We start from the raw sequence: 144,179 nt of genomic DNA, 5'->3' as shown, positions 1-144,179 counted from the left end.
TAGTCAAATGGTAAGGCGACGGCTGGAGATAGGCTGGCAATCAAGGATTGAGCGTCGGTCCGGCACAAGTTTTCACTGTCGTCATTCCATTATACAGCTGATGATTGTCCATATTCACAACTGCGGATACATTTCGTATATTTCATAACGACTTAGTCGCTTCAGTGCATGTCCGAAGAAACACTGAATCTTAATTAGGAATAATACAGGCGTTGCCAATATCGCGTGAAGTACTATTCCATAACTGCTGAGTAATTGCTTATTGTCTGAAAAAGTAAGATGAGCACTGGTTTGGTATGGCTGAATGCAGCTGATCGTAGATATTCTCGTTGCATAATTTCCGTTTGCAGACAATTTCTCTAGGGTTCTCACAATGCCTGGGAAATGTTCAAAAATATAGTGTGACGATTTTATATTTTTTCACACTATCTCGTCTCTCACATTCGTGATAAATTGGAAACGTATTTCCAGTGTGTAGTGGATTCTCCAAAAAAAGTTTATAGCATCGTTTACAGTGACAACAGTAATCGTAATTTCTGGCACTGCGTTTACGTCGTTACCCACAAGGTTGAGTCTGCGGCTTGAGCAAAGAAATTCTGAGGATCGATAATATTTCTTTCTGGAAAATGGCCTGTACACTGCTCTCTCTGCCTGCCATTGTAGAACAACCATCGAAGAAAAATCCTACACAATTTCCTGCGAGGCGCAGGTACCCTTCCCCAGTGAAGTAGATTTGCCGTTCATTGAAATGAGTCCGGCCTCGCAGGTCGACAGGGATCGTGTGCCGAGTCGCGATCAGCACGGAAATTGTTGTGCCATTCCACAACGGTAGCTTTCTACGGACATGCTTCCCCATACACACTCTTCATACTCCGATGGATGTCTACCGCCGTTTGACCTTCGGCAGAAAAGAACAACAGCACGTTGTTCCTCTTTGGACGCATTTGGTGATAGCGTCGTCATAGTTCACGTTTCAGCATTTACTACATACACGTCGGGAAGACACGAATGCTACATCAGTCCCTCGCCTACATGTCGGTGCTTATATACTCGCATCGGTGTTGCGCTACATTGCATATACGCTGCAGTAACGCCTTCAGACGTAAACTTTTTGATCGGACCTTGTATAATAATAATATTCCGTAGAAGTGGGAAATATCTCGTTTTCTTGATGTTGGCTAGCACATAGTCTGAGCATTTTAGACAAGAAATCAATGTGAGGCCTTAGTAGGTCGTTCACTGCGTTATCATTTAAACTTATTGTGTTGCCACTGGGTAAACAAGTGTCAATTGTGAATGATGTGGACTGCTGAGTGTTCCCTTTAGTCTTTGACACATTTCCTTATTCCTGATACTACACCTTGTCATGAGACTACTTTTAAAACCCACATACCCAACAGGAATAAATCGTGAATGGTCCAGAACCAAACGAATCACGTGTAAATATTGATTTTTATGTGAATAAACAAGGGGTTTAGCAGAAGTTTATTTCTTTAATACGCAGATCTGTAAGAAAGAAAGAAAAAGTAATATTCACGGTTCTTTCGACAGCATGTTTAGCTATCGGTGTGACAAACTGTCGGCTAAAAAGTTCAGGCTGCAGCGCTGAGACACGCAAGTTCAATTGTCTAATCTGTGGTCTTTATAAATAGTGTCATATCAATTGATGAAAAAATTTGCGGGGATTATTTCTGTAAACATACAGGCTGACAGAGGGCTAGTGCAATCGACGTTGTTGTTTACAAAACAATACATTGCTTTAGTTAATATATTTGATTTTTAGTTCATGTCAAAATTCTGTACGACTGATGGGCAACTTTCAGTCACATTCACTACGAGATTGTTTTTCCCGCCACGTATTATTTACTCTTTGAGTGTTTTCCCGCGACGAACAATTGCTCTTTGAACGGCTTATGTATACGAGCTGCTGTGGCTTTGCGACACTTGTGTTGTTTGCTCTGTCTTCGACAGTCACTTAACGAGGCGAATTTGAAGCTTCCACTATTTTATAACAGAGTTCTACAACAGAAGTTCTTATTGTAGGTTTCCAGCGCCCGCCGGCCAGGGTGGCCGAGCGGTTCTATGCGCTACAGTCTGGAACCGCGCGACCGCTACGGTCACAGGTTCGAATCCTGCCTCGGGCATGGATGTGTATGCTGTCCTTAGGTTCGTTAGGTTTAAGTAGTTCTAAGTTCTAGGGGACTGATGACCTCAGAAGTTAAGTCCCATAGTGCTTAGAGCCATTTTTCCAGCGTCCAGCAGAAAGTTTTCTCGGCGTAGAGGTAAGAGATAATCAACTCTTGTAGCGCAAGAGGAGACTGACACGTGATCGATAGCGGTGGTGCTCATAAGTAGTTGCGAAAATGTGTGATTTTTATGTTCGTCGAGGATGTTAAGGCTGTTGTGTTTTTGTTAGACGTGTCAGTATATGTGAAAAACGTTAAGTGGTTGTACTACATGCAGTTTCTCGTATTCTGCAACCTCTGCGGCAGCCATTTCCTTCACGATCAATCATAGTCAAAACCCCTATTGTAACTGAAATTGTGCTTCTTTCGGTTGTCAGTGGCTTGGAATAGATAAGAAACTAGTTGAGTTTGTCTTTAATGTCGCTGACCCATATTAAGTTTCTGATCAGTTTTATGTTCATAATCTACTGTCTGGCAAGTTAATGCTCGCAGCCTGCAAACATTGTGTTCATGGCAGTGACTGCCTTGTACGTTTAGTACCACTCAGCTGGTGCAGTCATTCTCTGGAATGCGTTCAGTTAATCCTGGCGCTATGTGCAACAAATGTAAATTATTTGTAAGCAGGTTGCGTAAAAGTGTTTACCCTCTCTCTGTATGTCTGTGTGTGTTTCCCAGAATCGAAATAACTTAATTTTGAGCCCCCTCTTCCCCCCATAGCCCCTCCCCCTCTTCACAGTCTAAAATTAGCTTCGACTCCAACAGTACTTAAATAAAAAATTCGGATTCCTCTCTTACAAGTTTCAAGTCACAAATATAACGCAGGTTTCTACCAGTTCACCTACATCAACATCTACATCATACTCGGCACGGTGAGTGTCGTAGGGTACTTTAGGTACCACTATCTGATCCCTTCAACCCTGTTCCACTCGGGAGTAGTGCGTGGGAAGAATGATTGTCGGTAAGCCTCTGTATTGGCTCTAATTTCTCGAATTTTCTCCTCGTCGTCAATACGCGAGATGTTTGTGTGTGGAAGTAATATGTTGTCCGACCTCTCTTGAAAAGTGCTGTCCTGAAATTTCAGTGTAAATCTCTCCGTGATGCACAGCGCCTCTCTTGTAACGTCAGCCAGTAGCATCTCCGTAACGGTCTCTCGCCAGCTAAACGGTCCGGTAACGAAACGCGCCGCTCTTCGTTGGATCTCCTCTATCCCGTCTATCAGTCCTACCTGATAGAATCACAGATAAATTAAAGATACTCAAGAATCAGAGACAGCAAAGGACTTGGAAGAGCAGTTGAACGGAATGGACAGTGTCTTGAAAGCAGGATATAAGGTGAACATCAACAAAAGCAAAACGAGGATAATGGAATGTAGTCGAATTAAGTCGGGTGATGCTGAGGGAATTAGATTAGGAAATGAGACACTTAAAGCAGTCAAGGAGTTTTGCTATTTGGGGAGTAAAATTAACTGATGATGGTCGAAGTAGAGAGGATATAAAATGTAGACTGGCAATGGCAAGGAAAGCGTTTCTGAAGAAGAGAAATTTGTTAACATCGAGTAGATTTAAGTGTCAGGAAGTCGTTTCTGAAAGTATTTGTATGGAGTGTAGCCATGTATGGAAGTGAAACGTGGACGATAAATAGTTTGGACAAGAAGATAATAGAAGCTTTCGAAATGTGGTGCTACAGAAGGGTTTTGAAGATTAGATGGGTAGATCACATATCTAATGAGGATGTATTGAATATAACTGGAGAGAAGAGGAGCTTGTGGCATAACTTGACATGAAGAAGGGACCGGTTGGTAGGACATGTTCTGAGACGGTCACAACGCCCATATAGTACTAGGAACAGAAAGTTGGCTGAAACCAGACGTAAACAGTAATGAAATCCTGAACTCTGATTGGAATGTATACCGCAGAGATAGGCTGGACAGTGAAGGGGGAGGCGTGTTTATAGCGATAAGAAGTGCAATAGTATCGAAGGAAATTGACGGAGATTCGAATTGTGAAATGATTTGGGTGAAGGTCACGGTTAAAGCAGGCTCAGACATGGTAATTGGATGTCTCTATAGGCCCCCGGGCTCAGCAGCTGTTGTGGCTCAGCACCTGAAGAATAATTTGGAAAATATTTCGAGTAGATTTCCTCACCATGTTATAGTTCTGGGTGGAGATTTTAATTTGCCGGATATAGACTGGGAGACTCAAACGTTCATAACGGGTGGCAGGGACAAAGAATCCAGTGAAATATTTTTAAGTGCTTTATCTGAAAACTACCTTGAGCAGTTAAACAGAAAACCGACTCGTGGCGATAATATATTAGACCTTCTGGTGACAAACAGACCCGAACTATTTGAATCAGTTAATGCAGAACAGGGAATCAGCGATCATAAAGCGGTTACTGCGTCGATGATTTCAGCCGTAAATAGAAATATTAAAAAAGGTAGGAAGATTTTTCTGTTTAGCAAAAGTGACAAAAAGCAGATTACAGAGTACCTGACGGCTCAACACAAAAGTTTTGTCTCAAGTGCAGATAGTGTTGAGGATCAGTGGACAAAGTTCAAAACCATGGTACAATATGCGTTAGATGAGTATGTGCCAAGCAAGATCGTAAGAGATGGAAAAGAGCCACCGTGGTACAACAACCGAGTTAGAAAACTGCTGCGGAAGCAAAGGGAACTTCACAGCAAACATAAACATAGCCAAAGCCTTGCAGACAAACAAAAATTACGCGAAGCGAAATGTAGTGTGAGGAGGGCTATGCGAGAGGCTTTCAATGAATTCGAAAGTAACGTTCTATGTACTGACTTGGCAGAAAATCCTAAGAAATTTTGGTCCTATGTCAAAGCGGTAGGTGGATCAAAACAAAATGTCCAGACACTCTGTGACCAAAATGGTACTGAAACAGAGGATGACAGACTAAAGGCCGAATTACTAAATGTCTTCTTCCAAAGCTGTTTCACAGAGGAAGACTGCACTGTGCTTCCTTCTCTAGATTGTCGCACAGTTGACAAAATGGTAGATATCGAAGTAGACGACAGAGGGATAGAGAAACAATTAAAATCGCTCAAAAGAGGAAAGGCCGCTGGTCCTGATGGGATACCAGTTCGATTTTACACAGAGTACGCGAAGGAACTTGCCCCCCTTCTTGCAGCGGTGTACCGTAGGTCTCTAGAAGAGCGAAGCGTTCCAAAGGATTGGAAAAGGGCACAGGTCATCCCCGTTCTCAAGAAGGGACGTCGAACAGATGTGCAGAACTATAGACCTATATCTCTAACGTCGATCAGTTGTAGAATTTTGGAACACGTATTATGTTCGAGTATAATGTCTTTTCTGGAGACTAGAAATCTACTCTGTAGGAATCAGCATGGGTTTCGAAAAAGACGATCGTGTGAAACCCAGCTCGCGCTATTCGTCCACGAGACTCAGAGGGCCTTAGACACGGGTTCACAGGTAGATGCCGTGTTTCTTGACTTCCGCAAGGCGTTTGACACAGTTCCCCATAGTCGTTTAATGAACAAAGTAAGAGCATACGGACTATCAGATCAATTGTGTGATTGGATTGAGGAGTTCCTAGATAACAGAACGCAGCACGTCATTCTCAATGGAGAGAAGTCTTCCGAAGTAAGAGTGATTTCAGGTGTGCCGCAGGGGAGTGTCATAGGACCGTTGCTATTCACAATATACATAAATGACCTGGTGGATGACATCGGAAGTTCACTGAGGCTTTTTGCAGATGATGCTGTGGTGTATCGAGAGGTGGCAACAATGGAAAATTGTACTGAAATGCAGGAGGATCTGCAGCGAATTGACGCATGGTGCACGGAATGGCAATTGAATCTCAATGTAGCGAAGTGTAATGTGATGCGAATACATAGAAAGATAGGTCCCTTATCATTTAGCTACAAAATAGCAGGTCAGCAACTGGAAGCAGTTAATTCCATAAATTATCTGGGAGTACGCATTAGGAGTGATTTAAAATGGAATGATCATATAAAGTTGATCGTCGGTAAAGCAGATGCCAGACTGAGATTCATTGGAAGAATCCTAAGGAAATGCAATCCGACAACAAAGGAAGTAGGTTACAGTACGCTTGTTCGCCCAATGCTTGAATACTGCTCAGCAGTGTGGGATCCGCACCAGGTAGGGTTGATAGAAGAGATAGAGAAGATCCAACGGAGAGCAGCGCGCTTCGTTACAGGATCATTTAGTAATTGCGAAAGCGTTACGGAGATGATAGATAAACTCCAGTGGAAGACTCTGCAGGAGAGACGCTCAGTAGCTCGGTACGGGCTTTTGTTGAAGTTTCGAGAACATACCTTCACCGAAGAGTCAAGCAGTATATTGCTCCCTCCTATGTATATCTCGCGAAGAGACCATGAGGATAAAATCAGAGAGATTAGAGCCCACACAGAAGCATACCGACAGTCCTTCTTTCCACGTACAATACGAGACTGGAATAGAAGGGAGAACCGATAGAGGTACTCAGGGTACCCTCCGCCACACACCGTCAGGTGGCTTGCGGAGTACGGATGTAGATGTAGATGTAGATGTAGAGACATCAAGGGATCACAAATTTAGCATTGGAGGACAGCGTGGAGGGTAAAAATCGTAGAGGGAGACCAAGAGATGAATACACTAAGCAGATTCAGAAGGATGTAGGTTGCAGTAGCTACTGGGAGACGAAGAGGCTTGCACAGGATAGAGTAGCATGGAGAGCTGCATCATACCAGTCTCAGGACTGAAGACCACATCAACAACAACATCCTTCCTCCATACTATTATTTTTAAAAGTACATCCTCAGGGTTCAACTAAGAATGATCTTTCATTTACGAAATGTAGTAAATAATTTGTCCTCTACACCAGGGTGATCAGGTTAAAGGACTGCAATGTTTATTCTCCAATCGACTGGATTTTTGGTGGAACAGAGACACTTCATCCACCATACTGACTATGGGAGATCTTTGATAAATGTTCTTTCTTTCGGTATGCCCTTCTTTTGCTTTATATTCTTAACAGTCATATCCGTAAGTTCACTAAGAACAATCTTCTTTTTTTATTCCTTGTAGACTTTTATGGTCCTGAAACAAGGAAACGATGGCCTTTGTAATCTGTTTCCTTCAACCCCTCACAGACCAACCATCCATCAACGGGGTTTTAGGTGGAAGGGAACCACCACCTCCCTCATACCGACTACCAGCCTATCTTCTATATTTTATTATGTATGTATTTTGCTTTACATTCTTATCAATTATATGTATCAAGTTAGCAGTGAAGTAATTGACTTGATTTGCGAAATGTTGTAAAGTTTTTGCCCTTTACAAAAAAATGGCTCTGAGCACTATGGGACTCAACTACTGTGGTCATTAGTCTCCTAGAACTTAGAACTACTTAAACCTAACTAACCTAAGGACATCACACACATCCATGCCCGAGGCAGGATTCGAACCTGCGACTGTAGCAGTCGCACGGTTCCGGACTGAGCGCCTAGAACCGCGAGACCACCGCGGCCGGCTTGCCCTTTACAACGGGGTGTTCTGATGGTGTGCTACAATGTTTATTCTCCCTTCAGTGGGATTTTGGTGGACAAGAGACGCCATATGCACCATACTAACCAACAGATTTTTGGAACTTGATAAATCTGCTTTGTTTAGTTATGTCCTTCCTTTGTCTTTTATTTTTGATTGTCAGATCCGTATGTTTACTAAGAACAATTAATTTGTTTAGGTGTTTCCTTCGTTTGCATTAAAGTTTTAGAAGTCATATTCCTATGGTCACTAAGAATGATCTATTTGATTTATAAAATGTAATGACTCTTTTCTTCCTCACAGCAGCGAGACTCCACTGTATGTGTGCAATGTTTATTTTTCCATCGACTGGGTTTTTGGTGGAAGGCAACCACCACATCCAACATACTGACTACAGGAGTTGCTGGGAAAATCTTCTTTCTTTTGGTATATCCTTCTTTTGCCTTACATTCTTACCAGTTATATTCATCAAGTTCACAGTGGAATAATTTATTTGACTTGCGAAATGTACTAAATTTCTTGTCCTTTACAGCATGGTGACCTGGGTGTTGGGGCTGCAATGTTTATTCTGATTTTGACTGCTTTTTGGTGGAATTGATGATGATGGTGGTTTATGGTAGAGGGTGATAAACTGCTAGGTCATCATTGCCTTTTAATGTTTTACTGGAGAAGATTTTCACAGTCAGTGGAAGGAGATCAATAAACTGGAATACTACGTTTGATCCCACCACAGGAAAAATAAAGCAACCCCAAATAGATGAGGTCCAGGAAAGCCCATAATAAAACCCCAGTGAGACACAGCGGGATAACTAAATAAAATCATGTAGAAAATTCCTGTAAAGATGATGTTAAAAAGGGACAAATAACCATGGCTGGATGAAAACTTATAAATAATTCATGACCCAGCCACTCTGTGACACATTAAGATCTTACAGCAAGTTTTTTGGGAAGAACTCCAGACATCACACAAAATTTTAAGACATGAATAACATTCGCCTCGTTATTAGTTAAAATAGAGGGAAGATCCTGTGGGACGTCCAGTTCAACTCTCATGTCGTCATATAAAACACGATCATTTAAAAGATGTTACACTGACAGCTATATCCTGCATCTTTGACATACTGGGGGCTCCTCGCGACATGAAAGGAAGCCATGCCTCAATGGACAATGTCCCACTCTAAGCCTAGTAAGGGCTACTTCTTCACGCCATTGCGAGTCGAAGGAGGTGATCCATGGTCGCACTTAAGTCTTGGTGGAACGTAGTTTATTGTTCCTCAGCTCCAGCCACTGGGACTCCCGTCAACATATGGGTCCTGCTAGTCACAAATGAAGTGACAGCCCGTAGAGGGACTGAGCAGTGGGCAGGAGGAGGAAGGGAGCAAGCTTCCTTAGCAGCAGAGAGTTTGTTTCCCTGGGTGTCTTGTGTGTACTGGAACCCAGCCAAAAATGACTTCGTTGTTTTGCCTTCGCAAGAGTAGGAGAGCATCCTGCACTTGTTGCACCATCATACATCTGTCCAACAGAGAGAAGGCCACTTTGAGAGTCGGAGCAGACGATAATTTTTTTGTCACAACACCATGTCACCTGCTCCATTGCCCTCAGGATAGCAGACAGTTCAATGAAATAAACTGAAAACAGCATTTTGAGGACAATGTCGGGGAACACGACGGAACAACCGAAAACATATCCCTGCTTAGATTCATCCGTGTAGACGGAAATAAAATCTGGGTGGCTACGTAAAATTTCATTAAATTTAATATTAAAAACTGAGTCTGGGGCACAATGCTTCTTGTGAGCAGTCAGTTCTGAAAGCGATCTGGGCCTTGGTGGTAGCCAGGGTGTACCCTACTCCACTCCTGGCTCTCTTTTGCACGGATCCCAAATGGCCATGTTGCTTGTGGTCGATGATCGAACAGCCATTACAGTGGTGGCTGAATAATGTAGCTGGATGCTAGTGATATAGGAATGGAGAATGCTCTATATGCTTGGCGTACCACGAGAAGAAGACGTCGAATAGACAGTGGAGTCTCACCAGCCTGCGCACACAAACTAGCAACAGGGTTCGTGCGATAGGCCACTGTTGACACCCAAATACGCTTGAGGTGAACTGCATCCAGCATTTTAAGGTATTAAGGCCTTGCTGACCCATAAATCTGGCATCCATATTCAAGCCGGTGTCACACAAAGGGCTTATAAAGTTGGAGCAGACGTACTCTGTCAGCTCCCCGAGACCTTCAACTGACACATTTAAGGGTGTTTAAGACCTCGAGACATCTCTGTTTCACTTCTTTAATGTGTGACAACCATGGTAACGTCTCATCAAATATAAGACCCAGATACTTCACCATTTCCTTAAAAGTGAGAACAGTGTCCCCTAGTTTTAAAATGGGGAAATTAAACAGACAGCGGGAATGATTAAAATCGACACAAACTGTTTTCTCTGATGAGAATTTAAAACCTGTGGTACAAGATCAATTCTCCAACCACCTGATCGTCAACTGCAGTTGCCGAGTAGCTGTGGTGAAGCTGGAGGATGAACGGAAGGTGGAGAAATCATCCACAGACAAGGAACATAGTACTGGGCATCGTGGTTGCAACACTACTGCTTGCAGTGGTGGCACTTAAAACACTCCATTCAGGGACACCATTCTCCTGCTTAAAATGGTGAGACAGGACATTCCCAACCCTTTGTCTAAAATATATGTCCGAGAGAAAGGACTGTATGATGGTCAGTAGACGTCCACGGAATCCCCACTGATGGAGCTGCAACAAAATATTATGCCCCCAGGTAGTGTCATAGGCCTTTTCCAAATCGGAGAAAACACCGATAAGGTGTTGCTTACGAAGGAAAGGTTGTTGAACTGCAGCCTCGAGCAGGGTCAAGTTATCGGGAGTGGAGTGGTACCTCCTGAACTCACAGTGGTAGCGACTGAGTAGGGACCTGGTTTCCAGTACCCATACTAGGCGCCAATTGACCATACGTCTACGTAGCTTGTCAGGCTAATACTATGATAACTACCAGGGTCCTGATTTTAAAATTGGGATTAAAATAGAATACTTCCACGACTTGGGAAAGCTGGCAGTTATCCAAATTTTGTTGAAGAGCTGAATGAGGACCTCCTTTGGCTGTCAGTCCAACTGTTGCAGCATGATGTAGGTTGTAAGGTCATTTCCAGGGGACGTATCACAAGCAAATGGCAATGCAGAATCCAGATCCCACAGAGAGAAAGGCTGTTTGTATTCATCGATGTTGGTGGAACAGAAACCAAGATGAGCATTCTCCTGTTCCTCCCAATATTGACAGAAGCTGGTATTCTGGCTGGAATCGGCCGTAATGGATTTATATGATTCAGCCATTTCTGAGCTATATCCCTCGTCGATGTTACAAGAGACCCCTGTATTCGTACTTCTGCTATTGGTGGTCGAGAGTTGTGCCTTGAGAGCCTTCTAAAGGCTTCCCATACTTTACGTGTGGGTGTCAATTTATTCATGGATTTCAGGAACCCTTGCAAAGACCTCTGCATACTTTGCCAAATTATTCTCTTCACCTTTGCACATGCCATTCAAAAGTTTGCAAGATCCTCATCTGCATGGCATCGACTGAATCTGCGTATTGCTGCTATCCTGTTCCTGATTGCAAAACGACACTCATCGTTCCACCAAGGGACAGGTCGGTTCCTAGGCATTTCCACAGACTTTGGGATGGATGCATCAGTGGCATGGTGAATCACAGCTGTAATGTGATCCACCCAGTCCTGGATGGCATCACATTGCTAGAAAACAACTAACCGCCTGTAAAGTATCCAGTTAACCTTTTTGAACAACCATCTCGGTGCCTTTATTTCAGGATCTGTTCGATCAGGCACATGGATCCATATAGGAAAATGGTCACTACCATGAAGGTCATCGTCCACTAGCCACTGACCAGTGTCCCCAATAGTAGGCGAGCTGAAGGAGAGATCTATGGTGGTAGACGAACCTGACATTTTAGCAGCTTGACCCATGTTCAATAGTATGAGATCTGTTGTGTGCAGTAGATCCGCAAGCACCCGACACTTGGGGTGAGTGGTGTGAGAACACCATAGTGCACTGTGTGCATTGAAATCCACCAAAAGGAGGAAGGGACAGGGGAGTTCATCAAAAGGATGAGTGTGAACCGCACTTTTAAGAGACTCATGAAGTGGTAGGTACAAAGAGCACACTGTGAAGTCAACGTGGGCCACTATCTGAACAGCAACTGTTTGTAGTGTTGTTTTTAAGGAGTGAGGAGTGAAAAGTGTCCTTTACGAACACTGAAACCTCACCTTTTGCCCTATCACCAGTAAGATCATCTTTTCTGTAAAGGTGATAGCCTCCAAGTACACGTATGTCCCTTGTAGGCAAAGGCAAAACGGCAAAGGCAAAACGCTCTCTCCAGTACAAGGACTCTCAATTCCTCCAGATGAGTTCTGTATCCATTGATATTCCATTGGAGTATGGTAGCCATTTCATCAATGTGGTCTCGATTTAGCCCTGTCTTTGCACCAAAGTGGTGAGGCGCTTGTAGAGCAAAGGCATAGTGGTGGGGCTGACTGGGTCTGGTGACGAGGCATAAAAATCCAGGATGTCCTCATCATCAGTCAGACGTGCCAGAATGACGTCTTATGGTACCTGGGTCAGCTTTCAATACGAATGTTGAGTTTCTTTTCCTGCTCCCTTTCCCAGCAAGGATGAGGCAGAATGAGGGCAGTGAGAGCCACCTGTCTTTGAAGAAATTTGGTGTTGAGAGGCACTCTGCTTTTGGGTGCCTTTGGGCTGTATGCTGCAGAATCATTATTGGCGTCTTCCATCGAAGCTGGCTGGTGTGCTATGTCTTTCAATCGGCTTTGGCACATGCAGGTGCAAGTACAGGTGCTAGTAGTAAAGAATGGCTCACTGGACATCGTCTGACTCAAAGCGTAAATCTTAATGACAGGTTCCTGCACCAAGGAAGCATAAGAAGTGGCAAAGACGGCGCGTTTCATATCCTGATACTCCTTTTTGGCTTCTGCATAGGGGATCCGCTTGGTCACTTTGATTTCTTGAATTCTGCGATCCTCTGCAAAAACAGGGTAGGCTCAGCTCCAGATTGGATGGCTTCCAGAGCAGCTAATGCAGACTGCTGGAGACGGACAGTCAGTCTCAACTTCACTGGCTGCCTTTCCACACTTCCCATAATTCGCTTCACCTCCGCAATTTAGAGTCAAATGGCCAAAATGCTGGCATTTGAAGCATCAAATAGGGTTAGGTACATAGGGCAGAGCCCTAAGTCGGAGGAAACCTGCCATAATGTGTTCAGGTAGTGTTGGAGAATTGAAAGCCACAACAAAAGTGGCGTCCTTCTCAGTCTGTACATTGGTCTTGTGTGTCCTTTTTTTTCCACATCTATGATCCCCTGTGGGGTCCATTCTTGTCTCAGTTCAGCAATGTCAATGTCCATAATATAACGGCAGGTTTCCACACTTTTGCTGGAGTTCTGGGAGTTATGCAACTCAACAATAATGTTGTACTCACCCAATTTCTGTGACTTAATAAGAAGTTCCAGCTGCTTTGCACAGTTAGTCTCGACAAGCAAGGAGCCAATTTGCAACTGCTTAACAGACTTTAAGGTACCAGCCAGTCGTTCTAAGCCTTTATGTATATAGGAGGGAGACATTTTTTAAAACGTCCCCACCTTCCTCTTGATCACTACAAAGCCATTATAATTCATGACTCCTTGAGGCCCGTTACTGATAACAAGTTGATTATCACAATGACTAGCCTACTGCATTCTTTTTGATGAAGGAGCGTGAGAACTCCCAGGCAGTACACCCTTTCCAGTGAAGGGAAGAAGATTTTGAGGGTTCCATCTCGGTCCCACGAGTAGCTAGGGAAATAAGCGTCCTCTCAGACAGAGTCCCATGTGCCTGAGTAAGCCTTATACAACTGAGGTGCGGCAGATTCCTCAGAGTTTGCCTGCTAATGACTGTTCCATCTCAACACTCATGCATCTCCTTAGCATGCAGCACACCTTGAGATTGCTTTTTTTTTTTATATAGAGGTTTATTTCATCTTTGCGATGTGGGTTAGAATATGCCTGTGGTATTCCTGTCTGCCATAAGAGGTGACTAAAATGAGTCTCACACATTTCGACCTTTGTGTGATGGTCCCCCCTCGGGTTTTACCTCCATATTTCAAAATTTTTCAAAAGAGCGAGCCAATTACGGAAGGGCACCTTACATGGTGGATTGTGTCCCTCGTGCATTGAGAAATTTTGCCTGCTTACTCATCGTTGCATTGCAGTCCCACTCGTTCTCCATCTCTTGGGCGTGGATACATTCCTGGGTTTGGTTTCCGCCATGCACTGTGTAGTGTCACTTTGTGCGGATCTGACGATCATGGACTTCCTGGTACCTAATATCCAGCACAGTGGCCCTGCAACACAGTGATTGCTCTGCTGATGCCTGAGCCGTTAACTCCCCACATATGCCAAGTAGTAGATGCCTATCTCCCTGGGGCATCGGAACTCCCAGCAATGGCCATCCTGCCAGGTGGCCCTTACTGAGGCTGGGTGGCGCCCATGGGGAGGGCCCTTGGTTGGAGTGGGTTGCATCAGGGCGGAAGACATGCAATGAAGCGTGGTATATCATCTCTCAGTAGGGGGTCTCCAGCAGCAGTCTCTAAGCGATCTAGGTCAAACCTCAACCGAAGAAAATACGACCCAAGAGCGTTCCCTTCCCTGGGCACTCCATGAGAGGAACAAATGGCTAAAGATGGCAGCGAAGGTTATTCACCCCAGTACCTCACCTGTACATAAGTTGATGGGCAATCATTAATATCAACAAAGCCTCAGTTTTTTGTGGAGCATTTAGAGGACAAGTTTGGGGAGGTGAGGGCTTGTCGAAAATGTGCTCTGGGGCAGTTTTGAAAGAAACAGCATCCTTTGTCCAGTCATGACGGTTACTTGCTTGTGTAAAGTTGGGGGATGTTTCAGTTACCATAGCGCCCCATAAGAGTTTAAATATGGTCTGGGGCATTATATTCCACAAGGATCTTCTTTTGCAGTCTGACAATGAACTCCCACCAAGCTAGAACAATAAGGTGTTCACTTTCTCTGGCGCATCCATTGAGATCTGAGGGATAATCAGGAAGTCACCACTGTCTTCGTCTTGGCCTTCGAGGATGATGCATTACCCGAAAAGGTCAAGGTGATGGTTTACTGCTGTGTTGTGAAGCGTATATCTCTCCCCCGATGCGGTGTTTTAAATGCTGGAGGTTGTGGTTGGCAGGAGAGCCAACACCGTTACTACAGGAGGCCGAAATACACGTGTTTTAACTCACGCAGGCTGGTGTGAGGTCTGGAACATGACAAGGGAATTAGAATTGAGAAAAACGGACGTACCTGGTGGAATACTTAACTTTAATCCATTAATGACGAACGTCGCTCTTGACATTAGATGATTCACAGTATCAGTCGTAACTGATAATGGCGCCTTGCTAGGTCGTAGCAAATAACGTAGCTGAAGGCTATGCTAACTATCGTCTCGGCAAATGAGAGCGTATTTTGTCAGTGAACCATCGCTAGCAAAGTCGGCTGTACAACTGGGGCGAGTGCTAGGAAGTCTGTCTAGACCTGCCGAGTGGCGGCGCTCGGTCTGCAATCACTGATAGTGGCGACACGCGGTTCCGACGTATACTACCGGACCGCGGCCGATTTAAAGGCTACCACCTAGCAAGTGTGGTGTCTGGCGGTGACACCACATTCCTCCCCCGCAAATCGGCGTACGGTTGTGGCATAAGGCTTCCGCCCACCGTGGGGAGGATTCCATGTTGACGTATGCGACGAGGTGGGGATACAACAGGCGAGGCTGTGCCACCCGCATCCTGCCATTCGGAGCGCGGGGAGCTAGGAAACGCCTGAAAACCTGCTCCAGGGTGCACGCCAATATGCGGTGTATGCGCCCGTAGAGAGACAGGAGGGGCCGAAGGGTCGACCTCCATCGGGCCGGGGCACCCGACGGGCGAAGACGACATATGGTCCGGAGCGGGCAAGAGTTCCATGGCGGAGGACAACTGGTCACGGGAAGCGATCGGCGGCACGTGACTCAGGGAGGCGCCCGGCGGTTGCAGCGACGCGTCCACTGCGGGCGTCGCCGGCGGCAGAACAGGCGGCGGCGGCCGCGGTGGCGGCCGCGTCGGCGGCGCGTCGCCATGGGGCAAAATGGAAGGCAGCGTCGGTAACACCTGGGGCTGAGGCGAGCCAGTAGAGGGGTCCCCGGGGCGCCGACCGGGCGGCACCGTCGCTGAAAGCAGACGGCGAGCGACAGACCCCGTGCGACGACAGAGGCGCAGCTGATTGAGATGCCGACGCACCTCACCAGAGGCCCCCAAAACCAGATACGTAGCGCGTCCGTGGCAGCGAAGAATGCGCCCTTCGAGCCAACGCCGTGAACCTTGGTAGTGGCAATAGTAGACAACGTCGCCTGGAGCAAAAGCAGGTGTCTGCCGCTGCACAGGAACCTGATGCGGCGGATGTAGCAAAGACATCAAGGTTCGATGAGGGCGACCGTGAAGCAACTCAGCCGGCGAGCGACCATCTCGGGGCTGAGAGCGACACGAGGACAAAAAGAGCAATAACGCGTCCTCCCGAGAATGCGGCTCTCTCAACTTCAACATCTGTGACTTGAAAGTCCTGACCAATCGTTCAGCTGCACCGTTTGACTGTGGCGAAAACGGCGCGGACGTCAGATGTTGAATACCATTGGCCTTGCAGATTGACTGAAATTCCGCGGACATGAATTGCGGACATTTCAATGCAAAAGATAGCGGATAACACTTGGATGGTGGCAGATGACGTCGTCGAAGACATCCGGACAACAAAAGGAAGATTACTGAATAAATCTACCACAACCAACCATCGAGCGTTCCAGAATGGACCAGCAAAATCGATGTGTAAGCGTTGCCAAGGGGATGTGGCTTTTGGCCATGCAAAGAACTCCCGCGGTGGTGCTGATTGTTGTTTGGCACACACCCTGCAAGAAGAGCACATATTCGTAATCGCGGCATCGATTCCGAACCAAGTACAGCGCTGACGAGCAAGTTGTTTCGTTCTCACTATACCCCAATGTCCTTGGTGGAGAAGCTGTAAGACAGAGGACTGTAACGAACATGGTACCACGACCCTGGACTGATCATTATCAGAACGCAACAGCAAAACACCACGTCGTACAAAAAGTCTCTCCTTGTGAACAAAAAATCGGCGAACGAACGGGTCCCCGATCCGTGACTTTGACAAGGGCCATTGCGTAGCAACAAAACGCAGAACGGTAGCAAGGCCAGGGTCGGCAGCTGAGGCTGTAGCTACACGATGAAAATCAATCTGAAACGATTCGACCACGACATCGGTTTCCGCATCAATGAACATGCAAGCAAGTTCGGAGGAATCGAATGCCCTAACCTCAGCAACAGGCAAGCGGGACAACGCATCGGCGTTTCCGTGCTTAGCAGTGGACCGATGGAAGATATCGTAGCGGTACTGCGAGAGGAAAATAGACCAGCGACTGAATTTCTGCGCTGTACGTGGAGGTACAGGCTTGGTCGGATGAAAAAGCGATGTCAAAGGTTTATGGTCTGTGATTATGGTAAAGCGACGACCGTACAAGGAATCATGAAACTTTGTAACACCAAATACGATAGCCAATGCTTCATTCTCGATCTGTGAATAATTTCTTTGCGCAGACGAGAGCAATTTGGACGCAAAGGCAATAGGGCGATCGTGCGATCCATCTTTGTGCGCAAGTACAGCACCGATCCCGAAATCCGATGCATCCACCATCAACAAAATGGGCTGCCGGTTGTCGAATGGCCTAAGGCAAGTATTGGAAAGCAACGCCGATTTCAACTAGCGAAAGGCGCATTCGCATTCCGTCGTCCAGACGAACGGAACACCCTTACGGCGTAAGCGATGAAGCGGAGCTGAAATAGAAGAGGCATGCGGTATATAACGGTGATAATAATTAATTTTTCCCAGCACACTCTGTAGCTGCTTCAAATTCTGCGGCGATGGCAAGTCTTGTATGGCACGAAGGTGTGTGGAACAGGGATGTATGCCTTGGGCATTGAGTACATGTCCCAAGTATGGCAAGTCCCGAGTAAAAAATACACATTTGTCCTTCCGCAAGCGAAGACCATTTTGTCGCAAGACCTGAAATAATGTTCGGAGATTGGCCAAATGTTCTTCTTCCGTTTTTCCGGAGATCACAATATCGAAAAATGGCTCTGAGCACTATGGGACTTAACATCTGTGGTCATCAGTCCCCTAGAACAGAACTAATTAAACCTAACTAACCTAAGGACATCACACACATCCATGCCCGAGGCAGGATTCGAACCTGCGACCGTAGCAGTCGTGCGGTTCCGGACTGGGCGCCTGAACCGCTAGACCACCGCGGACGGCTCACAATATCGTCCAGATAATTTGCTGCAGTAGGGACCGACGAACAAACAGTTTGTAGATATTGCTGAAACAATGCAGGGGCGGATGCACACCCGAATGGCAGTCGTTTAAATCGATACAAACCAAGATGCGTGTTAACCACCAAAACGCGCTGGGATTCTTTGTCCACCGGTATTTGCAAGTACGCATCTGCGAGGTCCAACTTCGAAAAATATTTACCCAGGTAGAGTTTGTCAAAAAGATCTTCCGGGCGGGCTAAAGGAAAAGTTGCAATCACTAGTTGTGGATTCACCGTTGCCTTGAAGTCCACACAAAGTCTCAACTTTCTGGAAGGTTTTGGCAAAATTACTAAGGGTGATGCCCAGAGAGAAGCCTGCACACGTTCAATTACACCTGGCGATTCCAAATCGTGTAATGTTTTTTGCGACCTCATCACGCAATGCGTGGGGAACATTGCACGCTCTGAAAAATTTCGGCTTCGCGTTTACTTTCAGTTCCAAATGCGCTTTATAGTTCTTAGCGCCACCGAGGCCCGGTGCAAAAATATCTGCAAATTCTTCACATAGACGAGAAACACTGTCTGAAGGCACAGTCTGGTCACTGATAGGACCTGATTTACTATAGACAAGTAAAACAACTGAAATAAATCGAAACCAAACAAGTTCACTGCAGAAGAAGAACGAAGGACGTAAAATGACACAAGTTTTGTTTGTCCTTTGTATGTTGCAAGAAGGCTGCACTGTCCGAACACAGGGATACCTTGCCCTGAATAGCTAGTTAACTTAACATTTGCGGCACGCAACGGAGGTGTGCCCAGCAGTTTGTAAGTGTCTTGATTGACCAGTGAAACTGCAGCTCCGGTATTGAGCTGGAATGGTATCACTTTGCCGTTAATGTCCAAGTCTACAAAAAGTTTATTGTCCTGCTGACTACAAGAGTGACTGTCTCGTGCAACGTGAACTGACACTGGTACATAATCACTTGTGACTTGACGGGAATTCCGACGATGACGACGCACACTATTTTTGGGACGAACACAGTCACTGTTAGAGAGAGTGGCACTGGGCGGAGTGGAATGAACTACATGAATTTCCATGGGCGAAGTTTCGCGAGCCTGAGTATCCATGGTTCGATTCCGATTCCGGCGCGAAGTAAAGAGCCTGGAACGGTTTTGAGCTTCCGATCTGTGCTTTTTCTGGCAAACACTCTGAACATGTCCTTTTTTATTACAATAAAAGCAAATAGCTTGGCGTGACGGGCAATTCTCACGCGAATGTTTAGTAGCACACCGCGGGCATGATTTGATCACTGCCTGCGCGGCACATGTGGCTGAGACCCTGGCGGCAGCAGCGCGGCCGTGCGCGAGGGCTGTTTACTGCTCCGTGCAGCTCGCCCGGCGGGCCGGTTAACCTGACACACTGCTCGCGAAGCTTCAGATGATTCCTGAGCAAAGACAAGTGTGTCCTGCCGATCCAATATGACCACCACTTGTTGAAGGGAGGGATTTACTAGTTTCAAAATCTGTTTCCTTATACGAACATCAGAAACTTTCTGTGCAATTGCATCACGTACCATAGTATCTGAACAAGGGAGTCCACATTGACACTCAAAAGCACAATCCCTAGTAAGGCCTTGTGAGGTTGCAACCCACTCCCGATTAGTCTGACCTGCCGTGCGTTTTGTACGAAAGAAGGTATACCTTTTTGCAACTACATTGACTGATTCTTTGAAATATGCACCTAATGCAGACAAAATTTCTTCGTAGGACAGAGTTGCTACGTTGCGTCGGAGAAATAATTTGACTATCACACGGTACAGGGTCACCCCGACGGAAGATAACAAAAAAGGCTGCCGCTCGTTACCTTGAATTCTGTAGGCGGCGAGATGGAATCCAAATTGGCGTGACCACTCCGTCCAGCTTTCCAGTGCAGCATCACAAGCTCGAATAGTGGGTGCAACAGCATGTTGTGGCTGAGTTAGCGGTGAAGCGGCTGCTGCCGCATAGTTTTGCATCGCACGTTGACCCTGGACGAGCTGTCCAGAGGCATCCAGTAATGCCGGACCGCGGCCGATTTAAAGGCTACCATCTAGCAAGTGTGGTGTCTGGCGGTGACACCACACTGGAAGTTTGGGGATATGTCATCCTGGTGTACTTCCAGCGTCACGTGTTGATATTGTGGACGTCCTTTGCTTCCCAAAACCCCCTGTGTCCCGCCTCCCATCTGTATTAACAGCGGAGAACACCTTTCCCCTTGCTCTCTGGACTATCGGATTTTACAGAAAGAATGGAGGATTGTGGAATATAAGACTCTGGATCGCCTGAGCTACACTGATACACTGAGGCTGAACTGAAATACGAGAGACTCCATCCTGTGCATATGACATCAACCTACACTGCTGTTGCGACAGTGGTTCTACCATCTCCCATTTCATTGTGTACAGTTGGCTCTCAGAGCTGTCCGACTCCACTTGCCCCCTTGATGGTGGGGAACATTTCCCTCCCTGTTGCTCCTGCACCACGTACTTCAGGAGCAACGCCCCCTCCCCCAATCATCGGGGACACCAGTCCCCACTTCTCACTCAGAGAAGCGTGCGTCTTCTTTGGCTCCTCTCACCAGGAAGGGGTCCCTTGGGTCACTCCCTTCCTGAGTTCTGACCAGTGGAAAAGTGGATGCCCACCAGTGGCTGAAGCAACCACACACAGGTGGCTGGTCATAGAGTTTCACGGTCCTCCCCATTCCCTGAGACTGACCCAGTGAAGCCCTCCCAGCTGGATCCGTTGAAGGACCAGCAGGAGACAAGAAGAAGGCACACAGGAATCCTGACCTTGCGGTGGCACCCATTCCACTGCTCCCTACAAGCTCTGCATCTGAGGAAGAGGTGGAGATTCTGGCGTCTGCTGAGGACCTAGATCTCGCTGGACCCTCAGACACAATGGATGTCACTCTCACAGGTACTCAATCGATGGCAGCAAGTGACCCTGAGTAGTGACCTGCCTCCTTGAGCGCTTCCTGTCTTTCCAGCCTAATCATGGCGTCATCCTCCAGTGGAATTTCAGTGGTTTTTTTCAACCACTTGGTTGAACTAAGACAGATTTTGAGCTCAACGCCTGCTCTCTGTATTTCCCTCCAAGAAACCTGGTTCCCAGCAATGCAGACCCATGCCCTTTGAGGCTATCGGGGGTTTTATAAAAATCAGACTGACTGTAACAGGGCGTCAGGTGGCATATGTCTGTGTGTCCTTATCTCTGTTTACTCTGAATCAGTGCCTCTTCACACAGCTTTAGAGGCTGTTGCTGTGAGGATAAGGACAATCTTGGATATTACCGTCTTCAATGTCTACCTTCCTCCAGATGGTGAAGTACCTCTTAATGAATTGGCTCTTATGATTTCCCAACTCCCTCCACCATTCCTACTTTTGGAGGACTTCAATGCCTATAAACACTTGGAAGGTGGGGCCGTGATTACTGGCCAGGTTAGAGATGTTGAGAATCTTCTCTCTCAGCTCGACCTGTGCCTCTTAAATAATGGAGACCCCACACACTTCAGTGTGGTTCGTGGCACAAATACGACCATTGATCTCTCGCTTTGCAGCCTAGGATTTTCACCATCCATCCATTGGAGGGTTTACAGCAACCTGTGTGGTCGTGACCACTTTCCGATCTTCCTGTCACTACCCCAGCGTCACAGTTCTGAACGTCTTCTGCGATGGGCCCTTAATAGGGCCAATTGGCTGGCTTTCACATCTGCCGTCACTGTTGACACTCCCACTCGTGGCGCTATTAATGTGGTGGTCGAGCAGGTCACTGCGTAGATCGTATCAGCTGCAGAACGCACGGTTCCTCTTCCTTCTGGGTGCCCTCGGCGTAAAACTGTGCCTTGGTGGTCGCTGGAAATCGCTGAGGCCATCAAAGTGCGTAGGCGGGCCCTCCAACTACACAAGCGGCATCCATCATTGGAGACTCTCATTTTTTTTAAGCGGCTCTGTGCCCATGCCTGCCCCCTGATACAATGACGGAAGCAAGAGTGCTGGGAACGATATGTTTCCTCCATTGGTTCTCGTACCCCTGCCTCCCGGGTGTGGACTCAGATTCGCCACCTTTATGGTTACCTGACCCCGCTGGGGGTAAATGGGGTTTCAGTCAATGGGGCAGTGTGCACCGACACAGGTGAAATCGCCGAGCATTTTTCTGAGCATTTTGCTCCAAGTTGTGCACCTGCCAATTATCACCCAGCGTTTTGTTCCTTGAAAGAGATGGCAGAACGACAATATTTGTCTTTTACATCGCCCCGCCCTGAGCCATAATATGCTAATTTTACTGAGTGGGAATTCCTCAGTGCCCTTGCCCATTGTCCTGACACAGCTAACCGAATTCACTCCCAATTTCTCAAACATCTGTCTCTGGCCTCACTGTGTCAGATTATGTCTATCTTGAATTGCACCTGGGGTGAGGAAGTGTTCCCGTCCCAGTGAGAAAACAGCATCATCCTCCCAGTCTTGAAAACTGGGAAGAACCACGCAGCATTGGACAGCTACCATCTCATTAGCCTCATCAACGTTCTCTGCAAATTACTCAAATGAATGGTGAGCCGGAGGTTGTGTTGGCTCCTGGAGTCTCAGGGGCATCTGGCTCCATCCCAGGGTCGTTTCCGCCGAGGCCGCTCAACGACACATAATTTGGTGTGCCTTGAGTCTGCCATCCAAACATTTTTTTCCAGTTGTCAACATCTGGTAGTCGTCATTTTTGATTTGCGGAGGGCCTACGACACGACCTGGCGCCACCACATCCTTGCCACACTGCCGATTTTTATATGGAACTTTCTCTCCCTTTTTATCTTCCGTGTTCAAGTCGGAGGCTCCTTTAGCTCCTCCCATATCCAAGAGAAGGGGGTCCCACATGGCTATCTGTTGAGCGTTCCCCTGTTTTTAATCGCTATAAATGGCCTAGCAGCAGCTTTAGGGCCGTCAGTGTCGCCCTCCATATATGCTGACGATTTCTGCCTTTGCTTCAGTTTCTAAACCATCGGTGTTGCTGAAAGCCAACTACAGGGAGCCATACAGAATGAACAGACTTGGGCAGATCGCCCTACATTACTGCACCTCTACAAAGCCCTAGTTCAGTCACGACTTGACGATGGGAGTGAAGTGTATGGTTCGTCAGTGCCTTCAGCATTGAAGTTGTTTGATCCTGTGCACCACAGTAGGGTCCATCTGTGGATGGGCGCTTTTCGAACGAGTCCAGTGGCCAGTCTACTAGTGGAGGCTGGAGTCCCTCCATTGCACATCAGGCGCCGCCAACTGCTTGCCCAATATGCATCACATGTCCATAGCTCGCCTCGGCATCAGAATGACTGTCTTTTGTTCCTGAATGCAGTGATTCATCTCCCAGAATGGCGGCCTCAATCAGGGATAATGATCGCTGTATGTATCCATTTCCTATCTTTGAACTCGAGTCCTTTCCCTTACAGCGTCTTGTGTGGGTCCATCACATACACCTCCATGGTGTATGCTTCAGCCGAAACTATGGCTGGACCTATCGCATTTCTATAAGGACTCCAATCCTCCTGAGGCACTCCACAGTCAATTCTTATCGATCCTTGACGAATCCCACGATTCTCAAGTCATTTATCCCGACAGCTCGCTGGTTGATGGTCGCGTAGGCTTTGCCTATGCTCACTCAGGGCATATCGAACAGCACTCCATGCTGGATGGCTGCAGTGTCTTCACTGCCGAGCTGGTGGCCACCTCTCGCGCACTTGAGCATATTCGTTCTTGCCCATTGTGTCCTACCTGGTCCGCAGTGATTCTCTGAATGGTTTACAGGCCATTGATTAGTGCTACCCACGCCATCCTCTGGTAGCAAGTATCCAGGAGTCAGTTTAAGCCCTCAAATGATCTGGTCGTCCAGTGGTCATTCTATGGACCCCAGGGCACGTTCGAATCCGGGGAAATGAGCTCGTTGACAGGCTGGCCAAACAGGCCACTCGTAAACCACTTCTGGAGATTGGAGTACCCGAATCTGAACTCTGATCAGTGTTATGCCACAAAGTTCTCAAGATTCGGGTTGCTGAATGACACAGCTTAGTTACGCCCAATAAAATCCGCGCCATCAAGGAGAGATCAAATGAGTGGTCGTCTTCTCTGCGGGCTTCTCACAGGGTCTCTGTGGTCCTCTGGTGCCTTCGCATTGCCCACACTTGGCTGACACACAGATATTTATTGCGCCACGAGGACCCACCTCTCTGTCGATGTGGTCCACATACTGTTGGGCTGTCCGTTTTTAACTCCGCCCAGGCAGAGTTTTGCGCTGCCTGATATGCCGCCTACACTTTTATCAGACGACGCTGCAATGGCAGACTTAGTTTTGACTTTTTCCGTGCAGGGGGCTTTCATCGCTCGACCTAAGCGTTAGTGTCTTTGTTTGTGTTGAGTCTGGCCTTTGGTGTGCGGTTTTAGATTGGGGTTTTTAGTGTATTTCTTGGTGGTTGGCTTTTCCTTTTTTGTTTCCATGGTCTGCCAACCACTTTCACACGCTGTGTACTTTTAATTTCTTTTGTCTGGCCTTTGCCTGTGTCCTTCTTGTACTATGTCGTCCCTTGTCATCTCTGTTGCTTGTTTTTTTTTTTTTTTTATTCCTTGCATACTTTTATGGTCCTGAAACAAGGAAACGATGGCCTTTGTAATCTGTTTCCTTCAACCCCTCACAGACCAACCATCCATCAACTGGGTTTTAGGTGGAAGGGAACCACCACCTCCCTCATACTGACTAACAGCCTATCTTCTATATTTTATTATGTATGTATTTTGCTTTACATTCTTATCAGTTATATGTATCAAGTTAACAGTGAAGTAATTGACTTGATCTGTGAAATGTTGTAAAATTTTTGTCCTTTACAACGGGGTGTTCTGGTGGTGTGCTACAATGTTTATTCTTCCTTCAGCGGGATTTTGGTGGACAAGAGACTCCCCATGCACAATACTAACCAACAGATTTTCGGATCTTGATAAATCTGCTTTATTTAGCTATGTCCTTCCTTTGTATTTTATTTTTGACTGTCAGATCCCTATGTTTATTTAGAACACTCAATTTGGAGGTAGGTTACATTGTATGGGTGCAGTGTTTACTTACCCACTTACTCGGTGTTTCCGTGGGATATACGTGGAAATGCTCTCTTTTCTTGGTATGTACTTCTTTTGATTTAGATTCCTATTAGTTATACTGATCAAGTTAACAGTGGTATAATTTACTTGATTGGTGATACGTGGTAACGTTTTTGACCTTTAGAGCAGGGTGATCTGCTAGTGCGGCTACAATATTTATTCTCCTTTCAACAGGTTTTTGGTGTAAGTGAGACACCACTTGCACCATAGTTGCTAAGAGATTTTTGGATCTTGATTCTGGTACCGAGCGCCGCGTGTTTCGAATCCGCGCCAGATGCCATGGACCTCAATTACCACAAGAGGTCTCTCCAGCTGTCACGCCGTTAGCCGTGAGTGCGCTCGCACTCCTTGCCTTCGTACATGTGAGGGCGCCACGGTGGAGCGCTTGGTCCTAGCGGCCAATAGCAATATACTCTATCAGGTATTTAAGCGCCTGCCTCTCGCTCAGCAAGTAATCTGATATTCGCGTTAGTCTATCAACAACTCGTCCACAGACGGCGTGTTTACTTGCTTTCCATGTACAAGTAGATGTTATGGATTCGTGAGGGTTCACTTGTGACCCAGTTGCTATTTGTGTGTTGTTGTTCGTTAGGTCTTGTTCGTTCATTCGTCGTTATTCGTTTCCATCTTTCGCTGGTCATTTTGTTTGATCACAGGCCGCTCCCGTTTGGTCCCGCTACGCTTTCATAAAACATTGATAAATCTTCTTTGTTTAGATATGTCTTTCCTTTCATTTTTATTTTCATATCCCAATGTTCATTAAGCACAATCTATTTGGTTTACAAAATGTAGGAAGTCTTTGTTTCCACACAGCAGGGAGATCCCATTTTATTGGTGCAATGTTTATTGGTGCAATGTTTATTTTCTCATCGACTGGGTTTTTGGTGGAAGGGAACCACCACATCCAACGTACTGACTACAGGAGACATTGGGAAAATCTTCTTTCTTTTGGTATATCCTTCTTTTGCCTTACATTCTTATCAATTATATTAATCAAGTTCACTGTGGAATAATTTATTTGACTTGCGAAATGTACTAAATTTCTTGTCCTTTACAGTAGGGTCTCCCGGTTTTGTGGGTGTAATGTTTATTCTCCCTTCAACGGGTTTTTGGTGGAAATGAGACACCACATTTACCACACTAACTAACTGGTTTTTGGATCTTGATAAATCTGGTTAGTTTAGGTATGTCCTTCCTTTGCTTTATATTTTTAATAGCTATATCCCTATGTTCACTAAGAACTCGCTATTGGCATTGACAGTTTTTGGTGGAAGGGAACCACCACATCCAGCATACTGACTACAGGAGTGTATGGGCAAAGGGACTTTCTTTGGTACATCCATCTTTTGTTATATATTCTTATAGTTACATTCATCAAGTTAACAGTGGAATCATTTATTTAATATGTGAAATGTAAATGTTTTGTCCTTTACAGCAGGGTTATCTGGTTGTGTTGCTACCCTGCCGCCAATGGATAAGCAGAAGCCAGCAGCAAGTCATACTCTTAGCTCACTTATTTGTTTTATAGTTTAATTCTTAATTCCTTTGCGTGTTTTTGTGTGCTTGCATAGTTTAAGTCATAATTTTCGTGTGTATTATAGTACCTTAGAGTTGTAGCATCACATTTTAGTACCTGTGTAGTGTAAATTCGCGTAATCGCCAGTCATCTGTTTGTTTTAAACAGCTTGTGAGATAAAAGAGAGGAAAAAAGATGTTAATGATGGATAGGGACTGCGCCTGTTGTGTACGGATTCAGGGGTATTGTCCACCGTCTGTAAACAGCTGGAAGATGTGTTGGCCATGGTCGACAGGTTCCAGGCTGTTGCCTTGGGCCGTGGTGACATTAGGACAACCAAGGCGAGCGCTTTGGCGCTTGTGGAACCTGTAGCATTGCCTGGAATCTCTGGTGCCACTGCGCCCTGCAGGTCGACACTTGCCTGACGGTGATTGGCGAACCGTGGCGGGGTCACGGATACCTGGGCGGAAGGCGAAAGTTGGTGCTGGTCGCAAGGCTGTACGCTTATGCTTCCGTGACAGGTTTGAGGTTCTGCCCAGTGCTGAAAGTACTTCTTAGCCAGCAAGGGCGGCCACACCTGCTGAGTCAGTAGCCGGTCTTCCTGAGAGGTTCGGACAAGTGCAGAGGGTCGGATTGCTTGTCATGGGGAAGGGGCGAGTGATGGAGCCCCTCAGGGATATGGCAGCTAAGGACGGGAAGAGAGCCAATGTGCACTCTGTGTGCATACTGCGGGGAATCATCCAAGATGTGGAAAGGGTCCTTCCGGATGCCATGAAGGGTACAGGGCGCAGCCAACTGTGGATGGTGGCTCATGTCGGCATTAATGAAGTGTGTCGCTATGGATCGGAAGAGATTTTCTCTGGTTTCCGGCGGCTATCTGAGTTGGTAAAGACTGCCTGTCTTGATAGCGAGATGAAGGCAGAGCTCACCATCATCTGCAGCATCGTCGACAGGACCACTTGTGGATATTTAGTTAAGAGCCGAGTGGAGGGTCTGAATCAGAGGCTCAGACGGTTCTGCGACCATGTAGGCTGTAGATTCCTCGACTTGCGCCATAGGGTGGTGGGGTTTCGGGTTCCGCTAAGTAGGTCAGGTGGCCACTACACACAGGAGGCGGCTACATGTGTAGCACGGGCTGATTAGCAGGGACAGGGCGGTTTTTTTAAGTTAGACTGTCTCGGGAAAGATCAAAAAGGGCTCCAGTCTCAAAGGGTACAGGGCAAAGGAACGACAAGAATTGACCAAGCAACAGTCGGTATTGTAGCTGTAAATTGTCGTAACTGTGTAGGAAAAGTACCAGAGTTTCAAGTGCTGATAGAAAGCACTGAAGCTGAAATCGTTATAGGAACAGAAAGCTGGCTAAAGCCGGAGATAAATTCTGCCAAAATTTTTACAGAGGCGCAAAGTGTGCTCAGAAAGGATAGATTAAATAAAGTAGGTGGTGGTCTGTTAGTGCCTGTTTGTAGTAGTTTATCTTGCAGTGAAGCTGAAATAAATAGTTCCTGCAAATTACTATGGGTAGAGGCTATACTCAACAGCCATGCCAAAATAAATAATTGGCTCCTTCTAACGACGCCCCCGAGTCAAATGATATAATACCTGAATGGATCTAGGAAAACTTGAATCACATTACAAATAAGTACCCCACTCATACTTATAATTGGTGGAGACTTCAATGTACCCTCGATTTTTTGGCGAAAATACATGTTCAAAGCCAGTGGTAGACAGAAAACATCTTCCGAAATTGTACTAAATGCTTTCTCTGAGAATTACTTTGAACAATTAGTTCATGAGCCCACATGAGAGAGTCTCCATTCTTTCCAAGCTAATTATGTAGGTATAGACCAGATATGACCCAAATTCAAAGGTACAGTATCGACAGCAATAGATAGATTCATACCGCATAAGTTAAGAAGAGACGGGAGTGATCCACCATGGTACACAAAACGCGTCAGAACACTGTTGCAGAAGCAACCAAAGAAAGCATGCCAAATTCAGAAGCACGAAAAATCCTCATGACTGGCTAAATTTCACGGAACCTCAAAATTTAGTGTGGACGTCAATGCGAGATGCTTTTAATAGTTTCCACAATGAAACATTGTCTCAAAATATGGTAGAAAACCCGAAGAGATTCTGGATGTATATAAAGTACACCAGTCGCAAAGAAGGTGCTACTAAAGCGGAGTTACTAAACACAGTATTCCATAATCCCTTCACGTAAGAAGACGAAGTAAATATTCCACAATTCGGAACCAGAACAGCTGTTAGCATGAGTGACATAAAAGTAGATGTCTTAGGTGTTGCAAAAGAACTCAGATCGCTTAAGAAAGGCAAGTCTTCTTGGCCCAGATGGTAACCAATCAGGTTCCTTTCAGCGTATGCAGACACAAGAGCGCCTTTCCTAGCAATCCTATACAACTGCTCACTTGATGAAAGGTCTGTTCCTAAAGACTGGAAAGTAGCACAGAGCACAGCGATATTCAAGAAATGAAATAGGAGTAACCCATTGAATTACAGACCCATATCACTGACCTCAATTTGCAGTAGGATTTTGAAGCATATGCGGTACTCGAACATTATGAATCACCTTCGATAAAATGAATTATTGATACATAACCAACACGGATTCAGAAAATATCGTTCTTGTGCAACTGCATGAAGTAATGAGTGCTACCGACAAGGGATCTCAGATCGACTCCATATTCCTAGATTTCCAGAAGGCTTTTGATACCGCTCCTCACAAGCTATTATTAATCAAATTGCGTGCATATGGAGTATCGTCTCAGTTGTGTGACTGGATTCGTGATTTCCTCTCAGCGAGGTCACAGTTCATAGTGATAGACGGTAAATCATCGAACAGAACAGTAGTGATTTCTGGCGTTCAGCGAGGTAATGTCATAGGCCCTCTGCTGTTCCTCATTTACATAAATGACCTAGCTGATAATCTGAGCAGCCCCCTTAGATTGTTTGCAGATGATGCTGTAATTTACCATGTAGTAAAATCATCAGACGATCAATTCCAATTGCAAAATGAACTAGGGAGAATTTTTGAATGGTGCGAAAAGTGGCAATTGGCACTAAACAAAGAAAAGTGCAAGGTCATCCACATGGGTACTAAAAGAAATCCGATAAATTTCGGGTATACGATAAATCGCACAAATCTATGGACTGTCAATTTGACTAAACACCTAGGAATTACAATTACGAGCATCTTTAGTTGGAAATACCACATAGGTAATAGTGTAAAGAAGGCGAAACAAAGAGTGCACTTTGTTGGCAGAACACTTAGAAGATGCGACAAACCCACTAAAGAGACAGCCTACATTACACTTGTCCGTCCTCTGCTGGAATATTGCTGTGCGAAGTAGGATCCTTACCAGGTAGGATTGACGGAGGACATCGAAAAAATGCAAAGAAGGGCAGCTCGTTTCGTGTTACCGCGCAATAGGGGTGAGAGTGTCACTGATATGATTCGCGAGTTGGGGTGGCAGTCACTGAAACAAAGGCAGTTTTCATTGCGGCGAGATCTATTTACGAAATTTCAATCACCAACTTTCTCTTCCGAATGCGAAAATATTTTGTTGACACCCACTTGTGTAGAGAGAAATGATCATCATAATAAAATAAGAGAAATTAGCGCTCGAACGGAAAGATTTAGGTGTTCCTTTTTCCCATGCGCCATTCGAGAGTGGAATGGTAGGGAAGTAGTATGAAAATGGTTCGATGAGCCCTCTGTCAGGCACTTAAGTGTGAACTACAGAGTAACCATGTACACGTAGATGTAGAATGTTTATTCTCCCTTCAGTGTGTTTTTGCTGGAAATAAGACACCACACGCACCGTACTCAATAATAGATTTTCGGAACTTGATAAATCTGCTTTGGTTAGGTATCTCCTAAGTTTGCTTTATATTTTTAAAAGTCATATTCCTAAGGACACTAGGAACGATCTATTTGCTTTACAAAATGTAAATCTTACTTTCCTCATAGTAGAGAGATTCCATTGTATGGGTGTCTGGTACCGACTGCTGTGGGTTTCGAATCCGCATCAGACGGCATGGAACTCGATGACCACTAGAGGTCTCTGTAGCAGTCGCGCCATAAGCTGTGGCTGCGTGAGCTCCTGGCCTCGAGTCTAACGTGAGGACGCCACTGTGAAGCACGTGGTCCCAGCGGCCATTGGCGACATATGCTGTCGTCTATTTATGCACCTGCCTCTCACTCGGCTAGCTACGGATGCAGATCCTTTACAACTCCCGTAAACTTGATCCCCCTCACCCACTTGTCTCTCCCATCCTCTCCCACCCCCGTCTGCTGCCGTGCCTGTTTTCCCACCTTCCACCTGCTCTCCATCTCTCCATTCTCCATACCCTCACCCATAGTGGCTTCCACCAACTTCCCCTCCCTGATGATGTCCTTCTCCCCTCCATCTCCCCCTCCTACCAATTTTGATCCTCCCCTTCCACACCCTGTGTTTTTTTCCTTAGGGCACCCTCTCTGCCTTCTCTTCCTCCTCCCTTCCTTCCCCCCTCCTCCCCCTGGGCTTCCCCTACCGCCCCCCCCGTACCTTCTTTCCTCCACCTTCCATCTCCTCTGCCACTGGCATCTACACCCTCCCCTCCCCTTCCTCCCCCACCTTTTCCCCTTTTGGCAGGTCCCCGGACCCGTACACGTCAAGTGAACATTTGCGCACCAGAGATCATCACCTTCAGTTCTTTGTGTGTACCGTCGTGTTAGTGCCTCAGTGTTTTCACCGCCCATGCTCCATCGTTCACGTGTGTCATTTCAGTCATCATTGTTTGTGTACAAGTGCTGAACGTTTTTTTATTTTACTACACCTGTAAATGGCTCCATGTTTTTTACTCATGTGTCTACTGTTTTTTTGTCCACCATTATGGCCGGCCGCGGTGGTCTCGCGGTTCTAGGCGCGCAGTCCGGAACCGTGCGACTGCTACGGTCGCAGGTTCGAATCCTGCCTCGGGCATGGATGTGTGTGATGTCCTTAGGTTAGTTAGGTTTAAGTAGTTCTAAGTTCTAGGGGACTAATAACCACAGCAGTTGAGTCCCATAGTGCTCAGAGCCATTTTTTGAACCACCATTATGTTTTGTTTTTCTGTACCTTCCTTGTTTCTATTTGTGCTATCTGTGACCGAAGAGCGGCGTAATATTGCCGCTGCCAGCCCACCTTTTGTATGAAGTGTTAAAATAACAATAAAGAAAAAAAATTGGTGAGGCAGTCTGGTGTTCGCATTGAGTTGGTTGATATCTCGCTTACAGACATCGTGTTTACATTGCGTGTGCTTTCTTCCTGTTTATGAGGGGATCTTGTTTTAATTTCTTGAGGTTCTCTCTTGGGACCCCAATGTTTAATACTTTCTTGTTGATCTTGGTGTCTTCTTGGTTGTCTGTCATCGTGCTTGTCCTTCCATTCCCATTCGTCTGACTTGTTTGTTCGCCGGCCGCTACCATTCGATCCCGCCGCATTTTCGTTAGTGGCAATCCCCCGACCGTTCCTGCCGTCGTTACAACATTCTGGTGACAAGGTAAACCTTGATAGTTGTTCGCATCGAGGCTAAGTTGGTCTGTCTGTTGCAATAACAACAGCAGCAGCTCGTGCAGCAGCAGCAGCAGCCTCCAGTTAGACAAATTACAAAAGTCGATGTGGTTGCTAAAGGGTACAGTTGATGCCCGGTACGCATTACCACAACAGCTTCAAGTCCTCGGGTGTCCGATGCTTTCCCCACATCCGCTGTCATTCCCAACTTTTGATGACGCTAAAGATGACTGTAAAACATACTTACATAGGCTGAAACAACATTTCACGGCTTTTCAAATCACGGATGACCTACTGCAGTGGCCATTGTTTTTGTCTTGGGCCACCCCAGACACATTCTTTCTTCTCCGCAAGTTGGCACCCTTGTCTGATCCTGTAGCTCTCTCTTTCCAGGAGATATGCCTTTTGCTGTCAAACTATTATTCCTAGTGCTACTATGTGGTCGCCCCTCTGCAGGAGTTCCACCAGTGCCATAAACAGCCTGTACAATCATATCGTTCCTGGGTCATGGACTTGCAGGATCTCAGCCATCAATGTGATTTTAAATGCACCAATCAGCAATGTAAGGCTTCGTATGTGGGCTCCCTGGTCCAGAATGTGGTGGTTCAGCTGGCTCCCGATACTGAGGTCCACACTGAGGCATTGAAACTCAATAATCCCTCATTGGAAGAGATTCTCCGAATTGCCCACTCATCTGAAATTGCTGAGGTGGCTAATGAGTGTCTCAAGGCTCAGCTGCAAGTGGCTGCGATCGACGCATCTCTGTGGGTTCCACCCTTGCAATGTCGATGTGGCCCAGCCAACAGAGACCAGTGGCACTGGGACTCCTCTTTGTCTGATGTCTCTATGGTATCAGAGCTGGTCGTGTGGCCAGCTTCCATCTTGCCCACAGTGCTTTACCGCACATGCTCTAGCTGATTGCCCCCATTGCTGGAAAACGTGCATGCTGTGTAAGAAGGAGGGCCACATGTGATCTGTTTGTCATACTCGTTCGACTCACCTCTGTCCTTCACCTAATGGGCCTCAGGATACAGTAAATGCTCTGCAATCAGTCGTCCCACTGGGGGACCCATCAGTACGGAGGCTACTCCTCACGCTCCGCCTTTTTACCGAGGATGCCAGTTTTCAGGTTGGCACTGGGGCCACCATCTCCCGGATAAATATTGCATTGTATATTCGCTTGGCCTCTCCTGCATTGTTGCCGCCCTCTTGATGTTTGGTTGCCTGTGGCGACGGTTCCATTCCCCTTTGTAAACAGTCCACCTACGAACATGTTCCCTGGCTCTTTACCCTATTTGTCGTCGACCATCCCTCAGCTTCAAATATTTTTGGACTAGATGCATTTCAACTGTTTGGCTTTTCAATTTCCGAAGAAGTTATGGTCATTTCCCTGGCTGTTCCTTTTCAGAACCTGGACGATCTGTGCTCGCCTTTTGCATCATTGTTTGTGACATATCTCGGGTGTGCTTCACACTTTGAGGCACACATCACACTTCAGCCAGATGTGCAGCCTTGCTTTTTCCAGGCCAGACCCATTCTGGTGGCCTCACAACTAGCAGTCATGCAGGAACTTCATCGGCTCCAGGCTGCTGGCGTCCTCAAGTCTGTGACATACAGTGCTTGGGTGACACCATTGGTGGTTATATGGAAACCCAATGGGTCCCTTAAGCTGTTTTGGGACTTCAGTGCTACTGTCAATGCTCAGTCCTTAGTAGACACTTACCCCATTTCCCAACAGGAAGAACTTCCCGCCAAACTTGTGGGGACGAGTACTTTTCTAAGATCAACCTGGCTGAGGCATACCACCAGTTACCTTTGGATTCCAATTCCTTGAACATCTTGGTTATCAACACACCTTTTGGCTTATACAAGTACAAGCGCCTTCCATTTGGTGTCTCTTCAGTGCCAGCTAATTTGAAAATGGTTCCTGGAGCAGCTTATGCCACAGCCTATCCCAGCCTACGTTAATTATCTAGATGACATATCAGTCACCGGGCGTTCCTGCCAGGAACATTTGCACAACCTCAGCACCTTGTTTCACGCTCTGCAATTAGTGGGTATACGCTGCCACCTGGACGAGTGTTGTTTTTTTTTTCAACTAGAAAACTAGAAGTGGAATACTTAGGCCACTGGCTTAGCAAAGATGGCATTCACCCTTCAGATTGCAATGTCGTGGCCATTGAGGCCCTTCCTCATCTCAAGGACTTATCTGAACTCCAGGTGTTTTTGGGCAAGGTTACTTATTACTTAAAGTTCTTGCCCCAAGCTGCCTCTGTTGCTCAACCCTTCAATCACTTGCATCACAAAGGGGTACCTTTTGATAGGACTCCTGCCTGTGACCAGGCTTTTCTTCATTTAAAGGCGATGCTGAAGTGTGCCCCTTGAGTTACTCCCTCATCTCTAGATCGCACCTTGGTTGTGGTGGTGGATGCGTCGGCCTACGGCACTGGGGCAGCCCTCACACATCGGAATACCAATGGCTGAGAACAGCACATTTAAACAACAGTTGACAAAGGTAGTGGAAACATCTCTAACGACATCAGCCCTCACCCTGTTCTTGAGCACATATCCCAACACACCAACTGACGGACATAGTCTGACAGAGCTCCTCCTTGGGCGACAGTTGCAGACCCTGCTCCATTTGCTGAAGCTGTCAACTTCCCACCCCACTCTTAGCCATCTCAGCGTTACACCCCGAGCATGGCCTTGTGGGCCCGCATGTAAGGGAGCAAGGTGGGCTGTGCGTCTGCCATGGTCGTCATGGCCCATGGTCAGTGTGTGACGTCAGTGCAAGTGTCGAAAGGATTCTAGCCCCACCATCATAACCAGCTCCATCCATGTACCCCTGTCGGACTACCGCTGCCACCTCCTCCTACACTACCTCCTTCAGGTACAGACATGGTCATTGAGTCGTTGCCACTGCCCTCGGTTGCTACATCCCCGCAAGCCTACCGCCAACCATTCCCATCCTGAGCTGGATCGGAAGCTCCTTGCAACACCCTGGCCTCTGGCTTGGCTGACATGGACACCTCGGGTGTCCCTTCCTCCCCGACAATGGCAGTTGACAAGCCTGGGTCTTCTCCCATCTGCCGAACACCGCAGCACAGACAGGGGCATTTTCACCCCAATGCAGGGGGGGAGAAGGATCTGGTACCAAGCTCCATGAGTTTCAAATCCACAGGAGACCGCATGGAACTTGATGACCACTAGAGGTCTCTGGAGCAATCACCCCGAATGCTGTGGCTGCACGTGCTACTGACCCTGAGTCTAATGTGGGGGCGCCACTGTGGAGCATGTGGCCCAGTGGACAATAGCAAAATACCCTGCCTCTCACTCAGTGAGGCAGCCTGGTGCTTGCATTGAGTCAGTAGACATCTCGCTTACAGACATCGTGTTCACATTGTGTGTGCTTGCTTCCCGTTTACGAGGGGGCATAGTTTGATTTCGTGAGGTTATCTCTTATGACCCTGTTGCTTAATACTTTGTTGTTGATCTTGGTACCTTGCTTGGTTGTCTGTCATCTTGACTGTCCTTCCATTCCATTCTTGTTTGTTCACAGCTGCTCCAGTCGATACCACCACATTTTGGTTAGCGGTAATCCGTGGCATTCCTGTAGAGGTTACAACAGGTGGCAATGTTTATTTTCACATCCACTGGGTGTTTGGTGTAAGGGAACTATCACATCCAGCATACTGACTACTGGAGAGACTGGGAAATTCTTCTTTCTTCTTGTATGTTCTCATTTACCTACATTCTTATCAGTTATATTCATCAATTTCACAGTAGAATAATTTATTTGTTCTTTGAAATGTTGTAAATTTTTTATCCTTTACAGCTGGGTAATGTTGTTGTTTGGCTACAATGTTTATTCTCACTTCAACAGGTTTTCAGTGGAAATGAAACACCACATGTACCATACTAACAGATTTTTTAAAATTGATAAATCGGCTTTGTTTAGGTATGTCCTTACTTTGTATTGTATTTTTGATAGTCATATCCCTATGTTCACGAAGAACAATCTATTTGCAATACAAAACATAGTAAATGGTTCTTTCCTCACAGCAGGGAGATTTCATTGCATGGGTGCAATGTTTATTTTCTCATCGACTGTGTTTTGGTGAAGGGAACCACCACATCCACCATACTGACTACTGGAGATAATTGGAAAATCTTCTTTCTTCTGGTATGTTCTTCTTTTGCTTTGCATTCTTATCAGTTACATTCTTCCAGTCCACAGTGGAAAAATGTATTTGATTTGTGAAATGTTCAAATTTTTTTACTTTACAGCTGGGTGATGTGGTTGTGTGGCTAAGTTGATTATTATCCCTTGAATGGGTTTTGTGGTGGAAATGACATACCAGATTCACCTTACTAACTAACAGATTATCAGAGTTTGATAAACAAGCTCTGATGAATTATTCTCTGGTTATCAACTGAGTGGTGGTGTCATCTTGTCACAACGTTTCAGGGAGTACCGTGTGGGTATTAGTGGGGGCAGGGGCTGCGGCCCTGCCCAGTATCTAGACCAGGTGGCTATCCAATCTGTCTGCGGATGCCACTGCCTTCAGATCAGAGTGTTCCTGATGTATTATGTCAATTGTGGAATTCCAAGCTGCACTGAGCTGAAAACCGCTACTGCTGTTTACTAAATTGTTGTGCAGACATATCTCCACTGCCTCTTTGAAGATCGAGCCCCAGAAACTGTTGATGCTGCACAGCTTCTTCGAAGATGTGTCCCTTGATAATGCTATGTTTTGCTACCGCAGACTTGTTTGTCTGTCCTTGTCATACGTTTCTGATGTATCATTGTATCTACCTGATTGTCCCTTGATAATGCTATGTTTTGCTACCGCAGACTTGTTTGTCTGTCCTAGTCATACGTTTCTGATGTATCATTGTATCTACCTGATATATTCCATCCCACATTCGCACTCAATACTGTAAATGTGCAGTGTCTGCAACCCCAGCTGGTCTTTGGTTGAGCCAAGAATATCTTTGACTTTTTTGGTGCACAAAAGATGGTCGTTATTTTGTTTCTTTAATATTTTTATGATCTTGGCTGTTGGCAGTCCAGCACATGGCAGAAACGCCACACGTTTTGCTTATCTTCTTCTTGTTTCTCCTTGTCTGCATGCAAGGCGTATCTTATTTGTGTCACAGTGTAGCTCTTAAAGAAGGTTTCCCGCATATGTGCTAACTCACATGGCAAACTCTCGCTGTCACAGATTGACCAGGTTCTTTGTACTAAGGTGTTCATTACTGTGTTACATTTTGCTGGATGGTGGCAACTCCAAGCATTGAGATATAAGTCCGTGTGCATCATCTTGCTGTAGACCAAATGTCCCAATGTACTGTCTGGATTTTTCCTGGTCAAAATATCCAAGAAGGGAAGGCAGCCATTCTCTTCTACCTCCATGCTAAATTTGATGCTATCATGTACATCGTTGAGATGGTGTAGGAACTCCTATAGTTTTTTCATACCATGGGGCCACACTACAAAAGTGTCATCTATGTATCTGTAGAACACCTTTGGTTTATGGCAGATAGTGTTCAATGCCACATTTTCAAAGGGCTCCATGCACAAGTTGGCATACCTGGGGCCAGAGGGGAACCCATGGTAACACCATCTGTTTGTTGATTTCCCACCACATTTGAAGTACATTGTGGTTAACACAAGACAAAAGAGTCTGAGTGTGTCCTCATCGAAGTGATCTTCAAGCAGAGCCTCGGAATCATCCAGAGGCACACAGGTGAAAACAGAAGTGACATCAAAGCCAGCTATTAGATCCTTCTCGTCCAGATGTAACCCTTGGAGTACCTTAACAAATTTGGTCGAGTTCTTGACATGGGGAGGGCAATGACCCACGAGTGGTTTTAACAGGTGTGCTAGGTGCTTGGCTACACCATACATCAGAGAATTTATGGTGTTCAATATAGGATGTAGTGGGACATTCTCCTTAAGGTACTTTGGGAGCACATACTGTTTTGGTGGAACCGGTGCCCGAGGGTAAAGCTTCCTGATGGTGTTACTGTCAAGTCTTGAGCTATTGAGAAGATTGATGGTCTTGCCTGTAACAGAAGCAATTGTGTCTTTCCCCACTTCTTTGTATGCTGGACCTTTCACTAAGATGTAGATCTTCTACCAGTAATCTTCCGACTTCAGTAGGACTGTCGCATTGCTTTTGTCTGCTGCTAAGACCGCTAGACCCCTGTGATCGTGAAGGTTCATCAGTGCCTTGTGCTCTTCTGCTTAAATGTTGTTCGCAGGCATTCTTGCTTTCTTGAGTACCCTGCTGGTCTCCCTCCTCACTTCCTCGGATGATCTCAGCGGGAGTCCACGTGTGGCTTGCTCGACATATAGATATGCAGAACAAAGCATCCCAACACTTCACCAGAAAATGATGGGTATGAAACTCATTGAAACATTGCGACAAGACTACGCCACCACTCTGCTGATAACGCAAGAAGAATGCGTCAGTGGAATACGCCAAGAAAGACTGTGCTTTGTTTAAGAATGTCCTTCCTTTGCATTATATTTTACATATTCATATCCCAATATTCACTAAGAAGAAAATATTTCTCTCCTCTAAGCAGGGAAATTACATTGTATGTCTGCAATTTTTTTCCGTCAACTGTGTTTTTGGTGGAAGGGAACCACCAAATCCTATGGGAGTAACTAGGAAAATCTTCTTTCTTTTGGTATATCTTTATAATGAGACACCGCATGTACAATATTAACCAACAGATATTCCAAACTTCTAAATCTTATTAATTATGTATGTCCTTCTAGTGCTTTATATTGTTAGATGTTGTATCGGTATGTTTACAAAGAAAAATTTATTTGCTTGACATGATGGAGTAAATCTATCTCTCCTCACAGAAGCGAGATTACATTGCATGGTTGCAATGTTTATTATACCATAGAATGGGATTTTGGTGTAAGGGAACCACCACATCCAGCATACTGAACATGGGAGATACTGGGAAAGTCTTCTTTTTTGGTATGTCCTTCTTTTGAATTATAATCATATCAGTTATATTCATCAAGTTCACAGTGGAATAATTTATTTGAATTGTGAAATGTGGGAAGGTTTTGTTATTTACAGCAGAGTTATCATGTTGTGTGGCAAGAAAGTTTATTCTCCATTCAATGTGTTTTCGGTTCAAATAAGACATAATGTGCACCTTACCAACTAACAGATTCTCGGATCTTAATAAATACATTTTTAGGAATGTCCTTCATTTACTTTAAATATTTAAAAATCAAATCTCAGTGACCACTATGAACAATCAATGTACATTACAATATGTAGCAAATCTTTATTTCTCCCAGCATGGAGATTCCATTGTACGAGTCCAATGTTTATTTTCCCATTGACTGGATACCTTGTGGAATGGAACAGCCACATGCATCATACTGACTATGGGACAAACTAGAAATCCTTGTTTTGTTTAGTATGCCCTTCTTTTAAATTTTATTCTTATCAGATATATTTCTCATGTTCTCAGTTAAATAATTTATTCTAATTGCAAAATGTAGTAAAGATTTTGTTCTTTACAGCAGGGTGATGTGGTTGTGATGCTACAAAGATTATTCTCCATTCAATGTGTTTTTGGTGCAAATGATACAAAACCTGCATCTTACCAACTTACAGATCTTTGGATCTTAATAAATATATTTTTTTTAGATATGTCTTTCATTTACTTTATATATTTAAAAATCATGTCAGAATGGTCAATGTACATTACAAAATGTTGTATATCTAAAAAATGTTGTATGTCTAACTTTCCTCACAACAGGGAGACTCCACTGTACTGGTATGTTTATTTTCCCATCGTCTACAGTCTGGTGGAAGGGAACCAAAATATGCACCATACTGACTATGGGAGATACTAGAAAGCCTTCTTTCTTTTGGTATGCCCTTCTATTAAATTTTATTCTTGTGCTTGTTTTGCTACAAATATTGTTCTCCATTCAATAATGTTTTATGCAAGTGAGACATGGTGTGCACCTTACCATCTTACAGACCTCCGGATCTTAATAAATATACATGTTAGGTATGCCATTCATTTACTTTAAAAATAAAGATTCCAAGACTTACCAAGCGGGAAAGCGCCGGCAGACAGGCACATGAACATGGCACATGTTCATGTGCCTGTCTGCCGGCGCTTTCCCGCTTGGTAAGTCTTGGAATCTTTATTTTTAATATATTTTTCCCATGTGGAAGTTTCTTTCTGTTTTATTTACATTCATTTACTTTATATATTTATAAATTATATCACAAAGGTCATTAAGGACAATCAATGTATATTACAATATGTAGTAAATCCTTATTTCCTCACAGTAGGGACATTCCATTCTACGGGTGCAATGTTCATTTTCCCATCGACTTGCAACCTGGTGGAAGGGAAACACCACAACCAGCATAATGGGTGTGGGAGATACTAGCTACCCTTCATTCTTTTGGTATAGCCTTCTTTAAAATTTAATTCTTTTCTAATATATCTCTCAAATTCAGTTTACTAGTGTTTTTGAATTACCAATTGTAGTAAAGTTTTTTTTCTTTTCTTTACGGCAATGTGATGTGGTTGTGTTGCTACAAAGATTATTCTCCATTCAATATGCGTTTAGTACAATTGAGACATAACATGCTCCTTACAAAGTTACAGGTATTCTGATCTTAATAAATATGCTTTTTTAGATGTTCTTCATTTACTTTACATATTTGTTATGCATATAAAAGGATCACTAAAAAGGATTAATGTACACTACAATATAGTAAATAGTAAATCTTGATTTTGTCACAGCAGGGAGCTTCCATTGTACAGGTGCAATGTTTATTTTCTGCTCTGCTGTGAATCTGGTAGAAGGGAACCACCACAACCAGCATAATGAGTGTGGGAGACACTAGCTAGCCTTCTTTCTTTTGGTATGTCCTTTTTTTAAATTTTATTATTTTCAGATATATTTCTTAAGTTCACAGTTTACTAGTTTATTGTAATTGCAAAATGTAGTAAGTTTTGTTCTAAGCAGCAGGCTGATGTAGCTGTGCGGCTACAGAGATTACTCTCCATTCAATGTATTTTTGGTGAAAGTGAGACACTAGAATGCCTTCTTTCTTTTGGTATGGCATTCTTTTAAATTTTATTCTAATTGGATATATATACGTCTCAAGTTCACATTTGAATAATTTATTCATTACAGCGGAGTGATGTGGTTGTGTTGCTATGAAGACTATTTTCCATTCAATTTGTTTTTGGTGCAAATGAGTCACAATGTTCACCTTAGCAACTAACAGATTGTTTGATCTTAATAAATATACTTTTTTAAGTTGTTGTATTGTTGTTGTTTTTGTTGTGGTCTTCAGTCCTGAGACTGGTTTGATGCAGCTCTCCATGCTACAATATCCTGTGCAAGCTTCTTCACCTCCCAGTACCTACTGCAACCTACATCGTTCTGAATCTGCTTAGTGTATTCATCTCTTGGTCTCCCTCTACGATTTTTACCCTCCACGCTGCCCCCCAATACTAAATTTGTGATCCCTTGATGCCTCAGGACATGTCCTACCAACTGGTCCCTTCTTCTTGTCAAGTTGTGCCACAAACTCCTCTTCTCCCCAATTCTATTCAATACCTCCACATTAGTAATGTGATCTACCCATCTAATCTTCAGCATTCTTCTGTAGCACCACATTTTGAAAGCTTCTATTCTCTTCTTGTCCAAACTATTTATCGTCCATGTTTCACTTCCATACATGGCTACACTCCATACAAATGCTTTCAAGAACAACTTCCTGACACTAAAATCTATACTCGATATTAACAAATTTCTCTTCTTCAGAAGTGCTTTACTTGCCATTGCCAGTCTACACTTTATATCCTCTCTACTTCAACCATCATCAGTTATTTTGATCCCCAAATAGCAAAACTCCTTCACTACTTTAAGTGTCTCATTTCCTAATCTAATTCCCTCAGCATCACCTGACTTAATTCGACTACATTCCATTATCCTTGTTTTTCTTTTGTTGATGTTCATCTTATACCCTCCTTTCAAGACACTGTCCATTCTGTTCAACTCCTCTTCCAAATCCTTTGCTGTCTCTGACAGAATTACAATGTCATCAGCGAACCTCTATGTTTTTATTTCTTCTCCATGGATTTTAATGCCTACTCTGAACTTTTCTTTTGTTTCCTTTACTGCTTGCTCAAAATGCAGATTGAATAACGTCAGATAAAGGTTACCACCCTGCCTCACTCCCTTCTCAACCACTACTTCCCTTTCATGCCCCTCAACTGTTATAACTACCATATGCTTTCTGTACAAATTGTAAATAGCCTGTCACTCTCTTTTTTTTACCCTGCCACCTTTAAAATTTGAAAGAGAGTATGCCAGTCAACTTTGTTAAAAGCTTTCTCTATGTCCACACATGCTAGAAACATAGGTTAGCCTTTCCTTAATCTTTCTTCTAAGGTAAGTCGTAGGGTTAGTATTGCCTCACGTGTTCCAACATTTCTACGGAATCCAAACTGACCCCAAGGTCAGCTTCTACACATTTTTCCATTTGTCTGTAAAGAATTCGTGTTAGTAGTTTGAAGCTGTGACTTATTAAACTGATAGTTTAGTAATTTTCACATCTGTCAACATCTGCTTTCTTTGGGATTGGAACTATTATATTCTTCTTGAAGTCTGAGGGTATCTCACCTGTCTCATACTTCTTGCTCACCGGATGGTAGAGTTTTGACAGGACTGGCTCTCCTAAGGCTGTCAGTAGTTCCAATGGAATATTGTCTACTCTTGGGGCCTTGTTACGACTCAGGTCTTTCAGTGCTCTGTCAAACTCTTCACACAGTATCATATCTCCCATTTCATCTTCATCTTCATCCTCTTCCATTTCCATAATATTGTCCTCAAGTACATCGCCCTCTATATACTCCTTCCACCTTTCTGCTATCCCTTCTTTGCTTAAGACTGGGTTTCCATCTGAGCTCTTGATATTCATACAAGTGGCTCTCTTTTATCCAAAGGTGTCTTTAATTTTCCTGTAGGTAGTATCTATCTTACCCGTAGTGAGATAAGCCTCTACATCCTTACATTTTTCCTCTAGCCATACTTTTTAGCCATTTTGCACTTCCTGTCGATCTCATTTTTGAGACGTTTGTATTCCTTTTTGCCTGTTTCATTTACTGCGTTATTATATTTTCTACTTTCATCAATTAAATTCAATGTTTCTTCTGTTACCCAAGGATTTCTACTAGCCCTCATCTTTTTTCCTACTTGATCCTCTGCTGTCTTCACTACTTCATCCCTCAGAGCTACACATTCTTCATCTACTGTATTTTTCCCCCATTCCTGTCAATTGTTCCCTTATGCTCTCCCTGAAACTTAAAACCCTTGGTTTAGTCAGTTTATCCAGGTCCCATCTCCTTAAATTCTCACCTTTTTGCAGTTTCTTCAGTTTTAATCTACAGTTCATAACTAATAGATTGTGGTCAGTGTCCACATCTGCCTCTAGAAATGTCTTACAATTTAAAACCTGGTTCCTAAATCTCTGTCTTACCATAATATAAGCTATCTGAAACATTATAGTATCTCCAGGATTCTTCCATGTATACAACCTTCTTTAATGATTCTTGAACCAAGTGTTAGGTATGATTAAGTTATGATCTGAGCAAAATTCAACCAGACGGCTCCCTCTTTCACTTCTCACCCCCAATCCACATTCACCCACTATGTTTCCTTCTCTTCCTTTTCCTGCTGTCGAATTCCAGTCACCCATGACTATTAAATTTTCATCCCTTCATTACCTAAATAATATCTTTAATCTCATTATACATTTCATCAATTTCTTCATCATCTGCAGAGTAAGTTGGCATATAAATTTGTACTACTGTTGTAGGCATGGTCTTTCATGTCTATCTTGGCCACAATAATGCGTTTACTATGCTGTTTGTAGTAGCTTACCTGCACTCCTATTTTTTTATTTATTAGTAAACCTACTCCTGCATTACCACTATTTCACTTTTTATTTACAACCCCATATTCACCTGACCATAAGTGTTGTTCCTCCTGCCACCGAACTTCACTAATTCCCACTATATCTAACTTTAACCTAGCCATTTCCCTCTTTAAATTTTCTAACCTATCTGCCCGATTAAGGGATCTGACATTCCATGCTCCGATCAGTAGAATGCCAGTTTTATTTCTCCTGATAATGGCGTCCTCTTGAGTAGTCCCCATTTAGAGACCCAAATATGGGACTATTTTAGCTCTGGAATATTTTACCCAGCAGGATGCCATCGTCATTTAACCATACAGTACAGCTGCACGTCCGCAGGAAAAATTATTGCTGTAGTTTCCCCTTGCTTTCTGCCGTTTGCAGTAGCAGAACAGCAAGGCCGTTTTGGTTAGTGTTACAAGGCCATATCAGTCAATCATCAAGACTGTTGCCACTGCAACTACTGAAAAGTCTGCTGCCCCTCTTGAGGAACCACACGTATGTCTGGCCTCTCAACATATACCCTTCCATTGTGGTTGCACCTACGGTATGGCGATCTGCATCACTGAGGCATTGAGGCATGCAAGCCTCCCCACTAACGTCTAGGTCCATGGTTCATGGGAGGGGGGGGGGGGGGGTGACTAGTATGTCCTTCATTTACTCTATATATTTAAAAACCATATAAAAATGATTTACTAGGAACAATCAATGTACATTTCAATATGTAGTAAAGCTTTATTTCCTTACAGCAGGGAGATTCCATTGTACAGATGCAATGTTTATTTTCCCATCAACTGGAAATCTTAGATTAGATTAGTTTTTCAGTCTATAGATCCATGCTGAGGAGATCCTCATGGATGTGGAAAATGTCAATTATTTTTTTCATATTTTTATTTTATTTAAAGCTGTAATAACAATAATAATAGCATGAGTATATACAATACATCCTATTCTTAAGCTGATATAACAATGCTAATACATCTACATCTACATGACTACTCTGCAATTCACATTTAAGTGCTTGGCAGAGGGTTCATCGAACCACAATCATACTATCTCTCTACTATTCCACTCCCTAACAGCGAGGGGGAAAAACGAACACCTAAACCTTTCTGTTCGAGCTCTGATTTCTCTTATTTAATTCTGATGATTATTCCTACCTATGTACGTTGGGCTCAACAAAATATTTTCGCATTCGGAAGAGAAAGTTGGTGACTGAAATTTCGTAAAAAGGTCTCGCTGCGACGAAAAACGTCTATGCTGTAATGACTTCCATCCCAACTCGTGTATCATATCTGCCACACTCTCTCCCCTATAACGTGATAATACAAAACGAGCTGCCCTTTTTTGCACCCTTTCGATGTCCTCCGTGAATCCCACATGGTAAGAATCCCACACCGCGCAGCAATATTCTAACAGAGGACGAACGAGTGTAGTGTAAGCTGTCTCTTTAGTGGACTTGTTGCATCTTCTCAGTGTCCTGCCAATGAAACGCAACCTTTGGCTCGCCTTCCCGACAATATTATCTATGTGATTCTTCCAACTGAAGTTGTTCGTAATTTTAACACCCAGGTACTTAGTTGGATTGACAGCCTTGAGAATTGTACTATTTATCGAGTAATCGAATTCCAACGGATTTCTTTTGGAACTCATGTGCATCATCTCACACTTTTCCTTATTTAGCGTCAACTGCCACCTGACACACCATACAGCAATATTTTCTAAATCGCTTTGCAACTGATACTGGTATTCGGATGACCTTACTAGACGGTAAATTACAGCATCATTTGAAAACAATCTAAGAGAACTGCTCAGATTGTCACCCATGTCATTTATATAGATCAGGAACAGCAGAGGTCCCAGGACGCTTCCCTGGGGAACACCTGATATCACTTCAGTTTTACTCGATGATTTGCAGTCTATTATTACGAACTGCGACCTTCCTGACAGGAAATCACGAATCCAGTCGCACAACTGAGACGATACCCCATAGCTCCGCAGCTTGATTAGAAGTCGCTTCTGAGGAACAGTGTCAAAAGCTTTCCGGAAATCTAGAAATACGGAATCAGCTTGAGATCCCTTGTCGATAGCGGCCATTACTTCGTGCGAATAAAGAGCTAGCTGCGTTGCACAAGAGCGATCTTTTCTGAAGCCATGCTGATTACGTGTCAATAGATCGTTTCCTTTGAGGTGATTCATAATGTTTGAATACAGTATATGCTCCAAAACCCTACTGCAAACCGACGTCAATGATATAGGTCTGTAGTTAAATGGATTACTCCTACTACCCTTCTTGAACATTGGTGCGACCTGTGCAATTTTCCAATCTGTAGGTACAGATCTATCGGTGAGCGAGCGGTTGTATATGAGTGCTAAGTAGGGAGCTATAGTATCAGCGTAATCTGAAAGGAAACTAATTGGTATACAATCTGGACCTGAAGACTTGCCCGTTTCAAGCGATTTGAGTTGATTCGCAACCCCTAAGGTATCTACTTCTAAGAAACTCATGCTAGCAGATGTTCGTGTTTCAAATTCTGGAATGTTCCATTCATCTTCCCTGGTGAAGGAATTTCGGAAAACTGCGGTCAATAACTCCGCTTTAGCGGCACAGTCGTCGGTAACAGTACCATCGGCACTGCACAGCGAAGGTATTGACTGCGTCTTGCCGCTTGTGTACTTTACATACGACCAGAATTTCTTCGGTTTTTCTACCAAATTTCGAGACAATGTTTCGTTGTGGAACCTATTAAAGGCATCTGGCATCGAAGTACGTGCCAAATTTCGAGCGTCTGTAAATTTTAGCCCATGTTCGGGATTTCGCGTTCTTCTGAACTTCGCATGCTTTTTCCGTTGCCTCTGCAACAGCGTTCGGACCTTTTTTGTGTACCACAGGGGATCCGTTCCATCTCTTACCAATTTATGAGGTATGAATATCTCAATTGCTGTTGGTACTATATCTTTGAATTTGAGCCACATCTCGTCTACATTCGCATAGTCAGTTCGGAAGGAATGGAAATTGTCTTTTAGGAAGGCTTCTAGTGACACTTTATCCGCTTTTTTAAATAAAATTATTTTGCGTTCATTTCTGATGGATTTGGAAGAAACTGTATTGAACCTAGCTACAACTACCTTGTGATCACTAATCCCTGTGTCAGTCATGATGCTCTCTATCAGCTCTGGATTGTTTGTAGCTAAGAGGTCAAGTGTGTTTTCGCAACCATTTACAATTCGCGTGGGTTCGTGGACTAACTGCTCGAAATAATTTTCGGAGAAAGCATTTAGGACAATCTCGGAAGACGTTTTCTGCCTACCACCAGTTTTTAACAAGTATTTTTGCCAACATACCGAGGGTAGGTTGAAGTCCCCACCAACTATAACCGTATGAGTGGGGTATTTATTTGTTACGAGACTCAAACTTTCTCTGAACTGTTCCGCAAGGAGCCAATTATTAACTTAAGTCGGCTGTTAAGTATAACCTCCACCCATACCAATTCGCATGGAGTATCTACTTCGACTTCACTGCAAGATAAACCACTACTGACAGACACAAACACTCCACCACCAATTCTGCCTAATCTATCTTTCCTGAACACCGTCTGAGACTTCGTAAAAATTTCTGAAGTACTTATTTCAGGCTTTAGCCAGCTTTCTGTACCTATAACGATATCAGCTTCTGTGTTTTCTATTATCCCTTGAAGCTCAGGGACTTTCCAGCGCAACTACAACAATTTACAACTATAATTCCGACTGTTCCTTGATCCAAGCACGTGCTGTAATTGCCAAGCACCCTTTGACATTGCAGCCCACCCCGTACTTTCCCGAGGCCTTCTAAGCTAAAAAACCGCCCAGTCCACGCCACACAGCCTCCGCTACCCACGTAGCCGCCAGCTGAGTGTAGTGAACTCCTGACCTATTCAGCGGAACCCGAAACCCCACCACCCTATGGCGCAAGTCAAGGAATCTGCAGACAACACGGTCGCAAAACCGTCTGAGCCTCTGATTCAGACCCTCCACCCGGCTCTGCACCAAAGGTCCGCAGTCGGTTCTGTCAACGATGCTGCAGATGGTGAGCTCTGCCTTCATCTCGTAAGCAAGACCGGCAGCCTTCACCAAATCAGATAGCCGCTGGAATCCAGAGAGAATTTCCTCAGATCCAAAGCGACACACGTCATTAGTGCCGACATGTGCCATCACCTGCAGCTGGCTGCACCCTGTGCTCTTCATGGCATCCGGAAGGACCCTTTCCACATCAGAATGACTCCTCCCTGAATGCACACCGAGTGCACACTGGATTTCTTCCCCTCCTTAGCCGCCGTATCCCTAAGGGACCCCATTACGCGCCTAACATTGGAGCTCCCAACTACCAGTAAGCCCATCCTCTGCGATTGCTCGTACCTTGAAGGCTGAGAATGATCCTCTGAAACAGGGCAGGCAGCTGCATCTGACTCAGCCAGAGACAGTGCCTGAAACCGGTTTGTCAGACGCATCGGGGAGGCCTTCTGATCAGCCTCCGGGGACGTCTTTCGCTGCCTGCCACACCTTGGAACGACCTCCCAATCAACCACAACTAATAGTGTGAGTATATACGAAACATCATTTGTTTCTATTAAAAAATTTGTCAGTGGAATTGAAAGAGTAGGCCACTAGTAAGTCTTTCATGCTCGTTTAAAAACTGATTCTCATTTGTAACTAAATTTTTTATTTTTGCTGGCATATTATTGAAGATAAGTGTTTCTCAGTAGTTGACCCCCTTTTTGATCTAAAGTAATTGCTTTTAAGACTTTGTGCAGATCATTTTTGTTCTTGGTATTTTATGTATGAACTGAGCTGTTTGTTGGAAAAAGAGATATATTACTTAAGACAAATTTCATTAAGGAGTAAATAAACAGAGAGGCAGTAGTTAGTGTACCCAGTTCTCTGAAGAGGTATGTACAGGACGTCCATGAATTTACTCCACAAATAATACGTATTACATGCTTTTGTACTCTAAAAACTTTTGTTTGACTTGAAGCTCTTTCATTTTTATGTAACCTATGTCTGCTACCACTCGAATTACAACCACAGATTTATTGAGGTGTTACTGCAGTTCTGTGGTGTGCTTTTCGCAACTGAATTTATTATCAAGTTGTAATCTCAGGAATTTAAGACTGTCAACATCTTCTGTCTGCTCTTCTTCATACTTTATGCATTTACTGGGTGGAAACCTCTTACAGGTTCTGAATTGGATATAGTGAGTCTTTTCGAAGTTTAATGTTGGCTTTAAACCATTTATTATTATCCATGAAAATATCATTTACAGATCTTTCTAAAACTACACTCGACATACTATTTATTGCAGTACTTGTGTCATCTGGAAACAAAATGAACTCTGCTTCTGGCTGTGTAACTGATGAGAGATCATTAATGTGCACAGGAAAAAAGCAATGGCCCTAAGATGAATCCTTGTGGGATATCACATGTAATTTCTTCCCATTCTGATGACTGATGACTTAATTCACTAGTCCCTTGCACTGACACCCTTTGTTTCCTGTTACCAAGGTATGACTTGAACCATTTTGCAGCACTGCCGTGACACCATAGAATTCTAATTCATTTAAAAGGATGTTGTGGTTCACACAGTCAAATGCCTTTGACAAATCACAGAAAATACCTGCTGCTTATAATTTGTTATTTAATGAATTAAGTACATTTTCACTGTAGGTGTAAATAGCCATCTCGATATCAGAACCCTTCAGAAATCCAAAGTGTGTTCTTGCTTATATGTTATTTGTGGTCAGATGGTTGAGAAGCTGCCTATACATTACTTTTTCTAAAATTTTTGAGAATGCTGGCAAAAATGAAATCAGTCTGTAGTTTGATGTTATCTCTTTATCCCCACTTTTGAATAGAGGCTTAACATCTGCATATTTTAGCCAATCAGGAAATGTCCCAGTTATAATAGACTGGTTACACAAGTAACTTCGAATTGTACTAAGCTCACAAGACTTTGCCATAATTAACTTTGTTGATATGAATAGATTATAATTTCCTGCAGCTGCTTGGTAAATAGTCACTATTATATAGGATCTGTTATTGAACTCTACATCTGTTGCACATGCTTCTAGATGCTGCTCTAAACAGAATTTATTAATGTTAGTATTCTTGATTTTATGGTAGTTTTTAATGAATGTGGCAACTCCTCCTCCATTCATATCTACTCTGCAGATGTAGGAAGCTAGCATATATCCTGAAATCTGGTGGAAGGGAACCACCACTTGCAGCATACTGAATATGGGAGATACTAGAAAGCCTTCATCCTTTTCGTTTGCCCTTATTTTAAATTTTATTCTTATCAGATTATTGTTTCTCAAGTTCACAACTGAATAGTTTATTCGAATTGCGAAATGTAGGTAAAGTTTTTTTTTCTTTTTTTTTTCTTTTTTTTTTTTTTTAAAAAAAAAACGCAGGGTGATGTCGTTGTGTGGCTACAAAGGTTACTCTCTATTCAATGTGTTTTGGGTGCAAATGAGCCTCAACGTGCACCTACCAACTAACAGATCTTCAGATTGTAATAAATATACTTGTTTGAGTTACTACAAAAATTATTCTCCATTCAACGTGTTTTTGTGCAAATGTGCCACGAAGTTGTAATGTTCAAACAGGCAACAAAAGTATCGCCACTGCTAATGGCGAACTGCTGTTGCTTTGTAGTTGCATGTGTGAACTCTTAGTTTTCGGTGACGCCATTTAAGAAGCGCAACTTTTGTCACGCCACAAACAGTTGAACTTGGTTCTACTTTGTTGCACCATTTTGCCTTCTCCACAATCGAATAACGTCATTCCATTGCTACCTCGTGGCTGGATTCAAACCATTCTAGTGCGTATTCGTTCGTAGATAGTGCTTTTGTTTGGGAGTTTGCTATTAATATGCTGAAAAAGTGGTCAACAGCGACAATTATGAGATTCTTGGAAGTGTATCAAGAACGAGAATGCCTTTGGAACCACAAAAGCGAACCATACAAAGACAGAAATTTGAGAGATGCTGCTTTAATTGAAATAGTAAACAGTATGCGTTAATATGTACCTGGAATTGATGTAGCTACAACAAAATTAAAAATTCGAAATGCTTACATGAATGAACATAAAGAAGTACTGAAATCACTTAAGAGTGGTGCATCTACAGACGGTATTTATAAACCCAGCCTTGCTTGGTTTGAAGCTGCAGACCGGTTCTTATAACGTGTAGTCGAGACAAGAGAGATGAGAAACACTTTGGTAAGTAATATTTTATATTTATTATGTTTCCAAAACATCTTATTTAGTAATATGTACAGCCGTTTAATCAGCCGAGACAGGTGACGCCATTTTGTGAACTGCGCAATTACGAAGAATTTGTGGCGTCCTGTGTGAACGGTAGCTCAATGCGCCACTCCAGAATGACTTGACTTGTGGCGGTACTTTCGTTGCGTGTGTGAACCCGGCTTAATGAACGACTGAAACTATCGATACAATCCACAAGGTATATATGTGTTGCTGTGAATCGACATGAAAGAACAGTTATATATAAAATTACTGTGAACTTTAATTATGTCAACATAGACAGATATATTATCGCTCTATTATAAAAACTAATAATTTGCAGGACAATAATATTATGCATTGCTGCAGAACTATTTGAGAACTCTATTCAATTTTCACACTGTTTTCATAGATGTATACGTGCGATGTAAAAAATATGTATGTCAATTCATGTTGGTACACCTGCGTACTTTGTAAGGTCATGGATTGTTGAGGCAGAAACAGTTACGTTATACTAAGTCCAAGAGACAGTGTCATGAGAAGTCATGAGAAATGGAAAATTTTGAGAAAATTCGTGTTGATGAACATTTTGAGACAACGACTTATGCTGGGAAAGCTTATTTTGGTGAAGTACTGATTGTTATGAAGATGATATTACGAAAATATATAATATGGAAGCCATTAAACAGTATCAGTTACGTAGCATATTACAAACCCAAGGACCCATTGTAGTAACAATTACAGCAAATCCAGAAGTTACCCCTAGACAAAGAGTATTCATGGTGAGGTAATTAAATTATTTAATGTTCGTACTGTGAAGTTACCTTCTCTTTAAGTCTCTTATGCTCTGTTAATAGAGTGAACAGACTGACGGGGACTTGTGGTCCACTATTGAAACCAGGAAGACCTCACGGGTTTTTAAACACGTGTCATAATTTGATATAAAATAATTGATGATATTCAATATTTCTTCCCCGGACGAGAGAGGTACAATACATATGGGAACTTCCTGCCCGGGATTCAAATTGAATTGTTCGAACTGATACTTGTTCTATGTTCACAGATAACAATAGGTACAGTAACAGTAAATCAACCAATAAAGGGGAAGAGGAAAAGGAATCCAATGACGAAGGCAAATAACATATTTTAAAGTACGGAAGCAATTAAGAAACAACAAAATTAGGCCTACAGTTAACGGCAAGACCATGCGAAAAACAAGGTAAGTGCATATATTGATTTGTTCATGTTGTTGACTGTTTTTAGACGTATTTTGTGGGTTAATAAGTTTAAAAATTTCTTGCTTTAAAATGACGTTAATGGAGGATATGACATACAATCTTGTTGCTGGGGGGGGGGGGGGGGGAGGGGGGTTAGGCAAATTCGAATGCAAGTGGCGAGGTTTGTACCAGTACAGGAATGGAGTTATCAAAAAATGTCGTCGAAGAATTAGATACATCCACGATGTTGCGATTACTTTTAAAACAAAATTCTGAATTTAAGAACGTAATTGAAAATAAAAGTGTCTGGAATTGTTAGCAAATGCAAAACGTGTAGAAGTAAAACTTTCGAAAGAAAATAGCCAAGTGGCTGAGCAATTCGTTAAAGGAACTGAAAGTATCAGATCTGACATGGAATTAATGAAAATTAATTTAGAATAACGTGCAAATAAGATTGAGGATAGGGTGTCAACGTAGAAGTTACGCTCAATAAAGTCAAACTAACGATCAAACGGGAAGCGGAAGAAACCGCAAAAATTTTCGAAGTATTTGCAAATGAAAGGAAAATTAGATAGGGGGGTAATGATTACCGGAATTGAGTTGCATACGAAAAATTTCTAAACTTACAGAGGAGGAAATGGTTACCAGAATGGAGTTGCATACGAAAAATTTCTATGGCAAATTGTCAATACTTGAAAACAATGTTGTGGAAAAAGTAAAGACTGTCGGGAATCATGTAGAGTGTTGTAACGCCGTAATTAAAGACAATGAGAATGAGGTAGCATGATTACAGAAACAACTGAGATTTGGGATAATTTAGCCATGAAATCGGTGGCGACTCCTTTTAGCGGATTTTGGCCAGGTGTTGACGTGCGTAATTTTCCAGGGGTCGAAAAATTACACTCGGTTGACTTGATTATGAATTGTAGTGACAATTTTGGTATGAAATGAAAGAGTGGAAATTATCGAAGTAATTATAATGGGAACAATGAAAATTATCAGCAAAATCGACATTATAACTGCCAGGGAAATTCCAATACTGAAAGCAAGGGCAACTGGAGACGAAATGAGAACAGGGCAAGAAATAATTATGTGTGGAATGGGAATAGACAATGGGAAAATTCAGAGAGAAGACAAGATGGGATTGTGCAAGGGCTGTTAAACTACGAGCCATTCCGATGAGGGCCTGTCAGTTTGGGACGAACAGATAAAACTTCAGAAATGCGGCTATTAGAAACCAAAGTAGGCATATAATAATAATTATTATTTTATTGTTGTTCGGCTGATTACAGCAATAGCAAAGTCAAGAGCATATATTTCTATATAAACTACTATATTGATGTAAATTGGTTAACATAAAATAGGTACACGTTAGAATACAATATTTTCATCTTCAAAGAATTCACAAATGGTATAAAATGGATTGTTCACTAGTAGCTTGTATAATTTAGCTTTAAAGATATTTACAGGCAGTTCTTTAAAGTCAGCACTTAGTCTATTAAACATCCTTAGTCCAAGAACTAGGTAAGAGTTATGCGGTTTTGATAATCTATGATATGATACGTCTACAGATGTTCTGTTTCTAGTATTATGACTATGAATATCATTTCTCAACACAAAATTTCTTTTGCTAGTTTCTTCCTTTGATTAATACCTTTATCACTTATATTCATCAATTTCACAGTGGAGTAATTTATTTGAATCGTGAAATGTGGGTAAATGGTTGTTGTTTACAGCAGGGTCATCTGGTTGTATGGCCAGAAAGCAGATTGTCCATTCAATGGGTTTTTGGTGATATTTTACACCACATGCACCTTACTGAACACCGAATATTCGGAATTTGATAAATCTTCTTGTTTTGGTATCTCCTTCATTTGCTTTATATTTTTAAAAATCTTATTTCAATGGTCACTAAAAATAAACATTGCGCTGCACAAATTGTAGTACATGTTTCATACCTCTCATCAGGGATATTCCGTTTCATGACTGCTATGTTTGTTCAAACATCGAGTGTAATTTGGTTGGATGGGAATCACCACTCCAAGCGTTCTGATTATTGGAGTTATTAGAAAGACTTTTTTTCTTTTGCTAGGTGCTTCTTTTGATTGTTACCTTTATCACTTATATTCACCAATTCCACAATGGATTAATGTATTTGTATCGTGAAGTGTGTTTATGTGTTTGTTGTTTACAGCAGGGTCATCTGGTTTTATGGCTAGAAAGCAGATTCCCCATTCAATGGGTTTTTGGTGATATTTTACACCACATGAACCTTACTGAACACCGAATGTTCGGAATTTGATAAATTTTCTTGTTTTAGTATCTCCTTCATTTGCTTTATATTTTTAAAAATCTTATTGCGATGGTCACTAAAAGTAATCAATGTGCTGCACAAAATGTGGTATATGTTTCTTCCCCATCAATAGAGAGATTTCGTTTCATCACTACATGTGTTCTACCATCAAGTGTGATTTTGTTGGATGGGAACCACCACTCCGAGTATTTTGACCATCGAATTATTAGGAAAGACTTCATTGTTTTGCTAGGTGCTTCCTTTGATTGATACTTTTATCACCTATATTCATTGATTTCACAGTGGAGTAATTTATTTGAATCGTGAAATGTGGGTAAATGTTTGTTGTTTACAGCAGGGTCATCTGGTTGTAAGGCCAGAAAGCAGATTCTCCATTAAATGGGTTTTTGGTGCAGATTGGACACCACATGCACTTTACTCAATAACAGATGTTCGGAATTTGATATATCTTCGTTTATAGGTATCTCCTTAATTTGCTTTATATTTTCAAAAATCTTATTGCAGTGATCATTAAAAATAATCAATGTGCTGCACAAATTGTAGTACATGTTTCTTCCCTCTCAGCAGAGAGATTCTGTATCGTGACTGCTATGTTTGTTCAAACATCGAGTGTGATTTTGTTGGATGGGAACCACCAGTCCGAGCATCCTGAGTATCGGAGTTATTAGGAAAGTCCTGTTTCTTTTGCTAGGACCTTCATTGGATTGTTACCCTTATAACTTATATTCATGTATTTCGCAGTGGGGTAATGTATTTGAATCGTTAAATGTGTGTAAATGTTTGTTGTATAGAGCAGGGTCATCTGGTTGTATGGCCAGAAAACAGATTCTCCATTAATGGGTTTTTGGTGCAGATTGGACACCACATGCATTTTACTGATTAACGAATGTTCGGACTTTGATAAATGTTCTTGTTTAGCTAGCTCCTTCGTTTGCTTTATATTTTGAAATACCTTATTTCAATGGTGTTTAAAAATAATCAATGTGGTGCAGAAATTGTGGTACATGTTTCGTACCTCTCATCAGGGAGATTCTGTTTTAGTTAGTTATATTACTTGTTCCATGGGTCATGAACACGATTCTTTCGTAATGATGTGGAACGTGTCAAGGTACACAAGATTCATTTATCCCAAGTAATAATTGTTAGTCTTATGTACGGTACAATTGTTAAAGCTTACTGTATTTCTTTGGCCTATGTCAAAAAATTCATCTATGGAGGAGAAGGAGTTGTCATTCCGGAATTCTCTTAACTTACTTTTGAATGCCGATTGTTTGTCTGTCAGACTTTTGATATTGTTTAGCAATTGACCAAAAATCTTTGTGGCAGTAGAATTGACCCCCTTTTGTGCCAATGTCAAATTCAATGAACGGTAGTGAAGGTCACCCTGTCTCCTAGTATTGTAGCTGTGGAGTGTGCTATTAATTCTGAAGTGATCTGGGTTACTAACAACAAATTTCATTAGGCTGTATATATATATTGTGAAGCTACTGGCAATATCCCTAATTCTTTAAATAATTGTCTACAAGATGATCTTGGATGAGCCCCAGACATTATTCTGATAACACGTGTTTTTGTGCAATAAATACCTTCTTTCTTAGTGATGAATTGCCCCAAAAGATGATTCTGTAAGAAAGCAACGAATGAAAATATGCGTGGTAAGCTAACTTACTGATGTGCTTGTCTCCAAAATTTGCAATGACACTAATAGCATAGGTAGCTGAGCTCAATCGTTTCAGTAGATTGTCAATGTGTGTCTTCCACTTTAAATTCTGATCAATACAGACACCCAGAAATTTTGAACGATCTGCTTTAGCTAAAGATTTTCCCCCACACTCTATATTTATTTCCGGTGGTATGCCTTTCCCTGTACTGAACTGTATGTACAGTGTTTTTTCAAAGTTCAATGAAAGTCCATTTGCGGAAAACCACCTAATAACTCTTTGAAAAACATTATTTGCATTTTCCTCAGCTGATTCTTGCTTTTTAGGCTTGATTACAATACTTGTGTCATCTGCAAAGAGGACCAAGTTTGCATCTTCATGAATATAATTAGGCAAGTCATTAACATATATTAAAAACAATAAATTCCCCAAGACAGAACCCTGTGGTACCCCATTCTTGATACATCCCCAGTCTGAATAATCTGCTGCCCTTTGTGTACTATGTGGGTTTACTGTTTCAACCTTCTGCATTCTACCAGTTAAATATGAAGTGAACCGTCTGTGTACTGAACCATTCATTCCATAGTACTTCAGCTTATCTAAGAGGATTTCATGACCCACACAATCAAAAGCCTTAGAGAGATCACAGAAAATCCCAATTGGTGATGTTCTACTATCCAGAGCATTTAAAATTTGATCAGTGAAAGTGTGTATAGCACTATCTGTTGAAACACCTTTCTGAAAACCGAACTGACATTTTGTTGAAACGTTATTCCCACTAATGTGTAAAGTTACTCTTGAGTACATTACTTTTTCAAACACTTTTGAGAAGGATGTCACAAGCGAAATAGGACGATAATTGTTGATGTCTGTCTTGTCACCTATTTTATACAAGGGTTTAACTATGGCCTATTTCAATCTGTCAGGAAATATTCCCTGATTCAATGAGCTATTATATATGTGGCTAAGAACTCGACTTATCAGGTGTGGACAAGATTTTAGTATTCTATTGGAGATACCATCAGTTCTATGTGAGTTTTTATTCTTCAGTGAATTTATTTTTTTCTTAATTTCAGACGGTGAGGTGGGTAGGATTTCAATTTCATTTGTTTGCACCGGGAATGCCACTTTCATATGGAGTTCTGCCCTATCTGGTGAGCAGCTGGTGCCTATATTTTCCACTACATTTATAAAATGATTATTAAAAATATTTTCAACCAGTGATTTTTCATTTATAAGCTTTTCATTGTGCTTAACAGTAATACTGTTGTCCTGTGACCTTGGTTGCCCTGTTTCCCTTTTAACTATATTCCATATTGTTTTGTCATCAGAGGTGCTAATCTCAGACTTGATACACATACTTCTGGATTTTTTTATAACTTTCCTTAATATATTACAATATTTCTTATAATTGTTGAGCTTTTCTGCATCTCGACTTATTCTAGTGTCTTGGTATAGTTCCCATTTCCGGCTACAAGAAATTTTAATCCCTTTAGTCAGCCATGGTTTTTTATCAAGTTTATTTGAATTATGATTCACTAATTTCTTAGGAAAACTGTTTTCAAATATGCCCACAAGTTTATCATGGAATAAGTTAAATTTAACATTTGCATCAGGTTCCCGATAAACATCCTCCCAGTCTACCCTTTTCAAGCTTTCCTTAAATTGTTGAATTGTTATATGGTTAATTGGGCGTATTATTTTGTTTGGTTTTTTTCACATTACTGTATGGAGCAAAGTCATGAATTGAAAGTAGCTGTGCATCGTGATCAGAAAGCCCGTTCTTAATAGGATAGGTGCTTACTTCTTTTAATTTATCTTGGTCTATGAAAATGTTATCTATCAGGGTGCTACTGTCTTGTACAATATGAGTAGGAAGATCAATGACTGATGTCAGATTGTAAGAGCAAAGTAATAGTTCAAGGTCGTTCTTCTTGCTTGAGTGTTTAAGAAAATCTACGTTAAAATCTCCACAAATGATAATGTGTTTTCCCTTTTCTGACAGATAACACAGCAAGAGATCTAGGTTTTTAAGAAACATTTGAAAATTTCCAAGTGGGGACCTATACACAGTCACAATTATGAATTTACCACTGTCCAATTTAAGCTCACAAGCGCATACTTCAATGTGCTGTTCTACACAGAATTTTGCGGTTTCTCTGTTTTTAAAATTATGTTCCCCCTTAACATAAATGGCAGCTCCTCCTTTCTCCATATTGTCTCTACAAAAATAAGTTGCTAGTTTATACCCATTAATATTTCCATTTTCCATTTGTGTAGTTATATGATGTTCAGACAGGCACAGTACATCAACTTCTGTTGTATTTTTAATATTCTCAAAACAAATTATTAGTTCGTCTGTTTTGTTCCTTAATCCCCTGATATTTTGGTGAAATATATTAACATAACTGTTTCCTCTACCTTTATTCGAACCATTTATTTTTTTTACCTTTAAGAGCTGCCCGTCTGGACATTTTGTTCAACCTAAAAAAAGGTGCTCCTATGCCCTTTTGGGTCACAGGGGTTTTGCCTTGAGTGCTAGTGGCCCCCTTTAGACGACCTACAATTAAATCAGCTAATCTATCCTTCCCTAGACTATTTAGGTGCAGGCCATGTCGAGTGTATCCCCATCTCCCAATGCTACCAACAGGCACTGTATAAATGTGTGTTTTTGCACCGTCCAGCAGCTGCTCGCACAACTCTCTGTTAACTCGCCACACAGAAGGGTTAACCGAGTGCTGATCGTAACGCTGCAATACCTCAACAAAACCCACATTCACACATCCTGTTGCAGCACATATTTTATCCAGGTCACTCTTAATATCATAATTCCTATCCTTAGCCAGGCTGTTTCCTGCCCCACCTATTACTATCACCTCATCATTCTTGTCAAAGTCCCTACAGAGTGGTCCTATTTCTGCTATCACCTGGCTAAGCCTAGCACTTGGCTTAAACAAACTCGTGACCTGGTAATCTGCTCCTAATTTCTCCTGCACTAGTTGGCCTACACCCCTCCCATGACTGCTCCATGGCAGCAAGACTTTTCTTTTCCTATTACTAGATTTTCCCGACCTAATGCTGTTACCAATTTTAGTAGTCTGCTGCACCCTACTTTCAACTACTCCTGTTTTTGGCTCCTCCCTTCCTACTCCAGGTAACAAGGAGAATTTATTCATAACTGGAACTTCGACAACATCTACATGGCTGGTCCCTTTTTGCGATTTCCTTGTTACCAATTCCCATTTCCCGCAGGCTTTTTCCCCCTTGAACTTAGTTAATTCAGTTTTTACCAAATCTAGTTCAGCCTGAAGGGCACACATCTTTTCCTCCTGTTGTACGAATCTTTTTTCTATACTACAGAACCTACAGTTCCATGGAAGAGCCAAAAGCATAATCTCGTCAAATTTCCCGCTACATGAGCCCCAATGAAAAACACCCCCACATCCTCCACATACCACACCCGATTCTATCTCCTTACGGCAGCTTCCACACTTAGTACTCATGGCAATGTACAGTAATAAAATTTAAACAATGATCTCTTAATACAACAAACTATATTCTTAAATCAGTAAGATAATGAACCTACAATGGATGTAATCTAACGAGCTACGTGAATTTAAACAATCGTTACCTGAAAGTAAACAAATGCCAAATGGAAAGTCTATGAACAAAGAAGTTTGAATAATCTACAATCCGACGATATGCTAATTGCTTCTTTTGATTGTTACCCTTCTCACTTACATTCATCAATTTCACAGTGGAGTAATGTATTTGAATCGTGAAATGTGGTTAAGAGTTTGTTGTTTACAGCAGGGTCATCTGGTTGTATGGCCAGAATGCAGATTCTCCATTCAATGGGTTTTTGGTGCAAATTGGACACCACATGCTCTTTACTGAATAACTAATGTCTAGAATTTGATAAATCTTCTTGTTTAGGTATCTCCTTCATTTGCTTTATATTTTAAAAAATCTTATTCCAATGTTCACTAAAAATAATCAATGTGCTGCACAAATTGTGGTACATGTTTGTTCCCTCTCTACAGGGAGATTCCGTTTCATGACTGCTATGTTTGTTCAAACATCGAGTGTGATTTTGTTGAATGGGAACCTCCACTCCGAGCATCTTGAGTGTTGGAGTTATTACGAAAAACTTCATTGTTTTGCTAGGTGCTTCTTTTGATTGTTACCCTTATCACATTTATTCATCAATTTCACAGTGGGTTAATATACTTGAATCATTAAATGTGGTTATGTGTTTGTTGTTTACCGCACGGTCATCTGGTTGTATGGCCAGAAAGCAGATTCTACATTCAATGGATTTTTGGTGCAGATTGGACACCACATGCACCTTACTGAACACCGAATGTTCGGAATTTGATAAACGTTTTTGTTTAGCTAGCTCCTTCGTTTGCTTTATATTTTGAAATACCTTATTTCAATGGTGTTTAAAAATAATCAATGTGGTGCAGAAATTGTGGTACATGTTTCGTACCTCTCATCAGGGAGATTCTGTTTTAGTTAGTTATATTACTTGTTCCATGGGTCATGAACACGATTCTTTCGTAATGATGTGGAAAGTGTCAAGGTACACAAGATTCATTTATCCCAAGTAATCATTGTTAGTCTTATATACGGTACAATTGTTAAAGCTTACTGTATTTCTTTGGCCTATGTCAAAAAATTCATCTATGGAGGAGAAGGAGTTGTCATTCCGGAATTCTCTTAACTTACTTTTGAATGCCGATTGTTTGTCTGTCAGACTTTTGATATTGTTTAGCAATTGACCAAAAATCTTTGTGGCAGTAGAATTGACCCCCTTTTGTGCCAATGTCAAATACAATGAACGGTAGTGAAGGTCACCCTGTCTCCTAGTATTGTAGCTGTGGAGTATGCTATTAATTCTGAAGTGATCTGGGTTACTAACAACAAATTTCATTAGGCTGTATATATATTGTGAAGCTACTGGCAATATCCCTAATTCTTTAAATAATTGTCTACAAGATGATCTTGGATGAGCCCCAGACATTATTCTGATAACACGTGTTTTTGTGCAATAAATACCTTCTTTCTTAGTGATGAATTGCCCCAAAAGATGATTCTGTAAGAAAGCAACGAATGAAAATATGCGTGGTAAGCTAACTTACTGATGTGCTTGTCTCCAAAATTTGCAATGACACTAATAGCATAGGTAGCTGAGCTCAATCGTTTCAGTAGATTGTCAATGTGTGTCTTCCACTTTAAATTCTGATCAATACAGACACCCAGAAATTTTGAACGATCTGCTTTAGCTAAAGATTTTCCCCCACACTCTATATTTATTTCCGGTGGTATGCCTTTCCCTGTACTGAACTGTATGTACAGTGTTTTTTCAAAGTTCAATGAAAGTCCATTTGCGGAAAACCACCTAATAACTCTTTGAAAAACATTATTTGCATTTTCCTCAGCTGATTCTTGCTTTTTAGGCTTGATTACAATACTTGTGTCATCTGCAAAGAGGACCAAGTTTGCATCTTCATGAATATAATTAGGCAAGTCATTAACATATATTAAAAACAATAAATTCCCCAAGACAGAACCCTGTGGTACCCCATTCTTGATACATCCCCAGTCTGAATAATCTGCTGCCCTTTGTGTACTATGTGGGTTTACTGTTTCAACCTTCTGCATTCTACCAGTTAAATATGAAGTGAACCGTCTGTGTACTGAACCATTCATTCCATAGTACTTCAGCTTATCTAAGAGGATTTCATGACCCACACAATCAAAAGCCTTAGAGAGATCACAGAAAATCCCAATTGGTGATGTTCTACTATCCAGAGCATTTAAAATTTGATCAGTGAAAGCGTGTATAGCACTATCTGTTGAAACACCTTTCTGAAAACCGAACTGACATTTTGTTGAAACGTTATTCCCACTAATGTGTAAAGTTACTCTTGAGTACATTACTTTTTCAAACACTTTTGAGAAGGATGTCACAAGCGAAATAGGACGATAATTGTTGACGTCTGTCTTGTCACCTTTTTTATACAAGGGTTTAACTATGGCCTATTTCAATCTGTCAGGAAATATTCCCTGATTCAATGAGCTATTACATATGTGGCTAAGAACTCGACTTATCAGGTGTGGACAAGATTTTAGTATTCTATTGGAGATACCATCAGTTCTATGTGAGTTTTTATTCTTAAGTGAATTTATTTTTTTCTTAATTTCAGACGGTGAGGTGGGTAGGATTTCAATTTCATTTGTTTGCACCAGGAATGCCACTTTCATATGGAGTTCTGCCCTATCTGGTGAGCAGCTGGTGCCTATATTTTCCACTACATTTATAAAATGATTATTAAAAATATTTTCAACCAGTGATTTTTCATTTATAAGCTTTTCATTGTGCTTAACAGTAATACTGTTGTCCTGTGACCTTGGTTGCTCTGTTTCCCTTTTAACTATATTCCATATTGTTTTGTCATCAGAGGTGCTAATCTCAGACTTGATACACATACTTCTGGATTTTTTTATAACTTTCCTTAATATATTATTATTTCTTATAATTGTTGAGCTTTTCTTCATCTCGACTTATTCTAGTGTCTTGGTATAGTTCCCATTTCCGGCTACAAGAAATTTTAATCCCTTTAGTCAGCCATGGTTTTTTATCAAGTTTATTTGAATTATGATTCACTAATTTCTTAGGAAAACTGTTTTCAAATATGCCCACAAGTTTATCATGGAATAAGTTAAATTTAACATTTGCATCAGGTTCCCGATAAACATCCTCCCAGTCTATGCTTCTCAAGCTTTCCTTAAATTGTTGAATTGTTATATGGTTAATTGGGTGTATTATTTTGTTTTTTTTTTTTTTCACATTACTGTATGGAGCAAAGTCATGAATTGAAAGTAGCTGTGCATCGTGATCAGAAAGCCCGTTCTTAATAGGATAGGTGCTTACTTCTTTTAATTTATCTTGGTCTATGAAAATGTTATCTATCAGGGTGCTACTGTCTTGTACAATATGAGTAGGAAGATCAATGACTGATGTCAGATTGTAAGAGCAAAGTAATAGTTCAAGGTCGTTCTTCTTGCTTGAGTGTTTAAGAAAATCTACGTTAAAATCTCCACAAATGCAGGGTCATCTGGTTGTATGGCCAAAAAGCAGATTCTCTATTCAATGGTCTTTTGGTGCAGATTGGACACCACATGCACATTACTGAAAAACGAATGTTCGGAATTTGATAAATCTTCCTGTTTAAGTATCTCCTTCATTTGCTTTTTATTTTTAAATATCTTATTGCAATGGTCACGAAAAATAATAAATGTGCTGCACAAATTGTGTAACATGTTTCTGCCCTCTCAGTGGGGAGATACGTTTAATAACTGCTATGTTTGTTCTACTTTTGAGTATGATTTTGTTGGATGGGAAGCACTACTCCAAGCATCCTGAGTATTGGAGTTATTGGGAAAGACCTCTTTCTTTTCCTAGGTGCTTCTTTTGATTGTTACCCTTATAACTTATATCAATCTCTTTCGCAGTGGAGTAATGTATTTGAATCGTTAAATTTGTGTAAATGTTTTTTGTTTAGAGCAGGGTCATCTGGTTGTATGACCAGAAACAGATTCTTAATTCAAATTGTTTTTAGTGCATATTGGGCACCACTTGCATTTTACTGAATAACAAATGTTAGGAATTTGATAAATATTCTTGTTTCCGTATCTCCTTCAATTGCTTTAAATTTTTAAAAATCTTATTGCAATGGCCAGTAAAAATAATCAATGTGCTGCACAAATTGTGGTACATGTTTTCTTCTCTCTCTACAGGGAGATTCCGTTTCATGACTGCTATGTTTATCCAAACATCGAGTGTGATTATGTTGCATGGAAATCACCACTCCGAGCGTTCTGACGATTGGAGTTATTAGAAATACTGTTTTCTTTTGCTAGGTGTTTCCTTTGATTGAAACCTTTATCACTTATATTGGTCAATTTCACACTGGAGTAATGTATTTGATTCGTGAAATGTGGGTAAATGTTTGTTTATTACAGCAGGGTCATCTGGTTGTATGGCCAGAAAGCAGATTCCCCATTCAATCGTGTTTTGGTGCATATTTGACACCACATGCACAAATTGTGGTACATGTTTCTTGCCTCTCAACAGGGAGATTTTGTTTCATGACTGCTATGTTTGTTCAAACATGGAGTGTGATTTTGTTTGATGGCAACTACCACTCCAAGCATTCTGAGTATTGGAGTTATTAGGAAGGATCTGTTTCTTTTCCGAGGTTTTTCTTTTGAATGTTACCCTTATAACTTATATTCATCTGTTTCGCAGTGGAGTAATGTATTTGAACCGTTAAATGTGTGTAAATGTTTTTTGTTTATAGCAGGGTCATCTGGTTGTATGACCAGAAACAGATTCTCCATTCAAAGGGTTTTTAGTGCAGATTGGACACCACTTGAATTTTACTGAATAACAAATGTTAGGAATTTGATAAATATTCTTGATTTCGTATCTCCTTCAATTGCTTTAAATTTTTAAAAATCTTATTGCAATGGTCACTAAAAATAATCAATGTGCTGCACAAATTGTGGTACATGGATCTTCTCTCTCAACAGGGAGATTCCGTTTCATGACTCCTATGTTTATTCAAACATTGAGTGTGATTATGTTGGATGGAATTCACCACTCCGAGCGTTCTGACGATCGGAGTTATTAGAAATACTGCTTTCATTTGCTAGGTGTTTCCTTTGATTCGTACTTTTATCTTTTATATTCGTCAATTTCACAGTGGAGTAATGTATTTGATTCGTGAAATGTGGGTAAATGTTTGTTGTTTACAGGAGGGTCATCTGGTTGTATGGCCAAAAAGCAGATTCCCTATTCAATGGTCCTTTGGTGCAGATTGGACACCACATGCACTTTACTGAATAACGAATGTTCGGAATTTGATAAATCATCTTGTTTAGGTATATCCTTCATTTGCTTTTTATTTTTAAAAATCTTATTGCAATGGTCACTAAAAATAATCAATGTGCTACACAAATTGTGGTACATGTTTCTTCTCTCTCTACATGGAGATTCCGTTTCATGACTGCTATGTTTATCCAAACATCGAGTGTGATTATGTTGGATGGAAATCACCACTCCGAGCGTTCTGACGACTGCAGTTATTAGAAATACTGTTTTCTTTTGCTATGTGTTTCCTTTGATTGATACCTTCATCACTTATATTATTCAATTTCACAGTGGAGTACTGTATTTGATTCGTGAAATGTGGGTAAATGTTTGTTGTTTACAGCTAGGTCATCTGGTTGTATGGCCAGAAAGCAGATTCTCTATTCAATGGTCTTTTGGTGCAGATTGGACACCACATGCACTTTACTGAATAACGAATGTTCCGAATTTGATAAATCCTCTTGTTTAGGTATCTCCTTCATTTGCTTTATATTTTTAAAAATATTATTGCAATGGTCACTAAAAATGATAAATGTGCTGCACAAATAGTTGTACATGTTTCTTTCCTCTCAACAGGGAGATTCCGTTTAATGCCTGCTATGTTCTAATTTCGAGTGTGATTTTGGATGGGAAGCACTACTCCGAGCATTCTGACAATTGTAGTTATTAGGAAAGACATCTTTCTTTTGCTGAGTCCTTGTTTTGATTGTTACCCTCATCACATATATTCATCAATTTCATAGTGGAATAATATATTTGAATCGTGAAATGTTTGTAAATGTTTGTTAATTACAGCAGGGTCATCTGGTTGTATGGCCAGAAAGCAGATTCCCCATTCAATGGTTTTTTGGTGCATATTTGACACCACATGCACAGATTGTGGTACATGTTTCTTGCCTCTCAACAGGGAAATTCTGTTTCATGACACCTATGTTTTTTCAAACATGGAGTGTGATTTTGTTGGATGGGAACTACCACTCCAAGCATCCTGAGTATATGTGTTATTGGGAAAGACCTCCTTCTTCTCCTAGGTGCTCCTTTTGATTGTTACCCTTATAACTTATATTCATCTGTTTCGCAGTGGAGTAATGTATTTGAATCGTTAAATGTGTGTAAATGTTTTTTGTTTAGAGCAGGGTCACCTGGTTTTATGACCAGAAACCGATTCTTAATTCAAAGGGTTTGTTAGTGCATATTGGGCACCACTTGCATTTTACTGAATAACAAATGTTAGGAATTTGATAATTATTCTTGTTTTCATATCTCCTTCAATTGCTTTAAATTTTTAAAAATCTTATTGCAATGGTCACTAAAATTTATCAATGTGCTGCACAAATTGTGGTACACGTTTCTTCTCTCTCTACAGGGAGATTCCGTTTCATGACTGCTATGTTTATCCAAACATCGAGTGTGATTATGTTGGATGGAAATCACCACTCCGACTGTTCTGACGACTGGAGTTATTAGAAATACTGTTTTCTTTTGCTAGGTGTTTCCTTTGATTGATACCTTCATCACTTATATTATTCAATTTCACAGTGGAGTAATGTATTTGATTCGTGAAATGTGGGTAAATGTTTGTTGTTTACAGCAGGGTCATCTGGTTGTATGGACAGAAAGCAGATTCTCTATTCAATGGTCTTTTGGTGCAGATTGGACACCACACGCACTTTACTGAATAACGAATGTTTGGAATATGATAATTCTTCTTGTTGATGTATGTCCTTCATTTGCTTTATATTTTAAGAAATATTATTGCAATGGTTACTAAAAATAATAAATGTGCTGCACAAATTGTGTTACATGTTTCTTCCCTCTCAACAGGTAGATTCCGTTTCATTACTGCTATGTTTATTCAAACATCGAGTGTGATTATGTTGGATGGAAATCACCACTCCGAGCGTTCTGATGATTTCAGTTATTAGAAATGCTGCTTTCATTTGCTAGGTGCTTTCTTTGATTGATACCTTTATCTTTTATATTCGTGAATTTCACAGTGGAGTAATGTATTTGAATCGTTAAATGTGTGTAAATGTTTTTTGTTTACCGCAGGGCCATCTGGTTGTATGGCCAGATAGCAGATTCTCTATTCAATGGTCTTTTGGTGCAGATTGGACACCACATGCACTTTACTGAATAACGAATGTTCGGAATCTGATATGGTCTTGGCGTGTATCCGTGCGTCGCTGCGGTCCGGTCCCAGGTCGACGGGCACGTGCACCTTCCGCCGACCACTGACGACAACTACGATGTACTGTGGAGTTGTCATGCCCCACGTGTTGAGCAATTATTCGGTACGTCGACCCAGCCTCCCGCATGCCCACTATACGCCCTCGCTCAAAGTCCGTCAACTGCACATACGGTTCACGTCCACGCTGTCGCGGCATACTACCAGTGTTAAAGACTGCGATGGAGCTCCGTCTGCCACTGCAAACTGGCTGACACTGACGGCGGCGGTGCACAAATGCTGCGCAGCTAGCGCCATTCAACGGCCAACACAGCGGTTCCTGGTGTGTCCGGTGTGCCGTGCGTGTGATCATTGCTTGTACAGCCCTCTCGCAGTGTCCGGACCAAGTATGGTGGGTCTGACACACCGGTGTCAATGTGTTCTTTTTTCCATTTCCAGGAGTGTACTTTTGAGTGTGATTTTGTTGGATGGGAAGCACTACTCCGAGCATTTTAACAATTGGAGTTATTAGGAAATACTTCTTTCTTTTGATGAGTCCTTGTTTTGATTGTTACCCTCATCACATATATTCATCAATTTCACAGTGGAATAATATATTTGAATCCTAATGTGTGGGTAATTGTTTATTGATTACAGCATGGTCATCTGGTTGTATGGCCAGAAAGCAGATTCCCCATTCAATCGTCTATTGGTGCATATTTGACACAACATGCACAAATTGTGGTACATGTTTCTTGCCTCTCAACAGGGAGACTCTGTTTCATGACTGCTATGTTTGTTCAAACATGGAGTGTGATTTTGTTGGATGGGAACTACCACTCCAAGCATCCTGAGTATTGGAGTTATTAGGAAAGACCTCTTTCTTTTCCTAGGTGCTTCTTTTGATTGTTACCTTTATAACTTATATTCATCTGTTTCGCAGTGGAGTAATGTATTTGAACTGTTAAATGTGTGTAAATGTTTTTTGTTTAGAGTAGGGTCATCTGGTTGTATGGCCAGAAAGCAGATTCTCCACTCAATGGGTTTTTAGTGCAGATTGGACACTACTTGCAGTTTACTGAATAACAAATCTTAGGAATTTGATAATTGTACTTGTTTTCATATCTCCTTCAATTGCTTTAAATTTTTAAAAATCTTATTGCAATGGTCACTAAAAATAATCAATGTGCTGCACAAATTGTGGTACATGTTTCTTCTCTCAACAGGGAGATTCCGTTTCATTACTGCTATGTTTATTCAAACATCGAGTGTGATTATGTTGGATGGAAATCAACCACTCCGAGCGTTCTGACGATTGCAGTTATTAGAAATACTGTTTTCTTTTGCTATGTATTTCCTTTGATTGATACCTTCATCACTTATATTATTCAATTTCACAGTGGAGTAATGTATTTGATTCGTGAAATGTGGGTAAATGTTTGTTGTTTACAGCTAGGTCATCTGGTTGTATGGCCAGAAAGCAGATTCTCTATTCAATGGTCTTTTGGTGCAGATTGGACACCACATGCACTTTACTGAATAACGAATGTTCCGAATTTGATAAATCCTCTTGTTTAGGTATCTCCTTCATTTGCTTTATATTTTTAAAAATATTATTGCAATGGTCACTAAAAATGATAAATGTGCTGCACAAATAGTTGTACATGTTTCTTCCCTCTCAACAGGGAGATTCCGTTTAATGCCTGCTATGTTCTAATTTCGAGTGTGATTTTGGATGGGAAGCACTACTCCGAGCATTCTGGCAATTGTATTTATTAGGAAAGATATCTTTCTTTTGCTGAGTCCTTGTTTTGATTGTTACCCTCATCACATATATTCATCAATTTCATAGTGGAATAATATATTTGAATCGTGAAATGTTTGTAAATGTTTGTTAATTACAGCAGGGTCATCTGGTTGTATGGCCAGAAAGCAGATTCCCCATTCAATCGTTTTTTGGTGCATATTTGACACCACATGCACAGATTGTGGTACATGTTTCTTGCCTCTCAACAGGGAAATTCTGTTTCATGACACCTATGTTTGTTCAAACATGGAGTGTGATTTTGTTGGATGGGAACTACCACTCCAAGCATCCTGAGTATATGTGTTATTGGGAAAGACCTCCTTCTTCTCCTAGGTGCTTCTTTTGATTGTTACCCTTATAACTTATATTCATCTGTTTCGCAGTGGAGTAATGTATTTGAATCGTTAAATGTGTGTAAATGTTTTTTGTTTAGAGCAGGGTCATCTGGTTTTATGACCAGAAACCGATTCTTAATTCAAAGGGTTTGTTAGTGCATATTGGGCACCACTTGCATTTTACTGAATAACAAATGTTAGGAATTTGATAATTATTCTTGTTTTCATATCTCCTTCAATTGCTTTAAATTTTTAAAAATCTTATTGCAATGGTCACCAAAAATAATCAATGTGCTGCACAAAGTGTGGTCCATGTTTTTTCTCTCTCAACAGGGAGATTCCGTTTCATGACTGCTATGTTTATTAGAACATCGAGTGTGATTATGTTGGATAAAAATCACCACTCCGAGCGTTCTGACGATTGGAGTTATTAGAAATACTGCTTTCCTTTGCTAGGTGCTTCCTTTGATTGATACCTTTATCTTTTATATTCGTCAATTTCACAGTGGAGTAATGTATTTGGTACGTGAAATGTGGGTATATGTTTGTTGTTTACTGCAGGGTCATCTGGTTGTATGGCCAGAAAGCAGATTCTCTATTCAATGGTCTTTTCGTGCAGATTGGACACGACATGCACCTTACTGAATAACGAATGTTTGGAATTTGATAAATCTTCTTGTTGAGGTATCTCCTTCATTTGCTTTATATTTTTTAAAATATTATTGCAATGGTCACTAAAAATAATCAATGTGCTGCACAAATTGTGGTACATGTTTCTTCCCTCTCAACAGGGAGATTCCGTTTAATGCCTGCTATGTTCTACTTTCAAGTGTAATTTTGTTGGATGGAAGCACTACTCCGAGCATTCTGACAATTGGATCTATTAGGAAAGACATCTTTCTTATGCTGAGTCCATGTTTTGATTGTTACCCTCATCACATATATTTATCAATTTCTTCTCTCTCAACAAGGAGATTCCATTTCATGACTGCTATGTTTATTCAAACATCAAGTGTGATTATGTTGGATGGAAATCACCTCTCCGAGCGTTCTGACGATTGGAGTTATTAGAAATACTGTTTTCTTTTGCTAGGTGCTTCCTTTGATTGATACCTTTATCAGTTATATTCGTCAATTTCACAGTGGAGTAATGTATTTGATTCGTGAAATGTGGGAAAATGTTTGTTGTTTACAGCAGGGACATGTGGTTGTATGGCCAGAAGGCAGATTCTCTATTCAATGGTCTTTTGATGCAGATTGGACCCCACATGCACATTACTGAATAACGAATGTTCGGAATTTGATAAATCTTCTTGTTTAGGTATCTCTTTCATTTGCTTTTTATTTTTAAAAATTTTATTGCAGTGGTCACTAAAAAAAATCAATGTGCTGCACAAATTGTGGAACATGTTTCTTCCCTCTCAACAGGGAAATTCTGTTTAGTGCCTGTTATGTTTGTTCTACTTTTGAGTGTGATTTTGTTGGATGGGAAATACTACTTCGAAAATTCTGACAATTGGAGTTATTAGCAGTGACTTCTTTCTTTTGCTGAGTCCTTGTTTTGATTGTTACCCTCATCACATATATTCATCAATTTCACAGTGGAATAATATATTTGAATCGTGAAATGTGGGTAAATATTTGTTGATTACAGCAGGGTCATCTGGTTGTATGGCCAGAAAGCAGATTCCCCATTCAGTCGTCTTTTAGTGTATATTTGACACCACATGCACAAATTGTGGTACATGTTTCTTGCCTCTCAACAGGGAGATTCTCTTTCATGTTTGCTATGTTTGCTCAAACATGGAGTGTGATTTTGTTGGATGGGAACTACCACTCCAAGTATCCTGAGCATTGGAATTATTAGTAAAGACCTCTTTCTTTTCCTAGGTGCTTCTTTTGATTGTTACCCTTAGAACTTATATTCATCTGTTTTGCAGTGGAGTAATGTATTTCAATCGTTAAATGTGTGTAAATTTTTTTTTCTTTAGAGCAGGGTCATCTGGTTGTATGACGAGAAGGCAGATTCTCCATTGAATGGGTTTTTAGTGCAGATTGGACACCACTTGCATTTTACTGAATAACAAAAGTTAGGAATTTGATAATTATTCTTGTTTTCGTATCTCCTTCAATTGCTTTAAATTATTAAGAAAAATATTCCTATGGACACTAAAAATAATCAATGTGCTGCACAAATTGTGGTACATGTTTCTTCTCTCTCAACAGGGAGATTCAGTTTCATGACTGCTATGTTTATTCAAACATCAAGTGTGACTATGTTGGAAGGAAATCACCACTCCGAGCATTCTAACGATTGGAGTTATTAGAAGTACTGTTTTCTTTTGCTTGGTGCTTCCTTTGATTGATACCTTTATCACTTACATTCGTCAATTTCACAGTGGAGTAATGTATTTGTTTCGTGAAATGTGGGTAAATGTTTGTTGTTTAGAGCAGGGTCATCTGGTTGTATGGCCAGAAAGCAGATTCTCTATTCAATGGTCTTTTGATGCAGATTGGACCCCACATGCACCTTACTGAATAACGAACGTTCGGAATTTGATAAATCTTCTTGTTGAGGTATCTCCTTCAGTTGCTTTCTATTTTTTAAAATATTATTGCAATGGTCACTAAAAATAATAAATGTGCTGCACAAATTGTGGTACATGTTTCTTTCCTCTCAACAGGGAGATTCCGTTTAATGCCTGCTATGTTCTAATTTCGAGTGTAATTTTGTTGAATGGAAGCACTACTCCGAGCATTCTGACAATTGGAGTTATTAGGAAAGACTTCTTTCTTATGCTAAGTCCTAGTTCTGATTGTTACCCTCATTACATATATTCATCAATTTCACAGTGGAATAATATATTTGAATCGTGAAATGTGGGTAGATGATTGTTGATTACAGCAAGGTCATCTGGTTGTATGGCCAGAAAGCAGATTATCCATTCAATGGGTTTTTGGTGTAGTTTGGACACCACTTGCATTTTACTGAATAACAAATGTTAGGAATTTGATAATTATTCTTGTTTTTGTATCTCCTTCAACTGCTTTAAATTTTTAAAAATCTTATTGCAATGGTCACTAAAAATAATCAATGTGCTGCACAAATTGTGGTACATGTTTCTTCTCTCTCAATAGGGAGATTCCGTTTCATGACTGCTATGTTTATTCAAACATCGAGTGTGATTATGTTGGATGGAAATCACCACTCCGAGCATTCTGACAATTGGAGTTATTAGATATGCTGTTTTCTTTTGCTAGGTGCTTCCTTTGGTTGATACCTTTATCACTAATATTCGTCAATTTCACAGTGGAGTAATGTATTTGATTCGTGAAATGTGGGTAAATGTTTGTTGTTTACAGCAGGGTCATCTGGTTGTATGGCCAGAAAGCAGATTCACTATTCAATGGTCTTTTGGTGCAGATTGGACACCACATGCACTTTACTGAATAACGAATGTTCGGAATTTGATAAATGTTCTTGTTTAAGTATCTCCTTCATTTGCTTTGTATTTTTAAAAATATTATTGCAATGGTCACTAAAAATAATAAATGTGCTGCACAAATTGTGGTACATGTTTCTTGCCACTCAACAGGGAGATTCTGTTTCATGACTGCTATGTTTGTTCAAACATGGAGTGTGATTTTGTTGGATGGGAACTACCACTCCAAGCATCCTGAGTATTGGAGTTATTAGGAAAGACCTCTTTCTTTTCCTAGGTGGTTCTTTTGATTCTTACGCTTATAACTTATATTCATCTGTTTCGCAGTGGAGTAATGTATTTCAATCGTTAAATGTGTGTAAATGTTTTTTGTTTAGAGCAGGGTCATCTGGTTGAATGGCCAGAAAGCAGATTCTCTATTCAATGGTCTTTTTGTGCAGATTGGACACCACATGCACCTTACTGAATAACAAATGTTCGGAATTTGATAAATCTTATTGTTGAGGTATCTCCTTCATTTGCTTTATATTTTTAAAAATATTATTGCAATGCTCACTAAAAATAATAAATGTGCTGCACAAATTGTGGTACGTGTTTCTTCCCTCTCAACATGGAGATTCCGTTTAATGCCTGCTATGTTCTACTTTCGAGTGTAATTTTGTTGGATGGAAGCAGAGTCCTTGTTTTGATTGTTACCCTCATCACATATATTCATCACTTTCACAGTGGAATAATATAGTTGAATAATGAAATGTGTTTAAATATTTGTTGATTACAGCAGGGTCATCTGGTTGTATGGCCAGAAAGCAGATTCCCCATTCAATCGTCTTTTGGTGCATATTTGACACCACATTCACAAATTGTGGTACATATTTCTTGCCTCTCAACAGGGAGATTCTATTTCATGACTGCTATGTTTGTTCAAACATGGAGTGTGATTTTGTTGGATAGAAACTACCACTCCAAGCACCCTGAGTATTGGAGTTATTAGGAAAGACCTCTTTCTTTTCCTAGGTGCTTCTTTTGATTGTTACCCTTATAACTTATATTCATCTGTTTCGCAGTGGAGTAATGTATTTGAATCGTTAAATGTGTGTAAATGTTTTTTGTTTAGATCAGGGTCATCTGGTTGTATGACCAGAAAGCAGATTCTCCATTGAATGGGTTTTTAGTGCAGATTGGACACCACTTGCATTTACTGAATAACAAGTGTTAGGAATTGGATAATTATTCTTGTTTTCGTATCTCCTTCAATTGCTTTAAATTATTAAGAATAATATTTCAATGGACACTAAAAATAACCAATGTGCTGCACAAATTGTGGTACATGTTTCTTCTCTCTCAACAGGGAGATTCCGTTTCATGACTGCTATGTTTATTCAAACATCAAGTGTGATTATGTTGGATGGAAATCACCACTCCGAGCGTTCTGACGATTGGAGTTATTAGAAATACTGTTTTCTTTTGCTAGGTGCTTCCTTTGATTGATACCTTTATCAGTTATATTCGTCAATTTCACAGTGGAGTAATGTATTTGATTCGTGAAATGTGGGAATATGTTTGTTGTTTACAGCAGGGTCATGTGGTTGTATGGCCAGAAGGCAGATTCTCTATTCAATGGTCTTTTGATGCAGATTCGACCCCACATGCACATTACTGAATAACGAATGTTTGGAATTTGATAAATCTTCTTGTTTAGGTATCTCTTTCATTTGCTTTTTACTTTTAAAAATTTTTTTGCAATGGTCACTAAAAAAAATCAATGTGCTGCACAAATTGTGGAACATGTTTCTTCCCTCTCAACAGGGAAATTCTGTTTAGTGCCTGCTATGTTTGTTCTACTTTTGAGTGTGATTTTGTTGGATGGGAAGTACTACTTCGAGCATTCTGACAATTGGAGTTATTAGCAATGACTTCTTTCTTTTGCTGAGTCCTTGTTTTGATTGTTACCCTCATCACATATATTCATCAATTTCACAGTGGAATAATATATTTGAATCGTGAAATGTGGGTAAAGATTTGTTGATTACAGCAGGGTCATCTGGTTGTATGGCCAGAAAGCAGATTCCCCATTCAGTCGTCCTTTGGTGCATATTTGACACCACATGCACAAATTGTGCTGCATGTTTCTTGCCTCTCAACAGGGAGATTCTGTTTCATGACTGCTATGTTTGTTCAAACATGGAGTGTGATTTTGTTGGATGGGAACTACCATTCCAAGCATCCTGAGTATTGGAGTTATTAGGAAAGACCTATTTCTTTTCCTAGGTGGTTCTTTTGATTGTTACCCTTATAACTTATATTCATCTGTTCTGCAGTGGAATAATGTATTTGAATCGTTAAATGTGTGTAAATGTTATTTGTTTAGAGCAGGGTCATCTGGTTGTATGGCCAGAAAGAAGATTCTCTATTCAATGGTCTTTTGGTGCAGATTGGACACGACATGCACCATACTGAATAACGAATGTTCGGAATTTGATAAAGCTTCTTGTTTTGGTATCTCCTTCATTTGCTTTATATTTTTTAAAATATTATTGCAATGGTCACTAAAAATAATCAATGTGCTGCACAAATTGTGGTATATGTTTCTTCCCTCTCAACAGAGAGATTCCGTTTAATGGCTGCTATGTTCTACTTTCGAGTGTAATTTTGTTGGATGGAAGCACTACTCCGAGCATTCTGACAATTGCAGTTATTAGGAAAGACTTCTTTCTTTTGCTGAGTCCTTGTTTTGATTGTTACCCTCATCACATATATTCATCAATTTCACAGTGGAATAATATATTTGAATCGTGAAATGTGGGTAAATGATTGTTGATTACAGCAAGGTCATCTTGTTGTATGCCCAGAAAGCAGATTATCCATTCAATGGGTTTTTGGTGCAGTTTGGACACCACTTGCATTTTACAGAATAACAAATGTTAGGAATTTGATAATTATTCTTGTTTTCGTATCTCCTTCAATTGCTTTAAATTTTTAAAAATCTTATTGCAATGGTCACTAAAAATAATCAATGTGCTGCACAAATTGTGGTACATGTTTCTTCTCTCTCAACAGGGATATTCCATTTAATGACTGCTATGTTTATACAAACATCGAGTGTGATTATGTTGGATGGAAATCACCACTCCGAGCGTTCTGACGATTGGAGTTATTAGATATGCTGTTTTCTTTTGCTAGGTGCTTCCTTTGATTGATAACTTTATCACTTATATTCGTCAATTTCAAGTGGAGTAATGTATTTGATTCGTGAAATTTGGGTAAATGTTTGTTGTTTAGAGCAGGGTCATCTGGTTGTATGGCCAGAAAGCAGATTCTCTATTCAATGGTCTTTTGGTGCAGATTGGACACCACATGCACTTTACTGAATAACAAATGTTAGTAATTTGATAATTATTCTTGTCTTCATATCTCCTTCAATTGCTTTAAATTTTTAATAATCTTATTGCAATGGTCACTAAAACAATAAATGTGCTGCACAAATTGTGGTACATGTTTCTTCCCTCTCAACTGGGAGATTCCGTTTAATGCCTGCTATGTTCTACTTTCGAGTGTAATTTTGTTGGATGGAAGCACTACTCCGAGCATTCTGACAATTGCAGTTATTAGGAAAGACTTCTTTCTTTTGCTGAGTCCTTGTTTTGATTGTTACCCTCATCACATATATTCCACAATTTCACAGTGGAATAATATAGTTGAATAATGAAATGTGTTTAAATATTTGTTGATTACAGCAGGGTCATCTGGTTGTATGGCCAGAAAGCAGATTCCCCATTCAATCGTCTTTTGGTGCATATTTGACACCACATGCACAAATTGTGGTACATGTTTCTTGCCTCTCAACAGGGAGATTCTGTTTCATGACTGCTATGTTTGTTCAAACATGGAGTGTGATTTTGTTGGATGGGAACTACCACTCCAAGCATCCTGAGTATTGGAGTTATTAGGAAAGACCTCTTTCTTTTCCTAGGTGGTTCTTTTGATTGTTACCCTTATAACTTATATTCATCTGTTTCGCAGTGGAGTAATGTATTTGAATCGTTAAATGTGTGTAAATGTTTTTTGTTTAGAGCAGGGTCATCTGGTTGTATGACCAGAAAGCAGATTATCCATTCAATGGGTTTTTGGTGCAGTTTGGACACCACTTGCATTTTACTGAATAACAAATGTTAGGAATTTGATAATTATTCTTGTTTACGTATCTCCTTCAATTGCTTTAAATTTTTAAAAATCCTATTGCAATGGTCACTAAAAATAATCAATGTGCTGCACAGATTGTGGTCCATGTATCTTCTCTCTCAACCGGGAGAGTCCGTTTCATGACTGCTATGTTTATTCAAACATCGAGTGTGATTATGTTGGATGGAAATCACCTCTCCGAGCGTTCTGACGATTGGAGTTATTAGATATGCTGTTTTCTTTTGCTAGGTGCTTCCTTTGATTGTACCTTTATCACTTATATTCGTAAATTTCACAGTGGAGTAATGTATTTGATTCGTGAAATGTGGGTAAATGTTTGTTGATTACAGCAGAGTCATCTGGTTGTATGGCCAGAAATCAGATTCCCCAGTCAATCGTCTTATGGTGCATATTTGACACCACATGCACAAATTGTGGTACATGTTTCTTGCCTCTCAACAGGGAGATTCCGTTTCATGACTGCTATGTTTATTCAAACATCGAGTGTGATTATGTTTGATGGAAATCACCTCTCTGAGTGTTCTGACGATTGGAGTTATTAGATATGCTGTTTTCTTTTGCTAGGTGCTTACTTTGATTGATACCTTTATCACTTATATTCATCAATTTCACAGTGGAGTAATGTATTTGATTCGTGAAATGTGGGTAAATGTGTGTTGTTGACAGCAGCGGCATCTGGTTGTATGGCCAGAAAGCAGATTCTCTATTCAATGGTCTTTTGGTGCAGATTGGACACCACATGCACTTTACTGAATAACGTATGTTCGGAATTTGATAAATCTTCTTGTTTAGGTATCTCCTTCATATGTTTATTATTTTTAAAACTCTTATTGCAATGGTCACTAAAAATAATCAATGTGCTGCACAGATTGTGGTACATGTTTCTTCTCTCTCAACCAGAAGATTCCGTTTCATGACTGCTATGTTTATTCAAACATCGAGTGTGATTATGTTGGATGGAAATCACCTCTCCGAGCGTTCTGACGATTGGAGTTATTAGATATGCTGTTTTCTTTTGCTAGGTGCTTCCTTTGATTGATACCTTTATCACTTATATTCGTCAATTTCACAGTGGAGTAATTTATTTGATTCGTGAAATGTGGGTAAATGTTTGTTGTTTAGAGCAGGGTCATCTGGTTGGATGGCCAGAAAGCAGATTCTCTATTCAATGGTCTTTTGGTGCAGATTGGACACCACATGCACTTTACAGAATAACAAATGTTCGGAATTTGATAAATCTTCTTGTGGAGGTATCTCCTTCATTTGCTTTATATTTTTTAAAATATTATTGCAATGGTCACTAAAAATAATAAATGTGCTGCACAAATTGTGGTACATGTTTCTTCCCTCTCAACAGGGAGATTCCGTTTAATGCCTGCTATGTTCTACTTTCGAGTGTAATTTTGTTGGATGGAAGCACTACTCCGAGCATTCTGACAATTGGAGTTATTAGGAAAGACATCTTTCTTTTGCTAAGTCCTAGTTTTGATTGTTACCCTCATCACTATATTCATCAGTTTCACAGTGGAATAATATATTTGAATTGTGAAATGTGGGAAAAATGATTGTCGATTACAGCAAAGTCATCTGGTTGTATGGCCAGAAAGCAGATTCCCCATTCAATCGTCTTTTGATGCATATTTGTCAACACATGCACAAATTGTGGTACATGTTTCTTGCCTCTCAACAGGGAGATTCTGTTTCATGACTGCTATGTTTGTTCAAACATGGAGTGTGATTTTGTTGGATGGGAACTACCACTCCAAGCATCCTGAGTATTGGAGTTATTAGGAAAGACCTCTTTCTTTTCCTAGGTGGTTCTTTTGATTGTTACCCTTATAACTTATATTCATCTGTTTCGCAGTGGAGTAATGTATTTGAATAGTTAAATGTGTGTAAATGTTTTTTGTTTAGAGCAGGGTCATCTGGTTGTATGACCAGAAAGCAGATTATCCATTCAATGGGTTTTTGGTGCAGTTTGGACACCACTTGCATTTTACTGAATAACAAATGTTAGGAATTTGATAATTATTCTTGTTTACGTATCTCCTTCAATTGCTTTAAATTTTTAAAAATCCTATTGCAATGGTCACTAAAAATAATCAATGTGCTGCACAGATTGTAATACATGTTTCTTCTCTCTCAACCGGTAGATTCCGTTTCATGACTGCTATGTTTATTCAAACATTGAGTGTGATTGTGTTGGATGGAAATCACCTCTCCGAGCGTTCTGACGATTGGAGTTATTAGATATGCTGTTTTCTTTTGCTAGGTGCTTCCTTTGATTGATACCTTTATCACTTATATTCGTCAATTTCACAGTGGAGTAGTGTATTTGATTCGTGAAATCTGGGTAAATGTTTGTTATTTACAGCAGGGTCATCTGGTTGGATGGCCAGAAAGCAGATTCTCTATTCAATGGTCTTTTGGTGCAGATTGGACACCACATGCACTTAACTGAATAACGAATGTTCGGCATTTGATAAATCTTCTTGTTTAGGTGTCTCCTTCATTTTTTTTTTATTTTTAAAAACCTTATTGCAATGGTCACTAAAAATAATAAATGTGCTGCACAAATTGTGAAACATGTTTCTTCCCTCTCAACAGGGAGATTTTTTAGTGCAGATTGGACACCACTTGCATTTTACTGAATAACAAATGTTAGGAATTTGATAAATAGTCTTTTTTTCGTATCTACTTCAATTGCTCTAAGTTTTTAAAAATCTTATTGCAGTGGTCACTAAAAATAATAAATGTGCTGCACAAATTGTGGTACATGTTTCTTCCCTCTCAACAGGGAGATTCCGATTAATTGCCTGCTATGTTTGTTCTACTTTTGAGTGTGATTTTGTTTGATGGGAAGCACTACTCCGAGCATTCTGACAATTGGAGTTATTAGGAAAGACTTCTTTCTTTTGCTGAGTCCTTGTTTTGATTGTTACCCTCATCACATATATTCATCAATTTCACAGTGGAATAATACATTTAAATAATGAAATGTGTTTAAATGTTTGTTGATTACAGCAGGGTCATCTGGTTGTATGGCCAGAAAGCAGATTCCCTATTCAATCGTCTTTTGGTGCATATTTGACACCACATGCAGAAATAATGGTTCATGTTTCTTGCATCTCAACAGGGAGATTCTGTTTCATGACTGCTATGTTTGTTCAAACATGGAGTGTGATTTTGTTGGATGGGAACTACCACTCCAAGCACCCTGAGTATTGGAGTTATTAGGAAAGACCTCTTTCTTTTCCTAGGTGGTTCTTTTGATTGTTACACTTATAACTTATATTCATCTCTTTCGCAGTGGAGTAATGTATTTGAATCGTAAAATGTGTGTAAATGTTTTTTGTTTAGAGCAGGGTCATCTGGTTGTATGACCAGAAAGCTGATTCTCCATTGAATGGGTTTTTAGTGTAGATTGGACACCACTTGCATTTTACTGAATAACAAATGTTAGGAATTTGATAATTATTCTTGTTTTCGTATCTCCTTCAGTTGCTTAAAATTTTTAATAATCTTATTGCAATGGTCACTAAAAATAATCAATGTGCTGCCCAAATTGTGGTACATGTTTCTTCTCTCTCAACCGGGAGATTCCGTTTCATGACTGCTATGTTTATTCAAACATCGAGTGTGATTATGTTGGAATGAAATCACCACTACGAGCGTTCTGACTATTGGAGTTATTAGATATGCTGTTTTCTTTTGCCAGGTGCTTCCTTTGATTGATATCTTTATCACTTATATTCGTCAATTTCACAGAGGAGTAGTGTATTTGATTCGTGAAATGTGTTTAAATGTTTGTTGATTACAGCAGGGTCATCTGATTGTATGGCCAGAAAGCAGATTCCCTATTCAATCGTCTTTTGGTGCATATTTGACACCACATGCTGAAATTGTGGTACATGTTTCTTCTCTCTCAACAGGGAGATTCCGTTTCATGACTGCTATGTTTATTGAAACATCAAGTGTGACTATGTTGGATGGAAATCACCACTCCGAGGCTTCTGATGATTGGCGTTATTAGAAGTACTGTTTTCTTTTGCTAGGTGCTTCCTTTGATTGATACCTTTATCATTTATATTCGTCAATTTCACAGTGGAGTAATGTATTTGATTCGTGAAATGTGGGTAAATGTTTGTTGTTTACAGCAGGGTCATCTGGTTGTATGGCCAGAAAGCTGATTCTCTATTCAATGGTCTTTTGGTGCAGATTGGACACCACTTGCATTTTACTGAATAACAAATGTTAGGAATTTGATAAATAGTCTTTTTTTCGTATCTACTTCAATTGCTCTAAATTTTTAAAAATCTTATTGCAGTGGTCACTAAAAATAATAAATGTGCTGCACAAATTGTGGTACATGTTTCTTCCCTCTCAACAGGGAGATTCCGTTTAATTGCCTGCTATGTTTGTTCTACTTTTGAGTGTGATTTTGTTTGATGGGAAGCACTACTCCGAGCATTCTGACAATTGGAGTTATTAGGAAAGACTTCTTTCTTCTGCTGAGTCCTTGTTTTGATTGTTACCCTCATCACATATATTCATCAATTTCACAGTGGAATAATATATTTGAATTGTGAAATGTTGGTAAATATTTGTTTATTGCAGCAGGGTCATCTGGTTGTATGGCCAGAAAGCAGATTCCCCATTCAATCGTCTTTTGGTGCATATTTGACACCACATGCACAAGTTGTGGTACATGTTTTTTGCCTCTCAACAGGGAGATTCTGTTTCATGACTGCTATGTTTGTTCAAACATGGAGTGTGATTTTGTTGGATGGGAACTACCACTCCAAGCACCCTGAGTATTGGAGTTATTAGGAAAGACCTCTTTCTTTTCCTAGGTGGTTCTTTTGATTGTTACCCTTATAACTTATATTCATCTGTTTCGCAGTGGAGTAATGTATTTGAATCGTAAAATGTGTGTAAATGTTTTTTGTTTAGTGCACGGTCATTTGGTTGTATGACCAGAAAGCAGATTCTCCATTGAATGGGTTTTTAGTGCAGATTGGACACCATTTGCATTTTACTGACTAACAAGTGTTAGGAATTTGATAATTATTCTTGTTTTCGTATCTCTTTCAATTGCTTTAAATTTTTAAAAATCTTATTGCAATGGTCACTAAACATAATCAATGTGCTGCACAAATAGTGGTCCATGTTTCTTCTCTCTCAACAAGGAGATTCCGTTTCATGACTGCTATGTTTATTCAAACATCGAGTGCGATTATGTTGGATGGTAATCACCACTGCGAGTGTTCTGACGATTGGAGTTATTAGATATGCTGTTTTCTTTTTCTAGGTGCTTCCTTTGATTGATACCTTTATCACTTATATTCGTCAATTTCACAGTGGAGTAATGTATTTGATTCGTGAAATGTGGGTATACGTTTGTTGTTTAAAGTAGGGTCATCTGGTTGTATGGCCAGAAAGCAGATTCTCTATCAGTGGTCTTTTGGTGCGTATTGGACACCACATGCACTTTACTGAATAACGAATGTTCGGAATTTGATAAATCTACTTGTTGAGGTATCTCCTTCATTTGCTTTTTATTTTTTAAAATATTATTGCAATGGTCACTAAAATAATAAATGTGCTGCACAAATTGTGGTACATGTTTCTTCCCTCTCAACAGGGAAATTCCGTTTAAGGCCTGCTATATTCTAATTTCGAGTGTGATTTTGTTGGATGGGAAGCACTACTGCGAGCATTCTGACAATTGTAGTTATTAGGAAAGACATCTTTCTTTTGCTGAGTCCTTGTTTTGATTGTTACCCTCATCACATATATTTATCAATTTCACAGTGGAATAATATATTTGAATCGTGAAATGTGGGTAAATGTTTGTTGATTACAGCAGGGTCATCTGGTTGTATGGCCAGAAAGCAGATTCCCCATTCAATCGTCTTTTGGTGCATATTAGACACCACATTCACAAATTGTGGTACATATTTCTTGCCTCTCAACAGGGAGATTCTGTTTCATGACTGCTATGTTTGTTCAAACATGGAGTGTGATTTTGTTGGATGGGAACTACCACTCCAAGCATCCTGAGTATAGGAGTTATTGGTAAAGACCTGCTTCTTTTCCTAGGTGCTTCTTTTGATTTTTACCCTTATAACTTATACTCATCTGTTTCGCAGTGGAGTAATGTATTTGAATCGTTAAATGTGTGTAAATGTTTTTTGTTTAGAGGAGGGTCATCTGGTTGTATGACCAGAAAGCAGATTCTCCATTGAATGGGTTTTTAGTGCAGATTGGACACCACTTGCATTTTACTGAATAACAAATGTTAGGAATTTGATAATTATTCTTGTTTTCGTATCTCGTTCAATTGCTTTAAATTATTAAGAATAATATTCCAATGGACACTAAAAATAATCAATGTGCCGCACAAATTGTGGTACATGTTTCTTCTCTCTTAACAGGGAGATTCCGTTTCAAGACTGCTATGTTTATTCAAACATCAAGTGTGACTATGTTGGATGGAAATCACCACTCCGAGCGTTCTGATGATTGGAGTTATTAGAAATACTGTTTTCTTTTGCTAGGTGCTTCCTTTGATTGATACCTTTATCACTTATATTCGTCAATTTCACAGTGGAGTAATGTATTTGATTAGTGAAATGTGGGTAAATGTTTGTTGTTTACAGCAGGGTCATCTGGTTGTATGGCCAGAAAGCAGATTCTCTATTCAATGGTCTTTTGGTGCAGATTGGACACCACATGCACTTTACTGTATAACGAATGTTCGGAATTTGATAAATCTTCTTGTGGAGGTATCTCCTTCAATTGCTTTATATTTTTTAAAATATTATTGCAATGGTCACTAAAAATAATAAATGTGCTGCACAAATTGTGGTACATGTTTCTTCCCTCTCAACAGGGAGATTCCGTTTAATGCCTGCAATGTTCTACTTTCGAGTGTAATTTTGTTGGATGGAAGCACTACTCCGAGCATTCTGACAATTGGAATTATTAGGAAAGATTTCTTTCTTTTGCTAAGTCCTAGTTTTGATTGTTACCCTCATCACATATATTCACCAATTTCACAGTGGAATAATATATTTGAATCGTGAAATGTGGGTTAATGTTTGTTGATTACAGCAGGGTCATCTGGTTGTATGGCCAGAAAGCAGATTATCCATTCAATGGGTTCTTGGTGCAGTTTTGACACCACTTGCATTTTACTGAATAACAAATGTTAGGAATTTGATAATTATTCTTGTTTTCGTATCTCCTTCAATTGCTGTAAATTTTTAAAAATCCTATTGCAATGGTCACTAAAAATAATCAATGTGCTGCACAAATTGTGGTACATGTTTCTTCTCTCTCAACCAGGAGATTCCATTTTATGACTGCTATGTTTATTCAAACATCGAGTGTGATTATGTTGGATGGAAATCACCCCTCCGAGCGTTCTGACGATTGGAGTTATTAGATATGCAGTTTTCTTTTGCTAGGTGCTTCCTTTGATTGATACCTTTATCACTTATATTCGTCAATTTCACAGTGGAGTAATGTATTTGATTAGTGAAATGTGGGTAAATGTTTGTTGTTTACAGCAGGGTCATCTGATTGTATGGCCAGAAAGCCGATTCTCTATTCAATGGTCTTTTGGTGCAGATTGGACACCACATGCACCTTACTGAATAACAAATGTTCGGAATTTGATAAATCTTCTTGTTGAGGTATCTCCCTCATTTGCTTTATATTTTTTAAAATATGATTGCAATGGTCACTAAAAATCATAAATGTGCTGCACAAATTGTGGTACATGTTTCTTCCCTCTCAACAGGGAGATTCCGTTTAATGCCTGCAATGTTCTACTTTCGAGTGTAATTTTGTTGGATGGAAGCACTACTCCGAGCATTCTGACAATTGGAATTATTAGGAAAGATTTCTTTCTTTTGCTAAGTCCTAGTTTTGATTGTTACCCTCATCACATATATTCACCAATTTCACAGTGGAATAATATATTTGAATCGTGAAATGTGGGTAAATGTTTGTTGATTACAGCAGGGTCATCTGGTTGTATGGCCAGAAAGCAGATTATCCATTCAATGGGTTTTTGGTGCAGTTTTGACACCACTTGCATTTTACTGAATAACAAATGTTAGGAATTTGATAATTATTCTTGTTTTCGTATCTCCTTCAATTGCTTTAAATTTTTAAAAATCCTATTGCAATGGTCACTAAAAATAATCAATGTGCTGCACAAATTGTGGTACATGTTTCTTCTCTCTCAACCAGGAGATTCCATTTTATGACTGCTATGTTTATTCAAACATCGAGTGTGATTATGTTGGATGGAAATCACCCCTCCGAGCGTTCTGACGATTGTAGTTATTAGATATGCAGTTTTCTTTTGCTAGGTGCTTCCTTTGATTGATACCTTTATCACTGATATTCGTCAATTTCACAGTGGAGCAATGTATTTGATTCGTGAAATGTGGGTAAATGTTTGTTGTTTACAGCAGGGTCATCTGGTTGGATGGCCAGAAAGCAGATTCTCTATTCAATGGTCTTTTGGTGCTGATTGGACACCACATGCACTTTACTGAATAACGAATGTTCGGAATTTGATAAATCTTCTTGTTTAGGTATCTCCTTCATTTGTTTTTTATTTTTAAAAATATTATTGCAATGGTCACTAAAAATAATAAATGTGCTGCACATATTGTGAAACATGTTTCTTCCCGCTATACAGGGAGATTCTGTTTAATGCCAGCTATGTTTGTTCTACTTTTGAGTGTGATTTTGTTGAATGGGAAGCACTGCTCCGAGCATTCTGACAATTGGAGTTATTAGGAAAGACTTCTTTCTTTTGATGAGTCCTTGTTTTGATTGTTACCCTCATCACATATATTCACCAATTTCACAGTGGAATAATATATTTGAATCGTGAAATGTGGGTAAATGTTTGTTGATTACAGCAGGGTCATCTGGTTGTATGGCCAGAAACAGATTTTTTATTCAAAGGGTTTGTTAATGCATATTGGGCACCACTTGCATTTTACTGAATAACAAATGTTAGTAATTTGATTATTATTCATGTTTTTGTATCTCCTTCAGTTGCCTTAAATTTTTATAAATCTTATTGCAATGGTCACTAAATATAATCAATGTGCTGCACAAATTGTGGTCCATATTTCATCTCTCTCAACAGGGAGATTCCGTTTAATGACTGCTATGTTTATTAGAACATCGAGTGTGATTATGTTGGAAGGAAATCACCACTCCGAGCGTTCTGACGATTGGAGTTATTAGAAATACTGCTTTCTTTTGCTAGATGCTTCCTTTGATTGATACCTTTATCTTTTATATTCGTCAATTTCACAGTGGAGTAATGTATTTGATACGTGAAATGTGGGTACATGTTTGTTGTTTACAGCAGGGTCATGTGGTTGTATGGCCAATGGTCTTTTGGTGCAGATTGGACATGACATGCACCTTACTGAATAACGAATGTTCGTAATTTGATAAATCTTCTTGTTGAGGTATCTCCTTCATTTGCTTTATATTTTTTAAAATATTATTGCAATGGTCACTAAAAATAATCAATGTGCTGCACAAATTGTGGTACATGTTTCTTCTCTCTCAGCAGGGAGATTCCGTTTCATGACTGCTATGTTTATTCAAACATCGAGTGTGATTATGTTGGATGGAAATCACCACTCCAAGCATTCTGACGATTGGAGTTATTAGAAATACTGTTTTCTTTTGCTAGATGCTTCCTTTGGTTGATACCTTTATCACTTATATTCGTCAATTTCACAGTGGAGTAATGTATTTGATTCGTGAATTGTGGGTAAATGTTTGTTGTTTACAGCAGGGTCATCTGGTTGTATGGCCAGAATGCAGATTCTCTATTCAATGGTCTTTTGGTGCAGATTGGACACCACATGCACTTTACTGAATAACAAATGTTAGGAATTTGATAATTATTCTTGTTTTCGTGTCTCCTTCAATTGCTTTAAATTTTTAATAATCTCATTGCAATGGTCACTATAACAATAAATGTGCTGCACAAATTGTGGTACATGTTTCTTCCCTCTCAACAGGGAGATTCCGTTTAATGACTGCTACGTTCTAATTTCGAGTGTGATTTTGTTGGATGGGAAGCACTACTCCGAGCATTCTGACAATTGTAGTTATTAGGAAAGACATCTTTCTTTTGCTTAGTCCTTGTTTTGATTGTTACCCTCATCACATATATTCATCAATTTCACAGTGGAATAATATATTTGAATAATGAAATGTGGGTAAATGTTTGTTGACTGCAGCAGTGTCATCTGGTTGTATGGCCAGAAAGCAGATTCCCCATTCAATTGTCTTTTGGTGCACATTTGACACCACATGCACAAATTGTGGTACATGATTCTTGGCTCTCAACAGGGAGATTCTGTTTCATGACTGCCATGTTTGTTCAAACATGGATTGTGATTTTGTTGGATGGGAACTACCACTCCAAGCACCCTGAGTATTGGAGTTATTAGGAAAGACCTCTTTCTCTTCCTAGGTGCTTCTTTTGATTGTTACCCTTAGAACTTATATTCATCTGTTTCGCAGGGCAGTAATGTATTTAAATTGTTAAATGTGTGTAAATGTTTTTTGTTTAGAGCAGGGTCATCTGGTTGTATGACCAGAGAGCAGATTCTCCATTCAATGAGTTTTTAGTGCAGATTGGACACCACTTGCATTTTACTGTATAGCAAATGTTAGGAATTTGATACATAGTCTTCTATTCGTATCTACTTCAATTGCTTTAAATTTTTAAAAATCTTATTGCAGTGGTCACTAAAAATAATAAATGTGCTGCACAAATTGTGGTACATGTTTCTTCCCCATCAACAGGGAGATCCCGTTTAAATGCCTGCTATGTTTGTTCTACTTTTGAGTGTGATTTTGTTTGATGGGAAGCACTACTCCGAGCATTCTGACAATTGGAGTTATTAGGTAAGACTTCTTTGTTTTGCTGAGTCCTTGTTTTGATTGTTACCCTCATCACATATATTCATCAATTTCACAGTGGAATAATATATTTGAATAATGAAATGTGTTTAAATGTTTGTGGATTACAGCAGGGTCATCTGGTTGTATGGCCAGAAAGCAGATTCCCTATTCAATCGTCTTTTGGTGCATATTTGACACCACATGCAGAAATTGTGATACATGTTTCTTGCCTCTCTACAGGGAGATTCTGTTTAATGCCAGCTATGTTTGTTCTACTTTTGAGTGTGATTTTGTTGAACGGGAAGCACTACTCCGAGCATTCTGACAATTGGAGTTATTAGGAAAGACTTCTTTCTTTTGATGAGTTCTTGTTTTGATTGTTACCCTCATCACATATATTCACCAATTTCACAGTGGAATAATATATTTGAATCGTGAAATGTGGGTAAATGTTTGTTGATTACAGCAGGGTCATCTGGTTGTATGGCCAGAAAGCTGATTCCCCATTCAATTGTCTTTTGGTGCATATTTGACACCACATGCACAAATTGTGGTACATGTGTCTTGGCTCTCAACAGGGAGATTCTCTTTCATGTTTGCTATGTTTGTTCAAACAGGGATTGTGATTTTGTTGGATGGGAACTACCACTCCAAGCACCCTGAGTATTGGAGTTATTAGAAAAGACCTCTTTCTCTTCCTAGGTGCTTCTTTTGATTGTTACCCTTATAACTTATAATCATCTGTTTCGCAACGCAGTAATGTATTTAAATTGTTAAATGTGTGTAAATGTTTTTTGTTTAGAGCAGGGTCATCTGGTTGTATGACCAGAAAGCAGATTCTCCATTCAATGAGTTTTTAGTGCAGATTGGACACCACTTGCATTTTACTGAATAACAAATGTTAGGAATTTGATACATAGTCTTGTTTTTGTATCTACTTCAATTGCTTTAAATTTTTAAAAATCTTATTGCAGTTGTCACTAAAAATAATAAATGTGCTGCACAAATTGTAGTACATGTTTCTTCCCTCTTCAACAGGGAGATTCCGTTTAAATGCCTGCTATGTTTGTTCTACTTTTGAGTGTGATTTTATTTGATGGGAAGCACTACTTCGAGCATTCTGACAATTGGAGTTATTAGGTAAGACTTCTTTGTTTTGCTGAGTCCTTGTTTTGATTGTTACCCTCACCACATATATTCATCAATTTCACAGTGGAATAATATATTTGAATAAAGAAATGTGTTTAAATGTTTGTTAATTACAGCAGGGTTATCTGGTTGTATGGTCAGAAAGCAGATTCCCTATTCACTCGTCTTTTGGTGCATATTTGACACCACATGCTGAAATTGTGGTACATGTTTCTTGCCTCCCAACAGGGAGATTCTGTTTCATGACTGCTATGTTTGTTCAAACATGGAGTATGATTTTGTTGGATGGGAACTACCACTCCAAGCACCCTGAGTATTGGAGTTATTAGGAAAGACGTCTTTCTCTTCCTAGGTGCTTCTTTTGATTGTTACCCTTATAACTTATATTCATCTCTTTCGCAGTGAAGTAATGTATTTGAATCGTTAAATGTGTGTAAATGTTTTTTGTTTAGAGCAGGGTCATCTGGTTTTATGACCAGAAACAGATTCTTAATTCAAAGGGTTTGTTAGTGCATATTGGGCACCACTTGCATTTTACTGAATAACAAATGTTAGGAATTTGATAAATATTATTTTTTCCGTGTCTCCTTCAATTGCTTTAAATTTTTAAAAATCTTATTGCAATGGTCAGTAAAAATAATCAATGTGCTGCACAAATTGTGGTCCATGTTTTTTCTCTCTCAACAGGGAGATCCCGTTCCATGACTGCTATGTTTATTAGAACATCGAGTGTGATTATGTTGGATGGAAATCACCACTCCGAGCGTTCTGACGATTGGAGTTATTAGAAATACTGCTTTGTTTTGCTAGGTGCTTCCTTTGATTGATACCTTTATCTTTTATATTCGTCAATTTCACAGTGGAGTAATGTATTTGATACGTGAAATGTGGGTATATGTTTGTTGTTTACAGCAGGGTCATGTGGTTGTATGGCCAATGGTCTTTTGGTGCAGATTGGACATGACATGCACCTTACTGAATAACGAATGTTCGTAATTTGATAAATCTTCTTGTTGAGGTATCTCCTTCATTTGCTTTATATTTTTTAAAATATTATTGCAATGGTCACTAAAAATAATCAATGTGCTGCACAAATTGTGGTACATGTTTCTTCCCTCTCAACAGGGAGATTCCGTTTAATGCCTGCTATGTTCTACTTTCGAGTGTAATATTGTTGGATGGAAGCACTACTCCGAGCATTTTGTCAATTGGAGTTATTAGGAAAGACTTATTTCTTTTGCTGAGTCCTTGTTTTGATTGATACCCTCATCACATATATTCATCAATTTCACAGTGGAATAATATATTTGAATCGTGAAATGTTGGTAAATACACTCCTGGAAATTGAAATAAGAACACCGTGAATTCATTGTCCGAGGAAGGGGAAACTTTATTGACACATTCCTGGAGTCAGATACATCACATGATCACACTGACAGAACCACAGGCACATAGACACAGGCAACAGAGCATGCACAATGTCGGCACTAGTACAGTGTATATCCACATTTCGTAGCAATGCAGGCTGCTATTCTCCCATGGAGACGATCGTAGAGATGCTGGGTGTAGTCCTGTGGAACGGCTTGCCATGCCATTTCCACCTGGCGCCTCAGTTGGACCAGCGTTCGTGCTGGACGTGCAGACCGCGTGAGACGACGCTTCATCCAGTCCCAAACATGCTCAATGGGAGACAGATCCGGAGATCTTGCTGGCCAGGGTAGTTGACTTACACCTTCTAGAGCACGTTGGGTGGCACAGGATAGATGCGGACGTGCATTGTCCTGTTGGACAGCAAGTTTCCTTGCCGGTCTAGGAATGGTAGAACGATGGGTTCGATGACGGTTTGGATGTACCGTGCACTATTCAGTGTCCCCTCGACGATCACCAGAGGTGTACGGCCAGTGTAGGAGATCGCTCCCAACACCATGATGCCGGGTGTTGGCCCAGTGTGCCTCAGTCGTATGCAGTCCTGATTGTGGCGCTCACCTGCACGGAGCCAAACCCGCATATGACCATCATTGGCACCAAGGCAGAAGGGACTCTCATCGCTGAAGACGACACGTCTCCATTCGTCCCTCCATTCACGCCTGTCGCGACATCACTGGAGGCGGGCTGCACGATGTTGGGGCGTGAGCAGAAGATGTGCGGGACCGTAGCCCAGCTTCATGGAGATGGTTGCGAATGGTCCTCGCCGGTACCCCAAGAGCAACAGTGTCCCTAATTTGCTGGGAAGTGGCGGTGCGGTCCCCTACGGCACTGCGTAGGATCCTACGGTCTTGGCCTGCATCCGTGCGTCGGTGCGGTCCTGTCCCAGGTCGCCGGGCACGTGCACCTTCCACCGACCACTGGCGACAACATCGATGTACTGTGGAGACCTCACGCCCCACGTGTTGAGCAATTCGGCGGTACGTCCACCCGGCCTCCCGCATGCCCACTATACACCCTCGCTCAAAGTCCGTCAACTACACATACGGTTCACGTCCACGCTGTCGCGGCATGCTGCCAGTGTTAAAGACTGCGATGGAGCTCCGTGTGCCACGGCAAACTGGCTGACACTGACGGCGGCCGTGCACAAATGCTGCGCAGCTAGCGCCATTCGACGGCCAACACCGCGGTTCCTGGTGTGTCCGCTGTGCCGGGCGTGTGATCATTGCTTGTACAGCCCTCTCGCAGTGTCCGGAGCAAGTATGGTGGGTCTGACATACCGGTGTCAATGTGTTCTTTTTTCCATTTCCAGGAGTGTATTTGTTGATTACAGCAGGGTCATCTGGTTGTATGGCCAGAAAGCAGATTCCCCATTCCATCGTCTTTTGGTGCATATTTGACACCACATGCACAAATTGTGGTACATGTTTCTTGCCTCTCAACAGGGAGATCCTGTTTCATGACTGCTATGTTTGTTCAAACATGGAGTGTGATTTTGTTGGATGGGAACTACCACTCCAAGCATCCTGAGTATTGGAGTTATTAGGATAGACCTCCTTCTTTTCCTAGGTGGTTCTTTTGATTGTTACCCTTAGAACTTATATTCATCTGTTTCGCAGTGGAGTAATGTATTTGAATCGTTAAATGTGTGTAAATGTTTTTTGTTTAGAGCAGGGTCATCTGGTTGTATGACCAGAAAGCAGATTCTCCATTGAATGGGTTTTTAGTGCAGATTGGACACCACTTGCATTTTACTTAATAACAAATGTTAGGAATTTGATAATTATTCTTGTTTTTATATCTCCTTCAATTGCTTTAAATTTTTAAAAATCTTATTGCAATGGTCACTAAAAATAATCAATGTGCTGCACAAATTGTGGTACATGTTTCTTCTTTCTGAACAGGGAGATTCCGTTTCATGACTGCTATGTTTATTGAAACATGAAGTGTGATTATGTTGGATGGAAATCACCACTCCGAGCGTTCTGACGATTGGAGTTATTAGAAATACTGTTTTCTTTTGCTAGGTGCTTCCTTTGATTGATACCTTTATCACTTATATTCGTCAATTTCACAGTGGAGTAATGTATTTGATTAGTGAAATGTGGGTAAATGTTTGTTGTTTAGAGCAGGGTCATATGGTTGTATGGCCAGAAAGCAGATTCCCTATTCAATGGTCTTTTGGTGCCCATTGGACACCACATGCACTTTACTGAATAACGAATGTTCGGAATTTGATAAATCTTCTTGTTTAGGTATCTCTTTTATTTGCTTTTTATTTTTAAAAATTTTATTGCAATGGTCACTAAAAATAATCAATGTGCTGCACAAATTGTGGAACATGTTTCTTCCCTCTCAACAGGGAAATTCTGTTTAATGCCTGCTATGTTTGTTCTACTTTTGAGTGTGATTTTGTTGGATGGAAATCACTACTTCGAGCATTCTGACAATTGGAGTTATTAGGAAAGACTTCTTTCTTTTGCTGAGTCCTTGTTTTGATTGTTACCCTCATCACATATATTTATCAATTTCACAGTGGAATAATATATTTGAATCGTGAAATGTGGGTAAATGTTTGTTGATTACAGCAGGGTCATCTGGTTGTATGGCCAGAAATCAGATTCCACATTCAATCGTCTTATGGTGCATATTTGACACCACATGCACAAATTGTGGTACATGTTTCTTGCCTCTCAACAGGGAGATTCTGTTTCATGACTTTGTTCAAACATGGAGTGTGATTTTGTTGGATGGGAACTACCACTCCAAGCATCCTGAGTATAGGAGTTATTGGTAAAGACCTCCTTCTTTTCCTAGGTGCTTCTTTTGATTTTTACCCTTGTAACTTATACTCATCTGTTTCGCAGTTGAGTAATGTATTTGAATCGTTAAATGTGTGTAAATGTTTTTTGTTTAGAGGAGGGTCATCTGGTTGTATGACCAGAAAGCAGATTCTCCATTGAATGGGTTTTTAGTGCAGATTGGACACCACTTGCATTTTACTGAATAACAAATGTTAGGAATTTGATAATTATTCTTGTTTTTGTATCTCGTTCAATTGCTTTAAATTATTAAGAATAATATTCCAAAGGACATTAAAAATAATCAATGTGCTGCAAAATTGTGGTACATATTTCTTCTCTCTCAACAGGGAGATTCCGTTTCATGACTCCTATGTTTATTCAAACATCAAGTGTGACTATGATGGATGGAAATCACCACTCCGAGCGTTCTGATGATTGGAGTTATTAGAAATACTGTTTTCTTTTGGTAGGTGGTTCCTTTGATTGATACATTTATCACTTATATTCGTCAATTTCACAGTGGAGTAATGTATTTGATTAGTGAAATGTGGGTAAATGTTTGTTGTTTACAGCAGGGTCATCTGGTTGTATGGCCAGAAAGCAGATTCTCTATTCAATGGTCTTTTGGTGCAGATTGGACACCACATGCACCTTACAGAATAAGAAATGTTCGGAATTTGATAAACCTTCTTGTAGAGGTATCTCCTTCATTTGCTTTATATTTTTTAAAATATTATTGCAATGGTCACTAAAAATAATAAATGTGCTGCACAAATTGTGGTACATGTTTCTTCCCTCTCAACAGGGAGATTCTGTTTAATGCCTGCTATGTTCTACTTTCGAGTGTAATTTTGTTGGATTTAAGCACTACTCCGAGCATTCTGACAATTGGAGTTATTAGGAAAGACTTCTTTCTTTTGCTAAGTCCTAGTTTTGATTGTTACCCTCATCACATATATTCACCAATTTCACAGTGGAATAATATATTTGAATCGAGAAATGTGGGTAAATGTTTGTTGATTACAGCAGGGTCATCTGGTTGTATGGCCAGAAAGCAGATTATCCATTCAATGGGTTTTTGGTGCAGTTTGGACGCCATTTGCATTTTACTGAATAACAAATGTTAGGAATTTGATAATTATTCTTGTTTTCGTATCTCCTTCAATAGCTTTAAATTTTTAAAAATCCTATTGCAATGGTCACTAAAAATAATCAATGTGCTGCACAAATTGTGGTACATGTTTCTTCTCTCTCAACCGGGAGATACCGTTTCATGACTGCTATGTTTATTCAAACTTCGAGTGTGATTATGTTGGATGGAAATCACCTCTCCGAGCGTTCTGACGATTGGAGTTATTAGATATGCTGTTTTCTTTTGCTAGGTGCTTCCTTTGATTGATACCTTTATCACTTATATTCGTCAATTTCACAGTGGAGTAATGTATTTGATACGTGAAATGTGGGTATATGTTTGTTGTTTACAGCAGGGTAATGTGGTTGTATGGCCAATGGTCTTTTGGTGCAGATTGGACATGACATGCACCTTACTGAATAACGAATGTTCGGAATTTGATAAATCTTCTTGTTGAGGTGTCTCCTTCATTTGCTTTATATTTTTTAAAATACTATTTCAATGGTCACTAAAAATAATCAATGTGCTGCACAAATTGTGGTACACGTTTCTTCCCTCTTAACAGGGAGATTCCGTTTAATGCCTGCTATGTTCTACTTTCGAGTGTAATTTTGTTGGATGGAAGCACTACCCCGAGCATTCTGACAATTGGAGTTATTAGGAAAGACTTCTTTCTTATGCTAAGTCCTAGTTTTGATTGTTACCCTCATCACATATATTCATCAATTTCACAGTGGAATAATATATTTGAATAATGAAATGTGTTTAAATGTTTGTTGATTACAGCAGGGTCATCTGGTTGTATGGCCAGAAAGCAGATTCCCCATTCAATCGTCTTTTGGTGCATATTTGACACCACATGCAGAAATTGTGGTACATGTTTCTTGCCTCTCAACAGGGAGATTCTGTTTCATGACTGCTATGTTTGTTCAAACATGGAGTGTGATTTTGTTGGATGGGAACTACCACTCCAAGCACCCTGAGTATTGGAGTTATTAGGAAAGACCTCTTTCTCTTCCTAGGTGCTTCTTTTGATTGTTACCCTTATAACTTATATTCATCTCTTTCACAGTGGAGTAATGTATTTGAATCGTTAAATGTGTGTAAATGTTTTTTGTTTAGAGCAGGGTCATCTGGTTTTATGACCAGAAACAGATTCTTCATTCAAAAGGTTTGTTAGTGCATATTGGGCACCACTTGCATTTTACTGAATAACAAGTGTTAGGAATTTGATAATTATTCTTGTTTTGGTATCTCCTTCAATTGCTTTAAATTTTTAAAAATCTTATTGCAATGGTCACTAAAAATAATCAATGTGCTGCACAATTAGTGGTCCATGTTTATTCTCTCTCAACCGGGAGATTCGGTTTCATGACTGCTATGTTTATTCAAACATCGAGTGTGATTATGTTGGATGGAAATCACCACTCCGAGCGTTCTGACGATTGGAGTTATTAGAAATACTGTTTTCTTTTGCTAGGTGCTTCCTTTGATTGATACCTTTATCACTTATATTCATCAATTTCACAGTGGAGTAGTGTATTTGATTCGTGAAATGTGGGTAAATGTTTGTTGTTTAGAGCTGGGTCATCTGGTTGTATGCCCAGAAAGCAGATTCTCTATTCAATGGTCTTTTGGTGCAGTTTGGACACCACATGCACTTTACTGAATAACGAATGTTCGGAATTTGATAAATCTTCTTGTTTTGGTATCTCTTTCATTTGCTTTTTATTTTTAAAAATTTTATTGCAATGGTCACTAAAAATAATCAATGTGCTGCATAAATTGTGGAACATGTTTCTTCCCTCTCAACAGGGAAATTCATTTTAATGCCTGCTATGTTTGTTCTACTTTTGAGTGTGATATTGTTGGATGGGAAGTACTACCTCGAGCATTCTGACAATTGGAGTAATTAGCAATGACTTCTTTCTTTTGCTGAGGCCTTGTTTTGATTGTTACCCTCATCACATATATTCATCAATTTCACAGTGGAAGAATATATTTGAATCGTGAAATGTGGGTAAATATTTGTTGATTTCAGCAGGGTCATCTGGTTGTATGGCCAGAAATCAGATTCCCCATTCAATCGTCTTATGGTGCATATTTGACACCACATGCACAAATTGTGGTACATGTTTCTTGCCTCTCAACAGGGAGATTCTGTTTCATGACTGCTATGTTTGTTCAAACATGGAGTGTGATTTTGTTGGATGGGAACTACCACTCCAAGCACCCTGAGTATAGGAGTTATTGGTAAAGACCTCCTTCTTTTCCTAGGTGCATCTTTTGATTTTTACCCATATAACTTATACTCATCTGTTTCGCAGTGGAGTAATGTATTTGAATCGTTAAATGTGTGTAAATGTTTTTTGTTTAGAGCAGGGTCATCTGGTTGTACGACCAGAAAGTAGATTCTCCGTTGAATGGGTTTTTAGAGCAGATTGGGCACCACTTGCATTTTACTTAATAACAAATGTTAGGAATTGGATAATTATTCTTGTTTTCGTATCTCCTTCAATTGCTTTAAATTATTTAGAATAATATTTCAATGGACACTGAAAATAATCAATGTGCTGCACAAATTGTGGTACATGTTTCTTCTGTCTCAACAGGGAGATTCCGTTTCATGACTCCTATGTTTATTCAAACATCAAGTGTGATTATGTTGGATGGAAATCACCACTCCGAGCATTCTGACGATTGGAGTTATTAGAAATACAGTTTTCTTTTGCTAGGTGCTTCCTTTGATTGATACCTTTATCACATTTATTCGTCAATTTCACAGTGGAGTAATGTATTTGATTCGTGAAATGTGGGCAAATGTTTGTTGTTTACAGCAGGGTCATCTGGTTGTATGGCCAGAAAGCAGATTCTCTAATCAATGGTCTTTTGGTGCAGATTGGATACCACATGCACCTTACTGAATAACAAATGTTCGGAATTTGATAAATCTTCTTGTTGAGGTATCTCCTTCATTTGCTTTATATTTTTTAAAGTATTATTGCAATGGTCACTAAAAATAATAAATGTGCTGCACAAATTGTGGTACATGTTTCTTCCCTCTCAACAGGGAGATTCCGTTTAATGCCTGCTATGTTCTACTTTCGAGTGTAATTTTGTTGGATGGAAGCACTACTCCGAGCATTCTGACAATTGTAGTTATTAGGAAAGACTTCTTTCTTTTGCTGAGTCCTTGTTTTGATTGTTACCCTCATCACATATATTCATCAATTTCACAGTGGAATAATATAGTTGAATAATGAAATGAGTTTAAATATTTGTTGATTACAGCAGGGTCATCTGGTTGTATGGCCAGAAAGCAGATTCCCCATTCAACCGTCTTTTGGTGCATATTTGACACCACATGCACAAATTGTGGTACATGTTTCTTGCCTCTCAACAGGGAGATTCTATTTCATGACTGCTATGTTTGTTCAAACGTGGATTGTGATTTTGTTGGATGGGAACTACCACTCTAAGCATCCTGAGTTTTGGAGTTATTAGGAAAGACCTCTTTCTTTTCCTAGGCGCTTCTTTTGATTGTCACCCTTATAACTTATATTCATCTGTTTCGCAGTGGAGTAATCTATTTGAATCGTTAAATGTGTGTAAAGGTTTTTTGTTTAGAGCACGGTCATTTGGTTGTATGACCAGAAAGCAGATTCTCCATTGAATGGGTTTTTAGTGCAGATTGGACACCACTTGCATTTTACTGAATAACAAGTGTTAGGAATTTGATAATTATACTTGTTTTCATATCTCCTTCAATTGCTTTAAATTTTTAAAAATCTTATTGCAATGGTCACTAAAAATAATCAATGTGCTGCACAAATAGTGATCCATGTTTCTTCTCTCTCAACAAGGAGATTCTGTTTCATGACTGCTATGTTTATTCAAACATCGAGTGTGATTATGTTGGATGGAAATCACCACTCCGAGCGTTCTGACGATTGGAGTTATTAGAAATACTGTTTTCTTTTGCTAGGTGCTTCCTTTGATTGATACCTTTATCACTTATATTCGTCAATTTCACAGTGGAGTAATGTATTTGATTCGTGAAATGTGGGTAAATGTTTGTTGATTACTGCAGGGTCATCTGGTTGTATGGCCAGAAAGCAGATTCCCCATTCAGTCGTGTTTTAGTGCATATTTGACACCACATGCACAAATTGTGGTACATGTTTCCTGCCTCTCAACAGGGAGATTCTCTTTCATGTTTGCTATGTTTGCTCAAACAAGGAGTGTGATTTTGTTGGATGGGAACTACCACTCCAATCATCCTGAGCATTGGAGTTATTAGGAAAGACCTCTTTCTTTTCCTAGGTGCTTCTTTCGATTGATACCCATAGAACTTATATTCATCTGTTTTGCAGTGGAGTAATGTATTTGAATCGTTAAATGTGTGTAAATGTTTTTTGTTTAGAGCAGGGTCATCTGATTGTATGACCAGAAAGCAGATTCTCCATTGAATGGGTTTTTACTGCTGATTGGACACCACTTGCATTTTACTGAATAACAAATGTTATGAATTTGATAATTATTCTTGTTTTCGTATCTCCTTCAATTGCTTTAAATTATTAAGAATAATATTCCAATGGACACTAAAAATAATCAATGTGCTGCACAAATTGTGGTACATGTTTCTTCTCTCTCAACAGGGAGATTCCGTTTCATGATTGCTATGTTTATTCAAACATCAAGTGTGATTATGTTGGATGGAAATCACCACTCCGAGCCTTCTGACGAATGGAGTTATTTGAAATACTGTTTTCTTTTGCTAGGTGCTTCCTTTGATTGATACCTTTATCACTTATATCCGTCAATTTCACAGTGGAGTAATGTATTTGATTCGTGAAATGTGGGTAAATGTTTGTTGTTTAGAGCAGGGTCATCTGGTTGTATGGCCAGAAAGCAGATTCTCTATTCAATGGTCTTTTGGTGCGGATTGGACTCCACATGCACTTTACTGAATAACGAATGTTCGGAATTTGATAAATCTTCTTGTTTAGGTATCCCTTTCATTTGCTTTTTATTTTTAAAAATTTTATTGCAATGGTCAATAAAAATAATCAATGTGCTGCACAAATTGTGGAACATGTTTCTTCCCTCCCAACAGGGAAATTCTGTTTAATGCCTGCTATGTTTGTTCTACTTTTGAGTGTGATTTTGTTGGATGGGAAGTACTACCTCGAGCATTCTGACAATTGGAGTTATTAGCAATGACTTCTTTCTTTGCTGAGGCCTTGTTTTGATTGTTACCCTCATCACATATATTCATCAATTTCACAGTGGAAGAATATATTTGAATCGTGAAATATGGGTAAATATTTGTTGATTTCAGCAGGGTAATCTGGTTGTATGGCCAGAAAGCAGATTCCCCATTCAGTCGTCTTTTGGTGCATATTTGACACCACATGTACAAATTGTGGTACGTGTTTCTTGCCTCTCAACAGGGAGATTCCGTTTAATGCCTGCCTCTCAACAGGGAGATTCTCTTTCATGTTTGCTATGTTTGCTCAAACAAGGAGTGTGATTTTGTTGGATGGGAACTACCACTCCAATCATCCTGAGTATAGGAGTTATTGGGAAAGACCTACTTCTTTTCCTATGTGCTTCTTTTGATTTTTACCCTTATAACTTATACTCATCTGTTTCGCAGTGGAGTAATGTATTTGAATCGTTAAATGTGTGTAAATGTTTTTTGTTTAGAGCAGGGTCATCTGGTTGTACGACCAGAAAACAGATTCCCCATTGAATGGGTTTTTAGTGCAGATTGGACACCACTTGCATTTTACTGAATAACAAATGTTAGGAATTTGATAATTATTCTTGTTTTCGTATCTCGTTCAATTGATTTAAATTATTAAGAATAATATTCCAATGGACACTAAAAATAATCAGTGTGCTGCACAAATTGTGGTACATGTTTCTTCTCTCTCAACAGGGAGAGTCCGTTTCATGACTGCTATGTTTATTCAAACATCAAGTTTGACTATGATGGATGGAAATCACCACTCCGAGCGTTCTGACGATTGGAGTTATTAGAAATACTGTTTTCTTTTGCTAGGTGCTTCCTTTGATTGATACCTTTATCACTTATATTCGTCAATTTCACAGTAGAGTAATGTGTTTGATTAGTGAAATGTGGGTAAATGTTTGTTGTTTACAGCAGGGTCATCTGGTTGTATGACCAGAAAGCAGATTATCCATTCAATGGGTTTTTGGTGCAGTTTGGACACCACTTGCATTTTACTGAATAACAAATGTTAAGAATTTGATAATTATTCTTGTTTTCGTATCTCCTTCAATTGCTTTAAATTTTTAAAAATGTTATTGCAATGGTCACTAAAACAACAAATGTGCTGCACAAATTGTGGTACATGTTTCTTCCCTCTGAACAGGGAGTTTCCGTTTAATGCCTGCTATGTTCTAATTCGAGTGTGATTTTGTTGGATGGGAAGCACTACTCCGAGCATTCTGACAATTGTAGTTATTAGGAAAGACATCTTTCTTTTGCTGAGTCCTTGTTTTGATTGTTACCCTCATCACATATATTTATCAATTTCACAGTGGAATAATATATTTGAATCGTGAAATGTGGGTAAATGTTTGTTGATTACTGCAGGGTCATCTGGTTGTATGGCTAGAAAGCAGATTCCCCATTCAGTCGTGTTTTAGTGCATATTTGACACCACATGCACAAATTGTGGTACATGTTTCCTGCCTCTCAACAGGGAGATTCTCTTTCATGTTTGCTATGTTTGCTCAAACAAGGAGTGTGATTTTGTTGGATGGGAACTACCACTCCAATCATCCTGAGCATTTGAGTTATTAGGAAAGACCTCTTTCTTTTCCTAGGTGCATCTTTTGATTGATACCCATAGAACTTATATTCATCTGTTTTGCAGTGGAGTAATGTATTTGAATCGTTAAATGTGTGTAAATGTTTTTTGTTTAGAGCAGGGTCATCTGGTTGTATGACCAGAAAGCAGATTCTCCATTGAATGGGTTTTTACTGCTGATTGGACACCACTTGCATTTTACTGAATAACAAATGTTATGAATTTGATAATTATTCTTGTTTTCGTATCTCCATCAATTGCTTTAAATTATTAAGAATAATATTCCAATGGACACTAAAAATAATCAATGTGCTGCACAAATTGTGGTACATGTTTCTTCTCTCTCAACAGGGAGATTCCGTTTCATTACTGCTATGTTTATTCAAACATCAAGTGTGACTATGTTGGATGTAAATCACCACTCCGAGTGTTCTGATGATTGGAGTTATTAGAAGTACTGTTTTCTTTTGCTACGTGCTTCCTTTGATTGATACCTTTATTACTTATATTCGTCAATTTCACAGAGGGGTAATGTATTTGATTCGTGAAATGTGGGTAAATGTTGGTTGTTTACAGCAGGGTCATCTGGTTGTATGGCCAGAAAGCAGATTCTCTATTCAATGGTCTTTTGGTGCAGATTGGACACCACATGCACATTACTGAATAACGAATGTTCGGAATTTGATAAGTCTTCTTGTTGAGGTATCTCCTTCATTTGCTTTTTATTTTTAAAAATATTAATGCAATGGTCACTAAAAATAATCAATGTGCTGCACAAATTGTGGAACATGTTTCTTCCTTCTCAACTGGGAAATTCTGTTTAATGCCTGCTATGTTTGTTCTACTTTTGAGTGTGATTCTGTTGGATGGGAAGTACTACTTCGAGCATTCTGACAATTGCAGTTATTAGCAATGACTTCTTTCTTTTGCTGAGTCCTTGTTTTGATTGTTACCCTCATCACATATATTCATCAATTTCACAGTGGAATAATATATTTGAATCGTGAAATGTGGGTAAATATTTGTTGATTACAGCAGGGTCATCTGGTTGTATGGCCAGAAAGCAGATTCCCCATTCAATCGTCTTTTGGTGCATATTTGACACCACATGCACAAATTGTGGTACATGTATCTTGCCTCTCAACAGGGAGATTCTCTTTCATGTTTGCTATGTTTGCTCAAACATGGAGTGTGATTTTGTTGGATGGGAACTACCACTCCAAGCATCCTGAGTATTGGAGTTATTAGGAAAGACCTCTTTCTTTTCCTATGTGCTTCTTTTGATTGTTACCCTTAGAACTTATAGTCATCTGTTTTGCAGTGGAGGAATGTATTTGAATCGTTAAATGTGTGTAAATGTTTTTTTTTAGAGCACGGTCATCTGGTTGTATGACCAGAAAGCAGATTCTCCATTGAATGGGTTTTTAGTGCAGATTGGACACCACTTGCATTTTACTGAATAACAAATGTTAGGAATTTGATAATTATCCTTGTTTTCGTATCTCCTTCAATTGCTTTAAATTTTTAAAAATCTTATTGCAATTGTCACTAAAAATAATCAATGTGCTGCACAAATTGTGGTACATGTTTCTTCCCTCTCAACAGGGAGATTCCGTTTAATGTCTGCTATGTTCTAATTTCGAGTGTGATTTTGTTGGATGGGAAGCACTACTCCGAGCATTCTGTCAATTGTAGTTATTAGGAAAGACATCTTTCTTTTGCTGAGTACTTGTTTTGATTGTTGCCCTCATCACATATATTTATCAATTTCACAGTGGCATAATATATTTGAATCGTGAAATGTGGATAAATGTTTGTTGATTACAGCAGGGTCATCTGGTAGTATTTTCCAGAAATCAGATTCCCCATTCAATCGTCTTTTGGTGCATATTTGACACCACATGCACAAATTGTGGTACATGTTTCTTGCCTTTCAACAGGGAGATCCTGTTTCATGACTGCTATGTTTGTTCAAACATGGAGAGTGATTTTGTTGGATGGGAACTACCACTCCAAGCATCCTGAGTATTGGAGTTATTAGGAAAGACCTCATTCGTTTCCTAGGTGGTTCTTTTGATTGTTACCGTTATAACTTATATTCATCTGTTTTGCATTGGAGTGTCGTTTTTGAATCGTTAAATGTGTGTAAATGTTTTTTGTTTAGAGCAGGGCCATCTGGTTGTATGACCAGAAAGGAGATTCTCCATTCAATGTGTTTTTGGTGCAGATTGGACACCACTTGCATTTTACTGAATAACAAATGTTAGGAATTTGATAATTATTCTTGTTTTCATATCTCCTTCAACTGCTTTAAATTTTTAAAAATCTTATTGCAATGGTCACTAAAAATAATCAATGTGCTGCACAAATTGTGGTCCATGTTTCTTCTCTCTCAACAGGGAGATTCCGTTTCATGACTGCTATGTTTATTCAAACATCGAGTGTGATTATGTTGGATGGAAATCACCACTCCGAGTGTTCTGACGATTGGAGTTATTAGAAATACTGTTTTCTTTTGCTAGGTGCTTCCTCTGATTGATACCTTTATCACTTATATTCGTCAATTTCACAGTGGAGTAATGTATTTGATTCGTGAAATGTGGGTAAATGTTTGTTGTTTACAGCAGGGTCATCTGGTTGTATGGCCAGAAAGCAGATTCTCTATTCAATGGTCTTTTGGAGCAGATTGGACACCACATGCACCTTACTGAATAACAAATGTTCGGAATTTGATAAATCTTCTTGTTGAGGTATCTCCTTCATTTGCTTTATATTTTTAAAAATATTATTGCAATGGTCACTAAAAATAATAAATGTGCTGCACAAATTGTGGTACATGTTTCTTCCCTCTCAACAGGGAGATTCCATTTAATGCCTGCTATCTTGTACTTTCGAGTGTAATTTTGTTGGATGGAAGCACTACTCCGAGCATTCTGACAATTGGAGTTATTAGGAAAGACTTTTTTCTTTTGCTAAGTCCTAGTTTTGATTGTTACCCTCATCACATATATTCATCAATTTCACAGTGGAATAATACACTCCTGGAAATTGAAATAAGAACACCGTGAATTCATTGTCCGAGGATTGGGAAACTTTATTGACACATTCCTGGGGTCAGATACATCACATGATCACACTGACAGAACCACAGGCACATAGACACAGGCAACAGAGCATGCACAATGTCGGCACTAGTACAGTGTATATCCACCTTTCGCAGCAATGCAGGCTGCTATTCTCCCATGGAGACGATAGTAGAGATGCTGGATGTAGTCCTGTGGAACCCCTTGCCATGCCATTTCCACCTGGCGCCTCAGTTGGACCAGCGTTCGTGCTGGACGTGCAGACCGCGTGAGACGACGCTTCATCCAGTCCCAAACATGCTCAATGGGGGACAGATCCGGAGATCTTGCTGGCCAGGGTAGTTGACTTACACCTTCTAGAGCACGTTGGGTGGCACGGGATACATGCGGACATGCATTGTCCTGTCGGAACAGCAAGTTCCCTTGCCGGTCTAGGAATGGTAGAACGATGGTTTCGATGAGTGTTTGGATGTACCGTGCACTATTCAGTGTCCCCTAGATGATCACCAGAGGTGTACGGCCAGTGTAGGAGATCGCTCCCCACACCATGATGCCGGGTGTTGAGCCCTGTGTGTCTCGGTCGTATGCAGTCCTGATTGTGGCGCTCACCTGCACGGCGCCAAACACGCATACGATCATCATCGGCACCAAGGCAGAAGTGACTCTCATCGCTGAAGACGACACGTCTCCATTCGTCCCTCCATTCACGCCTGTCGCGACACCACTGGAGGCGGGCTGCACGATGTTGGGGCGTGAGCGGAAGACGGCCTAACGGTGTGCGGGACCGTAGCCCAGCTTCTTGGAGGCGGTTGCGAATGGTCCTCGCCGATACCCCAGGAGCAACAGTGTCCCTAATTTGCTGGGAAGTGGCGGTGCGGTCCCCTACGGCACTGCGTAGGATCCTACGGTCTTGGCGTGCATCCGTGCGTCGCTGCGGTCCGGTCCCAAGTCGACGGGCACGTGCACCTTCCGCCGACCACTGGCGACAACATCGATGTACTGTGGAGACCTCATGCCGCACGTGTTGAGCAATTCGGTGGTACGTCCACCCGGCCTCCCGCATGCCCACTATACGCCCTCGCTAAAAGTCCGTCCACAGCACATACGGTTCACGTCCACGCTGTCGCGGCATGCTACCAGTGTTAAAGACGGCGATGGAGCTCCGTATGCCACGGCAAACTGGCTGACACTGACGGCGGCGGTGCACAAATGCTGCGCAGCTAGCGCCGTTCGACGGCCAACACTGCGGTTCCTGGTGTGTCCGCTGTGCCGTGCGTGTGATCATTGCTTGTACAGCCCTCTCGCAGTGTCCGGAGCAAGTATGGTGGGTTTGACACACCGGTGTCAATGTGTTCTTTTTTCCATTTCCAGGACTGTATATCTGAATCGTAAAATGTGGGTAAATGATTGTTGATTAAAGCGAGGACATCTGTTTGTATGGCCAGAAAGCAGATTCCCCATTCAATCGTCTTTTGATGCATATTTGACACCACATGCACAAATTGTGGTACATGTTTCTTGCCTCTCAACAGGGAGATTCTGTTTCATGACTGCTATGTTTGTTCAAACATGGATTGTGATTTTGTCTGATGGGAACTACCACTCCAAGCATCCTGAGTATTGGAGTTATTAGGAAAGACCTCTTTCTTTTCCTAGGCGCTTCTTTTGATTGTCACCCTTAGAACTTATATTCATCTGTTTCGCAGTGGAGTATTGTATTTGAATCGTTAAATGTGTGTAAATGTTTTTTGTTTAGAGCAGGGTCATCTGGTTGTATGACCAGAAAGCAGATTATCCATTCAATGGGTTTTTGGTGCAGTTTGGACACCACTTGCATTTTACTGAATAACAAATGTTAGGAATTTGATAATTATTCTTGTTTTTGTATCTCCTTCAATTGCTTTAAATTTTTAAAAATCTTATTGCAATGGTCACTAAAAATAATCAATGTGCTGCAAAAATTGTGGTACATGTTTCTTCTCTCTGAACAGGGAGATTCCGTTTCACGACTGCTATGTTTATTCAAACATCGAGTGTGATTATGTTGGATGGAAATCACCACTCCGAGCGTTCTGACGATTGGAGTTATTAGATATGCTGTTTTCTTTTGCTAGGTGCTTTCTTTGATTGATACCTTTATCATTTATATTCGTCAATTTCACAGTGGAGTAATGTATTTGATTCGTGAAATGTGGTTAAATGTTTGTTGTTTACAGTAGGGTCATCTGGTTGTATGGCCAGAAAGCAGATTCTCCATTCAATGAGTTTTTAGTGCAGATTGGACACCACTTGCATTTTACTGAATAACAAATGTTAGGAATTTGATAAATAGTCTTGTTTCCGTATCTCCTTCAATTGCTTTAAATTTTTAAGAATCCTATTGCAGTGGTCACTAAAAATAATAAATATGCTGCACAAATTGTGGTACATGTTTCTTCCCTCTCAACAGGGAGATTCCGTTTAAATGCCTGCTATGTTTGTTCTAATTTTGAGTGTGATTTTGTTTGATGGGAAGCACTACTCCGAGCATTCTGACAATTGGAGTTATGAGGAAAAACTTCTTTCTTTTGCTTAGTCCTTGTTTTGATTGTTACCCTTATCACATATATTCATCAATTTCACAGTGGAATAATATATTTGAATCGTGAAATGTGGGTAAATGATTGTTGATTACAGCAAGGTCATCTGGTTGTATGGCCAGAAAGCAGATTCCCCATTCAATCGTCTTTTGGTGCATATTTGACACCACATGCACAAATTGTGGTACATGTTTCTTGCCTCTCAACAAGGAGATTCTGTTTCATGTTTGCTATGTTTGCTAAAACATGGAGTGTGATTTTGTTGGATGGGAACTACCACTCCAAGCATCCTGAGGATTGGAGTTATTAGGAAAGACCTCTTTCTCTTCCTAGGTGCTTCTTTTGATTGTTACCCTTAGAACTTATATTCATCTGTTTCGCAAGGCAGTAATGTATTTAAATAGTTAAATGTGTGTAAATGTTTTTTGTTTAGAGCAGGGTCATCTGGTTGTATGACCAGAAAGCAGATTCTCCATTCAATGGGTTTTTAGTGCAGATTGGACACCAATTGCATTTTACTGAATAACAAATGTTCGGAATTTGATAATTATTCTTGTTTTCGTATCTCCTTCAATTGCTTTAAATTATTAAGAATAATATTCCAATGGACACTAAAAATAATCAATGTGCTGCACAAACTGTGGTACATGTTTCTTCTCTCTTAACAGGGAGATTCCGTTTCATGACTGCTATGTTTATTCAAACATCAAGTGTGATTATGTTGGATGGAAATCACCACTCCGAGCGTTCTGACGATTGGAGTTATTAGAAATACTGTTTTATTTTGCTAGGTGCTTCCTTTGATTGATACCTTTATCACTTATATTCGTCAATTTCACAGTGGAGTAATGTATTTGATTCGTGAAATGTGGGTAAATGTTTGTTGTTTACAGCAGGGTCATCTGGTTGTATTGCCAGAAAGCAGATTCTCTATTCAATTGTCTTTTGGTGCAGATTGGACTGCACATGCACCTTACTGAATAACAAATGTTCGGAATTTGATAAATCTTCTTGTTGAGGTATCTCCTTCATTTGCTTTATATTTTTAAAAATATTATTGCAATGGTCACTAAAAATAATAAATGTTCTGCACAAATTGTGGTACATGTTTCTTCCCTCTCAACAGGGAGATTCCGTTTAATGCCTGTTATGTTCTACTTTCGAGTGTTATTTTGTTGAATGGAAGCTCTACTCCGAGCATTCTGACAATTGGAGTTATTAGGAAAGACGTCTTTCTTTTGCTAAGTCCTGGTTTTGATTGTTACCCTCATCACATATATTCATCAATTTCACAGTGGAATAATATATTTGAATCGTGAAATGTGGGTAAATGATTGTTGATTACAGCAAGGTCATGTGGTTGTATGGCCAGAAAGCAGATTCCCCATTCAATCGTCTTTTGGTGCATATTTGACACCACATTGAAAAAATTGTGGTACATGTTTCTTGCCTCTCAACAGGGAGATTCTGTTTCATGACTGCTATGTTTCTCATGTACATTAAAACATTGTAGATGAATAAGTTTACTACTGTAGGACATTGCAATTTAATAAACAGAGGTTTACAATGTTCTGTTTTATCAGAATCTGTTGTTATTTTCTTCTGTAAATGTAAAATGTCATTTACATGACAGCTACTACCCCACAGTAAAATTCCATAAGAGATGATGCTTTGGAAGAAGGCAAAATATGCTGATCTCACATAGTCATTGGGAACATGTCTTTGTAAATTTCTAATTAGATAAATAACTCTTGAAAGCCTAGCCACGTCAATTTATTGTCAATAGTAACACCTAAAAATTTAACAGTTTCTAATTCCTGGTAGTTAGGAATCTCTTTGAGGCTAAAGTAAAGTGTCTGGGTTTTGTTTTCATTTATGAAGAAGCCATTAGCTTTGAACCATAATGAGGACTGAGCAAGGGTATTTTCGGTCAGTGTTTTCAGTGTACCTAGATCAGAGCTTTTATGTAGAAAAGTTGTGTCATCAGCATACAATACTGTATGAGAATTTATGAATTAGGGCAGGTCATTAATCATTAGTACAAACAGTAAGGGTCCAAGCACCGACATTGGGGGCACTCTGTACCTAACATTAACCAAATTTGATTTCTCCCTACCAATGCACACAACTTGTTGACGGTTCTCTAGAAAAGACCTGAACATATTTATACTGTTGTCATCGAAACCATAGCAAACTAACTTATTCAGCACAGTGTCGTGCTCTACACAGTCAAGGGATCTGATCAGGTCACAAAATGTAGTCCCTAGCCTCGAACACATCTAGGACTAATTTTACGAGGGAGTCCATTGAATCCGTTGTGGATTTACCTTTCCTAAATCCAAACTGTTTATCACTAATTATATTTAGTTTACCCAAGTAGGCACTAACTTGTTCATACATAATCGTTTCTAAAATTTTTTTTTTTTTAAAACTGGGGTTATGGATATAAGTCTGTAAATATCGGGACAGTTCTTTTCCCCTTTTTTGTGTATGGGCACAACTCTAGAAATTTTTAGTATGTCGGGGATCTTTCAACTAGGCATTTGTTAACACAAAAGGTTAAAGGATAAATCACACAATCAATAACATCTTTCAACAAATTACATGACATATCATAGAAATCAACACTAACTGAAGGTTTGAAATTTTTCACTATTTTTAGGATGTTATCTGGGCTCCTGTGAAAGTGAAGGTGCTTGTGGGAAGCTTTTTAAAGCAGCTGTCCATAATACTAAGTGCATTTTCAGGTGGTTTGATTATTGAACTACTAATTTCTTCAATGGACTGAATGCAATATTTATTAAATTCTTCTCGAGTAACGGCAATTTCCTCTTTGTGTTTAGCGTGTGCAATGGAGTTTATTACCCTCCAGGCCTTCTTGCATTTATTGTTAGATTTTTCAATGTTTACTATGTTATACAGTTTCTTTGCTTCATTTACTGCCTTCCTATACTTGCATTTAGCTTTAGCATACAGGTCTTTATACAGTTCTGATTTACCAGTTTTGTATAGACTAGAATACAGCATAACAGTATTTTTCAATTGCCCTAACTGTGGAGTATACCATTCCTTCGTTTTCCTTTTCTTGTAATTACTACTAATATTCACAGTACATTTTTTTCGAGGGATGTTATTTTCAAATACATTTAAAAAGACAGAGAAAAACTTTGTGAATACAATATCAGCTGAACACTGTTGAAGCCAAATAAAACATGTGTCCCAACTGAAGTAAGTGAGGGCCTGTCTGAACCTATCCATCCTCTCTCTGCTCACTGGTCTAATAATTACAGTTTTAGATTTTGGTTTGGTGTAGTCTGAAGTTACATTATTAAGACTAAGATATACTGCATCGTGGTCTGAGAAAGGGAAACTAATTGTTGTGGTTGGCAGGAGAGCCAACACCGTATTGCTAAAGGAGGCCGAAATGCACTCGTCTCAGCTCACGCAGGCTGGCGTGAGGTCTGGAACATGACAAGGGAATTAGAATTGAGAAAAACCGATGTAGCTGGTGGAATACTTAACTTTAATCCATTAATGACGAACATCACTCTTTATGGTACATGATTCACAATATCAATAGTACGGATACTGGCGCCTTGCTAGGTCGTAGCATGTGACGTAGCTGAAGGCTATGCTAACTATAGTCTCGGCAAGTGAGAGCGTAGAAGTCAGTGAACCATCGCCATCAAAGTCAGCTGTACAACTGGGGCGAGTGCTAGGAAGTCTGTCTAGACCTGCCGTGTGGCGGCGCTCGGTCTGCAATCACTGATAGTGGCGACATGCGGGTCCGACGTATACTGCCGGACCGCGGCCGATTTAAAGGCTACCACCCAGCAAGTGTGGTGTCTGGCGGTGACACCACACTAATTACGTCAGTGGACATACAAGTTCTCTTAATATTTGTAAATATATTGTCTAGACAGGATGAGCCTCTGGTAGGTTTGCAGTTAGCATAGTACAGGTTAAATAGTCGAATCACATTTTTGAGCTCTGTCACAGTTTTTATGTCCTGCAGGACATCAAAACTTGAATTGATATCCCCTCAATGACAATATTGTACTGTTTCCATTTCGGTATACATATGTACATTAAGAGTTCCTCAAGTTCCTCCAGAAAGATATGGGGGTCACCACTAGGTGGCCTGTACGCTACTACTACCATTACCTTAAGGCTCTCAATTACTAGACCTGATATTTCAAAATGCATTTCATTACAAACGGTATTGAGATCTATCCTGCCTCAGTTTGATGCAAGAGGTGTTTTTGCATGTATTGCTACCCCACCACATAAGTTCTGTTTTCTGCAACAGCAATTAAGTAGTGTGTAATCATCCAATACTTTGTACCCAAGCTCATCCTCTTTACACCAATGTTGACTTAAACATAGAACGTCTATCACGTTTTCATTTGAAAATTTGTTGACAATTAAGTTTTTGTCTGCCATGCCCTGAATATTGAGGTAGCATATTTTGAACTCTACTTTAGGCATTTCTTTTTTTGCATATTCTCTTAGTTGACATGACGTACTGTTACTGCATGAAAGTTGACCAGGTTGTGTCCTTATGTCACTAGGACACCCAACCTGGTCTATGCATACAAGTTTTTTGTCATCTCAGTTGAAACATAATCCAAACACATTACTGGTCTTTTTTCCTTCTCCAGCTTATCCAATACTATTCCGATAATTGTATCACTTAAAACACGTTTACCTAGATAACAGAAATGTTGACCACGCTTGGTACGCCATTCTCTGCTACAACTACTGGTGTTAATTAAGGAAACATTCTTAAAAGTGCTTACAGATAGCTTGGTACTCCTTGTTTGTCTGCTCCACTTCCTTATTCACACATGACCACTGGGGCAAATCATGTCGATGTGGCACATTAACAACAATCACGCTGGTATGGGTTAACATTCTGAGAGTCTCCTTCAGTGTCGAAGTAGCAATCTTCCTTTCATTTGTGCTGACTTCGTTCGCTCCGACCATTACCACTACAAAGTCTCTGTCCGAGAGGACTGTGCTTTCTTTCTCGATCGATGTTGAAACATCTCGTAAACCAGTTCCTGATTTAACGGTACCTTCTATTTAGAACTCGTTAATCACACGAGGTCCGCTTTCTGTTAACATAGCTGCCAGTCCTCTGGCGTAACTGTCTGAATAAATCTTGATTTTGCGTTTTTTCTTATACCTTACTTGGCTGTTCGCTAAGTTGTGAGAGTCCTGCACCACCTTATCAGATGAGTGTGCTGATACCGTTTCTATGTCATCTGTGTTTTGAAGCGAATTATATTTGTTATTTAATGGTAACACAAAGTCCTGCCTATGTTTATTGTTAATATGTTTGTAAGCGCTCCCCTTCGATTTTACACTTACCCATCTACTGCTAGGCCTGTTGTGAGCCGTTTTAGTCATAGCTTCACTTTCTGGCAATCCTTCCATAGGTTTGGGGATATGAAGACATACCTGATGATCACTCTCTTCCAATTTAAGCTTGAATCTTCTGTTTTCATCACTCAGGATTTTTGTGTTCTCTCATAGCTCAGCAATAATTAACAACAGATCATTTTCGGAGGATGAAGCACCGATTATCACATCTTTGATTTTTGTTTTACTATGCCATTGCCCCGACTTGTATGGATTTAATTCATATTTCTCGTACAGTTTTTTTAATTCGTCCTGTAAGAGTCCAATAATTGTAATATATTATAGGTTTTCCTTTTTGATACTGTCGGTCTTCCTTGCTGCATCACACGCACACATTTCTTGATCATTAAGGGACACATCCTTTTGTTTACAATCCGCACAGTTCCACATAGTCGCACAATTATCGTCGCTTCTCAGGGAAGGGTCAACCTTTCTCCAACGAAAATTAAATTTATGGTTACACTGGACACAGACGAAGCCACTTTTAACAGGTCTCGTGCACTTTTTGCAAGATTGACACTGTATAACACTATTTTTGCGAACTTCTATATTCAATACTTCCGTGACTGACGCCATCTACATACTAATTATGGAAAAAGACAGATGGTTAATAATAATAATATAATTTTATTGTTTTTAAGCCATTACAGCAATACACAAAGTCATACACATAATACAATACATGACAGTACATGCTTTAAAAGAACAGAATTGTTAAGAACGTTACAGTGTTTATATCACAGGTCATGAAATCCTCTATATTGTAAAATGGGTTTACAACTAACGAGTCACAAAGTGTTTGTTTGTAATGTTGCTATGTTATATTTTGTGTAGCTTGTGGAAGTTTGTTAAATAATTTGTGGCCCATAAGTTCATAACTGTTAACTGATTTTGACAGTCTGTGGTAGGGCGTATAGATAGAGCTGTTTGTCCTAGTGCTGTAACAATGTATATTTGCTCTGCCTCATACTTTAGGTAAGTTCTTTTTTGTGTAGATTAAAACATAATAAATATATAGGTTTATTACTGTCATGATTATACAAGTAGGGCACCGGAAGTTGTAAGAGACCATTTGATAAACAATTTTGGCACAAATAAGTGATAGGGGGACAAGCAAAGATAATTGTAGACCCATTAGTATTCAGGAATCAGTGGAGATGTAATGAAGAATTTGTTTACGGAGGAAGAAAATGTTATAAGAGGTGATGTAGGGGGCTGTGGCTATGTTAATAATACTAATGACACCTATGATACTTATGGAATTAATGTATTGTGATAAAATTGTAGTAAATTGTCATCTGAAAGATGTGGAGGCTTCTGTCAGCGAGAATGAGAAAAAAATACTGCATAATAGAGTAGTAGAATTCAAGGAAGGAGGTTGTGCTCTTGATGTGAGAGATAACGCTGAAGTGGATGACTTTAGGGAAGTTGAGTCATGTGTTGAGGTATTGAAGGATTCTGAGGAAGAGGCTGTTGATGGTAGAGCAGTAGGTGCTTCTTTTTATTGAAATTCTTATCAGTTTAATTCATCACATTCACAGTGGAAGAATTTATTTAAATTGCAATATATGGTTAAGTATTTTTTGTTTAAAGCAGGGTCATCTGGTTGTATGGCCAGAAAGCAGATTCTCCATTCAATGGGTTTTTGGTGCAGATTGGACACCACGTGCCCCTTACTGATTAACCAATGTTCGGAATTTGATAAATCTTCATGTTTAGGTATCTCCTTCATTTAATTTATTTTTAAGAAAATGTTATTCCATGGTCACTATAAATAATCAATTTGCTGCACAATTTGTGGCACATGGTCCTACCCTCTCAGCAGGGAGATTCTGTTTCATGAGTGCTATGTTTGTTCAACCATTGAGTGTGACTTTGTTGGATGCGACCCACCACTCCGAGCATTTTGACTATTGGAGTTATAAGGAAAGACTTCTTTCTTTTGCTAGATGCTTCTTTTGATTGTTACCCTTAACACTTATAATCATTAAATTCAGAGTGAGGTAATATATTTGAATCACGGAATGTGGTTAAGTAGTTCCTTACATCAGCATCATCTGCTTGTATGGCCAGAAAGCAGATTCTTCATTCAATGGGTTTTTGGTGCAGATTGGACACCACATATCCCTTACTTAATAACAAATGTTTGGAATTTGATAAATCTTCTTGTTTAGGTATCTCCTTCATTTGCTTTATATTTTTTAAAATGTTATTCCATGGTCACTAACATAATCAATGTGCTGCACAAATTGTGGTACATGTTTCTTCCTTCTCAGCAGGGAGATTCTGTTTCATGAGTACTATGTTTTTTCTTCCATCGAGTGTGATTTTGGAAGGTAGGAGATGTGAGTCGTGCTTCGGTAGCTCAGTTGGTAGAGCTCTTGCCCCGAAAGGCAAAGGTCCCGAGTTCGAGTCTCAGTCGGGCACACAGTTTTAATCTGCCAGGAAGTTTCATATCAGCGCACACTCCACTGCAGAGTGAAAATCTCATTCTGGAGTGTGATTTTGTTGGATGGGAACCACCACTCCGAGCAGTGTGACGATTGGAGTTATTAGAAAGACTTTTTTCTTTTGCTAGGTTCTTCTTTCGATTGATACCCTTATCACTTATATGCATCAATTTCACAGTGGCGTAATGTATTTGAATCATAAATTGTGGTTAAGTAGTTGTTGTTTACATCAGTGTCATCTACTTCTATGGCCAGAAAGCAGATTCTCCATTCAATGGGTTTTTGGTTCTGATTGGACACCACATGCACCTTACGGAACACCGAATGTTCGGAATTTGATAAATCTTCTTGTTAGGTATCTCTTTCATGTGCTTTATGTTTTTAAAAATGTTATTCCATGGTCACAAAAAATAATCATTGTGCAGCACAAATTGTGGTACATATTTCTTCACTTTCAGCAGGGAGATTCCGTTTCATGGCAGCTTTGTTTGATCTAGCGTCGAGTGTGATTTTGTTGGATGGGTTCCACCACTCAAAACACCATATGACGCTGCCATAAAGAACAAACTCTTAACCACATTTCACGATAAAAATACATTACTCCACTGTGAAATTGATGAATATAAGTGATAAGGGTAACAATCAAAAGAAGTACCTAGCAAAAAAAGAAGTCTTTCCTTATAACTCCAGTAGTGAAAATGCTCGGAGTGGTGGTTCCCATCCAACAAAATCGAACTCGGTTGATCAAAAATAACAGTCATGAAACAAAATATCCCTGCTGAAAGGGAAGAAACATATACCACAATTTGTGCAACACATTGATTATTTTTAGTGACCATTGGAATATGATTTTTATAAATATAAAGCAAATGAAGGAGATTGTGGAGCACATTAATTATTTTTAGTGACCATTTCAATAACATTTTTAAAAAAATATAAAGGAAATCAAGGAGATACCTAAACAAGAAGATTTATCACATTCCGAACAGCCGATATTCAGTAAGGTGCATGTGGTGTACCATCTGCACAAAAACCCATTGATTGCGTAATCTGCTTTGTGGCCTTACCACCAGATTCACTTTACTGAATGACAGATGTTCAGAATTTGATAAATCTTATTGTTTAGGTATCTCCTTGATTTCCTTTATATTTTTTTAAAAATCTTATTGAAATGGTCACTAAAAATAATTAATGTGCTGCACAAATTGTGGTACATGTTTCTTCCCTCTCAACACGGAGATTCTGTTTCATTACTGCTATGTTTGTTCAAACATGGAGTGTGATTTTGTTGGATGGGAACCACCACTCCGAGATCCTGATTATTGGGGTTATTAGGAAAGCATTTTTTTTTTTTTTTGCTGGATGCTTCTTTTATTACTTATATTCATCAATTTCACAGTGGAGTAATGTATTTGAATTGTGAAATGTGGGTAAATGTTTGTTGTTTGCAGCAGGGTCATCTGGTTGTATGGCCAGAAAGCAGATTCTCCAGTCAATGGGTTTTTGGTGCAAATTGCACAACACAGGCATTTTACTGAATAACAAATGTCCGCAATTTAATAAATCTTCTTGTTTTGGTATCTCCTTATACTGCTTTAAATTTTTAAAAGTCTTATTGCAATGGTCACTAAAAATATTGAACGTCCTGCACAAATTGTGGTACATGTTTCTTCCCTCTCAACAGGAAGATTCCATTTAATGACTGCTGTGTTTGTTCTACCTTTGTGTGTGATTTTGTTGGATGGGAACCACCTCTCTGAGCATTTGAGTTATTAGGAAAGAATTTTTCCTTTCACTAGGTGCATCTTTCGGTTGTAATCTTTAACACTTACATTCATCAATTTAACAGTGGAGTAATGTATTTGATTAATGAAATGTGGTTAAGAGTTTGTCGTTTCCAGCAGGGTCATCTGGTTGTATGACCAGAATGCAGATTCTCCATTCAATGGGTTTTTGGTGCAGATTGGACACCACATGCTCTTTGCTGAATAACGAATGTCCAAAAAATTAGATGAATTTTCTTGTTTAGGTATCTCCTTCATTTGCTTTATATTTTAAAAAAATCTTATTCCAATGTTTACTAAAAATAATCAATGTGCTGCACAAATTGTGGTACATGTTTGTTCCCTCTCAACAGGGAGATTCCGTTTCATAACTGCTATGTTTGTTCAAACATCGAGTGTTATTTTGTTGGATGGGAGCCTCCACTCCGAGCATTTTGAGTGTTGGTGTTATTAGGAAAGACTTCATTGTTTTGCTAGCTGCTTCTTTTGATTGTTACCTTATCACATATATTCATCAATTTCACAGTGGGTTAATAAAATAGAAAAAAACTTCCACATGGGAAAAATATATTAAAAACAAAAATTCCAAGACTTACCAAACGGGAAAGTGCCGGCAGACAGGCACATGAACAAAACACACAAACACACAGACAGAATTACTAGCTTTCGCAACCGATTGTTGCTTCTTCAGGAAGGAGAGGGAAAGACGAAAGGATGTGGGTTTTAAGGGAGAGGGTAAGGAGTCATTCGAATCCCGGGAGCGGAATGACTTCCCTTAGGGGAAAAAAAGGACAGGTGTACACTCGCACACACACACACACACACACACACCCACACACACACACACACACACACACACACACACACACACACACACACACACACACACACATATCCATCCGCACATACACTGACACAAGCAGACATATTTAAAGGCCTGTGTCCGCTGTGCCGTGCGTGTGATCATTGCTTGTACAGCCCTCTCGCAGTGTCCGGAGCAAGTGTAGTGGGTCTGACACACTGGTGTCAATGTGTTCTTTTTTCCATTTCCAGGAGTGTATTTGATCGTAAAATGTGGTTTAGAGTTTGTTCTTTACGGCAGGGTCATGTGGTGTTATGGCCACAAAGCAGATTATACAGTCAATGGGTTTTGGTTCAGATGGGACACCACACGCACCTTACAGAATACCGAATGTTCGGAATTTGATAAATCTTCTTGTTTAGGTATCTCCATCATTTGCTTTATATTTTTAAAAATCTTATTGCAATGGTCACTAAAAATAATCAATGTGCTGCTCAGCAGGGAAATTCCGTTTCGTCACTGCTATGTTTGTTCAAACATCGAGTGTGATTTTGTTGGATGGGAACCACCACTCCAGGCATCGTGAGTTATTAGGAATGACTTCTTTCCTTTGCTAGGTGCTTCTTTTGTATGTTGCTCTGATCACTTATATTAATCAATTTCGCAGTTGAGTAATGTATTCGAATCGTGAAATGTGGGTAAGTAGTTGTTGTTTACAGCAGGGTAATCTGGTTGTATGGCCAGAAAGCAGGTTCACCATTTAGTGGGTTTTTGGTGCAGATTGGACACCACATGCTTCTTACTTAATAACGAATGTTCGGAATTTGATAAACCCTCTAGTTTAGGTATCTCCTTTATTTCTTTTATATTTTTAAAAATGTTATTCCATGGTCACTAAAAACAATCAATGTGCTGCACAGATTGTGGTATATGGTTCTTCCCTCTCAGCAGGGAGATTCCGTTTCATGAGTGCTATGTTTGTTTAACCATTAAGTGTCATTTTGTTGGATGGGAACCACCACTGTGAGCATTTTGACTATTGGAGTTATAAGGATAGACTTCTTTGTTCTGGTAGGTGCTTCTTTTGATTGTTACGCATATCACTTATATTCATCAATTTCAAAGTGGGTTAATATATTTGAATCATTAAATGTGGTTATGTGTTTGTTGTTAACAGCAGGGTCATCTGGTTGTATGGCCATAAAGCAGATTCTGCATTCAATGGGTTTTTGATGCACATTGGGCAACCCATGCACCTTACTGAACACCGAATGTTCGGAATTTGATAAATCTTCTTGTTTTGGTGCAGAGTGGGCACCACATGCACATTACTGACCACAGAATATTCCGAATTTGAGAAATCTTCTTGTTTAGGTATCTCTTTCATGTGCTGTATGTTTTAAAAAATGTTATTCCATGGTCACAAAAAATAATCAATGAGCTGCACAAATTGTGGTACATGATTCTACACTCTCAGCAGGGAGATTCTGTTTCATGAGTGCTATGTTTGTTTAACCATTGAGTGTGATTTTGTTGGATGGGATCACCACTCGGAGCATTTTGACTAATGGAGTTATAAGGAAATACTTAATTGTTATGCTAATGCTTCTTTTGATTGTTACCCTTATCACTTATATTCATCAATTTCACTGAGGAGTAATGTACTTGAATCGTGAAATGTGGTTAAGAGTTTGTTGTTTACAGCAGGGTCATCTGGTTGTATGGCCAGAAAGCAGTTCCTCCATTCAATGGGTTATTGGCGCATATTGGACACAACGTGCACTTTACTGAATAACTAATGATCGGAATTTGATAAATCTTCTTGTTTAGGTATCTCCTTCATTTGCTTTATATTTTTTAAAATCTTATTGCAGTGGTCACTAGAAATAACCAATGTGCTGCACAAATTGTAGTACATGTATCTTCCCTCTCAACAGGGAGATTCTGTTTTATGACTGCTATGTTTGTTCAAACGTCGAGTGTGATTTTGTTGGATGGGAATCACCACTCCGAGCATCCTGAGTATTGGAGTTATTAGGAAAGACCTCTTTCTTTTGCTAGGTGCTTCTTTTGATTTTTACCCTTATAACTGATATTCATCTATTATGCAGTGGTGTAATATATTTGAATTGTTAAATGTGTGTAAATGTTTGTTGTTTAGAGCAGGGTCATCTGTTTGTATGGCCAGAAAGCAGATTCTCCATTCAATCGGTTTTTGGTGCAGATTGGACGCCACATGCATTTTACTGAATAACGAATGTTCGGAATATGTTAAACCTTCTTGTTTTCGTATCTCCATTAATTGCTTTAAATTTTTAAAAATCTTATTGCAGTGGTCACTAAAAATAACCAATGTGCTGCACAAATTGTAGTACATGTATCTTCCCTCTCAACAGGGAGATTCTGTTTTATGACTGCTATGTTTGTTCAAACGTCGAGTGTGATTTTGTTGGATGGGAATCACCACTCCGAGCATCCTGAGTATTGGAGTTATTAGGAAAGACCTCTTTCTTTTGCTAGGTGCTTCTTTTGATTTTTACCCTTATAACTGATATTCATCTATTATGCAGTGGTGTAATATATTTGAATTGTTAAATGTGTGTAAATGTTTGTTGTTTAGAGCAGGGTCATCTGTTTGTATGGCCAGAAAGCAGATTCTCCATTCAATCTGTTTTTGGTGCAGATTGGACGCCACATGCATTTTACTGAATAACGAATGTTCGGAATATGTTAAACCTTCTTGTTTTCGTATCTCCATTAATTGCTTTAAATTTTTAAAAATCTTATTGCAATGGTCACTAAAAATAATCAATGTGCTGCACAAATTGTGGTACATGGTTCTTCCCTCTCAACAACAAGATTCCGTTTCATAACAGCTATATTTGTTCTACCATAGAGTGTGATTTTGTTGGATGGGAACCACCACTCCGAGCATTGTGACAATTGGAGTTATTACGAATGTCTTCTTTCTTTTGCTAAGTGCTTGTTTTGATTGTTACCCTTAACACTTATATTCATCAATTTCACACTGGAGTAACGTATTTGAATCGTGTAATGTGGTTATGCGTTTGTTGTTTACAGCAGGGTCATCTGGTTGTATGACCAGAAAGCAGATTCTCCATTCAACGGGTTTTTGGTGCAGACTGAACGCCACATGCCCCTTACTGCATAACGTATGTTTGGAATTTGATAAATCTTCTTGTTTAGGTATCTCCTTCATTTGCTTTATATTTTTAAAAATGTTATTTCATGATCACAAAAAATAATCAATGTGCCGCACAAATTGTGTTATCTGGTTCTTCCCTCTTAGCAGGGAGATTTTGTTTCTTTGCTATATTAGTTCAACCATTGAGTGTGATTTTGTTGGATGGGATCACCACTACAAACATTTTGACTATTGGAGTTATAAGGTAAGTCTTCTTTCCTTTGCTAGGTGCTTCTTTTGATTGTTACCCTTATCACTTATATTCATCAATTTCACAGTGGAGTAATGTACACTCCTGGAAATTGAAATAAGAACACCGTGAATTCATTGTCCCAGGAAGGGGAACTTTATTGACACATTCCTGGGGTCAGATACATCACATGATCACACTGACAGAACCACAGGCACATAGACACAGGCAACAGAGCATGCACAATGTCGGCACTAGTACAGTGTATATCCACCTTTCGCAGCAGTGCAGGCTGCTATTCTCCCATAGAGACGATCATAGAGATGCTGGATGTAGTCCTGTGGAACGGTTTGGCATGCCATTTCCACCTGGCACCTCAGTTGGACCAGCGTTCGTGCTGGACGTGCAGACCGCGTGAGACGACACTTTATCCAGTCCCAAACATGCTCAATGGGGGACAGATCCGGAGATCTTGCTGGCCAGGGTAATTGACTTACACCTTCTAGAGCACGTTGGGTGGCACGGGATACATGCGGACGTGCATTGTCCTGTTGGAACAGCAAGTTCCCTTGCCGATCTAGAAATGGTAGAACAATGGGTTCCATGACGGTTTGGTTTTACCGTGCACTATTCAGTGTCCACTCGACGATCACCAGAGGTGTACGGCCAGTGTAGGAGATCGCTCCCCACATCATGATGCTGGGTGTTGGCCCTGTGTGCCTCGGTCGTATGCAGTTCTGTTTGTGGCGCTCACCTGCACGGCGCCAAACATGCATACAACCGTCATTGGCACCAAGGCAGAAGCGACTCTCATCGCTGAAGATGACACGTCTCCATTCGTCTCTCCATTCACGCCTGTCGCGACACCACCGGAGGCGGGCTGCACGATGTTGGGGCGTGAGCGGAAGACGGACTTACGTGTGCGGGACCGTAGCCCAGCTTCATGGAGACGGTTGCGAATGGTCCTTGCCGATACCCCAGGAGCAACAGTGTCCCTAATTTGCTGGGAAGGTGCGGTGCGGTCCCCTACGGCACTGCGTAGGATCCTACGGTCTTGGCGTGCATCCGTGTGTCGCTGCGGTCCGGTCCCAAGTCGACGGGCACGTGCACCTTCCGCCGACCACTGGCGACAACATCGATGTACTGTGGAGACCTCATGCCGCACGTGTTGAGCAATTCGGTGGTACGTCCACCCGGCCTCCTACATGCCCACTATACGCCCTCGCTCAAAGTCCGTCAACTGCACAAACGGTTCACGTCCAGCTGTTGCGGCATGCTACCAGTGTTAAAGACTGCGATGGAGCTCCATATGCCATGGCAAACTGGCTGACACTGACGGTGGCGGTGCACAAATGCTGCACAGCTAGCGCCATTCGACGACCAACACCGCGGTTCCTGGTGTGTCCGCTGTGCCGTGCGTGTGATCATTGCTTGTACAGCCGTCTCGCAGTGTCCGGAGCAAGTATGCTGGGTCTGACACACTGGTGTCAATGTGTTCTTTTTTCCATTTCCAGGAGTGTATTTGAATCATGTAAAGTGGTTAAGAGTTTGTTGTTTATAGCAGGTTCATCTGGTTGTATCGCCAGAAAGCAGATTCTCAATTCAGTGGGTTTTTGGTGCAGATTTGACACCACAAGCACTTTACTGAATAACGGGTGTTTGGAATTTGATAAATCTTATTTAGGTATCTCCTTCATTTGCTTTTTTTTTTAAAAAATCGTATTGCAATGGTCACTAAATAATCAATGTGCTGCACAAATTGTGGTACATGTTCCTTCCCTCTCAACAAGGAGATTCCGTTTAATGACTGCTATGTTTGTTCAACCATTGAGTGTGATTTTGTTAGATGGGATCAGCACTCCGAGCATTTTGATTTTGGAGTTATAAGGAAAGACTTAATTGTTATGCTAAGTGCTTCTTTTGATTGTTACTCTTCTCACTTATATTCATCAATTTCACAGTGGAGTAATTTATTTGAATCGTGAAATGTGGTTAAGAGTTTGTTGTTTACAGCAGGGTCATCTGGTTGTCCAATGTTCACTAAAAATAATCAATGTGCGCACAAATTGTGGTACATGTTTGTTCCCTCTCAACAGGGAGATTCCGTTTCATGACTGCTATGTTTGTTCAAACATCGAGTGTGATTTTGTTGGATGGGAACCTCCACTCCGAGAATCTTGGGTGTTGTAGTTATTAGGAAAAACTTCATTGTTTTGCTAGGTGCTTCTTTTTATTGTTACCCTAATCACATACATTCATCAATTTCACAGTGGGTTAATATATTGAATTACCCTTATAACTTATATTCATCTATTTTGCGGTGGTGTAATGTATTTGAATCGTTAAATGTGTGTAAATGTTTGTTGTTTAGAGCAGGGTCATCTGTTTGTATGGCCAGAAACAGATTCTCCACTCAATTGGTTTTTGGTGCAGATTGGATACCACATGCATTTTACTGAATAACGAATGTTCGGAATTTGATAAATCTTCTTGTTTTCGTATCTCATTTAATTGCTTTAAATTTTTAAAAATCTTATTGCAATGGTCACTAAAAATAATCAGTGTGGTGCACAAATTGTGGTACATATTTTTTCCCTCTCAGCAGGGAGATTCCGTTTCATAACTGCTATATTTGTTCTACCAAAGAGTGTGATTTTGTTGGACGGGAACCACCACTCCGAGCATCCTTAATATTGGAGTTTTTAGGAAAGAATTCATTGTTTTGCTAAGTGCTTGTTTTGATTGTTACCCTTAACACTTATATTCATCAATTTCACATTAGAGTAAATAAAATAGAAAGAAACTTCCACATGGGAAAAATATATTAAAACAAAGATTCCAAGACTTACCAAGTGGGAAAGTGCCGGCAGACAGGCACAATGAACAAAACACACAATCACACACACACAGAATTACTAGCTTTAGCAACCGATGTTTGCTTCTTCAGGAAGGAGAGGGAAAGACGAAATGATGTGGGTTTTAAGGGAGAGGGTAAGGAGTCATTCCAATCCCGGGAGCGGAAAGACTTCCCTTAGGGGAAAAATGGACAGGTGTACACTCTCTCTCTCACACACACACACACACACACACACACACACATACACACACACACACACACACACACACACACACATCCATCCGCACATACACAGACACAAGCAGACATATTTAAAGGCAAAGAGTAAGGGCAGAAATGTCAGTCGAGGCGGAAGTACAGAGGCAAAGAAGTTGTTGAAAGACAGGTGAGGTATGAGCGGCGGCAACTTGAAATTAGTGGAGGTTGAGGCCTGGTGGATATCGAGAAGAGAGGATATACTGAAGGGCGAGTTCCCATCTCCGGAGTTCGGATAGGTTGTTGTTGGTGGGAAGTATCCAGATAACTCGGACAGTGTAACACTGTGCCAAGATGTGCTGGCCGTGCATCAAGGCATGTTTAGCCACAGGGTGATCCTCATTACCAACAAACACTGTCTGCCTGTGTCCATTCATGCCAATGGACAGTTTGTTGCTGGTCATTCCCACATAGAAAGTGTCACAGTGCAGGCAGGTCAGTTGGTAAATCACGTGGGTGCTTTCACACGTGGCTCTCCCCTTGATCGTGTACACCTTCCGGGTTACAGGACTGGAGTAGGTGGTGGTGGGATGGTGCCTAGGACAGGTTTTACATCGGGGGCGGTTGCAAGGGTAGGAGCCAGAGGGTAGGGAAGGTGGTTTGGGGACTTCATGGGGATGAACCAAGAGGTTACGAAAGTTATGTGGACAGCGGAAAGACACTCTTGGTGGAGTGGGGAGGATTTCATGAAGGATGGATCTCATTTCGGTGCAGGATTTTAGGAAGTCGTATCCCTGCTGCAGAGCCACATTCGAGGTCTGATCCAGTACCGGGAAATATTCTGTCACAAGTGGGGCACTTTTGGGGTTCTTCTGTGAGAGGTTCTGGGTTTGAGGGGATGAGGAAGTGGCTCTGGTTATCTGCTTCTGTACCAGGTTGGGAGGGTAGTTGCGGGATGCGAAAGCTGTTTTCAGGTTGTTGGTGTAATGGTCGAGGGATTCAGGACTGGAGCAGATTCGTTTGCCACAAAGGCCTAGGCTGTAGGGAAGGGACCGTTTGATATGGAATGTGTGGCAGCTGTCATAATGGAAGTACTGTTGCTTGTTGGTGGGTTTGATGTGGACGGATGTGTGAAGCCGGCCATTGGACAGAGGGAGGTCAACATCTAGGAAAGTGGCATGGGATTTAGAGTAGGACCAGGTGAATCTGATGGAACCAAAGGAGTTGAGGTTGGAGAGGAAATTCTGGAGTTGTTCTTCACTGTGAGTCCAGATCATGAAGATGTCATCAATAAATCTGTACCAAACTTTGGGTTGGCAGGCTTGGGTAACCAAGAAGGCTTCCGCTAAGCAACCCATAAATAGGTTGGCATACGAGGGGGCCATCCTGGTACCCATGGCTGTTCCCTTTAATTGTTGGTATGTCTGGCCTTCAAAAGTGAAGAAGTTGTGGGTCAGGATGTAGCTGACTAAGGTGACGAGGAAAGAGGTTTTAGGTAGGGTGGCAGGTGATCAGCGTGAAAGGAAGTGCTCCATTGCAGCGAGGCCCTGGAAGTGCGGGATATTCGTGTATGGGGAAGTGGCATCAATGGTTACAAGGATGGTTTCTGGGGGTAACAGACTGGGTACGGATTCCAGGCGTTCGAGAAAGTGTTGGTGTCTTTGATGAAGGATGGGAGACTGCATGTAATGCGTTGAAGGTGTTGATCTACGTAGGCTGAGATACGTTCTGTAGGGGCTTGGTAACCAGCTACAATGGGGTGGCCAGGATGTTTGGGTTTGTGAATTTTAGGAAGTAGGTAGAAGGTAGGAGTGCGAGGTGTCGGTGGGGTCAGGAGTTTGATGGAGTCAGGTGAAAGGTTTTGTAGGGGGCCTAAGGTTCTGAGGATTCCTTGAATCTCCGCCTGGACATCAGGAATGGGATTACCTTGGCAAACTTTGTATGTAGAGTAGTCTGAAAGCTGACGCAGTCCCTCAGCCACATACTCCCGACGATCAAGTACCACGGTCGTGGAACCCTTGTCAGCTGGAAGAATGATGATGGATGGGTCAGCTTTCAGATCACGGATAGCCTGGGCTTCGGCTGTGGTGATGATGGGAGTAGGATTAAGGTTTTTCAAGAAAGAATGAGAGGCAAGGCTGGAAGTGAGAAATTCCTGGAAGGTTTGGAGAGGGTGATTTTGAGGAAGAGGAGGTGGGTCCCGCTGTGATGGAGGACGGAACTGTTGCAGGCAGGGTTCAATTTGGATAGTGTCCTGGGGAGTTGGATCATTAGGAGTGGGAACAGGATTATTTTTCTTCATGGCAAAGTGATATTTCCAGCAGAGACTACGAGTGTGGGACAGTAAATCTTTGACAAGGGCAGTTTGGTTGAACCTGGGAGTGGGGCTGCAGGTGAGGCCTTTGGATAGGACAGAGGTTTCGGATTGGGAGAGGGGTTTGGAGGAAAGGTTAACTACCTCCGCTCATTGCACACAGACCCAGTCTCTCCCATCTACTCAATCTCCCGCTTCCAGCTCTACTCCCACCAACACCTCAAAATTCTAGTCACAATCTGGAACCACAACACCCCAATTCAGTAGTTAACCTGCTGCATCATCTGGATGTATGGCCAGAAAGCAGATTTTCCACTCAATGGGATTTTGTTGCATATTGGATACCACATGCACTTTACTGAATATCGAATGTTCAGAATTTGATAAATCTTCATGTTTAGGTATCTCCTTCATTTGCTTTTAGGTATCTCCTTCATTTGCTTGATATTTTTAAAAATTTTATTGCAATGGTCACTAAAAATAATCAATGTGCTGCACAAATTGTGGTACATGTTTCATCCCTCTCAACAGGGACATTCGGTTTCATGACTGCTATGTTTGTTCAAACATCGAATGTGATTTTGTTGGATGGGAAGCACCACTCTGAGCATTCTGACGATTGGATTTATTAGAAGTACTTTTTTCTTTTGCTAGGTGCTTCCTTTGATTGATCCCTTTGTCACTTATATTCACCAATTCCACAGTGGATTAATGTATTTGAATCGTGAGGTGGGTTTATGTGTTTTTTGTTTAGAGCAGGGTCTTCTGGTTGTATGGCCAGAAAGCAGATTTCCCATTCAATGGGTTTTTGGTGCATATTGGACACCAGATGCATTTTACTGAACACCGAATGTTCGGATCTGATAAATCTTATTGTTTTGGTATCTCCTTCATATGCTTTATATTTTTTAAAATCTTATTTCAGTGGTCACTAAAAATAGATATTGTGCTGCACAAATTGTAGTACATGTTTCTTCCCTCTCAACAGAGAGATTCCGTTTCATTACTGCTATGTTTGTTCTAACATTGAGTGTGATTTTGTTGGATGGGAATCACCACTCCGAGCATTCTGATGATTGGAATTATTAGAAAGACTTTTTTCATTCGCTAGGTTCTTCCTTTGATACCTTTATCACTTATATTCATCAATTTCACAGGGGAGTGGTGCATTTTATTCGTGAAATGTTCGTAAATGTTTGTTGTTTACAGCAGGGTCATCTGATTGTATGGCCACAAAGCAGATTCTCCATTCAATGGGTTTTTGGTGCAGATTGGGCACCACATGCATTTTACTGAATAACGAATGTTCGGAATTTGATAAATCTTCTTTTTTTGTGTCTCTTTTAATTGATTTAAATTTTTAAAAATCTTTTTGCAATGGTCACTAAAAATAATCAATGTGCTGCACAAATTTTGGTACATGTTTCTTCCCTCTCAGCAGGGAGATTCCATTTCATAATGGCTGTATTTGTTCTACCATAGAGTTTGATTTTGTTGGATGGGAACCACCACTCCTACCATCCTATATATTCGAGTTTTTATGAAAGAATTCATTGTTTTGCTAGGTGCTTAGTTTGATTCTTCCCCTTATCACTTATATTCATCAATTTCACAGTTGAGTAATTTATTTGAATCGTGAAATGTGGGTAAATGTTTGTTGTTTACAGCAGGGTCATCTGGTTGTATGGTCAGAAAGCAGATTCTCCATTCAATGGGTTTTTGCTGCAGATTGGACACCACATGCACTTTACTGAAAATCTAATGTTCAGAATTTGATAAATCTTCTTAGTTTGGTATCTCCTTCATTTGCTTTATATTTGTAAAAATCTTATTGCAATGGTCACTAAAAATAAACAATGTGCTGCCCAAATTGTGGGATATGTTTCTTCCCTCTCAACAGCGAGATTCTGTTTCATGACTGCTATGTTTGTTCAAACATCGAGTGTGATTTTGTTGGATGGGAACCACCACGCCAAGCATCCTCAATGTTGGAGTTTATTAGGAAAAACTTCATTGTTTTCCTACGTGCTTGATTTGATTGTTACCCTTATCGTATATATTCATCAATTACACAGTGGAATAATATATTTGAATCGTGAAATGTGGTTATTTGTTTTTTGTTTACATCAGGGTCACCTGGTTGTACGGCCAGAAAGCAGATTCTGCATTCAATCAGTTTGTAGTGCAGATTGGACACCACATGCACCTTACTGAACACAGGATGCTCAGAATTTGATAAATAATTTTGTTTTGGTATCTCCTTCATTTGCTTTATATTTTTAAAAATCTTATTTCAATGGTCACTAAAAATAGACAATATGCTGCACAAATTGTAGTACATGTTTCGTACTTCTCACCAGGGAGATACCGTTTCATGACTGCTATGTTAGTTCAAACATCGAGTGTGATTTTGTTGCATGGGAATCACCGCTCCGAGCATTATGACGATTGGAGTTATTAGAAAGATTTTTTTTTTCTTTTGGTAGGTGCTTCTTTTTACTTATATTCACCACTTCCACAATGGATTAATGTATTTGAATCGTGAAGTGGGTTTATGTGTTTGTTGTTTACAGCAGGGTCATCTGGTTGTATGGCCAGAAAGCAGATTCCCCATTGAATGGGTTTTGGTTCAGATTGGACACCACATGCACTTCACTAAATATCGAATGTTCAGAAATTGATAGCTCTTCTTGTTTAGGTATCTCCTTCATTTTCTTTATATTTTAAAAATCTTATTTCAATTGTCATTAATAATAATCAATGTTGTGCGGAAATTTTGGTACATGTTTCGTATCTCTCATCAGGGAGATTCTGTTTCATGACTGCTATGTTTGTTCAAACATCGAGTGAGATTTTGTTAGATGGGAACCACCACTCCGATCATTCTGACTATTGGAGTTATTAGAAAAACGTTTTTCTTTTGCTAGGTACTTCCTTTGATACCTCTTTCACTTATATTCATCAATTTCACAGTGGATTTATGTATTTGAATCTTGAAGTGGGTTTATGTGTTTGTTGTTTACAGCAGGGTCATCTGGTTGTATGGCCAGAAAGCAGATTCTCCATTCAAAGGGTTTTTGGTGCAGATTGGACACCACATGCACTTTACTGAATAACGAATGTTCGGAATTTGATATATCTTCGATTTTAGGTATATCCTTCATTTGCTTTATATTTTTAAAAATGTTATTCCTATGGGACCTAAAAATAATCAACGTGCTGCATAAATTGTAGTAAATGTTTCTTTCCTCTCAACAGGGAGATTCTGTTTCATGACTGCTAAATTTGTTCTAACATCGAGTGTGATTTTGTTGGATGGGAATCACCACTCCGAGCATTCTGACGATTGGAGTTATTAGAAATACTGTTTTCTTTTGCTAGGTGCTTCCTTTGATTGTTACCCTTATCACTTATATTCATCAATTTCACAGTGGAGTAATGTATTTTATTCGTGAAATGTGGTTAGGAATCTGTACTTTACGGCAGGGTAATCAGGTGTTAAGGCCACAAAGCAGATTATACAATCAATCGGTTTTGGTGCAGATGGGACACCACATGCACCTTACTGAAAATGGATGTTCGGAAATTGAGAAATATTCTAGTTTACGTATCTCCTTCATTTGCTTTGTTTTTTAAAAAATCTTGTTGCAATGGTCTCTAAAAATAATCAATGTGCTGCACAAACTGTGGTACATGTTTTTTCCCTCACAGCAGAGAGATTCCGTTTCATGACTGTTATATTTGTTCTTCCATCGAGTGTGATTTTGTTGGATGGGAACCACCACTCCGAGCATCTGACCATTCGACTTCATTGTTTTGCTAGGTGCTTCCTTTGATTGATACTTTTATCATATATATTCATCAATTTCACAGTGGAGTAATTTATTTGAATCGTTAAATGTGGGTAAATGTTTGATGTTTACAGGAGGGTCATCTGGTTGTATGTCCAGAAAGCAGATTTTCCATTCAATGGGTTTTTTTGGTTCAGGTTGGACACAACATGCACTTAACAGAATATCGAATGTTAAGAATTTGATAAATCTTCTTGTTTAGGTATCTCCGTCATTTGCTTTATATTTTTAAAAATCTAATTGCAATGGTCACTAAAAATAATCAATGTGCTGCACAAATTGTGGTACATGTTTCTTCCCTCTCAGCAGGGAGATTCCGTTTCATGACGGCTATATTATTTCTACCATCGAGTGTGATTTTATTGGATGGGAACCACCACTCCGAGCATTCTGAATATTGGAGTTATTAGGAAAGACTTCTTTCTTTTGCTAAGTGCCTGTTTTGTTTGTTACCCTTAACACTTATATTCATCAATTTCTCAGTCGAGTAATGTATTTGAATCGAGAAATGCGGTTAAATAGTTGTTGTTTACATCAGCGTTATCTGCTTGTATGGCCAGAAAACAGATTCTCCATTCAATGGGTTTTTGGTGCAGATTGGACACCACATGCCCGTTACTGAATAACGAATGTTTGGTATTTGATAAATCTTCTTGTTTAAGTATCTCCTTCATTTGTTTTATATTTGTAAAAATGTTATTCCAGTGGTCACTAAAAATAATCAATGCGCTGCACAAATTGTGGTACATGTTTATTCCCTCTCAATAGGGTGTTTTCGTTTCATTACTACGTTTGTTCTACCATCGAGTGTGATTTTGTTGGATGGGAACCACCACTCTGAGCATCCTGAGTATTAGTGTTATTAGGAATGATTTCTTTCTTTTGCTTTGTGCTTCTTTTGATTGTTACCCTTATCACTTTAATTCATCAAATTCACAGTGGAGTAATGTATTTGAATCGTGAAATGTGGTTAAGAATCTGTACCTTATGGTAGGGTAATCTGGTGTTATGGCCACAAAGCAGATTATCTGATCAATGGTTTTTGTTGCAGATGGGAAACCACATGTACCTTACTGAAAACGGATGTTCGGAATTTTAGAAATATTCTTGTTTAGGTATTTCCTCCATTTGCATTATTTTTTAATAATCTTGTTGCAATGGTGACTAAAAATAATCAATGTGCTGCACAAATTGTAGTACATGTTTCTTCCCTCTCAACAGAGAGATTCTGTTTCCTGACTGCTATGTTTGTTCAAACATCGAGTATGATTTTGTTGGATGGGAATTACCACTCTGAGCGTTCTGACGATTGGAGTTATTAGAAATACTTTTTTGTTTTGCTAGGTGCTTCGTTTGAGTGATACCTTTGGCACTTATATTCATCAAATTCACAGTGGAGTAATGTATTTGATTCGTGAAATGTGGGTAAATGTTTGTTGTTTACAGCCAGTTAATCTGGTTGTATGGCCAGTAAGCAGATTCTCTATTCAATGGTCTTTTGGTGCAGATTGGACACCATATGCACTTTACTGAATAACGAATGTTCGGAAATCGATAAATTGTCTTGTTTAGCTAGCACCTTCATTTGCTTTGTATTTTCAAATATCTTATTTCATTGGTGATTAAAAATAAACAATGTGCTGCACAAATTATGGTACATGTTTCATACCTCTCATAAGGGAGATTCCGTTTAATGACTGCTATGTTTGTTCAACCATCGAGTGTGATTTTGTTGGATGGGAACCACCACTCCGAGCATTCTGACTATTGGAATTATTAGAAAGACTTTTTTTTTTTTTTGCTAGGTGCTTATTTTGATTCTTCCCCTTATCACATATATTCATCAATTTCACAGTGGAATAATATATTTGAATTGTTAAATGTGGTTATGTGTTTTTTGTTTACAGCAGGGTCATCTGGTTGTATGGCCAGAAAGGAGATTCTTCATTCAATCGGTTTTTGGTGCAGATTGGACACCACATGCAACTTACTGAACACCGGTTGTTCAGAATTTGATACATCTTCTTGTTTTGGTATCTCCTTCATTTGCTTTATATTTTTAAAAATCTTATTTCAATGGTCACTAAAAATAGACAATGTGCTGCACAAATTGTAGTACATGTTTTTTCCCTCTCGACAGGGAGGTTCCGTTTCATGACTGCTATGTTTGTTCAGATATCGTGTGTGATTTTGTTGGATGAGAGTCACCACTCCAAGCGTTCTGACGATTGGAGTTACTAGAAATACTTCTTTCTTTTGCTAGGTGCTTCCTTTGATTGATACCTTTATCACTTATATTCATCAATTTCACAGTGGAGTAATTTATTTGGATCGTGAAATGTGGGTAAATGTTTGTTGCTTACAGCAGCATCATCTGGATGTATGGCCAGAAAGCAGATTCTCCATTCAATGGGTTTTTGCTGCAGATTGGACAATACATGCACCTTACTGAACACAGGATGTTCAGAATATGAAAAATCTTCTTGTTTTGGTATCTCCTTCATATGCTTTATATTTTTAAAAATCTTATTTCAATGGTCACAAAAAATAGACAGTGTGCTAAACAGATTGTAGTACTTGTTTTGTACTTCTCAACTGGGAGATTCTGTTTCATGACTGCTATGTTTGTTCAAACATCGAGTGTGATTTTGTTGGATGGGAATCAGCACTCCGAGCGTTCTGACGATTGTAGTTATTAGATAGATTTTTTTTCCTTTTGCTAGGTGCTTCTTTTGATTGTTATCTTTTTCACTTATATTCACCAATTTCACAATGGATTAATGTATTTGAATCTTGAAGTGGTTTTATGTGTTTGTTGTTTACTGCAGGGTCATCTGGTTTTATGGCCAGAAAGCCGACTCCCCATTCAATGGGTTTTAGGTGCCATTTTACATCACATGCACCTTACTGAACACCAATTGTTCGGAATTTGATAAATCTTCTTGTTTTGGAATCTCCTTCATTTGCATTATATTTTTAAAAATGTTATTGGAATGGTAACTAAAAATAATCAGTGTGCTGCACCAATTGTGGTACATGTTTCTTCCCTCTCAATAGGGAGTTTTCGTTTCATGACTACGTTTGTTCTACCATCAAGTGTGATTTTGTTGGATAGGAACCACCACTCCGAGAATTGGATTTATAAGGAAAGACTTCTTTCTTTTGCTAGGTGCTTCTTTTGACTGATACCCTTATCACTTATATTTATCAATTTCACAGTGGAGTAACGGATTTGAACTGTGAAATTTGGTTAAGAGTTTGTTCTTTACGGCAGGGTCATCTGGTGGTATGGCCTCAAAGCAGGTTATACAATCAATGGGTTTTTTTGCAGATGATGCACCACATGCACCTTACTGAATAATGGCTGTTCGGAATTTGATAAATCTTCTATTTTAGGTATCTCCTTCTTTTGCTTTATATTTTAAAAAATTTAATTCCAATGGTCACTAAAAATAATCAATGCATTGCAGAACTTGTGGTACATATTTCTTCTTTCTCAGCAGGGAGATTCCGTTTCATGACTGCTATGTTTGTTCTACCATCAAGTGTGATTTTGTTGAATGGGGACCACCACTCCAAACATTCTGACTAACAGAGTTATTAGGAAAGACTCTTTTGTTTTGCTGGGTGCTTCTTTTGATTGTTACCCTTATCACTTATGTTCTCCAATTTAACTGTGGAGTAATGTATTTGAATCATGAATCGTGGTTATGTGTTTCTTCTTTACAGCAGGGTCATCACTCATCAGAGGGCAATTGTGACACTGCTTTGTAATTATCTGCTGGATAAATTGAATAGGTTTGTGCAGTTTCCTTCCTCTGTGGCAGCTTTAGTCGTCTTGTTGCCAGTAAAGGAAGATTGTATCAAAAGAGAAGTTGTGACTAAGGAAGCTGGGATTATTTTTACTTCCCCCTTGTTTTGTCATTTTTTTTTATTTTTATTTTTATTTATTTATTTATTTATTTTTTTTTTTTCGTCATCAGTCTACTGACTGGTTTGATGCGGCCCGCCACGAATACCTTTCCTGTGCTAACATCTTCATCTCAGAGTAGCACTTGCAACCTACATCCTCAATTATTTGCTTGACATATTCCAATGTCTGTCTTCCTCTACAGTTTTTTTCCTCTAGAGCTCCCTCTAGTACCATGGAAGTCATTCCCTCATGTCTTAGCAGATGTCCTATCATCCTGTCACTTCTCCTTATCAGTGTTTTCCACATATTCCTTTCCTCTCCAATTCTGTGTAGAATCTCCTCATTCCTTAACTTATCAGTCCACCTAATTTTCAACATTTGTCTATAGCACCACATTTCAAATGCTTCAATTCTCTTCTGTTCCGGTTTTCCCACAGTCCATGTTTCACTACCATACAATGCTGTACTCCAGACGTACATCCTCAGAAATTTTTTCCTGAAATTAAGGCCGGTATTTGACATTAGTAGACTTCTCTAGGCCAGAAATGCCTTTTTTACCATAGCGAGTCTGCTTTTGATGTTCTCCTTGCTCCGTCCGTCATTGATTATTTTACTGCCTAGGTAGCAGAATTCCTTAACTTCATTGACTTCGTGACCATCAATCCTGATGTTAAGTTTCTCGCTGTTCTCATTTCTACTATTTCTCATTACCTTCGTCTTTCTCCGATTTACTCTCAAACCATACTGTTTGCTCATTAGACTGTTCATTCCGTTCAGCAGATCATTTAATTCTTCTTCACTTTCACTCAGGATAGCAATGTCATCAGCGAATCATATCATTGATATCCTATCACCTTGTATTTTAATTCCACTCCTGAACCTTTCTTTTATTTCCATCATTGCTTCCTTGATGTACAGATTGAAGAGTAGGGGCGAAAGGCTACAGCCTTGTCTTACTCCCTTCTTAATACGGGCACTTCGTTCTTGATCATCCACTCTTATTATTCCTTCTTGGTTGTTTTACATATTGTATATGACCCTTCTCTCCCTATAGCTTACCCCTACTTTTTTCAGATTCTTGAACAGCTTGCACCATTTTATATTGTCGAACACTTTTTCCAGGTCGACAAATCCTATGAATGTGTTTTGATTTTTCTTTAGCCTTGCTTCCATTATTAGCTGTAACGTCAGAATTGCCTCTCTCGTGCCTTTACTTTTCCTAAAGCCAAACTGATCGTCACCTAGCAGATTCTCAACTTTCTTTTCCATTCTTCTGTATATTATTCTTGCAAGCAACTTTGATGCATGAGCTGTTACGCTGATTGTGCGATAATTCTCGCACTTGTCAGCTCTTGCCGTCTTTGGAATTGTGTGGATGATGCTTTTCCGAAAGTCAGATGGTACGTCGCGAGACTCATATATTCTACACACCAAGGTGAATAGTCGTTTTGTTGCCACTTCCCCTAATGATTTTAGAAATTCTGATGGAATGTTATCTATCCCTTCTGCCTTATTTGACCGTAAGTCCTCCAAAGCTCTTTTAAATTCCGATTCTAATACTGGATCCCCTATCTCTTCTAAATCGACTCCTGTTTCTTCTTCTATCACATCAGACAAATCTTCACCCTCATAGAGGCTTTCAATGTATTCTTTCCACCTATCTGCTCTCTCCTCTGCATTTAACAGTGGAATTCCCGTTGCACTCTTAATGTTACCACCGTTGCTTTTAATATCACCAAAGGTTGCTTTGACTTTTCTGTATGCTGAGTCTGTCCTTCTGACAATCCTATCTTTTTCGATGTCTTCACATTTTTCCTGCAGCCATTTCGTCTTAGCTTCCCTGCACTTCCTATTTATTTTATTCCTCAGCGACTTGTATTTCTGTATTCCTGATTTTCCTGGAACATGTTTGTACTACCTTCTTTCATCAATCAACTGAAGTATTTCTTCTGTTACCCATGCATTGGTTAGCACACTGAACTCGCATTCAGGAGGACGACGGTTCAATCCCGTCTCCAGCCATCCTGATTTAGGTTATCTGTGATTTCCCTAAATCGTTTCAGGCAGATGCCAGGATGGTTCCTTTGAAAGGGCACGGCCGATTTCCTTCCCAATCCTTCCCTAACCTGAGCTTCCACTCCGTCCCTAATGACCTTGTTGTCGACGGGGCGTTAAACACTAACCACCACCACCATCTGTTACCCATGGTTTCTTCGCAGCTACCTTCTTTGTACCTATGTTTTCCTTCACAACTTCTGTGATGGCCCTATTTAGAGACATCCATTCCTCTTCAACTGTGTTGCCTACTGCGCTATTCCTTATTGCTGTATCTATAGCGTTAGAGAACTTCAAACGTATCTCGTCATTCCTTAGAACTTCCGTATCCCACTTCTTAGCATATCGATTCTTCCTGACTAATGTCTTGAACTTCAGCCTACTCTTCATCACTACTATATTGTGATCTGAGTCTATATCTGTTCCTTGGTACGCCTTACAATCCAGTATCTGATTTCGGAATCTCTGTCTGACCATGATGTAATCTAATTGAAATCTTCACGTATCTCCCGGCCTTTTCCAAGTATACCTCCTCCTCTTGTGATTCTTGAACAGGGTATTCGTTATTACTAGCTGAAACTTGGTACAGAACTCAATTAGTCTTTCTCCTCTTTCATTCCTTGCCCCAAGCCCATATTCTCCTGTAACCTTTTCTTCTACTCCTTCCCCTACAACTGCATTCCAGTCGCCCATGACTATTAGATTTTTGTCCCCCTTTACATACTGCATTACCCTTTCAATATCCTCATACACTTTCTCTATCTGTTCATCTTCAGCTTGCGACGTCGGCACGTATACCTGAATTATCATTGTCGGTGTTGGTCTGCTGTCGATTCTGATTAGAACAACTCAGTCACTGAACTGTTCACAGTAACACACCCTCTGCCCTACCTTCCTATTCATAACGAATCCTACACCTGTTATACCATTTTCTGCTTGTCATATGCCTCCTTAAAATTCGTTTTTTCACTTTCAACTAATTACTATTGTCATTTGTGAATATAATCTGCATTTTCATAAAAGAGATAGGTTGGCCTTCAGTTTTAAAGAATTTAACACCAGGTCGAATTTTGTGTATGTAATTGATTTTCTAATTTATATTGAGTCTTCCTAGTTAGTCTCTTTTATTATAGGGCAAAATCAGTCATTTTTATGTAACTTGAATCCCATAATTCTATTGTTGACTTATAAACAAATATAAATCTTGTAATAATTGCAAACATTTGGAATATGAAATGCTAGTATTCGTAAAGTATCTATTTGGCTCTAGTTGGAAACATGTTAGCAAAGCCAGCCCTTAATTAATTCTGTGTTAATTAACAGATATGACAAAAGTATTGATTGATAAACTATATTTGTGAATTTCATGATTAAAACAAATAATTCGGCCTAACTCTTGTAGTAGAAGAATCTCTTAAAAAGTAGGAATTTTTAAAGGTATTCACTTAACTGATTAAATTAAATTTTAATCGCAATTTCTGTAAATTTAACTTTGAGGAATGTGTAATTTCAGTACCAATTATCGTGGTGATACATAAGAGTCATGAGACAGTCAGTCCATGGCCAAGTTTCAGACGAGGAAGCTGTGTTGGTTAGAATAACCACGATGCATCACCTTAACAGTGATGTAAGTGGTACAGTAAGAGGCCATGTGTTAAAGCAATGACAGTGTCTGTTTCATATGTACCTGATTATTTCAAAAGAACTATGAATTATTTGGTTATGTTTTTATTGCTTGTAGGTGTTCAACAGCATACTATTGTAGCAGTATGTGGATGTTTGCCTGGAAACTAGTAATGAGGCTTATGGGAAGTTATGCACTGCCCATATATAACCATGTATTATTGGGAGGTTGTGAAAAGTGAAAGTAGAAGACTGTGGAAGTAGAAGACTGTGCATCTGTCGGCTACATCATTTACAGTAGACAGTACTGCACATCCACCCCCTATGTTTTCAGCAAGTATGTCGACACTGAGGACAACAAAGTAGGCAAACCACAACAAAATGTCAGTTTACTTGCAGCACAGTTTAAACTATGTTGAAAAATGATTTGACTTTGAAGAAAGTGTCCACAGGACTTTCAAACCATTTTCACTGACAGTGAAACAGAGCTCATTTTCAGAATTTGTAGAAGTGATTTCTTGATATGAATTTCTTGTAGATAGGGATTTGATGTTTGAAGAATGTGTGTAGTTAAAGTACTTTCTCAAGCAAGAAGAGAAGAACTTTTTAAGATGAAATCTGATTTGTGGAAGGAATTTTTTTCATTGTTATGAAAACTGTGACAACTTCTTCAAACTTTTCCGTTTTGCTTCAGATGAGTTTTCAGCCTGATGATGAACACTTGGTGAGCTGAGATGCATCTTTTCCCAGCAGCAACATCAGAAGCTGAAATAATAATGAAGATGGTTTAGTGATTTACATGTCTCCAGTTTTGTTGCTTTCTTGATGATTAAGAAGAGAAGATTCTATGAAGGAGATTGAAAAGTGAGCAAAACTCTCAATAAGGTAAAAACAGTCTCACAGAGACTTCTGTTCAGTAGTAGATTATGATAAATATTCTGGTTAACGAAGTATCTGATTCAATTCATTTTGCAGCAATAATTGCAAACCTGCTGTTCAAAAATGGAAGCCTTTTGGATTGATATTTTGTTTGTGATAATTTGTTTGAAATTTCTTTCATTTTCTTTGATGTTTGAGAATATTCATTACATTATAAATTTCATTTTTTTCTTCAACTGTAAAATGGCATGTTTCACAATTTGAAATTATGCGGTTATGAAAATGCGTCATATCACTTCTCTGTCAAATAGAAACTGTTATAATTTTTCATAAAGACCAGAACAGTTCCTGAAGTTAATATTGTAAAAATGTGTCTTCGATGCTTTGCACCAGTGACTTGAGTTGTGCTATCTTTGTTAACTTTCTCAATAGTTTTAGTGACTTGATGTCACATGGAACCAAGTGCAGTTTTATCTGTTGGACTGAGTAATGTGAACTCAGTGTATATCATGAACTGTAATTTGTTTTTACAATTCTGCAACTTTGAAATCAGTGTCCATTTAAAAGTGACTCTTTTTACCCAGTTGCCAAAGCTTTAGAAATGTGTTGTTAATTGTTGATTACATTTGGAGAATTGGGCTTAGCAAAAACTAAATGTTCTTTCATGTGCAAGTCAAGATATTAACTGAAACTATATGACCTAGAGCCCACAATGAATTGTAGTGGTAAATATATTTGGATGGTGAGCTGAGCCACAAAATACTTCAGATCATGTCAATGATTGTTAATACTGTTTTCTAGGTTATGCAACAAATGTCATTAGAACTCTATTCTACAGTGTCATATCCCAACGTTACACTTCAGACAGTTCTGACAACAAAATGTTACAGCTTTAATTACATCATTTCAATAACTTCTTGTTGTTTGGAGTGAGGAACAGGACTCTTAGAAGAACATAGGAAATAATGCTTAGAGAGAAATAATATAGCTCTTGAGATTAGCTGATGATTTCAGAGGCAGGAAAGGACTTGGAAGATAAGTTGAATGGAATGGAAGGGATAAAAATCATACATTGTTGACATTCCTACCTGGAATTTCTGTTGGTTGTTTTAAAATGGTAAAATTCCACCAACCACCATGTTGCCCCCTGCCAGTGGTGTAATGTGATGCAGCATGGAGGGGCAACTGGTCAGCACACCTCTCTCCTGGCATTTTTTGACTGTGGAGCCACTTCTAATCAGTCAAGCAGCTCCTCAGCTAGCCTCACAAGACTGAGTGCATTCTGTACCAGTCACCCCCCACCAAGGAAAAATCGCTGGCAGTACCAGCAATCGAACCCAGGTCTGCCAAATGGCAGTTAGTTGTCTGGTACAGCTAAGGAGGCAGACAATGGAATGGATAGTGTGTTAAAGAGCAGTTCTAAGATCGAACATAAGACAAGGTTAAAGGAATGTAGTCAAGTTGAATCAGGAGATGTGGAGGAAATTACGAGGGATGATCAAAACATTTCCATTTGAAAGCTGTACGAGGAGGGGTCGAAAAGCTTCTACCCTAACAAATAAAGAATGACAGAAATTTCATAAAATCAATTCATTTGTCTATATAATACCTGTGTACACTAATAGACTTGAAGGCATGCTCAGATAACTTCTGCAAACCATTCAAATAAAAGGTCTTTGATTTCAAGTCGAACAAAGCATCAGTCACTGCATCATCATCCTTTGAGGTATTTTTTTAGGTTTGAGAAAAGGAAAAAGTCTGAAACAGTCAGATCTGGAGAATATGGCAGGTGATGTAAGAATTCGAACCCGCAGTCACGCAGAGTTTCCAATGTTGCAAGGTCTTTGTGCACCGGTGCATTGTCCTGATGCTAAAGATTTTAGTGAGCCAATTTTCCACACCTTGTTTTCTTTATCTCTTCTCTCAAATGGCACAGGAGGATGTAACAGTATAAAGCATTGATAGTAGCAACCTTTAGCAAGTAATCCACCATAATTACCCCCATTTGCACTACAGAAGACCAGTGCCATCACCGTACCAGCTGACTTTTGCATGTGGAATATTTTGTGTGAAGGATGTTTTCATTGTTCTGTCTCAGGATCAAAGTGGTGAACACACATTTTATCTATTGTGACATACCTTGCAAGAAATCCATCTTCATTCACTTCAAATTGGCGGATGATTTCTTCACAACACTGCACGTCTTCCTGTATCTCACCTGCACTCGAGTCTTTGTGGACCCACTGAGATGAAACTTTCAGCATTCCCAAAATATCCACAACAGTGTCATGAGCACACCCATGGGAGATTCCAAATGTGGTTTCAATGTCCTGCAAAACTGTATCGTGAATTGTAGTCTCTGTTTCATGAGTGGGAGGCTCTCCGTTCCTTGGTGCTTCTCTCGCATGCATTCTTCTGTGTTTGAAGTCAGACGCCCAGTTTTTCTCTGTTGCACACGACAGAACACTGTTCGTAAGTGTATTCTGCGTGTCCTCCACAATTTCCTTGGACATCATTCCCTTTAAATGAAGGTATTCAACCACTACACTGTTCTTGATTCTGCCAATATCCACCACTTTGCTTACACTACAGTATACAATGCATCTTAGTGGCTACACTAATGAAGGTGGAGCTGCGACATTTGACTTGCGTACCCATAAAGTGTCACCATAAAAGTAGGTGGTGGTGGTGTTTGTGTGAGACATTACAGTAACTATCTGGGGCTAGAAACTTTTCAGCCACCCCTCATATGCCAATCGGGTAAAGTTATGATGAGAACTGAGGCAATCCTACCAGTGCACCAGGTTGAAGATGCCCATTTGTAGAACACTATGTCGTGCTTTGTCAAGAAGTCCATCACTGCTTGCTGCACACCCTCTTGCAACAGGAGTCATTGATCCTTCAAAACAAGAGATGTGAAATTCTCAAGTGAATCATTATGTTGCTTTATGACATCACATCACAAACAAAGGCATGATAAGCACACAGGTAGAGATCAGGACTGTAGGGTGGCTACTCGAGTGTCTCCCACTTTAGCTGGTGTCTGCATTATGGGGATGTGTATTATCCAACTTGATGCACCATTGCACAATGGTGGTTTTCAATACAATTGCTGCTTCATACACATTCTTCAATGTATGATGGATGTCTACCAGTGTTTGCCCTCCAGCAGTTGAGAAAAGAACAACAGTATGTGATCCTGTTTGGACATATTTGGTAATAACACTGCCATAGTTCCAATTTCTACATTTACTACATGCACTTCAGAAAGGCACAAATGCCACACATTGCTTACATGTCAGTGCTTCTGTAATCACAATGGAGTCATGCTACATTGCTTTTACTCTGTGGCAACACCCTTCAATGGGAAGTTTTTGATTGTCCATTATATGAGTTTTGTCCGGAAAATATGTATAAAAGTTGAATAATGTCTTCATGTTACAGGTTGCAATCACCACCAGATGGGACTACTGCTGTACTCAATCCCATCAACACTCAGTTTGAGTCAGAGCAGTCTGCATGAAGGTGGGAGTGTGCAGCAGCTTGTGTTCTTATAGACCGTAGATTGACAGTCAGAATGATTGCTGATGAGCTGTCAATCCCTAAAACAATCATTCTCAAAAACTTGAAATGAAGAAATTATGTGCAAAAATTGTACTAAAGCTCTTGACGCCGGAAAAGAAAGCAAAGAGGGTTGAGTGCTGTGTGGATTCGTTGGACGCATAGGAATGAGGGGACTTTCTCAACCGAGTAAAGGTAAACTCTGTCCATCGGCCACCGTGTCATCATTTGCCAATGATGTCCATCACACCACTATGCTGCCTGTGCAGTTTTCTTGACCTCGAGCCCTGCTTGCTTGAGTAGCTCCTCAGTTGGTATCACAAGGGTGAATTTACACTGTTCCAATCCTCTCACCCAGAAAAATCCCTGGCAGTACAGGGAATCTAAACCTGCATCCTCCCCATGATAGGCAGCAGCAGTGAACACTAAGTTACAGAGGTAGTCAATAAGTGGATAGATGACTACTACTGGTACTAGATACCCTCTGCGCTGCACCTAGAGGTGGCTTATGGAATAATTATGCAGTTACAGATCAAATTACTAGGGACATAGTACTGAAAGAAATTTTCAGCACAACATGAGTAAAAGAAGGAACTGGTTGATAAGCATACCCTGATGCATCAAGGAATCATCAATTTGTTATTGGTGGGATTTGAGTGATAGGAGGAAAAACTGTTGAGGGGGGAAATACAGTAAGCAGGTTCAAGTAGATGAAGGCTTGCATATGATAGACTAGCATAGAGAGCTGCATCAAACCAGTCTTTGGACTGAAGACCACGAAAACAAAAACAGTTGGCTGTGTGTAGGAATTTTCTGTGGTCAGGAAAGCAATGAGAAACAATTTTCTGATAAAGGAAAGTGCAAAAACTATACATTAATGTGGTGTAAAATGTTTCTTGAGCTGTTTATGAAGCCAGAGAAATCTTATATTAGTTCTTTTGGCATAAAAAAAATCTGTACAGGATGATGCAACCTGCAATGCCTACAAATGTCATGGGCAAGATTTTCAATTCTCTCACTACTAATCCTACATAAAAAATGAATAGGATCTTTTTTGTGGGAAATTTAATGTAGGCTTTTTTTTTGGGGGGGGGGATACATTTTTGCTACAGGCCCAAATGCATTTTTCTTTTGTAACACAAAAAGATTCTGTTCATTGTTTTTTCAGGACTAACAGTGTGCATGTAGGGAGAAGAGAAGATGTTGAAGGTTCCATAAAACTTTATGGCAGGGGCAGCTGAACAACCCTGTGTATGATCAAGAAAATTCAACAACATTCTTAACACACCTCATGGTCAAACATGGCTGCTGATAGGAAACAGGAGGTTCATATTGGCTTTGTGTATCC

At 40.1% G+C, this 144,179-nt stretch overlaps 1 long non-coding RNA gene across 1 annotated transcript; it reads left to right on the top strand.

The window, feature by feature from the left end:
- The first annotated feature begins 39,278 nt into the window (after positions 1 to 39,278).
- Positions 39,279 to 140,200, top strand: LOC126314080 (uncharacterized). Its single transcript, XR_007555582.1, has 4 exons — positions 39,279 to 39,391; positions 48,813 to 48,961; positions 52,728 to 52,883; positions 138,510 to 140,200. It is a non-coding gene; the product is annotated as an uncharacterized LOC126314080 (long non-coding RNA).
- The last annotated feature ends 3,979 nt before the right edge of the window (positions 140,201 to 144,179 follow it).

This window comes from Schistocerca gregaria, unplaced genomic scaffold (assembly GCF_023897955.1).
Source record: "Schistocerca gregaria isolate iqSchGreg1 unplaced genomic scaffold, iqSchGreg1.2 ptg000528l, whole genome shotgun sequence".
Classification (NCBI taxonomy): Eukaryota; Metazoa; Arthropoda; class Insecta; order Orthoptera; family Acrididae; genus Schistocerca; species Schistocerca gregaria.
This window is presented reverse-complemented; position numbering and strand designations above follow the sequence as displayed.